A 136,816-nucleotide genomic window follows, 5' to 3' on the forward strand; every position below is an offset into this window, starting at 1 on the left:
GCCCTGTTAGTCACTCCTGATCGTGGTCCTGCAGCTCTTTCCCACGCAGGCAGAGCTCCCACTGATTTCCAGACAGGCATGTACAAGTTAGAGCTGCTGGATCCGTCCCTAACATAGTAAAATTAGACAGTTACTTGGTTGTTTTCATGAAAAGGAGAGGAAGGAGAGCATTATATAACAGGAGGGTTTTTGGGGGGAGAGCTGGTTTATTTAAAACTTCCAGTGATAGCTGCTTTCCCTGACTGGAATTGGCTCTGCAGCAGGGCAGGAAAGCTGGGATCTTGCCATTGCTGGAGAGCAATGCTCTTTTCTTTATTAGAGGACAATAAGCCACATTCAAGACATGCTAAAGAGCTGGAAGACAAGCAGGCAAAGCAGAGAAATTCAAAGTGAGGGCTGGTGCTTGGGAGCCTGATGTTTGCATTTGCCTGCAAGGGAGAGACAGACACCACTGAAGACGCAGCAGCTCTTTGCCAGTGCTCTCAGTGCTAGTGGGGATCTGGAGGCACCAGTGGGTTGGTTTAATGGACACCTGTGCAAATTGCTTGCCTGTAGTAGGTAGAAATTCTGCAGGACTGAGGCAACTTGGTGAGTGCAGTAGGCAGGGCACACCTGGGGGGAGATGGCATTTTTTAAGGCTCTGAGGGAAATTTAAGGACCTCGCAGCAAGCAAAGAGAAGGGGTGCACAGGGGCTGGAGGTTCTGCTATTGGGAGTTTTGCCCTTGGGTGATGTGAGGAGGAGAGATCTCAACGCTTGCAATCTCTGTCCTGGCTCTGGGCACCATCAGCTGTCCCCTCATGGACCACAGCCAGGTGTCACCTGCTCAAAGGACATGGCCACAGGGTTGCTGACAATACATGAGCAGCACAAAGGCTGTTGTCTTGTCTCTGGCAAGAGAAAATGCCTGAAGAGAGTGAGAGAAAAACTTATCTACTACGTCCCTAGATGTTCTCCTGGCTGGCTCCTGTCCTGATCCATGTCTTCTTGGGAGAAGCATGGCTCGGCATGGCTCTCCAAATACTTGGAGGAGGTTCCTCACCTGTGGCCTCACACCAGAGCTCCGTGTGCTGTGGGACATGGGAGCAGGTCTCAGGCATGGCCATGGAATGGTGCTGGCACACCCTGAGCTGGCTGCAGGCCTCCCAAAGGATGCCAGCGCTCTGATGACACCATGCTGGGTGTCCTCAAAAGTCCTCAGAGAGAAGTATTTTGCATTGTGCATGCATTGATCCCAAGCCCAGTTTTCCTATTGTTTTCAGTGGAATTTGTTTTGGGCCACAAGGCTCTGAATCAACATAGTGTTGAGCCTGACAAGTCAGGAGAACTAGAACACCTGATTAGGAATAGGCATTTCTTAAAAGATTATTTCCTGCCTGTGAAACTTACACGTAGACTTGAGTTTAGAAGGACAAAATGTTGTCACTTCTGTGGGACTTCAGCAAATCCTGCTGTGCTTTGCAGAGCACCTGGCTGTGGGCTCTAAAAGTAGACCCACTTCCAAGTGAAATTCAGAATATTCTCACAGGCTGTGTTCATTCCTTGAGCCAGTTTTTTCACAATATTTGGGTTCACAACATGCAAAGGCAAGGAGAAGTATCAGAGTCCTGGTGAAAAGCCTCATTTCAGAACGATCACTAAATAAAAAAACACAGCAACCTAACAAAAATGTATTTGAGCAGTGAGACATTAATTTTCAACATTGAGCCAAGGGGCATTTCTCACATGTAGTTTCAAATGAAAAAAAGAGAATTGTTGGCACAGCCTTTGCTACAGCGGTTCCAGAGGAGCAATTAAACAGGAGCCACTCGGAGCTGGCTCGGGGGAAAGCCTACGCCTTGGTCTTTCCACATACTAGGAAGTAGGAAGGACTTTGTGCCTGCCTGCTTGCCTCTGTGTGTGTGTGTGCACATTGGGGTTTTTTCATTTTTTAATCATATTTGTGCATTATTTTCCTGCATGTCCATGGCACCTTATTTCAATGAACAGTTTGAAAGGCATATGCTGTTCAGCAAAGGGGAGAGAAACTCTCCTGATCTTTTTTTCTCTTGTCTCAGTGAACATGCCATTCTTTGATGCTTTTCCTAGGGCTTCTGTGACCTATGCTTTACACCACCTGGCTGGTTTAATTCATGAATCCTCTATTAATATGACAGGCTCTGCAAAGGTGACTAAAATGTTAAGGAGACAGATGTCATCAATATCTCTCAAGGGTAAATATTAGAATTTTGCTCCCTTTTTCTGTGGCTGGTCTCTGTTCTGATCTTGGCACTGTGGCTGAGCCACAGAGACTAATTCATTTTTGTTTCTCCCTCAGATGCTCTGGATGAATGTTAATCATAATGTTAACAGTTCCCTGTGCTTTCCTCAAGTATCAAAGCCTTTCTTTTCTGCCACTCCTGCTGGAGAAACCCCATGTTACACAAATGAGCAATGTAGCTGTAAACATCCTTGCAACTCTTAAGAAGTTACAGGGTGCTTTCTGCTGCTACCAGGGCACATTTTGTCCTTCAGGCAAGAAAATATTTCTTTGCTAAGGGTATTGCTAGCTCCATGCTGAATCTGCTCAGTATCTTGCTCTCATAGAGATCTCACCTGGAAAAGTATCTCAGGATCTGATGTAGCTGTCCCAGTGGTGACTAAAGTGGAGGCTGGACTAAGCAGAAGTAGGTCTGGGGCAGATTCAGCACAGGGAAGGGAGAAAGGGTCCCAGTGACACAACCAGAGTGTTTAGACAACAAATGGTCATCGCTGGAGGGGCTAAGGAGAGGATGGTGATCTCTGCGGTGGGCTCAGCATTAATGGGAGATACCACAAGTGAAATCAAAACTCTGCCTGTGCTTAGAAAGCAGCAAAAGCAAGGAAATGAGTAAATCTCTTCATTTCCTTGCAAGTTGTTTAGTGCTTTGGATCACAGCTAAACTGCCCAGATTAAGCCCATGTAAGAAACCAGACGCCAAGCCCAGATCCAGCCATGCTCTTGGGTCCGGGACACAATTTGTATCTGAAACTGCACATCGTGGGCCTGTTCTGGCCTGAGCACGCTGCACTTCTCCTCCTAGACAAAGCCCCATATCTACACTGTCCACATCATATTTATCCTTAGGAGACCTAACCAGGAAGATTGTTTCATCTTCGGAAAAAACCTCTTTTGCAAACGGGCATTGTGCTGGTCTCATCTCTCCTTTCACACTCCTTCCCAAGGCAGTTACTTGTCTGCTGTAATTTACTCTTTAATGCAGCACTTTCCTATTCTGTGAGACAACAATCATGAAGCATTTAAATTCCAATTGAGTAGGGCTGGAGTGCAGAGGGGCTGCGGCTTGTGCAGCGCGGACAATGGGAACCTGAGACAGGGGACACCAGTTCAAGGCCCCCCAGGAAGGAAGGCTACAAGCTTCTCCCTCACATTCCCATCTCCCTAGAGATGTAAATCAAGAAAATGAAGGGAGGGGAAGAGGAGGAGGGGGGTGTTTATAGAAAGAAAAGGGAAAATGGATTGAGTTGTGCTGAATTCTAAGACAAGGATCAGCTACACAAGAGAACTATTGAATAGCTGTGAAATCTGGAATTGAGCCATCAAAAAAGCTGCTGAGCTGCATGTGAATCAGGTTGATTGTTTTTGAGAAGCACCTGATTTTTCTTTTTTTTTTGCCCCCTCTCTCTCTCCCAGGCTCCGTGCTTAGCCTTGGAATTTGAACATGACTGTTGATGGGCTAAATTGCTTTTCCTCGAGATAGAGACATTTTAGGGAGTGGAAAAGGAGGGAGGGTGGGGGAGCATCTCTCTGGATGTGAAGGCTGTGGTACTCGGATTGTGAGCTGACAGGTTCCCCACTGCTCTGGGGAATGGCATCAAGGAGTTCCCACTGCTGGCAGAGACCAAGCAGGAAGAGCAAAGAGCTGCAGCTCTGGGACAAGGAGTTCCAAGGGCTACTGGCTGCCCTGTAGTACGAGTACACTTTGCCACTCTTCACCAGGTTTGTGCTCTCAGGAATTCACATTTCCTATCTTGTCTCCCAGGACAGAGACAGCACCTATTTCCTGCTGAGGGGTCCCTGCTGGACCTTGGGGAAATGAATTGCAAAGCCCCAGTTTAATTCTACGCGTATCAGCACAGTGTCTGATTCTCTCATGTGCAGTGGTAGACTTGTAATTCCCTCTGCAGCATTCACTAGTGAGGGAAGCAAAGCACAGGGATGCTACAATGCTGTTTTCCCAAAGAGGACTGTGATTCCAGAGTGGTCTGAAAAGGTACACTGAAAGAAAGAAAAAAAAAATTAGCAAGGCTACTTTTAAAAATCTAGCAGTTTGCCTAGGGTTATGGAATGAGTTGGGATTGCAAGAGTGAAACCTTGCCTTTCCTCATTTGCTATGTCTGAGAACTGTCTCTGTTCTAATTTATTATTATTGTATTGCATTATTGTGTAATTTTATTGCATTAAAAATCATGTGACTAGCACCATGGTGCTCTGCAAACAGAGAGCAACACAGAGCCACTGCTCCAAGGAGCCTTGTTAAACTGCTTCCAGATTTGACTCGAGAGACCTACACTCTATTACCTTATGCAGAAAACATCTACATTGTTTTATTGTTGTTTATTTGCTGATCACCGAGGGTAAGCACTGTGCTGGGAGAACTTGCACAGTCTGGACAGTTCTATCAAACTTGAGCTCTTCTGCAATAGGATGTGCTCATGTGGCCTCTTCCTCCTTCCCTCTGTTGTGGTACCCTAGCTCAGCCCAACCCCACAGCCTCTCTTCCTCTCCAAAAGGAGCTGACAAGACTCAGTTTCCCCCCAGGCCTTGGAGGGGTGTTTAGACCCTGTAGACCATCTCTGCCTGTAGACCACCCTTCTCCTGCCCATGTTGGTCACACTGAGAAGCCCCAGGTACCCTGGAGCAGCCCTGGGGTCGGTCTCAATGCCACCTTCCCCCCACAAGAGCGTCTGTCTCTTCAGAGTCTGTGTAGCACCCACACACCAGACCAGCATTAGGACGAGCTTCAACAGCTGCTGGCTGCCACAGCAGCTCAAAGCAGCCAGGGTGCTGCCGTGCTGGTGCCCGCAATGACGCTGGACACACCCAAATGAGCCGGGCTTGGGTCTGGAGACAGGGAAGGCTTCGGGCAAGAGGGAGCCCAGCACACCCTGCTCATGCTGCCCCGACCCCAGGCACCAGATGGGAAAAGGCTCAGTCCACAGGGTGTTATTTCTTTCCTTTCAATGGAGAAGACCCTCTCATGGGATGAAATGTGCTCCTAGTAGGGGGGGGAGGGAAGGAAATGCCCCACCATCCCTTCTCAGCGCGCAATCTGCTTTTGTGCTCTCGATCCCTGGGCAGATCCCAGCATCCCAGCGCTGGTTACGCACAAGGTGCTGCCCTGAGAAAAAGTTCACACAATTACCAGCCATCCATCCCGCCGGCTGAGGGGACTCTGAAAGGTCCGTGGCGGCGGTGCCTCAGCTCCGGCGGGAGGTCAGGGGCAGCAGGAGGGCAGCGGGAGGGCAGGCTTTGTGCACCGGCCACCGCTGCCCGCTGCAGACCCCGGCCATTCACACGGGGCCCGACTATGGGCCCCTTGAAGTTAATGAAAAGACTCTCCGGGATGTCAGGGGGTTTGGGCTGAGCCTTCGGTGTGCAAAATTAGATCCACGTCCTCTTTAACTCAGCAGCGCTGTGAGCTCCAGGAGCACCCAGAGACGCCCAGGCTGAGCGCTCTCGGATAGGTGCAGGAAGCATCTTCCCATGGCAGTTGCTAAAGAACCTCAGGTTTTTTCCCCTTTTTTTTTAGCGGAGAAAAATAATTAACCTTCACCTCAGGTCCCAACTCGCATAACCACAGATGAGATTCTACTAATAATTTGCTTGCTTAAGTGACTCATAATAAACACTGTGAGTTTGCTTTTGCTTTGAGAGCAGCTGATCTTTGGAACAAACCACCCACAGGCGCAAAGTCATGTCACCCATTTGCTGGTTTAACCCCCTGAGTGCTCACACATCTGCAGACCCGGCTAAACTGCTGCTTGCAGGAAAGCCTGGAGCCTGGCAAATTTTGTCATCGAATGTAAAATAATATCCAGGGAGGATAAGATCTTTTATTTACCTGTTTCAGACTGGGATGCCTTTGCTGAGGTCAGTGGCCCTCACATATGGATCCAGGGATGAGGGTGGAGGGAGAGACTTCCTGCCCCATCCAAAACTGCTGACCAGCTATTTATTTGCATTTTCTGAGGTGGCATATTTTCCATGTGACAAGTTCTCCTGAGGATCCTTTTCCATTAATTATAGATGAGCATGCTCAGCCTTGATTCCCCCTCAGGGCAGCCTGAATCTTAGCAGGGCTGATAGGGGGCTTGGAAGGCACCAAGGCTCACTGTGACCTCACGCTGAGCACAGGATCCTAATGGGACACCACAGAACTCATGGGCTAATGCTAGTCTCAGGAGGATACATTGCTGCTGTAAATAAAAAGAGGCAGAGTCTGTTTTCATAGAGCTAACCTCTTTTGCCTCCAAAGCACAGGATGGGGTGCCCACCCTCACTGCCTGCACAGAGAGCCCTGGCTTTGAGGTACACAGACCATGTTTAGGAGGAGCCCAGTGGAAATATCATGACCCCTTGTGCAATGCAGAGATGACAAGTACGCACTGGCCTGGGTGTGCAGCTGCCTGTGCCAGCAGCGAAACACCCTCCCATCTGCACACTGTGACCCGGGCACACCTGGTGTCACGGCCGTGGTGCAGGAGGGACTGTGCCCTGTTCTGCAGGTGGAGATAACTGAGTCTGAACCAACAGAAGGGCTTCCCCAAGGTCATAAAGAAAGCCCTGCCAGAGCATGCCCTGTAATGTAATTTAAACATCAAAACCCAGTTCGTGGAGCAGCAATTGCTCCTATGCTGTGCACATGTTCCTTTGCCCTCTGCTTGGCGCTCGATGCAAGGAAGGTTTGCAAGAGAAGCAAATTGGCCTCAGGCTGCTGAACAGCAGTTTTTCGTGGAGCTCTCAGACTAATACATCTTTTGGAAGAGAATTTTATTTCTCTTCATCCCCAGCTTATGATTTCAGCTAAGCAAAAACCTGCTTGACCTAATTTCTCCACCTTGAGATCAAAGGTCGTGTTTACCAGGATTATTTCAGTCTTCATTGTAGGCACAGCTGGTAAACAACATGGAGATTTTACAGTATTTAACTTTCTGATAGATTTATGGAGGCTCCCTGCTTGACTTCCTTTGCTTCTTTCAAAGCTATTGCACTCACCCTTCAGATGATACCATGCACTGTGTACCTTCAGGCCCAAAACCCAAGCTGAGCAAGAGAAAAGAGCAGTGTGTCAGCAATTATTCACCCTCCCTCCCCAAAGCCTGCCTCAAACCTCCACTCTGGATCATCTGTCTCCCAAAGAGTGCTCATGTTAGGTCAGGAACAGCCCAGCCGTGCTCAGGTGCAGCGATGGGCATTGCCAGGCTGCCAGCTGCAACCAAAGCAGAGGCAAGGCCTTACCACCTTCCCTGGGCTGGAAGCTGCATAACCTCCACAAGCCAGTGTGAAAAAGCTCTTCCTCCATAGGGAAAATGTTGAGGGCTGGGGCTGGCTCACCAGCCCTCACTGCCTTTTGGCTTCAATCTGAGGGGAAAAGAAAAGAAACAAAAAAAAGAGGTCTGCTGGTCCAGCAGTTGCCTGAAGAGTTTTGCACCCTTGGGAGCCATAGCATGCTGCTGGGAGAACACAGGAATGTATCTCCATCCAACACTTGTCCTTCTTGCAGTGCAGTGGTGGTTGGAAGGGCTCAGGCTGGATTTTCCAAGTTGCAAAGCCTCCCACTCTTTGGATTTGAGAGACAATTTCTTCTGTCCCGCAGTTAAACAGCTCCAGTAGTGACAGCAGAGAGCAACTGTCCAGATCCAGAACTCCAGCCCTGCATGTGCCTGGTAACACCTGGTGGCAGAAGGAGCAGAGGATGTCCCTGTGGGCACCAGGTGTGCTCTGGAGTTGCCTAGCAGAGGACAGGGACCATCCAGCTTCCCAGATAAGGATGCTTTCCCCATCCTTCCCCAAATAAAACTCTGGCTTCTGCAGCACCTTCCTCAAAGCAGTGTTTGCATCACCAGTTACTCAGCGAGGGCAGTTTGGGAGCTTCTGCTTTTGCCAGAGCATTCATGCCAGCAAAGAGATTATTCAAATCCTTTGCTGAGGAGTCATCTGGGGGAAACCTGTGCTACGTGCAGTTATTGCCTCTGTATCGCAGAACTGATCCTCAAGCAAAGTCAGTGACTCACAAGGAAATATTATTGCACCTACCAAACAATGGCCTAAATATATAGTATTCAGTATATTTTATCTTCTTTCCATCAGCATCCACAGGGTAATGTATCTTATTCAAACACCATGAAGTCATACTTCCCTGGTACAACCATTTTCAATTATTTATTGAACAATGGAGGTTGGAATGGACTGAGTCCTGCTATGGTCAATCCTTTCTTCTTTTTCTAGTTGGGTCAGCAAAAGGTGGTTTAGGTGTATAGAGGCAACAACTTGTTAGTTACTGCTTTGGAACGGGTTTGGACCAGGCTCCCAAAAAAAGGGCATTGCTCCCTCTTCAGAGGTACTACCCTCACTAAAAGCAGTCAATGCAAGGCTTTACTTGCCCTCTTGCCCTGGGGAAAAGATGCAGGCCTGTAGTTTTTTATATGTTTTAAGTCTGAGCTGTTTTATTTCATTTATATCATGAGGTAGTCAAAGAATATGCAGAAAAGCTCTGGAAATATCAGCCTGTCTGCTTGAGTTTTCCAGGAACCTCAAAGCAAGCTCTAACCAGAGCATAAAGCAAAGCCCAAACCCACCTGAGAGTCTCTTAACTCTAGACTTCCTAAAAGTGCCACAGCAAATAAGCTGGGTAAGAAGTTACTCTGCACTACCTGAGACAATCTTGTCACCCTCCCATGCCTTCATGCATCCCCCAGCAGCTGCGGAATAGCTGCTCTGGCAGCTCAGGTGGTAGATATTTGCAAGGACCAGATCTCCAGCTTCAGAGAGAAAGCTTAAATGAGACATGAAAAAATGTTTGTCTTTTTTAAAAAAAAAAAAATCCCCTCAGAAAATTCTGGCCACTGATTAAAACAAACAGGCTTTCTTATTAGAAAATTCTGAAGCTTTCTGAACAGCATAGCAGTCAAAAAGCATTGCCATTACTACAAGATAGGAGGAAAGCCTTTTAAAGCAAAAATATTTATTAGTGTGAGTTAAATTCTTGGCTTTCAATAATCTACTGATTGCAATGGTACCACAGGAGATGGGGCCTATTTGCTTCAGGGGACTGCCCCGGCTTTTACACGGAAATGGTGTAAATGAAGTTAAGCTGTAATTTGTGGATAATTGAGTGATCAGTGACAAATGTCCCTGTGACACACAACAAGCTGTCATGGAAAAAGTATGCTGCTACAGCAACATGTCACATGTGGTCTTAAACTGATTATTCTAAATCATCCAGTGTCTCTGCTCAGTGTTTGCTTAAATAAAAAAAAAAATCCCCCAATTTGACCTTTACAAAGTTTAATTTAAAATAAAAAAATAAATAAAGGACATCCAGAGATAAGTCAGAGAAGATTTTTCTGCCAATTTTTCTAGCCAGGCTGGTGGATGGACCACTAACACGGGTAAAGTGAGATGCTCGCCCTCTTTGCTTGCAGAAATGTCATGCAAACAAACATTTTCAGGCCAAAAACCCAGAGGTGTAAAAAAATAACCTGGTGTGGAGAGCTGGTTTCACAGCTCCAATTTGCACAGATAGGCTGAGGGTAGCCTATAATCACAAACCTGAGCCTCCCCAAATATGCTCTTTCTGGAACATTGTTCCACAGAAAATTAATTGCATTCCAGCTCCAGGGAGCATTAGCACTTCTCTGAATTCAGGGCCAGCCTAAGGAGCAGCCGTGCCCTAGGCAAAGAATCCAGCCCCCTCCTGGCCTTTGCCCCTTCCTCTGCAGGACTGAAAAGGAAAAATTATAATAAATCATAGCCTTTAGAGACACCTACTAAACACTGACTGGAATATAAATGTATAAATAAAATAGGAACTGAACACACTCATTTCAGCCCTTGATTGTGGCTTTTCTTCCCTTCTCACTTTCATTGCTTCTTCCTTTTCTTTCACCTTTGTTTCACACATTCTCCTCTCCCTACCCCCTCCCCCTCGCCTCCGTCAGTTTTTCCCCTCCTTTGTTGTCTTTTACTTTCTAGCCCCTTTCCAAGACTGTCCTTTCTCACCCTTTCTGTTCATCATACCCTATTGGTAGTTAGATCTCTTTCCTTCTTCCTCAGCACTTTTTTTTGACTCTTTTCTCTTCCCCAAGAATGTCCTGAAGATAAGAAAACAGCCCTCTGCAGAACAATCTGTATCTCCCAGAGATTTCATCCTTATCATTATTTTCCTTACAAAGAGCAGTTCCCATTTAAGATACCTTATAAGTTTTCTCAGGGCTGGCATTTAGGTATAAAAGAATCCAGAATCATTGGTTTCCTTTGGAAAGTTTGGCATGTATGTGGTGCTTTCTTTAGATAATACGTTACTTAGGAGCAAACCTGTTACCCTTGCGCAAGATTTCTGTGTCTGTGGAAGGTTCAACCATGCAGGTAGTTAAAAACTGATCTGTCTTGGTAAAGGGGCTTAGATCTGGCCAATTTACACACTGTTATTCTTACAAGTTTGAGTTACTGTGAGTCATGTAGAGTGCAAGGAGTAAAAAAACTAATTCATGATCCTACCAGCTTCTCTATTCACAAGTTTTATCACATTAACCATCTAAATCTCTCTAACATGATATAACACCCCCACTGGGGATGACTTATGTCGATATAAAGTTGCTTATGCTGCTCCAGTTACTCTGTCAGGGGAAGGGAAGGAAATACGTACAGAAGGTCCCTTTATGTTGAGGTGCTTGATTCTGCCTGAGCAGCTGCAGCTATGAAAAGTCTCACACTGCTGGTCAGTGGAGCTCTGGCAGTACAGAAACTATCTGTAACAACCTGCATATAGTGAAGAAAAACTATTTTTGTGAATGAACAGTTCTGCAGCAGAGAAGCTGTGTGGTTTTTCTGGGATCCTGTGGTATCCTGTTGACATCTGAAGCATTTTATCTTTTAACATCACCTTTCCAAGGGATCTCTGTTACAACACCTTTCCAAGGGAAGCATTTTTCTTACTATGTTTCCCATGAACTCCCTCCTCCCCAGTATATCCTTTTCTCATCTGCTGACTCCAGCTTGCTCCATATGTCCTCAGGATTTGTGTTGTAGAGGCACTGCTGGAAATGAAGAGGCAATTTCTACTGCAGTTGGTGTTTGGGTTAGCCCATCTCAGCTGGGCTGCCATGCTCAGCTCCTGCATCCCTGTCTGTGTTGAGAGGGGTCTCCATGGAGGGGTATATGGAGTTCTGGGAAGTGTGACATTGGTGTTTCCCCTTGCTCTATAACCAGATACACAAAACACTGACATTGTTGATTTTTCTGCACCAACTCTCCCTCAAACTTCCCAGGATGATGACTTGGACATGGGGAAGTATGATCCTGTAGCTGTAAATTCCACAGCTGTGTGTACCATAGCTGTGACCCTCAAATGCTGGCTCAGGGGTCTGGCCAGTGTCCACCAGGGCTCCTTCCAGCCCATGGAGAGCCCACAGTGGTGAGTACTGATGCATGGCCACACTTCATCCCAACAGGCAATAAGGCAAGTGTGGGCACTCCTGGTCATGGAAGCTGAGAAACATTCCAGGAGCTGCTGTGGGAATATATCAGAGGTCTCAAAAAGAGAAATAAAGGCTTCAGACTTAAATATTGATCAAGGTTTGCCCTGGTAGTATGAGGCATGATAAGCATCTGAGCTCAATGTCATGGAGCTCAGTGCAAACTGATCCTGCCAGGAATGGGGCTGTGACTGAGCTTCAGACATATTTCTGCAGCTTCTGTTAGCTGTGGTCAGCTGCACTTGAAGAACTGATGGAGATCCATTCCCTCATTTACTAATTTTTATGGATAGTGTATCAGATGTATGTTCCTGACAGGTTGCAGGCACATGGACAAAGATCCAGCGTGATATGCTGTGCCTCTCTAACTCCCAGCATGACTGACCATACATCCCTGCTTCCTTAAACTGCTCCACAGAACCTTTTCTCTGGCTCCAAATGAACTTCTTGAGGGTGGTGGTGGTGGTGCACCTCCAAAAATTTGCCACAGATTAGTAGTGCGTTCAGACAAACCAGTGCAACACTACCTGGCCCATACACATACTGGATGTCTCAGATGTATCAGGGATAAAAAGTATGATCTTATCAACTTCACAGCATCACAAAGTTGGAAGGGATTTCTAAAGGTCATCCAATCCAACTCTCCTGGCATGAGCAGGGACATCTTCATCTCAGTTAGTTTCATCTTCCAGGGTTGCCCTGCTGTCTCTGATCCCTGTTCCATTCAAGTCAACTGGACATTTTGCTATCACTCTCAATGAGCAGAGCTGGGAGTGCTCTTCTCACCAGAGTTAAATCCAAATACAGCATTGCTATTGAAAACAGGGAGACTTATTTAAAGTATTGAAAGCATCTTAATTCCTGATCTCTGTTCCTCAGATGGAATTTAATGTTCTGAGAAAATGTGCATATTTTCTCACCAGAAGAATAAACTTAATTGATCCTTTCATTTTTAACTCTCTGCCCGGTGGCAATCGGTCACCTCTTTGCAATAATAGCTGCAAAGAAAATAATCTTTGCTGGATCAGATGAAAAGGTGGAGAAAAAGTCACAGAATTAACTGGCAGAGCAATCTGGTTGTTGCCCTAACATATGGAAATAATAAGTGCCAGCCAGATAGAGCCTGAACACTGAGCTTTCATTTTGTTATTCTAAGCACAAAAATAAATATTTTTATGACTACATGTAAAGAGTAAAAGCAAATAGAGTTAATATGTAAAAATATACATTTTGCTTCATTATGTGTAATAATACATATTGATTTCATTACAATATTTTTGTTAAGATCAGTTTGCCTGGGAATAGTGGTCTATTCCTAAAGCACAGCCTGCCTTTTTCAACCCATCTTTCTGAGGTGTCGTGCTAGTATAAAATGAAAGGGAAATATTAACTAGGCTGTATTATAAAGAGTTATACACTGGTTTGGGGGGGAGGGGGGAAAGGCATTTGGAAAAATGTGAACTAAAAACATTTTTATTTTTATAGTTGAACGTGTCTGTCTGATTTTCAGTCATGGACTGCTATGGGCATGAAAGAAGAAATAGAGAGGGAAATGGCAGCAGTGCTCCGACTGTGAAATGTTCCAAGCAGTAACACACCAGGCTGCTTTGTGGCATCTCTGCAGCCCCTGTAAGATGAGGGCAAGGGCACTGCTACAAACCTGGAGCTCAGACCCAGCAGAAACTTGGAGCCAGGACAACCACAGAAAAGTACAACATTTTGCAGCACTGCCCAGGCACAAGCAGAAGTGGAGTCACTCTTCCCCAGCATTGGCATTGTAGGGATTCTGCCAGTCCTGCCCAGCACCTCCACTCACCCAAACACTGGGTGTCCTACCCTTGCCTTGTGTATCTCTTGTGATGCCTGAGGACCACAAAGATCTGAATTTTGGCAAACAGGTGCCTTCTGGAGCCCAGCACTGGAGGATGATCTCACATGCAGCTGTGTCATTGGGAGTCCCATTTTATGTCATCTCTGCCCACCTACCCTCTGAGTTAATCCAGCTTATCACTGCCCCATCCCAGTCTGTGAGGCTGACAACTGAGCAGCTGACAGGCTCCAAATGTCCAACCACATTTCATACACGGGGGGGAAGCTGTGAAAAAAACAGTCACAATCCCTTAGCATAAGGACATGGAATTTTACAGGCATCGTGGCGGGTAACTGCTGTTTGCTTTTATTATTCATGGCCTGGTTTAGCCCAAGAGAGAAAGTGACATTTATGTGTATCTTGGGGGAATTCATACAATAAAAAGAGAGAAAACAGCAAAGCCCAAAACCAGGCAGCCTTCTCACCCTTCCTCAAGGTGCAAAGACTGCAGTACCTGCAGTGGTTTTGCTGACACTGAAGCTGAACTCAGCTCCTTCTGCATCCACTTTCTGAGAGCTTTATTTCTCACTCCAGAAAAAGAAAACCCCCCTTGACCAACTCCAAGTTTCTTTGGCCCCATGCTCGTATAACAGACCATCTGTCTGTTTGAACTTCTATGGGCAAATGGTCCCGCCAGTGTCATATCCCTCTATTGATTTTGGTCTGGGTGATGACACAGAGGTTAAAGATCAGCCTATATGTACATTATGCGGACTCTGAGGAATGCTGACATGAGGTGCTTGCAGCAGCAAGAAAGTCAAACCAGAGAGCACATTCAGAACGTTAAACAGCAAATCTTGGCTTTGCAAACATTAGTGCTGGCTGTATATGGGAAACTTAAGCTTTTATATCCAGCAAGTCTATTCTATCAAGTATCACTTAGGCTGTGGGCTGATTTACCACACTTCTGTACAAGTGATTTAGCAGATATGGATTCTTTTTAAGAAATGTGCTTATTTGTTTAAAAGCCTGTTATCATGTTGTGGATTTGGACTGAAGTGAACTTTTTTTTTAATCTAGTGAGTGGGTGAGTTTGGTGAATTTTTTAAAAATCTAATGAGTAGGTGTATGTATTGCAAAATATTTCTGAAAGTGGGCAAAAAAAATGGTTACAGCAGATTTCGGTGTTCCAAACTCTGGATAAATGAAGTGATATGTCAGCATTTGTTTTCTTAAGGGAGCAAATAAATTGTGCCTCCTAAAAGGGTAAAACAACATGTAGCTTTCCATTTGTTACAGTCATACAGCCAGTGAAAAATCTCTCCATAAGCAATGGACGTCCCTGAAAAAAAGTGTGATATTCCCAGAGAAGGTTGAAGTGCTTAAATGGAGAGCCAGAATGGGAATGGGTTGACTCTGAGAGGGGAGGAATTAGGGTTGACCCAAAGAAGAGAAACTCAGAGCTGTAGCGCTGGGCCCATGAGGTTGGGAAGAAATTAAATACTGATTTCATTGCAGCTTTAGTTGCATCTTAGATTTTTTTTCCAGAGTTCTATCAGAATGCCTTGAATCTGCCAAATTGGTTAAAAATCATGAACGGGGCAGTCTACTCCATGTGTTTTTGTCTCAACTAGAATTCCACTTGCATTGCACTGATTTTAATTCCAATTTGAGAGTAAACTAAGCACAACCAAGCATCTAAAGAATTTCCAAAATGGCTCATTCAAACATGATTTTAAGAATGGGTAAGGATGTGAATGGATAAGGATGTGATATGGTTATTTTGGGAAAAGGATACTCTCTGAAGAGCTGATGACCTCAAGGAGACTTTGTTTATCAGTTGGATGCCAGAATGTGCAACTTTGGCCTTCATTTTTTTGGTGATTGTTGGTGGAATTGGATTTTAATTCAACAGGTGAGGACAGCTGCTTACTAAATGCATTGTCAAAAAGTACTTTTTTTGAATTTACCCCTGAGAACACAGCAGAAGCTTTCTGACTACCCCTATTGCTAAGGAGAGGTCGCATAAAAGGACCAAGAAGAGGACAGTGGCAATACAGATCTCTGCTGGGTTCCACCACCCTTCCTTCTGCCTAAAAGGTACTCTTTTTTTTGTTTTAGTTTTCCTTTGTTTGGAAGTTCTGTGGCTTTTTGCTCTTTCTTGCCTTCCTTTTGCAGTTTCTTCCTGACCTCTCTGCTGTGACTAGCTCTTCTCTGGGCCACATGCAAATACTCCATATTCTCATGCCCTGGCTCGTTTCATGATGATGTTTCATGTTGTTCTCAAAGGTCTGCCCTGAAGTCAAGTCATTGTGCAAGATGCAGGTTTTGCTTAAGAGCAGGCTAAAGACAAACAACAGAAAATACCTTCTGAGAAAGACAAAGAACCTCAGCTATTTTTAATTTCATCACCTTCAAACGACATCACGTCCAAATGTCTGCTTGAAATAATGGGACTGAATCAACACAGAATTTTGGCTCTTCTTTCTTATTCCACTCTAGTTTTATATCTCCTTTCAAACAGTCTTATACCATGTCTCCCCACAAAGATACCTCTTTTGGAATCATTCAGCTCCATGGCCTCGTGCCATGCTTTGTTTGCTCTGTATTATACTACTCTTGTGCAAACTTTCTTTGGTGCAGGGATGTGCAGGGATTTTCTGGGCTTTGGCAAAGCTCTGTTTCTGCACGGCTTCCATGATTGGGAAGCTCTGTAAATAAATAGTCATGAACACCTTTGCAAATTGTGAGATGGATAATGTCCTCCTATGCATTTGATGTAAGGGCCCCAGTTCTTTGCCAGAGACTTAGGGATTGGACTTGATGAACTTAAAGGTCTTTTCCAGCCTAAATGAGTCTATGACTCTATGACAACTGAAGTTAGTGGAGATGCATCCATTAACATCACTTAAAGATTGGTGGTTTAGTTACTAAGTCTTCTCTTGGGTGGTCAGAAGGTGGCCAGCTAAAGGCAATTTCCCTTGGTGTGTGTTTTTCTAAAGTTGCCTAATAAACCATATAGTTTATTGGTTTCTATGAGTCTTGTTTGAGGAGGCTTTAAGTCCAGTACCCTTGAGTTTTGCTGGTGCACACACACGTTTTTGACAAGGAAGATGGTGTCCAGCAGACCCTATTCTCAACTGGAATGAAATCACTGAAGCCCAGTAAATGTAGGAATGCTTTTACATCAGCTGAGTCATTGTCCCACAGTTGTAGAAGAGGGATGCATCAATGGACAAGATGGGCTATATGGAAGCCAACAGCAAATCTCCTAATGGTTTCCTCAGAGCCAAGACTTCACCCAAATGGGTGTATGACCTCCTTCTAGGGCCACATGTACCCTGCAGCATTTAGCAGATTAATGAAACCCCATCCCCGGGCTGCCATAAAACACATCTGTGGTCACGCATGCAGCTCTTGGGACAGGCTTTATCTCCTCTCATTGTTTGCTCTGTGTGTTTTAACATAGAGCCTCAGGATACAGCTTGGCTGTGGTACAGCATTTTGAATAAAGCCATCCCCTAAGCCAACCACAGCTAAGACACTGTAATTCTCATAGAGACACCATGTACTTTTTATGCTCCTTAGCTCAACTGTAGTCACAAATCCCTGTTTGTACTGGCAGATCCTGTGAAAATAAGCTTTAGGAGCTACTTGAAAAAACTGTACCTCTGTGATGTTTAGCTGCGTTGCCTGGTCTTGCCTGCCTGCTAAGAGTAGCCCTACATACCTTGCCTAAAACAACCCCACAAACCGTTCAGAACTTGCAATTCACATTATGTAGCATTCTGTGGAGGCTGTAATTAAAATCAAAAAGACATCAACCTATTAAAAACCAGTTCTGCAATGATTTTCTGAGTACAACCTGCCTATATACCAGTAGCTGGTCATTCTTGCCAGTTGCACATCTCTTTTAGCACATGACATTAGAATCATAGAATGGTTTAGGTTGGAAGGGACCTTCAAGATTATCTCATTCCAGCCCCCCTGCCATGGGCAGGGACACCTTCCACTAGACCAGGTTACTCAGAGTCCCATCCAGCCTGGCCTTGAACACCTCCATGGATGAGGAGTCCACAACCTCTCTGGGCAATAACATTACTAACCACCATGTAAAAAAGAGCTCTTTAAAGCTGCTTGCTGAGACTCACAATGGGGCTAAACACAATTCAACCTGCATTAAATTTCAGTAAAATTGATTGTTTTCATGAAAGCCCCAAACCCTGAGCTAGGACGCTCCAAGCTACTTCAAAGACATGATCTCTGCCCAAAGGAGCTTTCAACCAGACAGAAGCCCTGGAGGTGGGGCATTGGGGCAGCAGGGAGACAAAGGGCAGCTGAACAGCATCAAGAGCTCCCAACAGTACAGGACAGGTCTTTATGCATGCGGTTCTTGTAGCTCACTGAATAGATTTATAGTCCTGCTTGGGTAATTTATTGTTGGCTAATTAGATATAAGATTAATTAAGTAGCTTGCTGGCCCTTAATTACAAATTTGGTACCTTAATTTATTGTAATTTCTTCTAAATAATGACTATGCTCAAATAATGCTGATTTATATTATGGTAGGATGCAAATACAATGAGCCTGACTCTGTGTTGTGCAAAAGCCTCTTTCACACTGCTCCCAGGGCATAACAAGGTCTTAAAGTGAGCACAAACATAATTCCTGCCCTCCAAGGCGCCTTTATAGTACCAGTGAGCCGTGATTCACCATGAGTCAGCAGCAAGCCACTGTAAAGGCCATGACTTGCACAGCTGCTGAGAAATTGGGATCAAAGGAGCCGGCCTTGGACTCCCATGAGCCTGCCTTTAGACAGGGGAGCCCCGAGGGCAGGCAGTTGGTGTTTGTGTAGCACAACCAATTTGAGCAAGTGGGGGTTGCTCCAGCCTTCATTATTGACCTGATTTTGCCTGCCAGCTCCCTCTCCCAGTTATTGCTCTGTTTCGTGTTGCCCTCTGCAAGCCTGGAACAGAGCAACCAGAATGTAAACCAAAGCTGGGGCAGGGGCTCAGAAAAAAGGATATGAAACGTTGGCGGGAGTAGGATGGCTCTGGACAGGGGGAGGGTTGGATGCTGAAGTGTGCAGGAGGAGTGGCAGCCTGGACCAAGGTGAAGAAAGGGCATCTGAAACACCTGACCCACAACTCCCGGGGGGCATCCTGACAGCAGTTTGGGGTAAAACGTTGGTTGCAGCTGCAGCAATCAGGGTTGAAGTAAAAGACTTTGCTTATGGGTGTGTTGATTTTCTTCCACTCTTCTCTTTCCTCTGCTTAAAACTAGATCCCTAATGAAAGGAGGAATCAGTAAAAAAATCTCTGTACTCTGTTGAAAATGCCACTTTGCATGAAAACTCTTGATTCATTCAAAAATGAGTAATATGTCTTGAGTATTGTGCAGTGCCCAATTTGAAAAGCACTTCCCCGTATGATTTTAAAAAGCTTAAAAGTGCTCCTGGTTCCACTTTATTTGCTCAGTTACATCCTGAAGAAGTGAAAAGCACCAAGTTCACTTTCCCAGATGGTACATAAATTAAGCTGCTGACCAGTCTCCCAGCAGCCCCTTCATGGATTTAACTTTCTCAGTGCAACAGCATGCGGTGATTACAGCAACTCTAACAAAAAATCTCAGTCATTACTCTACAACAGGTCCTATAAGTCTTGCAGCCTGCTCTACCATTTCTCACGAGATTTGTATTTTTTCTTCCAAAATACCTTTTACCCTTGGCCCTGGAGAGGTGAAGGAAGTGTGCAAACATCATCACCTACAGATCTGGAAATCTGGTTCAGGTATTTTTTATTTCTTTTCACCTGTTAAGCTCACCACTCAGAAGCAAAGAACTATGGGTGAGTCATCTGAATCCTTGCCCATAATCTTGGCCACAGAAGGAATGACAAAAATCATCATTTTGACTCCTTGGTCTCTGAAATACTCACCCACTGTGTTATTGACGGGTGTGTTTGGACCTAGCCTGTGCACATCCATAACTACCTAATAAGAGGGATTCAGCAGAGATTGTCTCCACTAGACACCCTGCAGAACCCTTTCCCTCTGCTTGACAATGCCTTGGAAGTGAGTTCGGGTCTGAATTTATGACACAGATTAATACCCATGTATCAGGCCCAGTGAAAGCAGTGCTGCATAAGGATATGATCTAACCCTGGAGTTCCCTGTTTGGATTAATATTTATGGAACCTGTAACCCCAGCTTAAGCTTTGGGCTCTGGGACAGGAATCATGTTTTCCAGAAGCACAGCAGAGCCACATAAATGTCAGAGGGATGAAGATAAGGCTTTAGCAATGTCCCTGGTGCTGGGATGTAAGTTTTTGTACTGGAGTAGAGCAGGGAGCACCCACTGCCAGGTTTGGTCTGGGGAAAGAGCCGTTCCCTGCAGCCCCAGCCACAAGAGCAGGAGCCACAACAAGGTGAGAGGCTGTTAATTCCAACAGGACTACCTTCAGAAAGGATCCTGCTGAGAAATCTGTCTCTAAAATTATCTTGACCCTCTGCCATATGCACACACACACTTTTTAAAGGGATAAGAAATGCATCTTCTCTTTATCCGTCCCCTTGTGAAATATAAACAATTCTTGATGGATTTTCAGCTTATGCTAGTAACTGACAGCCTGCTAGCTGCTGGCATGATTACTTACAGTCTGGCAAGCATGAGATGACTGCAATGCCTGCAATGTGCAACCCTTGAAACATGGTATTTTTCAATGTTGCTGAGGATCAGATCTTCAGATCTGCTCAATTCTTATCTAAGCAGCAAAACAGCTGGCCAGAGAGCCAGCAAGCTCTGTTTTGAGACTGATCTCTGCTGAAAACCTGAACGGGTGTATTAAAAGGGACAGATCTCCTCTGAAATGTTAGTCTAAGCTGTGAGTGCTGAGAACTTGGAAACCAAGCCCTGAATGTGCACTTGTGCGAGCTGGGATTTTCTATATGAACAGTTAAGCAGACCCTGCCTATGTCCCATTCCAGGGAGTTGGATGCCTTGATGGGATTCTTTCTGAGTGAGAGTCTAGATCACAAATAGATGGAGCACTGGCTAGGCACAGCAAATAAAATTCCTTATTTGCTCACATAAAAGCTGCATTCAAAAAGTAGGGCACCACCATTGCATACATCTGCTCTCAGCCAGCTAGCAAGCTGGAGCTCACCTCCATGCCAGACAGAACTTGGAAACTTGCTCAATATTAAAGCAAATCCTGTCTAGACCAGTAAAAAGCTTTTCTGGGTATAAAGGCACCCATTAGCACCAACCATGTGGGGAATAGCCCTACTTCGAGGAACTTTTTGCAAAGGTGATTTGAGCGTTCAGGTGCCCGCTCTGAGCATTCTGCCCACCCATCTGGCAGAGATGAGGCTGCATCAAACCTTTGCTGAGACAGCAGATATCTCTGTGGGACCACACAGCACAAATTCACCAGTGACACAGGGAAGAATGAGAGAATAGGACTTCTCTATCAAACATGTGCTGAAGGTTGGGGGTTGGCTGTCTGTGGCCATGTACATCACATCTGCCACTGGAAGATGCCAGGCGGGCAAGAGGACCACTGCCTTGAGACATGCAATGAGTTCTTACCCTTACAAAGGCGAGGTGATGTGCTCTCCTAGCAGCTGGACACTGAAGTGATGACCAGGCTTTCTGTCACCACCACCTCTGGGAATAGTTTGTTTCATTATTTAGGAAAGAAATACACACAAAATATATTCTTGGGGGGCAAAAAAACCAAAACAGGCCACATATATTTATGTCATGAAGCAGAGCAGACCTTCTGCTCCCACCTGGCCTACAAAAGGTTACAGGCTCGAAACCAGCTTAGCACCTGAGTTTATAACAAAGTGAAGCTTTCAAAGAAAATCATGAGCAGCTGCAGCAAGAGAAAATGAGAGTGGTGTCTGTGGGGGGAAAAAAATGTTTTGTTCTGTCTGCTGAGAAAAGGTGGGAAAGGGAACTTGTCCTTAGAATGTGTGTAGCTTGAATTGAAAAGAGGAACGAAATTCAAGATCAAGGACAGCAACTGGCATTTTTGCTTTGACCCAGAGGTGTCTGTTCTTAAGGTCTGTCTGTTACAGAAGAAAACCTTCTGGAGACAGAGCTGGCAAAGTCTGCAAGTACCAGAAATGTGCTGGAGAGGCTGGTCCGTGACAGGTGGTCCTTGAGCTGCTCTGAAAACATTGTTAAAGAAAAACAGCTCTCTCAGAGGACACCATAAGTGCAGCACTTCCATAATCATCCCATGCAAAGCCCCAGCTGCCCCTTGCCTGTGTCATCTCACTCATGAGCGAAATAACTTATTTTCTCTGTGTTCTGTGTTTTGGGGTGCTTATTTGCTGGCACATTGTGTCTGTTATCTATAGGAACACACGTGAGTTGCAATACTTTTTAAAATGATTTGTGAGTGACCTGAACCCTTTCTGTGTGCCCACATGATCTCCACACACCGAGAGTCCTTTGGGCACCATGGTAGAAGCACACCACAGGTGCCCTGTTGTGCCAGCCCTGAAAGAAAGGAAAAGAAACACTGGACAGTTTAGGAGCAGTTAATAAATGGGAGAATTTTCTTTCCTACACTGCTGGTTGGCACTTGATGTACAGCCCAAGGCACGGGTGCTTTGACTCCACTGTCAGAGGATCCAGCTCAGCACTGGTGCTGTGACCAAGCATCAGGGCAGGCTCTGGCCCAAGTTGGAATTTGGGTATGAGTACAAGCCACTTAAGGCTGGCTGGGAGCACATGGCTCTTTGGTAAGGACTCAGTGCCATGGTTCCATGCCAAGCCCTGATGATGCAATTCTCTCCTAGCCCTCAGTCTTTTTGTAATCATAAGCGATTTTTGTATTGGAAACTTTCAAAACAGTTGCCTAGTTCAGTCAACATTACAAAACTCCAATAACTACTGAAATCACAGGATCCTGGAGACTGAGGGAAGAACAAACCACTGTGAAATTTCCCTGTATCTCTCACATGCAACCTGTTCCAGAAAAGGAGACGTCACAAGTCTGTTTCTTCTAATTTTAAATATATTTTAACTTTTCCTGATATCTGCCCAAAAGGCCTAGGGAGAAATTGCTACGTCCCATTACAACTCTCTGGTGCTCCAGATAAAATTGGTTTTTCTTACTAAGCAGGACAAACAAAAGCAGGTTTGTGCTCATGCAGGGAGCAAGCAAATGTGAGTCCCTTCAGTATCTATCTGCAAGATACTTGCACTCTATTCCCATGTTCCCAGAGAGTCATGTCCATGGACTGTGCATGCTTTACAAAAGACAGTTGTTTTCTGTTCTTTCCTTCCCATGTTTTCTGAAATTGGGCATTGCCATTTCTTAGCAGCATGATTCATGAACAAAGTACGTGAACCTGGGTAATGGCCTTTTTTATATTCTTTTCTCTTTGAGTTGAGTGCTTTTTATCAGATATATGTGACATCCCAACATCACTTTGTCTAGCAAACTGTCAATTTGCAGCAATTGAGAACACCTTTCTACCCTGTAACTCATAACAGTTCAACCAACGTGTGCTGCAGAATTTCATCCTGTTTGCAAAAACTGCGTTTGCATCCCATAATCTCAATCTCTCCAGTTACAAATGTAATTTTCAACAAAAGAATTCCTGCAAACACCTCCACTTGCCTTCCAGGACTACTGAGCCATGGCTGAGAAGCCAATCACTGGATTGTTCCCATCTAAGAGCAGTTTAACACAGCAGTGCCTGAGTCTTCTCCACAGCTTCCAAAACACGTAAAGTTGTAAAAAAATGGTGCATGAAACATTTGGCTGTAATGTTGCCAGGGAGTATTTTTGCAGGGCCTCTGTGAGTCCATCTTTGTTTGTGGTTTCTTAAATTCAACATGACCCTAAAAACTAGAGGGCAACTTGACACCTCTGAAATATTGCAAAATGCCAGCAAGCTCTGGGTATGCCAGAGCCCAGGAACTCTGTGAGTAATGGCTGTCAAGCTCTGACCATTGTTCTCAGAGAAGTATTGTCCTTCGTTTGTGGGGGTTTTTTTAAGTGTAATGATCAAAATTGTTTTGGCATCACTTGCTGCTCAGGCTGCCAGGCCCATGCACAGAAACATTGCTGGCACAAGCCAGGAAAACAGTGTGAATTTTTTGAGCCTGGGAGAAATCTCCTTCCCATAGGAGAGAAAGAGAGAAGCTTTTATTGTCTTGGCATTCAAAATACACCTGGGCTGAGAGGTCAGGGAAGAAGGAATAAGTACCTCTGAGCTTAGCTCAACAGGGTTTGCAAAAGAGAACATCTGTGACAGGGATGTGGCATTTGGGGACATGGTTTAGTGGTGAACATGGTGGTGCTGGGTTAATGGTTGGACCCAATGATCTTAGAGGTCTTCCGCAACCTTAGTGATTCCTTTATTCTGTGAATGCATCCTCAGGACCAAACTTCCCACACGTAATTTAAGGGTCAATGCACACTGTTTCCTGAGCCCAGCTTGCCCATCTAAAACTGGAGCCAGAGATCTGCCTTTTCCCTGCTGTCTCTTGGAAAAACTAGGAGCAGCCAGATTAACATGAAGCTGCAGTGGCTGCCAAAAATGTGGAGTATTGTTATTTAAACCTTAATTCAGTTACAATCCTCATCACCTCCTCAAACACCTGTCTTCCTCTATGTGTGTCTGCACCCATAAGTGTGTCCATGCCAATAAGGCTTGAAGCCAAACAGACCCTGGTGGTTTTTGTGGCTAGATTGTCTCCTAGAAGCCATAAGCAGGCCGATGCAATTAGATGTCAGCACCCACTGCCTTAACGTGTAGGAGCTGTGCTTCACACCTTTACAGAAAATTTGCACCCAATTTGCATTCTGACCCCTTGCAGTCCTGTTATCTAAGGGTGTCTTTTTCTCATGATAAATGTGTAAGTAACTGCATGCTGAGGAGGCTGGTTGTACCGGCAGCTTGGTGGGGCTTTGGGCTATGCTTATCAGATTTTTTTGTGTCTTTTTCAACGGAAAGACATAAAAAGTGAAACATGAGCTGATGTGACTGGTTTTATATGCTGTGAAGCAGGGGCCTTGAACAGTTTAATATTTACCACCATCAATCAGTCCTTTCTCCCCAGCTGAGGATACATTTGGACTCAACTGAAACTGCTGTTTTTGCCAAATCAAAAAAAATCAAACCCAACGAACAGAAAATATTTTATCCTGTTTCCCGAGACCTGTTAGCTGGTAAATACATTTTATTCTAAAATGCATTTTCCTTTGTTAGCAGCACAAACTATTCTGCATAGAAGAGTTTGCAGAAAAGACACGAGTATTTTTGTATGTGATGGACCCTTAAGTCATGAAGAAATATCATGCACATCACTGGATTTTAACTGGAGGGTTTAAAATATTCTTAAAAAATGCAAGTCTTTTGATTGGTGCTACTTGCTTTATCAGCCCAGTGAACTCAGTTGGTTAGTAACATCCAGGTTGTAGGTTGGATCCTCATAAGGGCCATTCATTTAAGAGTTGGACTCGATGATTTTTGTGGGTCCCTTCTAACTTCCATATTCTATGAAATCTATGTATGTCTGTGTGACCAGAAACATTAAGGTTCTAAAGCCTGAAGAAAAGGAGGAAAATCATGGATGCAGGTAAGAACAGTGTCTCTGCAGGGCTGTAACCTGGCCCGGGACTGCGCGGTGCCTGCGCCCGGGCAGAGCCCCAGCTCCGGATCGGACCCGCAGAGCAGACCCGGTCCGGGGATCGTGTGACCCGGTCTGACCCGATCGGTAGCTGTGACAGACGCAAGAAGAGCAGCGGAGCAACGCCCCCTTCCCCGTTCGCCACGCCCCGATACGAGAAGTGAAGAAAGCAGTAACCAAAAAGATGCCATTCCAGCAGAAGAAGCTACGAAAACAACTGCTATGTGAGAACTCAGCCAGTACCGATCCCCAAAGACAACAACCAGCTGCATCATCAATTTTGATTTAATTATTTTGCATTTTGATTTAATTATTTTGCATTATTTTACCATTTTTCTATTGTATAAAAATGAAACCCTTCCCTTTTCATTTTAAATTGAAAAGGGTGAGATGTGGTGGCCTGTTCAACCCCTAGCCTTGGCCACTCCCTCGGTTTCTCCCTATTTCCTCCTGTACCCCAACCCCACCCAGGGACCGCCCCTGGGCCCCTGACAAAACCAGCCCGCACCCAGACCACGCTGTCTCTCTACCTCTGAACCTTGTGGGGACAGGATGTGATTAAAGCCATCTCAAACCCTCATGAGAGACCCTTCTCCACCTCCTTTGGCACCCACTGCGCTGCAACGCTGCTGGCTGCCGGAGCCAGATCATGGGGCTGTCCGAAATGGACTCCGGGATGCGACTGATAACACGGCCCCAGGAAACCCTCGCTGAGCTCTCAGGGAGCAGCAGCCTGCTAGGCAGAGTCCAGTGGTTACAACACTGCAGTTACATTTTCCAACAACATTTGTTATCTCACATAAGAGAAATGCCTCATTTTTTCCCAAAAAACCACACTGGACTTCAAACAGGAAAAAGTTGCTTTATACAATGGGGTTAGGCGGCAAAATGAAATTGAATCATTTCCAAGTGTGACCAGTTAGAAACAGAATACACCATGTGGCATACATCAGCAACATGGGGGTTTGTTGTACTGTGAAGTTTTTATTGCTGTGGGTTTTGGTTGTCTGCATGACACAAGAAATGACAGAAAGACAGAAGCTCCATAGGCTCTGACCAGCAAGAACCATTCAGACTTCGTAGCCACGCTCAGAGCCGCAGACCAAGAACAAAAATGAACGTGTGGGAAGAAGAGCATTTCTCAACACAAAAAAACAACAACAACCAAAAAAGCACAATTTGGAAAGGTTTCAGAAGTCTTACAATGGAAAGAGTGTATTCTATGTAACTGCTTAACTTTCCCATCGAGCTATTATTGCTTACTTCAGTAGTCAGTTTTATGCACAAAAAGGCCATTCCTGCTCTCCAGAGATCCTTGCCAAAATATATGCGATGAGATAAATGGGGTGGAAAAGCCTCATTTTATGGAGTGTTGAGGCAGCGGGAGAGACTGAAACCTAGATCAGAGAACTTATTTGTGTGACTAAATATCCTTCTAGAAATAGGCTTTAAAGATTTGGCTGCTCTTGCACAGAGATCTGCAGATTCTCCATCCACAAGAAGAAAGTGGAAGTCTCCTGGTATTCCCTGTCTTTGCAAAGCATCTCTGTTTTGGACATCCTTCTACATCTTGCAACAGCTTCAAGTCATCACCTCCTTGCAACCTATGAAATCTGCTGTCTAAGCAATCTGGGGAAGTATATTCTCCTAATTGTTCCTAATTAGGGGATTGATGAGGAAGGTCAAGCCACAAAGGAAATTCTGCAACTCCTTGCTCATATCTCCCACCTCATGTTGTCCACAGCCTGGTTCCTGGTCGTGTGCTCTCATATCATCTGAAGCAGCATTAATTAATTAATAAGTAGTCTTTATGTCTAAGATCAGTTAGATGGTACAGACAAAGCTTTTCCTTTGTAACTCTCCCTAGCTCGTGAGAAGAGCATCTCTTGCCCTTTTCAGAGAACATCTTTTTTAAATTAAGTTTTTTATTGAGCTGTTCAGAAAAACCAGAATTACAGAGCTTCAAAAATACAATTAGCATAATGTAACAGTAACATCACTAATGAGGGCTGGCATGCATTCACCCAATGGAGCATGACTTCACAGAGGACAATAGTAGCTTCTTTCTGCAAAACCAAAAAGACCCAACCCAGGCAGCCATCGCCTTTGTGTTGCACAAGCTGAGAACTGCCTCCACATCCTGGTCTCTGCTCCACACAGGGATGCTAGAGCTCTTGCAAATGTATTAATAGCCTGCAAACAACCTGACACACCATCAAAGGGAAGTAGTAAAGAAGAAATTTTAGACATGACAGTGAAGTAAATGACTTTAAAATGTAACCACTCCCTCTGGCTGTTTCAAAAGCTGATGAAGAACTGTGCCCAAAATCCAGCCAACAGACCACAGAATGAGTGCAGATTTCATGTGATATAGGAGGCTTACATCAGGCATAGCTCAAGTGACATGTATTCATAAGCATAGCAAATTTCTGCCAGAAGGTAGGGATTGCCAGTCAAAAAAAACTGTAAACGGTGCCACGTGCTCACTTGCAGACCTGCCTTAATGAAGTGGATTAATTTAGCCATGAAGACCACCATATTTCATGTGGACAAGCTCCAGTATTGTTGGCTGGAAATCCTCTCATTATTTGTTTTCCAACATTGTTTAGGGGTTTCTTTGAGATGGTAAGTGTTTTACAACTAGAGTACCATCATATGTATAATGCCTCAATGCATGTTCTCCAACATTTTAAGGGGTTTCCTTGTGAGAAATCCTGCTTCTGGTACAGATATTTCTGCATGGAGAACCAGAACTGTGAATTTTTACACAGAGTATTACAGCACAAGAACATAAGCCCCTATTCAGATCTTGTGTTTAGCTTGGAGTACTCGCACTCAACCAACATTTGACCGTGTGGGCTGAAGAAGGTTAGAGAGTTTCCTACCCAAGCAGTGCTGTGTAACTGTTCATGCAGGGATATTCAATAGGAGATCAGATTTATGCAAGCTCTGCACACATTTTAGTACAGATCTTGTAGTCAGCAAACTTTCCAAACTGACCTCTGCAATTCCCCCTGCTTAACTTTATCCCATTCTTCCAGAGTTTTCCTGGGACATCAAGAATATTGTTTATCCTGAGTGAATCCACTGAAAGCTTACCAGTGTGTCTTTAGCTGGAATTTGGCAACGAAATATGTGAGTTTTTTCTTAACTTCTCCTTACATACAGTACCGTGCCTGTGCTTCCGTCACAGAGCTGTTGGTCACATCAGTGCTGCCTGATGATGACAGCCTGACTGGTGCTGGCCACTAAACATTGTATTGGTCCATCAGCTTCATTGGACAAATAAACCATAGCACTAAGTGCCATGTCCAGTTGTTTCTTGAATGCTTCCACTCCACCACTTCCTTGGGCAGCCCATTCCAACGCTTAACAGCACCTTCAGTGAAGAAATTCTTCCTGATGTCCAGCCTGAATCTCCCCTGGCACAGCTTGAGGCTGTTTCCTCTTGTCCTGTCACCGCCCCCCACCTGGCTACAACCTTCTTTCAGGTAATTGTAGGAAGAGATAAGGTCTTCCCTGAGCCTCCTTTTCTTCAGAGTAAACAACCCCATTTAACACTGGAAAAGGCAAACTGTGCTCTTAGTTCCTCCCAGCCTGGGTTAATATTTTGTGAGACTGGCTTCTGCCACAAAATTTTGGTTGCCACCAATCTTTGTTTAAAATGAGTCCAACTAGATTATTGGGAGCTCAGAAACAAATTCTGTGAGGACCAGACTCAGAATTACAGTCCTCAGCCTTTGCAGGGTCACAAACTCCTGCTGGGAGAAAGTATGACAAGGAATATTACAGAAAATAGCATGAAAAATTGCCTGATACCTCCCTGGTTTTCCTTATGACTAAGGTCAGACTATTATCCAACCTGCTGGAATTGCTGAGCTGATAGCTGTTGATGCCTTTCACATGTTTTGGCTGCATAGCTTTCACTGGCTCATCTTTTGAGGTTCACTCAGTGTTGCACCCACAACAACTGATTGAGAGATTGTGCAAGCATTGTGAAAGCTGCTCTGGAGCAGGATACGTGCTCACCGTGCTAAAGTGAAAAAGTGCAGGGGTTGGAAGTTGCAAACAGAGCTGTGTATACAAAATTCATTTTCTGGCTACTCCCTTGAACTGAGAACAGCTAATCTTAACAAAACAAAAGCAGACAGGCAAGAGACATGGTCCAGAAAGGCACAGTCAACCTGACTTATCAAACAACCATGTTTACCTTTTGACACTGTTTTATTCCATTAACAATTACTGATCTAAGACAGTTTTGCTAGAGTATTGGAAATCTTTACAGCTCCAGGGGAAAAAGTGTATTCTCTTAACAGTTTTGTTAGCTCAACAATTTATTCTTTATTTATATTGGCTTTGTTGTGAGAGAAGAAAGTGAAAAAGAATGTAGAAAGTGGGCAGTTTCATAATACAAGTATATTTATCAAGTGGAGGAGGCTTAGGAAAAACTGTAATGCGAAACACTGCAAAAACACAATTAGGAACATAAGTATGAAATTATGCAGTCTAACCTGATTTCAACCTTTTCTTGCCTGGTATGAAGGTAAAGATTTTTAATGGCATTTCCAAAAAAATAAATACCTACTTTTATGGTCTAAAACTCAACCAGGAAACTGCACCAGCAATTGGCATCATTGCTAGGAGGAAGTCATAGAGTGCAGGAGACATGATGGCTCAACACTTTTATAGCTGCTGAAATGCACCTGAGATCAGCAGAGTCTCCAAAAGGGTGCTGGGATTAAATTTATCTGAGGAGGAAGAAGAAGGGGAAGGGCAAGGATGAAGATATTTTGCAGATATTTCTATAGTCCAATCACCAGTCTCTGGATTTGGTACCATCATTAGTGCCCTGAAGAAGTGGTAGGCTCAGAGCAAAGCTGATATCTCTGTCCCATTCTCATCTCAGAGCCATGATGTCTCAGTATATATAATTTTTACATCAGTCATATTTATTTCTGCTTGGTGTGCTAAAGCAGCCCAACTGGCCTCACCTTAAGAAAGAGATGGGTGACACGTATCCAGAGGCTTCTCTACAGGGGGAAGTTGCACAGGGTGACAAACCTCCCTTATGAGCACACTTCCCTTCTCTCTCAAAAAACATTCCTTTTCTTCCAGCTTGGCTCAAACCAAGATGAAAAATGTTCTGTTGCACTGGAACAAACATTTGTGGACAGCTGTTTGACACCAACAATTGCGTGGTGAGGCTGTTGCAGAGAGGAGAAGCCCAGGTGTCCCTCAGAGGGATGTCAGGCAGCCCATGACAGGGGAGGACACACAGCCTGTGTCTTCCAGATCCTCTGAGGCTCCTCCCTGGACCCTTCTGGCCTCTCTCTCATTTCTCTGCACAGATGTGGAAACGTTTGCACAGAGCATCGAGGGACCTGGATCTTCCTAGCTAACAAAGCTTGCTTGATCTCCTCTCTAATAGGAAATATAAGTCATCCTAAGCATTTGGCTTGGTTTGAACTCAGTCTGGCTTTTCCCCTCCTTTCTCAGAAAAATCCTCCTTGTCTAAATGTGTACAGAGTTGCAGATGGTCATTCACAAGCTTTGCATGCTTGGGAAAGAAATAATGGGTTGCACCTATGATGGTAAAAGGTTTTATTGCTTGAAAAGCTCCACAGTTGTGTAAATGGGAAGTGGAGGATAAGAGAAGCCCTCAGTGGTTTCCTGTCCAGAGTCCAGCTCCTTTCCAGAGAACAGATGTAGTAATGAGAAAATTATGGAAAGGTCTTGCCTGGGTCATTTCTTGGGTTTACCTGACATGGGGTAGTTCCTGGGATTCCCTCAAATGACCCTTTCCTTTTCCTGGTCCCTGTCAGGGATCACAAACTGGAACATCCCACCTGGAATGCTGGTGGTGGTGATGGGTTGTGCACAGCCCTAACACTAACCCTAACCCTTCAGACACTGCTACTTGCTGGCTGAGCCAGGACATTGCCCACACCTGTAAAATAGATGAAGTAAGGACCACGTTTTCCACACACAGCCTTAGATGAGCCATCTAGAGACATTGATCAGGCAGGAATTTGCACGCACAAACTGGACAAGTGTATGTTTGGCCATCTGATTTGACTATCCCTAGGTGTGTTTTCTACGTGCATGTGGGAAAATGCAGGTTTTCCCTGTTTCAGAGGTTGGTCTGAAAAAAAGAAAACCTACTTTTTTTAGTATCTAGCAGAAAATCTTTTAATTTAAAGAGGTGCTGAGAAAGATTGCAACAGAATATCTCCTAGCTGACCCAGTCTAGAGGGGAGAACAAATCAAGATACTGTTTTCCCCTGTTCCTTTTTCTTTTTCATGAGAGACACCTCTCAGGCAGCAGGATATAAAATATCCTATGTGGCAGACAAAGAATTCTGTTTCACCTCTAAGTTTCTTACCCAGTTGTTTTCAATGGGAGAGTTTGTTTTTCCTGTATGATTGGAATAATTACCCTGATGAGGCAAAGAACTGGGACAGATGTTCTCCATAACTAATAATAAAAAGTGTCCTTCAGCTTTTTCTTGTTGTGAAATCCACTACTGTCCCATGATATCCCACAATGGGATGCAGGTAGTGAATATTTTAGGAAGTGGAGTGTTGTTGCTGATATTCCTTCTTATTTCAGGAGAGGACAGGACAAAGTGTGCAGTGATAAATTAAACTGTATGCTCACTCTCTCCAAGGAGGAGAACAACTATTTAAAAAGCTCCTAATTGTTTCAGGTTACCTACCCTTTACAAGAGAGAATTATTATAGTTTCGATATTTCACCATGAAATGGTGCTGCCAGCTGTCAACAGCTCAGGGAACAGTTAATTATATTTTTGTACAGCTGTTCATAAAACTGTAAAAAGCTGTTCTCCTCCTCCTCCTAAAAAGAAAAAAATTAAATTCTTGTCACCAGTCCTTTGGGGAGAATAGTTAACAAGTGTCCAAAATACTTGCAACTGGAGAGCCAATTCCTTATCTTCCTTTCGTGAAGTAAAAATGCATTTCCTCTGGTGTATGGAACCGTATAAGAAACTCCCTGGTTAAAATAAAACTGGAGCGGGCTGGAAAATAATCTTGTGTCAAAGTATTCACAGGCTTGAAAACAAGAAGGATTTGGCCACGTTGCTGCTCTCTGTGAACCCGTCAGTGTCCATCATGCTCTTCCTTAACTGGGCAGTCAGTGCCATGGTCCACTCACCTTGCAGGTGCTCAGAACATCTGGGGCTGTCAGCTGGAAACAGCACTGAAATGGACATGGCAGGATCCACATCCTGCAGGCTTCTCCAGAAATTGGACCTTTGCCTGCCGTGGGCTCCAGGGCAGTGTTGGTGCTAAACGAACATGGAGAGAGACTTTTCCAGTAGCCTGATGTCTTCTGCAAGACCTACTAGAACAAAGCCCATGCTGAGGTTAGTTAAGCAGTTGGTGACAGCACATGGCTGCAAGGGAGGATGGCAAGAGCACTGGAAAATGCAGCCCAGAGACATGAGTAAGTGCTTGGCAAGATGCAGTGTGCTGCTCTATACCTCGAGAGAGGAGTCAGACACTGCTGCTAGAGACTCCTCGAGCATCCCCCTGCCCAGCACCCTTGCGTGTAATAAGAGGCACAAACACATTGGCTAAAATCTGCTCCCTTGATAGCTTGATTGAAAAGCTTAATAATAATAATAATAATAATATTAATAATTTAGCTCCTGAACATCTCTTTTGCAGATAACTCTATACTAGAGCTGAGTTAGCCAAGTAATGAGCCATGCCCTGCTCTCCACTGTATTTCAGCATTTTCAGAATATGAAGAAGCAGAGATGGTGAGAAATGGAGCAAGCAATATGAAAATGGAAAATAAGGCAGAAAATTGCAATTTAACTTCATCAGTGCAACTGTATGGAATTGAAAAGCAATTTCAGCAACCCCAAGACATGTTAACAGCCTTAGAGAGTCCAGACATAAAAGCAAGATATTTTCCAAACTTCAAATGGATCCAAAGTTTCCTAGCAGGAGGGAATTGTTTCAGCATGTAGCTTTCTAATGAGATGTTGGAAAAGCTTAGTGGTGGAGTAGATCCCACCCTAACTTACACTGAAGAAACTTCACTTTAAAGTACAAAAATAACTCTGGGTGGAGATGGCCTAACCAGAAGACAGAGTTTAGCCCAGCATCTTTAAAGTTCATGCACCTACATGGTCAGAAACTCTCCTGCCCTGAACGGGAAATGGTGGGTAAAATTCCTCAGAACTGGAGTCAATTAAGGTTAATTTAGTTCAGTCTTTCTTGCAATAAATGGATGTAAATGAGGCATCCCCGGTGGAGACAGATTTACAGCAGGCAAAACAGCTATAAAATTAAGAAAAACAGGAAAACTAAGCCAGTCTCTGATAAGAAGGTGTGAGCTAATTATGAGCTTCCAGCTAGCACATGAAAGTAACACATTTAACCCCGACAGATAGTAAATGTCTAATCTGGCAACTTATGGTGATTGACAGGTGAGCCTTGCTGTGTGAAGAAGAAAAGAGACATGATGTAGGGGTTCTTTGCATTAGTCTGTGTGTTACACAGGACAAGGTTCAGACACAGCTCAGCTATGCAAACTGATGTAATTTAATCCTGTTTCTTATCAAACTTTCCCTAGTGGCTCCTTCTATCTCATCACAAGGTTTCTCTTCCACTTATGAGCCAGTTGCTTGATCCACTTAATCTTCCTCATTTTCCAAGTTCAGGTTTTGCTGAGCCTCCTTAGGCTTGGATTGTGGAGACACAATTCAGATGGGATGGAAGAGAGGAAACTAAAAAAGAAATCATATAGCTACTGAAAATCACATGGCCTGAGGTGTTCTCTCCTCCATCTCTCTGAGAAATCCTGGGTTTGCAGCTTACATTGGCTTTCAATAGGAAGATGAATGTCATCAGTGGCATTTAGTCCAAGGACACGTTTCACACTTGAGGGGCACCAACAAAGTTAGTAGAACATAAGGGCCAGCAAAGGTCCATGTGGCCCTGCAGCCACATGGGACAGACATAAAGAGAAAGAAGTGGGAGAGAGATAAGCCTATAGTGATGTCTGCTTTCTCTCCCAGGTCCTAGTCTCTGTTTAGGATGGCTTGATATTTTCTTGCTTCTTACATGTCCATAGTTGTCACTTACTCAGACTTGGGTGCACTAGTTGTTTCCCCAAACCACAATCCCTTTTTTGTCCACAGCATTTAGATTACAAGGGAATGGCCTCTGAGCCCATCTGTTCTTGCCAAATAGTCAGGGATGGGAATGTATTATGTAGGGAGAAGAGGACAAACCTGCCCAGCTCTGATCATCTGCAAACACTTAAAAGTTATTCTGGTAGTGTCTGAATCAAATGAGACAGGTCCATTATCAGTTTTATAGTAAGAGTCCCAAGGGCAGAGAGAGCTTGACATTTTGCAAAGGAGAACAGCAACATTTCAACAGCCACTGAGGAGATGTGTTTCCTACAGAGGTCTCAGATATCCTAGAAACTGCATGAGCATGCACAGCATTGTCTGGGTTCATCTCTGGTCTTACCTCAAGGTTCAGGCATAGTGGGAACAGATTTTGTGAGCTTTGAATCACACACCGAGCAGGATCAAAGATGGGGGAGGTTGCAAGGAGCTGTGAGTAAGGATGCAAGGAGCTGTGGGCCAGGGCTAGAACGACACTGGGTGAGATGCAGAAGGCTCTGTAGATAATCCCCTGAATCATCTGGCATTGCCTTCTCCTCCAGATGGCTGTACCCACAGTATGGAGAGCTGGTTTCCCAGCTACATTGGGACATGAGGAAGGAAAGAGCCCTCCCAGAGGAATACAGGACAGTGGATGGAGGAGAGGGACCAGGTACACTGGATACCAGAAGAGATGCTGAGCCTTCAACTGCATAAGCTTGACAACTTCCCTACAAACAGCTTGAGATCCTCCAAGCAAGGAATTGGCTCAGGTGTGAGCACATGGTGTCCACAGGCAAAGGAAATGGGCACATTTGGGTTGCATTAGTTGGGATATGATCCAGTATGGGCAGTAACGCAGCACGCAGTACCTGAGTGTGTGCCAAAGGCTGCGGATGACACCCAGAGTGGAGAGATGTCTAACTCTTCCACCTGGTAGCAATAAGCTTTAGTCTGGGCAAGGGGAACATCATCATTTCTCCACGGTGAAGTTTTATTATTTTGACTTTTATTCTTTTTGTGTGCCTGTTGTTACAATAGGAAGCCAAATAAATGTCCCCGACCCAGGAGTCCCTTTGGACAGGCAAGCGCTTCTGAGGGAGTTTGCATTGCCTCCCTTGGCAGCTGGCAAACTGGAGCCACCCAGATACCAAAGAACTTCCAAAATTGTCTACAGCTCCACCTGACTGCAGGCACAGAGGATCTGCAGACCAGTGCCATACAGTCTGAGGAAACCACAGAGCAGTGTTTAAAGCTGTATCTTACCACCATTTGTCACCTCTCAGCCCTGTGTGGGACAGGACTAATTTTGTGAACAGCAGGGGTGGATGGTGATAGCCTGTGGGACTGGCTTGAGCCCAACAGAAAGTGCAAAAGCATGTTTGGCTCCACAGCTTCGCTACACACCAGTGAAGGGCCCTTCTGAGACTGTAAAAGCAGCCACCATTCCTGGTGTACATTGATGCAGGTCCCTCTTGTGCTGCCACTGGAAGTCTCAGCAGAGACTGGGGAGTTTATTAAAAAAGGTGAGTAATTATGCAGAGCAGTTCCCATACCCACCACACCGTGTCTGTACAGACTGTGACCTTTCTGGAAGTTTCTGCAGCACACCCTTCAGCAGCTTATTACAAACATAACAGGTACCCAGAGACCTGCACCAGGGAGCACTTGCTGATTGCATGGAGAGCTCCTAAACAGCTCTCTGACAATGAGCATTTAAAGAGCAGTTTCCTTTCCGTCCTTCACTTTCCTTGCCTAATTTATGGGTGTGAGGTCATTTTGATTATTAACCTGAGTCCTTTTCTTTCTATGGGCAAGTGCTTCCACCCTCATGCTGCACATTTGTGCGTCGCCTCTCTGAACATTTTATTACTTGATTTTCCTGTTTGATTTCCCAGGGTACTTCAGTTCCTGTTCTGAGATACAGCATGTTCCAAGAGTTGGTTAAAGACTCGCAGATCTCCAAATCTTCAGGGATAGATTCTTTTCCTCCTTCTCAGTAGCTGACAGATGGTTATTCTTTAAGAAATAAAATCTAAATTGTATGAGTCTGCTCCACTGCAGAAGCAAGTTCTTAATAAGCTTCTTGCTGTGATGAAAGGAAATAGAGGAAAAAGCAACATCTCCAAAGTAGGGGTATTTAGAATTAAAAATAGACTCTGTGTGTCCATTTCATAGAATTGCACAGCAAAATTTCACATCTGAAGGGGACTTAAGTGGCACAGAGGCCTGGTTTTGACTCTCTCCAAAGGGATGAGTCACATCCATAGCAAACTTTGATGAGTGGCAGCTGGCTTCTGAACCAGTGCCATTTGATGTGCCAAATCCTCCATGTGTGAATGTACATCAAGAGAAAAATGAATCTTCACCCAACCAGGCTGACACAGCCACAGTTAGACCTGGTAGGGCTGTGGAAATGGTCACCCAACAGATCTGACAGAAGCATCAAGGCTGAGCTGAGTTTATGAGACAGAAGCTGACTCAGAGCAAGCATGAAGGGCTCCCCATCTGTGTCTGACCTGCGAACTCATGCCATTCTCTGGTTCCTCTTCATTAACACCCTTATCACTCTCACATGGCTTTATAAAACTTTAAAAACTCACTATGGTCTTTGTCTTAAAAATCCCATCCTGGAAACCTCTTGGTTCCCTTCTGCGCATTATGTGGCTGCTCTGGCTCTGCTTAGTCTCAGTTCTGATCAGGTTACTATTGGTGTGGACCAATTCCTACACCAAGGTCTGGACTGATTTCTCTGGCATCATCAGGGTTAACATGGTTGTGCACAGACAGCTCAGCCCAGTCCTTTCCATCATAAAACCATGGGGTTTAGCAAATACGGTGAGTGCTGGCCCTCGATCAGCATTGCTGCAGTACCATGGACTGGACTGGCCCAGCAGCTGATTGTGCTCCTCACCAGACAGCTTTTACCTGTTCCTGAAATGCTGACCCAACCAGTTATCTAAAACATTTGCAGATTTTTCTCCTTCTCAGTCCTAAGGTAAAGTAAGAAATACCGTTGAGGGAAATGCAAGCACTCATCTTTCTGTGAAGAGGCCATCACTCAGGTTGTCACCATTAGCAAGATAATCCCGTGGGAGAGACCTTTGGTGCTCTGGCACTTGAGAACTGCTTAAAAGTGTCATTATTAGCTCTTCATTAGCTGAAGAAATCACAGAAATCCCCTGGCAGCCCATGAGATTTAATCGCCATATCAGCTGATTAAGAAAATAACTGCCTAAAACCAGTCTGATATTAATCTTCGATTATACCTTAATTATTCATAACCAGTAATTCAGACCACTTAGAAGAAACAATTGCATCTTGGATACAGAGAACAGAAGTGGGAAAAATAATCCACTAATCTCTGCTGCCGTTCTGCCCAATTTCCTGATTTTCAGGACATCTTCCAGAAGGTTCTCCAGCCTCTGCAAACCCAAACAATGAGCTTAATATCAGCCCCAGGAGGAGCAAAGGGGTCCAAAGCTGTGCCCACTGGAAAGTCCTGAAGGAGCTGTTTGTACGAGCTATTGCCCTGCTCTGAAAGTTAAAAACTACAGCAAGAAAATCTCACTCTTTGAGGCAGTAGCTTTGCTCCTCTACCCACCAGTCTCTGAGCACCTTTTAAATCACCTTTAATATGATCTATCTTCACAACTCCCCTGCAAGATAAGGGCAACACCATCATCCTTGTTTTACAGATGGAAAGCCAAGGCACAGACTGAACACTGTTGCCTAACCGCTTTTCTTTTATTAGTGAGCTTCCCTCTGGCAGTGCCTGGTTATGTCTTACTCAGCATTCAGCCCTTTGAACAGCTGCTCTGGCATGAAAGTTTATGAAGGCTGTCGAGCTGCCACAGAATGAGCAGACCAGGAGGTTTGGCTGGTTTCATCACTAGGGTTCTTGCTGTACTAATGTAGGTGAAAATCAAGACCCTGAACATGCAGGAACTGTACATTCATCTGAAACTAGAACATTCAAAACTGGAACATTCAAAGCTAAATGTTGGTTCACTATATCCATGAGCAGCCATAATTCATGTTGGAGAGAACAGGTTGTACACCTCAGGGAGGTAATTTTATTTCAGACTCCAACTTCTCTAATTAGTCATAGAAAGCATTATTTTGGTTGTGCACCCTCTGTTCCCCAGACAGGGAACTTCTTGCTGCAGTTCCATACTTTCTGAAAATGTGTACATTTTCAGAGTGCACTGAAAACCTGCTTGCCGTGTTGTGGCACATAACTTTGACATCACTGAGAAAATAACCTCTTCTGTTTACATTCCCATGATGTGGCTTTGTATTCCTGTGAAGCCAGTGCTCTCTAGCCCCACTCTCCTGATTCTTGAGCTTAGTTATTTCTTGTGCAACTCGTGTCAAACTTTGATCCAAGCAACTGTGCCAGACCTATGGTCACATACTACACCCATCTAAACAGTCCAGTTAGCTCCTGACATGCTTTATTCCAGCCATGTACACAACCCACTGGGCCAGCCTTCTGACTGAAGGGCGAAGGGTGACTGAAGAAGAACCACCTAAAATTCAACTTTGATTGGAACAAAAGCAGTATTTTCATCCCTCCTGCACAGCCACAAGCTGGCTGCTGCTTTCCAGATGGAAATGCCTTCTTTTGTGTGGATAGCTGTCCCTGCCTTGCAGCAATGGTGGTGGTGTGGGGTCCACGAGGTGGTGTGAAGGTCCGTGTTGCCTTTGCACCACACGTGCTAAAATCTGAGGAGCCACTGAGAATCACGTGGTAGATGGTCCATGCCCATGTGACAGACCATCAAATCTTTTCCTGTTGCTCATTTTTTCTTTCTTTCTTTTCTCTTCCTTCTTATCTGCTGGCACACAACACCTGCTAGGAAATGTTGGCCTGGAGCCAGCAGGAAGAGGGAGCAGCTGAAAGTTGCTTGGCTGACTTTCTCTTTGGAGAGCTCTCGGCAAGTTTTGCACGGACAATGAACAAAGTGCTGTTTCTTGCTTTCAAAAGGCAAAGAAGAGTGGGTGGGATAGCAGGGCTCTGCAGTACACATTTCCCCACAATCCCAACTTTATGGAAGGGTAAAAGAGATCAGTCTTGAGTTCTTTTAATATGGGACAGAAAGCCAAAATTCAGTCATCAAACAGCACGGCAGGTGCTAAGAGCCACCCAGACTGCCAGTGTCTTCTGTACTACAAACAAGTAAACTCTTTGATTTCAAGCTCTGGCTATTTTGCTCAGATACCCCTTGTTTACCAAGTGCTGAATGGCACTCAGCATTTACAGATGTAAAGCCCCTAACTGGGAAGGTCATTAAAATTGGCGGGAAGATTGGGTAAAATCTGAGAAAATCCACAGGGGAGCCCAGCTAATTAATTATGGTTTTGTAATGCACCTAAAAGAACAATGACCAGAGTTCTGAGCTGTTTGAAGGGGCTGTTTAAAAGCAAATTAAAGCAGAATATCTACTGTAAATGTACAATTGAGCTGCATGCTAAACAGAGAGGCAAACTTGTTTACCCTGCTTCTGAGCCCTCTTGAGCAGGGTAAGTTTGAACATTTGAACACAAATGTCACTGGGTTAGGAGAGGCTGTGAGAGACAAAGCAGGCAAGGGAGGAGCAAAAACATCCAGTGGGAAAAAAAAGTAGTGAAATACTGCAGCAAAGAATGAAAAACAAATAGAGGCAAAAAAGGGAAAACCAAAATAGTTGAGATGGAACTGAGTCCACTCATGACTCTCTACAAAATTTGTAGGTCTGTCCCTGGAAAATCATTTGTGAGGTGAAATTGTTATGTCTTTGAGGAGCGGCTGCTGGAACTCTCTGCTGGGCAGGCTGGAGCTCCCATTCAGAGGTGGATTGGTGAAACCAGAGCAAGTGTTGGTGATCTGTGCCCCACGAGCAGCCCCTGCCATGCCAGATGTGCATCTGCCACCTGGGAACCATGTGCCTGGAGTCCAGTGAGGGCTTAGCAATGACCCACCTAGGATTTGAGGGAAATGGCTAGACTGTGGTGAGCAACAAACCATCAGAGGGTTTCCAGCCACCACTATACCCAGTCCTCTTTCAGGCTGAACCATCCCAATGGAGGAAGTATCTGCCTCCCATCTGCTCCCTCCTGTCTGATGGGGCATATTTTTTCCATAAGGCAAAGATTTTGCCTTGACTCAAAAAGCTGCATTTTGGAGTGGACCACAACCCCTGGGCTCCCCATGGCTGAAAGCTTTATTCCTGCAGTGAATGTGGCTTTTTCTTTTGAGAGCACAACCAGTTATGCTTGGCAAGTCCAGTTGTTTCAGGAGGGAAAAAAATATAGCTCTTTCTGCTGACAATCTCACTGTAATTTGGCCCAGCCTGCTCAAATAATAATAATAAACTCTCCAAAAGATTACGGTACATGGTGCAAGACGGGTGTAGCTGGCTCTTGGAAAGCACTTGTGTGTAAGAATGTGTGGTACCTGCTCTTTCTAAACTGCTCAGTGGACAGGGAGCAGTGGCCCTGGAGGACTTCAAAGATGTCAGAGGCTGTGTGTGCATTCCTGTGCAGGGCTCAGATGACACCAAGTGAAGAGAGAAACCATTATGTAACTTGGAAGATTGTATTAAACAATAACTTAAATACACACAAAGAAAAAAAAGAAAAAGGTATCCCAGCCAACTGCTTCAGCATGAAAGATGAGATTTGTAGGATTAGTGAGGTCTCTTATCTGCCAAATCTTGCTGAGCATTACACCATGTGATGGAGTTGGGTTAACCCTGTGTGTTATTATGACTCAGCTTAGGGGAGAGGTAGGGCAGGGCAAGGCAAACTTTACTATCAGCATCTCTTGGAAATTGAGCTATATTTACAACACCAGGCCTGATAAATGTCTGTTGTTTTTGACTAACACCAAACATTGCAATACACAGCTTACCAGAAAGGGACTGGACTGGCAGCTAGATTGTTTAATTAAGATCAAATTACCAGAGGGCTAGATCTGGTTCTCAAGATGTAACACAGAGATTATTAGCAAGAAATGAGTTTCAATATAAAAATAGCAGCTGCCACCAGGTACAACACGTAGCAGCTGGCAGGAGAAGCACAGCATTTGCAACACTGAGCTTTGCCAGCTACTGCCTGTCACCAGCCTGGCATTTCTCTGTGCTTGCCCAGGGGGCAGCCAGGCAGGGCAAAGGACCAGAGACCAGGAATAGATGCTGTCCCCAGCTCCCACAAGGGCAAGGTGTTTTTCCCCCTGTTCTCATATCAAAGGGGCCAGCCTTGGAAATGGGTGGCCCTTGTGCCTCTGCCCCAAGCGGTCAGACCAGCCCTGTCTCCAGATGGGAATTGTCATGGCGAGATGGAAAGTCAGTTCATCCCTCCCAGTAAAGGGTCAGTTGAGCAAACTGATCCCATGCTGCACATCCCCTCTCAGGAGAGGGGCTATAGAAGCTAGGCTCTGATTTAGGGAACCCTAGGAGTCCCTCCAGGCTTGTCATGAGTGGCTTTTATGCACCAACAGCAACAGATACCAGTTACAAGCACAGGAATGAGTAAAGTCCAGTGCCTTGGAGCTTTGCATCATTTTTATATTTTTTTTTGTGAAGGTGTGTGCCCTCATTGCCAAAGCCCCATCCTCTTTTGGACATGCTGAAAGGTTAAGTGGCCTTCCTCTCAGACAGCAGGACTTCTGGCATGCCTCTCTCACTTGGCAGCCCATATCCCTCAGTTTTGTTTACTTTTGCAATGTATTTCTTTCTGTTGAATGTGAATAAATTTGACCAATGGATGGGGAAGCTATGAGGGAGGGTCAGACAGAGAGGGAGACACGACTATGGGGTTTGTTTGAGCTTCATTTTCACAAGGAACCAGACTGAGATCCACCCACTAATGAAATATGCCATGCTCCTGCTTATCTGGTGACACACTGGAGTGTCGCTCCGCTTCCTGGTGCATTAAACTTCATTTAATACAAAATCTGCCTATGACCTGGTGTCATCTCAGCGGTTCTTTCTCTGAGATCACTGCACATAAAGCATTTCAAAAGTGGAATTTAAACCTAGGGTCCCAGATCTAAGGACCCAAACTTTGCCTAGTTGTACCCTAGTTGTACAAGTAAGCATCCCTGCAGCTCCAACCAAAGCCAACAGGAGCCGCAGTATATTAGGCATGTTGGGTTATGGCAGTATTTTTTAATGAACTGTTGGTGCTTTTGAGACTTGAGTTTCTTCATCATAGCTCAGTGCTCAGGAGAGAGGGAAGAAAGAGAAGTGTGTTGGTCTAAGGCTAAAACAACTAATTTATGTACTTACACTGTGACTTAAGAAAGTTCTGCTCTAAGTGAGTTTATTAAGTGGAGTCAGGATGTCTGACAGCTAGCAGAGCCTCTGCAAATAAGACAAGGCTGTTGGTAGTAAAAAGTAGGAATCCGGTTAAAAAATAGCTCCTCCAGTTACAAGACTACTTGAAATATTGTACTCTGGAAATGTTTGTGTTTTAAGCTGTTTTAGTGTACAGTATAAGCCATTGACTTGTTGGGGTTTTTTATTGGTTTTGTTGTTAAACCTATGAGGGGAAATGTTTTTCTCCATTCACTGGACAGCAGCCATGAATCAGTAATGACCGACAATGTTTCAGAACTACGTGTGTATTTAATCTGCATTGAAAGACATGTTTATCTTCTTTCTGGGGGCTAAAGGAAGTTTTAACATTGGTGCTGGTAGTGAAGTGCAAACTGCTGTGGCAGGCAGGTGAAGATCTCCCACACGTGGATGCTCTGCATTCCAGCACGGGGTACCAGCTCAGCCCACACCACTGACAGGCAGTTTTGTTCTCCATCAGCCTTCGTGACATTGGCTCACCACCCAAATTAACCTCATCCTGTTAATTCCCTATCTCAGCCCAATCCTGTTGTATCCCTTTTTTCTTTCTGTTTTGAAGATGAAAATGCACCTCCACACCAGTGGGCCAACACCAAGCTCTCATGCAGGCAGTGAGGAGGTCTCAGCTGCTGGAGGAAATCACTAACACTTTGAGCTTGTGCTCAGTGCTTCCTGAGCAGCATCCTAGACCTGTGTTATCTGAGAATACAGGTACTTATTTCAGTGATTGCTTTATGAAGTTATTGTAGCTAAGTCTGCAATGATTATATTGGATCATCTATGGAGGCAATTTCCTCTGTCCAGGGGAAACAGAAGTAGAGGAGGAGGATCATATAAAGTGCTAAACTGACATTTGAGAGACCTTGGTTTAATTTCTTCCACAGACTTCCTTGGACAAACTGCAAAGTCTCCCACTTCTACCATTTCCAAAATGAATGCGGAAATTTCATCAAATTTGCCTTCTGGAGCAGCAAGCAAAATGTGAAAAAAGCTAAGATGGTGGTGCTACATAAGTACCTCTCAGAGAGATCCCGATGGATGTGCACAAAGAGCTTAAGTTCGTGATCTTCACCTGCTTTATACGAATGTAGGTTGGGAGGAGCTCTGCTGATGCAGAAGGAGAGTGAGAGAGAGGTGGGCTCCCACGACTCACAGTGGTAAGGCCCCTCAATGAGGTCTCCTGATTCTTGAAGCCTGCTTGAAGCAGCAGATTCTTTTCCCTGATTCCCCACTGTTCAATTACTCCAGCCACTTTTCCTGGTGATCAGGCAAGTAGAAATATTCAACTCAGCCCATGCACTGCTATTTCTTCTGCCCTAACTCTGCCATCACTACATTTGGAGTCTCTAGGGAGGGCAGCAATAGCAGTGGCATCTTCACAGCTGCTCTACAAGCTTTATCTGTACAAAATGTACTATTCAAAATGAATGACTTCAATGAAAAAATGGGGAAAAAAATAGCAAAAAATTTCAAAAAATCTTTTGGGCTTTAAAAGTTTAAGGAAATTATCACTTTTTTTGGCTACATAAGCTTCACAGTACTTCTCTGTTTGGGTGGAACAGGATAATCCCCAAAAGCCACACCTAAGTAATTCCAGTATTTCTGCTAATGTGTATACACTTTACTTCTGTAACCTGAACTAGCATGTTCCCAGCTAGCTCAGGTATTTCTGCATGGCACTTCATGGAATAAATACATCCCAGTTGCCCTTAGGCCAATGTCCTGTCTTATGACTGTCATTTACACCAACTGAAAGCATTTCCTTTTCCTTCCACCTCAGTTTTGCTCTGATCCTGCTGGAGTTGATATGCTGGATGATGGAGGGATAGAGCAAAGGATAAGGGGACTGTGTAAGAAGAGAGGTTTAAATGAAGCTTCCAAAATCCCATGGAAATATATGAAAGTAACATACAGGGGCATATATATGTACTGAAGAGGGATTAGGATGCCTGAGGGAGTGCTTGAAGTTAGCATAGTCCTGAAGGTGATCCTGAGAAATCTAGAATGGTACAATAAGGAAATGCAAGAAAATTTGAAATGTCCAAGGATGCAGCCTCTGGTCATATTATCAAAAGAAGCATTTAAAGGGAAAACAAAGTGAATTTCATGGCACCTTGCAATTTCTGACTAGTATAGTGGATTTGAATTAATTTCTTCAACTGGAAGTGCGGTATTGAGGAAATCATGGTCTTGTCCTATGTTTTTATGAAAACTAACAAGCACCAGAGGTGTGAACAGGATTATATTGAGTCACACATCTCTATCATATTTAATAAAATCCTGGACATGGTAAGATATCAAGCCATAAGTCTTTCTTTTCCCTAAAGTGGCTCAACTGACTTCACCTGCGATCTCTTGGAGGAACCTTTCTGGTCTCTCTCTGAGACCAGAAGAGGAAAAAGTGTGTCCAGTCCTTTCTGAGGGTGAAGAAATCTACATCATGCATATGTCAGTGACAGGTAAGATTGAACTAGGGCCTTCTTGTGGCCTTCAGCAGCTCTGATGCCAGAGCACATCCCTGCCCTTCCTGAGAATTATATCGATTGAAACTCCCCAGTATTGCCCAGTGGACATACTGATTCAGGTTGACCCCTCAGGGTTAGTGCATTTGGGGATTGGGAGGTTGCTCTTTCACAGATGTGTGCACACAGACTCTGACTCAGTGGACCCAGGTATGACACAGCCACTCCAACAGCTGCATTTCTCCTTTCACGATGTTCAGACTCCAGAGTGCCTCCTTGGTCTGGGTGAGCAGGGCATGGTGTAGAGTGGTTTCCAGCCCATGCCATGCCATTGGGCCGTTCAGAACAAACAAACATGGCCTCTGGGGGTCTTTGTGGACAACCTAGCACCAGTCTCAAGCTCTGGGATCTTAGTGTGGAGATGTGCTGTGATCTGTCCTAGGAGAAATGACCTTCAGATAGTATTAAGTGAATGATGGCTTGCACCATAAAAACCACCACAAATATTTTATTACAGCCTGGTAAAAAGGACAAGTTTTTGCTTGTTTAAAAAGCTGGGATTTTACCGAGCTGAAAACTGAAATACACGTCAGATGAGGACAGTGCTTCACAGTTCCCACAAGCTGTAGTTACACTGCATGTACCTGTGTAAACTGCATTACCAAGCTATTTTTTATTCCTTCGTCTTTCCATTTCCAAGCTTTCTCTTTTGTGCACTAATGGTGAGGCAAACATTTACAATGAACAATATGCTCTTCTCTTAAAAAGATTTTGGCTTCCTGTTTGGATTGATTAGTACATGGATGTCTTTGGGGCACCAAATGACAAAATAGAGGTGCTTGTCCATGCTGCCAAAAGGTCCAGTTCATCTCTAACAAAACTCCAGGGAAAAATAACCAAAACAAGCGACAGTCCAACAATGGACTTGTAACATGGCTGGGTTTGACTCAGACCTTCAGTGTTCAGTGTTAGTCTCTCAGAAAGCTAACATTGATTCAGAGTATCTATTGCAGAGCCAAAAGCTAAACCACATGGTGGGGAGGGCAAAGGGAGAGGTGGAGGCAATTTGCAAATGGAAGACTGTGTGTATTATTCAGGCTTTAACATTGCTTGCATTCATGGAGCAATGCCCTTCAGTTTGGGAAAGCATCACAAGCACAGCTCCTGTTTGGCTGGATGAATGAAAGGCATCTTACAGAATCTGTATGTGAGACCATTAGCCTGACGTCCCAGGCACTGCAAAAGCTCCACTGATAAACCACATCTCTTGAAGGAGACTGGTGTCCTTACATCACTGACACAGGCAAAACCCTCAGATTTGTGCCAATAGGACCTTGTCTACTGTCTGCTCTCCTTGCCAGCATTTTCCACTGTTGCCACCCAGGGGACACAAATACAGGGAAAAAGAATAAAACAAATGATTTTGTCTCATCATTTAACAGGTAATTTCATAAGTTTGGGTGTGGGTTCTGGAATTAGTGCACTGGCAGAAACAGAATCCCAGTCATTACATTCCAGTTCTCATCAGTAGCTCTTTGACTGTTTCGACAATGGAGGGCTGTACTGTGGACCCTCATTTTCTATGAGAGTTTATTCTAAGGCATGGAGGAGAAAGGCAACTCAGTCTTGGCTGTGGAACAGTTCAAGAGGAGAGACAAGATCAAAACCAGGTCTCTAGATTCATAGCCTTGTCAATGGACAACAGGGCCTCTCGAGGTTGTTTTATGCATCTGCAAATGGAACAAAATTAGTTAACAGTGTGTTAAAGACTCCTCTGACCATCTGTAACCTGGTTGAACCAAACTCCTGTATTATTCTGAAGAAAAAAACCTGGCAGGATTTCAACATCACGAAACCCTGAATAGTCATGGGCTGTGACCACTCAGTTAGTCGTCATCAAACTGACTGATATTGGTTCACTGGTGGAGAAGTAGCCATTTTCAGACAAAATATTTGAGCTACCAGCTTCAACTCCTCCAAACATTTAAATACAGAAACAGTTCATGATCTTGTATTTTATTGCTTTGTGGGGTTACTTGTGTGTCTAAAAGTCTCTTCCTGAAGCATTTTGGATCAGTAACTCTTTGAAACACAGACTTGCCAAATCCATCTTTGGATAAACCTCATCACTCTTAGAGCAGTTGTGTGGGTGTATTTGGAAGCAGTCCTAAGCAAATCCCAGATGAATTGCATAATTCTTGTGTAAAATAAAAATATATGGGGTGGGAAGAGTTTGTGGCATTAAAGAGAGCCGGGGGAAGAGTGAATGAGAGAAAGCACGTTAAACATAAATACGATGTGATCCTACGTCAAGCAAGAGGCTAAACAAAATGCCATGCATGAAAAAAAGAAAACTGTTTCTTTAATAGCAAAACAGGCTTGAAAGATCAGGCTTCCTCACCCTTACAAGATAATTGGTTGTTGTATGTTGGAAGGGATGTCAGGAGATCTCTAGTTCAACCTTCTGAGAAAACCACGCCCACATATGAGGTGCTTTGTTCTACTCTCCCCTTCTTGCATCTTTACAATTAATGTCCTGAAATGACACTCCTTAGGGACTTTTCTTGTCCTTCTCAAAACCAAGATGAAGCAAAATATGAAACTCTTCTTTTGGCTCACTCTGTTCAAAAACTCAGTGTCAGTCATATCCAGTTGGTGTATCATCAGTGTAATCCCAGTGAGGTGCTTGCTCTCATGGGACACCTGTTGGAGAACGTTGGTCTGAATGGTCTTCTAGGTCTTCTGCATTTGGGGTGGCTTTGGCCTCAGAGGCTCCTCCCTGAATTAGCCAGACAAGCTGAGAACAGGAGATCAAGTGACACTTGACACTTTTCTTCCTCACCCATCCTGATAACAGAAATCACAGTTTGGAATCAACATACCAGGGAAGTTCATGTCTCCCCCGTGCCTGATTGCCTCGACTGTTCCCGTGGCTTAAATACACATCAACACACTTCGAGAAACCCAAGACAGGGAGGAAAGCATGCAGGTTCCAGCTGGGCTAAGGGACATTAACAGATGTATGGTACAAATTATTTCTTAGCACCCTTGCTGTGATTGCTATTTCTGTCCAAGATTTCTAGGCCGGTATGAAGGGATAATTATTCACATAACCATGAGGATTCTGCGCTGAATACGCCAGGACTGTAGTGCCTCTGTGTCCCAAATACATGCCTGTTTGATGATCTAAGCAGCGGCTGGGTTAGTCAAACTGCAACTTTGAAAATATTCACACACACCCTCATGCTCCCAAAAATTATTTTTCAAAAGTGCTTGGATGGTATTTTTACGTCCTTAAAAAGATGTGATATTCAGGAGCAACGTGGCTTCTTCTGAAAATTGGGATAGTAGGGCAAAAAAATCTCTGGGATTACGCACCAAGCTCTGTGAAACTCCTGATGCTGCAGGAAAGCTTCTAAGGTCCATGAAGTATTTGAGTGGCATTTGACCAAAAGCCTCAAACACAGAAGAGCAATGTGTGAGACATTAACACACTTTGTAAGAGGAGGTTTTTCAGCTAGGATGGGAGTACTAGGGCTCTCAGAAAAATGAACATTTGGGAAAAACTTACATTATAAAAATGACTGGTTCTGGAAAGCCTGCCTTATATCAAAAAAGGCCAGAATTTTAGAGTTACTTGTAGCTTCTGTTGCTACTGCAGTCCTATATGATTTTTGATAAGTCCACGAAAGGTGCCTAATTCCCATTAGTTTTAGTATAAATTAGATACCTAAGAAGCACCTATTTTCACCTTTTAAGAGCTTAAATACCTTTAACAGCCTAGAACTTCAAAATTAGGCTGGACAGGCTGTGAACTGAGTTGTGGGTATCCAGCTGTTATTCTACTACCATACCAATCTTCATTCTGCAGAAGACTGAAGTCTGAAAAAAACAACACAACAACAGTAACCAACAAAAAAACCCCAACAAACCACCCATAAAAGGAAGATAATAAAGTATCATCAGCTCTTGGAAAGCATTATATTTAAAATTGCAAAATTAGGTACCTGTTAAAAAAAACTTCTTAGTGCAGAGTTCCTGCTAAGAAACAAGTAAGGTTTTTCCACCCTGGAAAACACAAACTGTTCATCAACGTATTATCAAAAAGTCAACAGGAGATAATGATATTGATGCAATTTAATGTCAGTCAGTTAATGTTCCTGCCCTAAACAGAACGATTATTTTCATGTTATGCTTGTTGTTAGATAATAACTGTGTTGACAGATGTCTAGAAATAAGGCAGTGCTCAGGTGGTTTCCAGGCAGAGCAATTCTGAGCTATCAATAGAGCATTTCTCATGGAGGTACTAAATTTAACAATTAATTCACGTTATTCTACATGGTATTGTTCCAGTAGTTTGGGGGGTTTTCCTTAGTGTTGTTGTTGCAAGTAATTAAGGTTTCTCTGATACTTTTTAGAGAACAATAACAGGAGGTTCAGAGAAATTACTCTTAATTATGTACAACACAGCATAATTCCTGTCCCACTTTGATTAGAGTCTCTAAGAGCCCCAAGCCATCCAGGCTGGCCACTTGAACATGGGCATGGCTTCTTTATACACAGTCAAACATGGTGGCAGTTCTACCACCCAAATTTTGACACTTAACACCCAGCACTGAGGGTCCACAGTGCTACTGCTTTCATTGGATGGACCCAATGGAGTCCAAATCCACCGTCACAAAAGGACCTCACAACATTTAACTTCTTCGTTCCCCACCTCAGCAGTAAAATGGAACAATAGTGAAATGGAAGTGCATGTATTTTTTCCATATATTGTACTCTTATTATTATGTGCAGTATCCCTTAAGAGGGTAGGAACCTTTTTTTCCTTGTAAAAAGGGAGGGAACTCAGTACCACTCACCTTTCAGCAGAATGCTTCTCTTCTTCATCAGTGCTCATATTTATACATTTTCATGTAATTAGACTGAGAAATTAATATCTCATGGGTCAAAACTTCCAAACCACAGCACTCAAACTGGAACAGCTCATCACTGCTTATTTCTTGTTCTAATGGTTCCCCAGTTATCCAGGGGAGGATTACGCTACCCTTTAATAAAAGCTGTGAAGTCATTCCCCCAAGTTTGACCACATTCTTTTTCTGTAAAAGGAAATGGAAGAAGCGTGAGAATTTGAATGTGAAAAGACCAACAGATTTACATTTCTAGGCTTCTACTTCAGGTTCCTCCTTTGATGTTGACTTCTCTTCTGAAAGCTGAAAGGACTGGTTTGTCTTTAGTCTCTGGTACAGTTTTGCTTAAATTAGAGGTGATTTATTTGGGGAATTTTGATGTGGCTTGTTTCCTATGACCAGCACTGAGTCCTCCAAATTCATCTTCTTTAGATATTTGACTCAAATTTAAAGGTCTTTCTGTTTAAAAGGGAGAAATTAGAGAGATGGAAGAGGAGTAAAGTTTTACATAGTGGACCTAACATCATTATTTTTCTTCCCTGATCTCCATTCCTTTACAAAATGGTGTTTGCTTCTCATTCTTCTGTCAAGACTGTTCCTCATTCCTGTCACACATTCCTTAATTTCACGTAAATACCAGGAAAAATACTCACTCAGGCAAGTATTGAAACCATTGGAAAAGTTACCTCAGTAAGGTTGAGAGTAGTTGGTCCTCCACTAGTGACTCAAAGGAAAGGAAAAAAGTCACCAAGAAATAAAAACACCCTGTGTTCTTACTTATTAAAGAGGGGACAGGAGGTTCAGGAAGGTTTAGGTAGGGCTTGGGGGTATTATTTTTAGAAGAAAACCATAAGTTTGGTATTGCTGTCAGCATGAGCACATGAAGTTTCAATTTGTGGTTTCTCTTTATGCAGTACATTTTGAAATTGGAATTTAAAACAAAATATACATCTCTCTGTCTGACTGTGTATACAACAATTTGTCATTTCTTGGCGGGAATTTGAAACTATTTTTGGTGTTCAGAAATAATCTTCTGTCCCTTTCCTTCACCTCCCTTCCCCCATCCCACTAACAAATTACTCTTTAATCAACCTCTAAAGATTTTTAAAACTTTTCTAACTCTTGAAGTAAGGAAAATAGTGACAGGAGATTAATAATTATTGAGGAATGGGGCTATATTTTCATTTCCTGGCCCCTTCGGAGTTAAACGCTGAGTTAGAGCTATTTGTCAAAAAGTTGAACAGAACAGTTACCTGTAGATTCATTTTAATGAACTCCATTCAAGAACAATGCTCTCTGAAAATACATATATCATTATGAGAATAGCAAATCCTCCTAAAGCCAGAGCACTTGTGCTTTATACCAGCGCTTGAGTAAGAATAAAATCCCTCCCAAGGAAGAGGTCTGGCAGTGCAGTTGGTGTGTCGCCCTTCAAAGCCACAGGTTTTGTTAGCCAGGACATCAACGTGGAGCCCTTTGACCATCCATAAAATGCACCATGTGCTGAGCCCCAGGCATGGGAGGGCCATCAGGTGTCTGACCTGGCTTACCTAATGGTGGCACTGTGACCCCTAGCAATGGCACAGAGACCCCTAACCAAAGTGTTGTGACCCCTTCAAGCATTTCAAGCTGACCACCATTATTCCCAAATGAACTTCTCACCTCAGCTTACAGCAGCTGTTGTTTCCAAGCTCCAAACAGGATAAAGGTGGACACAACCTACCAGGCCACCCTCCCCTCTCCACCTCTCTCCATAATCACCAAAGGGCCTGAACTAAATCATCTTTCTGTTCCACCTTTGGAGTTGGCTCTTCTCTGATCCTGATGCCTTCTGCTGAGCCCAGGTGTCTGAGAAGACACAAAAGGCAGTACTGGGTCAGGGCAATGATCTTCCTTACACACTATGCTACTAATGGTTAAGAATGGCTGCCTAGGGAAGCATACAAAGACAAAATAAAAATATCATTGTGTCCTCCTGCAAAATTCCTCGAGCTCTACAGCTTAGTGGATCATGGATTTCCTAAGCCACCGGCTGCTGCTCTTGCAGTTAGTACTTGGTTGGTTTTCCCTCTATGATCTATTTGGTCTGGTCACTTTTTGATGCTTTGTAGACTTTTATCCTCCCCAACATCCTGTGGTAAAGAGATCCACAGTTTAGTTCAGTGTTGTATGAGGAAACGCCTCTTCTTCTTGGTTTCAAACCAGCCACCATTTAGTTTCATGGTTGACTTTCATGAATCTTGTACTAGAAAATAAGCAAACTGTCATTTCCTAATTGCTTTCTCTACATCTCTCTCAATTTCATATATTAGAGGTGATTATTCCGCCTTTGTATGGGTGCCATACACTGAGAGCTTCTTTATGCATTTTCTAGGTCTGCATTGGGCAATACAAGGTTCTTAGATAGCTGCAATTAACATTTTTATTAGACTTCGCTCTGTAGCTAGAAATACCAAACTAGATTTTGGGTAAGACCACTCCTTTGATGCTTTTTTGGTTTAGATCTGGAGAGAGTTTTTGTGCTTGATTGTATGTTTTGTTTTTGTTTTTATTATACTACCTGGTCTAATAAGAGATGTCCATTTACAGGTCTCGTTTGTCTACATCCACTTGCAACTACAGTAGAAGTTTTACCACATAGAGCTGAAGAGTCTTGACTGGTGCACACAACTGGAGATGTGTTCATGCCATAGATTTACAAAGCGGCATAAGAACTTTTTCTTTTTTGTTCTCCTCTCCAAGTAACTCTTAAATTCAAACAGAGGAGATTTTTTTGTCTACTACAGAACATCAAGTTGCTTTTTATAGAACTGTCTGCCATCCTTCCAAGGTCTCTTTCCTAAAGGGTAATGGCTAAAAGCATATCTGAAAAGCCTGTCCTTATGCATATTAATTGAGAGGGCTTTTTTCCTTAGGTGTCTCACCTCTGATTTATCAATGCTAAATTCCATCTGGCATTTTTTCATCAGTATTGTGAAGCTGATTTATTGCTTCATAGTGAACTTTCATTTTTACCCTGAGCAGTCCTCTCTAGGCTGGTGAGCAAGTTCTGTGTTTGCACAAGACATGGGGCTCATTTATATATACAAACATGTATATATTGCACAGCTCAAACACAAACAGACGTTACTTGGAAAGACCCCAGCAAGCATTCAGGAACTGACCATTATTTCCTACTTATTGCTTCCTCTCTTTTACCCAGATATGCACATTAAGGTCTTACCTATCTCACAGCAGGTTCTCTAACAGGGTTTGCTGAAGGGCTTTGTTGATTATGTTTAAGAAATCCAGTTAGACTTTGTCAACCGATTCTCCCTTGTCTATGTGCTCACTGAATCCTTTAAAGACCACAGTGGGTTTCTCTGTCTGTCACGGGAGCTGTTTGGATTATTCCCACATAAATTAATAAATGTTATCTTCTCATGTGTCATGATCTTATTCCTTGTTATAAGCTCTACCAACTTGCTATCAACCCAAATTTATGTGTTTCTACTTGAAGAATTTTATTAAAAGGCAGGTTTAATGAGAGGTCACACTCTACAGCCAGAAGATCCATTATTTCCAACTTGCTTTTCTTTAGAACCCATTTAATGAACAATATGGGATGCTGACAATCTGTTTCGTCTGATATTTCTTCTTTGTCCTTGGAGTTGAGGCAGACAAAGTCTACATTAAGGCCTCATGATGAATAAATATGGAAAATAAAAACTCATTTCTCTTTTATGTTGTTGCCTTTTCTCGCTGCTACTTTCACAACTTCACTGTCGACTGATCTGCAAAATCTTTGCAAGGCATTCATAATATAGTTAGGTAATTTAATATTGTTCCGTTTTTATGCCTTTTTTTAAGGTGATTCCAAACATATTTTTAGATTTGTCTTTTTGAATCTGCATATTTCATAGAATCATGGAATCACAGAATAGTTTGGTTTGGAAGGGGCCTTAAAGATCACCTAGTTCCACCCTCCTGCCTTGAGCAGGGACATCTTCCACTACAGCAGGTTGCTTAAAGCCCCATCCAACCTGGCCTTGAACACTTCCAGGGATGGGGCATCCACAACTTCTCTGGGCAATTTCTTCTAGTCCCTCATGACCCTCTATATTTAATCTGCTGAAAATTGTTCACCTCTTTTTTCTCAGCTGAACACATCTTTGCCTTTTTCAGGAATACTTCTTCTTTCTTCTAACAGCCTCTCTTACTCTGTTGCTTAGCTCTCCCATAGTTTGTTTCTTTGGTCTCTATATACTGTATTTTGATAGATAGTATGCATTTGATCTGAGCTGTCAGTAAGAAAGAATCCTCACAATTCTTTCATCTTCAAATAGTCTTTTTTGCTAGCTGGTGCTTCATGCCTCTAAGGAACTGGAACAAGCATGTCCCTCACCAGTTGTCTCCCAGCCAATGCAGCTTTTCTAATTCTTTTCTTAACTTGTCAATCTATCTTTACATTTTTGTTGCTTTTACTTGAGTTCCTTCAGTTACTCATCTACCTGCAAGGACTTGAATTGCTGATGAATCTTATGTTGACATTTATCTCTGCTTCTGACAAGTCCTCTAAAATCCAGGTAAGGTCTCAGCAGGTTTGAATAGAAATCTATGCAGAGATGTCAATCTCAGAACAGGATTCCTCAGGCCCACACACTGCTGTCTGTGCCTCCAGAGAGTACCACAAGACCACATCACCATATAAATAAATAAACAGAATATCTGAATACATTCTTTTTCTAAATGCCATGTAGAGAGATGTTCAGACAAGGGCAATATGGCCCAAGGTTGGAGCAGTGGAGCAAGAGTCAGCAGTATTTGGGGCTGAAAAAAATTATTTCATTTTTTTCTGTTTTTTCTGGGTCCCATCACCTGTATCTCTCCACTCAATAAATGTTCAGCAGTATCTTCAACAGGAAGGATTAATAGCCTGATGGGCACTTGATACACAGATTATCTAGGTTTAATACTTTGATCTGAATTAGGCATATTGAAGGGCTGGCTCTCTGTCATTTCAAGTGAGGTCTTTGCTTTTGTGTAATTGGCAGTGCTGCAATGTGATCAGGAGGCAGGGACTGGTCTTGCCATTCAGTCAGTACACCTGGAGAAAAGTGTACCTGGACCTTACACTGAAAATTTAAAATCTCACAAACCTGCATTTTCAAATGAAGAAAAAAAAGTTCCTTTCAAAAGCACCCTGGCCAGAAATCTGGATGTCAAATGACTTGGGAACGGACACATTTCTCGGGAGCTGTGAAGACATGACATAAGGTGTTGGGGAAGATGAAACAGGAAAGCCTTATAAATATGATTGCCTGACAAAAGATTTTGGGAATATGAAAACTACAGGCAACATCGAAATGAAAGCCACTTTTGAAATACCAGGTCTTAGTTACTGAACAACTGGAAAACAATGGTATGGCCAACTGAAGGTAATCCCCTCTTGATGGAACAATACCCTCTGCTTGCAAGCAGGTCCAAGGGTCAGAGCAGACCCTACTAGCTCAGCAGAAGGGGTCCAAAGAGTAGTTTTTAGAAGTTAAGATGTAACACTCTATGGTAATATAAGAACTCTTATAGGCTGTATGTAAATGCTATAGGATTTGTATCTTGTATTAGATTGGTTAGTGACAATTAGAATATTCAGTACAGAAGATGATTTATTGTATTGTAACCAGGACTTCAGACATTCCTTACTACTTCTTCCACTTCTACTCTTGCTCTTGCTCTTACACTCTCTCTCTCTCACCCGCTTACTCTCTTGCTTTCTTGGGCCTGCTCAGAGCTGAGTCTGGCAGCTCTGAGCAGTGCCCCTATACCCAAGCCTTTTACAATAAACCCCATGTGTCCCAAGACCTGCCTATAGAGATCTCTCCGTCACCGTTTACGTCCGGCCGTCCCATAAACCTACAATAAGGTTTTTCATCCCAGTTTATTCTCAGTGTCAGTGAACCTTGTAGCTTTAAAATGGGACAATTCAAAGACTACTACTGGCATCTCATGGGATAATAAATCCCAGCCATGTGATGAAATTCACCCTGCAATGTTCACAAACATAGGTCAACAGGAGGCTAATGGATTCATAGAGTTTGGCAAGTGAGATGGAAACTCTGAAGATTACTGATGGGCTAACATCCTAATATCAAGAAATTACTCTTTTGAGTATCCATGGAAAGTATACAGCAAAATCCTGGAAAATAAACTTTAATGTGAAGCAGCCATCTGTCCAAAATCTGGATTTATATTTCAGCTGAGTTTTATTAAGTGCTTTAGGAGCACAAGCTCTGATGTGAAAATTTAGGTTCTTCAGCAAGGTGTTGGCTCTGTTGAGTGACGATATTCAGATCTATTGGGTCGGAAGAGGCAATAGGAGCCATGAGACATAAAATAATGGCCACTAGGAGACAATAAGTTTCAGAAAAGATTGGAAATACATATGTGAACATTTGCTTTTCACATTCTTGGCTAAAATTTCATGTTTATTCCATATTAGCACAGATGTTAATCAACCTACACATTTCTAAAACAAATTTTGTTTCACACAACTGGTAGAAATGGACTGTACATTTTATTATTTAATAAAACCTTTCTAAAGCTATCATCTGTACCAGAAACAGAGTATCGTTTATGTTTAGAATAAGGTGAGTCCAGAAGTCCTTTCTCAAAAAAAGGGGATGAGGGAAGTTAATTTACAGATCTCCAATTTCCAATACTAGTTCTGAGATTTTAGAAAAACTTACAGAGTATTTGGGAGTGCCAAAAATGAATTCTTAATTTTTAAATATTTTGTGAATGCCATTGCCTCACAATTTGAATCATGTAACATGTATGGATTACCTCCATGCTAGGGAAATAGAATTCCATGTCTGTTCATGAATTAAAATATTTCTCCTCCATGATACCTCTTCAGTGTCAGAGCCAATTTTGAAAATCATTCTGCACTAGTTTGAAAACAAACCAGTGGGAGGCACTAAGTCAGAATAACAATTTAATGGAAATTAAAGAAAAGGGGAAAAAAAAAAAAAGGTAAAAGAAAACACTGTCAAACTGACAGAGTCAAGGTACAACCTGACACCCTGTTAGGCAGGGTGGTGGTAGCAGTCTGGTAGAATGGTGGCTGCAGTCCTCCGAAGCAGTGATCCTGTAGTAAAACAGTCTGCTCTTCCTCAGGAAGTCCAATGGTGGCTGTGTAACTCCTGTCCTCTGGAAATCCAGTGGGAAGCCCGTGTCTCTGGTGTTCAGCCTCAGATTATATCCACGATGGGATGCTTGGTTCCTCCCTCTGGGCGGAGCATCTCACAATGGGGTAACGAGTCATGAGGCCAAGTGTTGATTAGGCTCATTAACAGGAGATAGTCCGGAGGGAGTTATCTCTGAGTCATGTGGCAGGACAATGATGGGCAATTAACAGAAAGATAGTCTGGGGGGAGGAGGCAAGGAAACACTGCCCCACCTGGTTTCAACGGCTCCTGAGGATGGTAATAGAATACACTGCAACCCAGGACACATTCCTTTATAACAAGATTCCTTGGCAGAAAGAGTGGTGTCACCTGATATTTCTACCAGAGAAAGGATCCAATTAGCAGTGGTCTGCAGGAAAAAAGTTAAAAACCAACACTGATCATGCATTAGAAATGTGCACACATATTTGCAAACATCACTGGGAACAAAATCAGCACTTCTGCATGTTAGGGACCAGACTGGAGGTGGAAGGGCTCTCATCTGCAAAGGAGAGCTGAAGGTATGGCACCTGCCCTCACACTGCCAGACATTTCATTCCCTTTCTAATACTTCTCTGTTTTGTGCATCTCAGATTGGTTCTTAAAATCCATGTCTTAATAACAATGCATCCACCTGCTTTTCCTATGGATATGAAAAAATTGGTTAGCATATATTTTATACTTTGATCCAAAAGATACTTTGACCTAAGATCTACCAGTTTCAACTTCTAAACACCTGAGCTGGCAAGATGAGTTAATTCAGAAGTGATATGGCAGCAACAGTTTATAGGCTGAGGGAGTGGGGGAGAATCTTCATATCCAGTACAACTCAGATATTGCTCCGTGCTGTGCCAGTCCTGATTTTACAACATTGCTTCCGTCATAAACACGTCTGTAAATCCTTGTTGGATCACTTTGCTTTAGTGCTCATTTAAAATGCATACAGCTCTGTAGCATTTGAGAAAACACAGTGACAAAGCAAAAACCATAAAATTAAGCATAACTGAAGTGTTTCTTAAAACAAAACTGATGCCAATCTGGCACACTTGTGTTTTATTCAGTTCTAGTGCTGGAATAGTTCCCTTCAGCAGAAAACAAAAATACAACAAAAAACTACAACAACAACAACAACAAACCCAAATAAAGAAGCAAACAAAAAAACCAACCCAACCAACCAACCAAAAAAAAAGTCTGAACCTCAGGAAGGAAAAGAATTCAGTCCAGACTAAGGGTATTTCTGACAGTACCAGAAGAAAAACTCTACATGAAGGAAGCAAGAACTTTAAGAAACAAGAACTTTAATGTTATTTCCATGGAGTTTCAGGGCTGTCACTTGCTATGATGAAACATTATTATGCCAACTTTTTCAGTCTTCTGTGCCTGAAGTCAAGCCTTGCCATAGGAGCCCGTGCTCCCAACACCTCCAAGAACCAGAACTGCTTTTGTGTAGGAACCAAAATCCAGACTTCTAGGTGTCAGCATACCTGTGTGTAAATGAAAGCACGTTTGTAACGCTGTTGGTTTCCTTGTTAGGAGGAAACTTATTGTTAATACCAGAGGGTCAAACTGTATGAAGTGAATTTGTGCAGGAATTCACCAAAACCACATCAGCTCTCTGACAGGAAGGACCTAAAGAAAGGAATTAGTAGGATCGGATGTGGTGCTTTCTGACAGACGGCCAAAACTACAGGGTCAAAATAAGAAGCCAGTGAAAAAATAGATTTATGCTTAAAATGAAATGTGCACAATTCCCCTTTTTATTGCCGTGCTCTGGTTTAAAGAACCATCGCAGGAAAGTTGATACATCCAAAAGCCCTAGGCTCAAAAAGCCACCCATTTCACCACAACTTAGTCCTCATTCAAGAGGGCTGCAGAGAAAGCATTTCTAGTGGTATTTTCCCCACTTTCTTCCCCAAAGGGACAGGGATCTGCATAAATTTTCACAGGGATGTACATCCTAGGCTGCTTTGGAGCACCATGCAGCTGCGCCATCACAGGCAATCACCACAGCCAAGGCCCACTGCACATTTCCCTCTTCTTTACCCGATCCACCACCTTGCCTAGGGTTTTTAAGGACAGGGTGATATTCTTCAGCCTGGAAGGGGGATGTTCCTATTGCCTAAGGTGGACTGTCAGAAGTGCACAGGATCCCTTTTCCTGTGAGTACAAGGCTTTGCTCATGCAAATCACATAACCACAGTGATAAGTACCTGCGTCCTGAGGCAGGGGAGCAAATGTCTTGCAAGAAACAAGAAAGAACCCACACTTCAAACTTCAGCCTGAAAGTGCTGACCTGTGCTGAAAACAACCTCAGCAGATTGCATGGGGAGGTTCATTGTTCTGTCACAGCCTCTCATGGCCTTAACTATGCACTGGCAAATATTCAGGCGGTGAGTAAGCTCCTCATTCCAATCTGTCCCTTATTGCCTGGTTGGGAACAGTGCCTTGGAGTGAAGCCCCTTGTTCCGTGTGCCTCATGTTTAACCTGATCCTGTCTTTCCAGGTCAGGCATCTCCAGAAGTGAATATCCTACAAATGGAAAATATTTTTCCTTTAAGATATTATCCTCCAGGTGAAGGATGATTCAGAAGAGTTTCCAGCTCTGTGCTTAAGAACTGCTTTATCAGGTCCAACAATTTTCTACACTTGTTTTCATCAGCATATTTTAGACATGCTTAGTGAGCTGTCAGCACCAAAACATCATTCCTTGTTCAGTTCTGCCCACCATGATTGCTTGAAGGCACCAGGTAGGGGGACCACTGTTCACGTCTCTTCAGGGGCCAACTCATTGGACCAGAAGTTGATCCACATGAGGACAGGGAGCTGAACAAGGCATCTGTAAGTGCACCTGTGTTATCCGAAGGGACAGCCTGTTTCTATCTACCCACAATGGAATTTTCATCACTTTCCTTTTCATACCAGCTGTGGGAAGCAGCAAAGTGGTTTGTTTACTCCACATGGGTCAGCTTTACCAGGTAAGAAGTTGTTACTAGGACTTGTAAACTCTGTGGTGGCACTGGGAGTAATTAACACCATCTTCCCTTATGCTGCCTGCCCACACCTGGGATGTACTCTGCACGTCCCTGGGGCAACCTGCAAAGCCTCTGCTCTGCTCTTTCACCCAAAAGGTCACTGTTCCTTGCCCGTGAACCAGAGCAGGAGGGAAATAAAAGGGCACAAATTGCTGCTGAAATGGGGCACACAGACTTGTGGGTACAGTGCTCCTGAGGTAACTGCTGAGGTGCTGTGGCTTTGGCAAGATGTCAAAGTGCACAGCTGGCTAATATAGACCTCTCTTTTCTCCAGAGCCACCTCAGAACCAGCTATTGATTCTTCAGGCAGTAATATTCATCTGGCATCTCATTCATTCCAAGTTAATTGCTTAAATGGGTGGAAAAGGAAATTCGTGAAACGAAATGTGCTGCTGCATCAGGCATAAAGGAAACTTCGTCCCTATTAAGCTGAAAATGCTTCCCAAAGACAACACATAGGCTTTACTGTGCTGAGGCACTTAAGTTCAATTCTTCAGTGGGGGCCACTGTTTAAAGAGAGCATTTCTAACTCAGTCACAGCAAGCTTCTGTGCTTCAACTTCCCAGTCACTCAGTTTACTCTTCAGGATGGTTTCCACTACAGCTTAAAAATATGACCTTGGAAAGAATCACTAAATAAGTAAATACTTGAGTCTACCAGGGGTTTCTTCCTAGATCCTAACCCTGGCACAGGTTGAAGCCTTGTATCCTTGTCCTATCTGCTACAGAGACTTCTGTTGGTATTGAGTGGCATATTGTTTAGAGAAATAACACATTTTCATTAAGGAAGGAGAAAACATTCCAAATAAGCTGCTGGTCAAACACACATTTTTATGCATGTCAGCAGCTTGAGAAGAATAAGGAGAAGGGAGCAGTTTCATTTTAAGTGATTCACTGAAGAAAATTTCCAGTTTACATTACCATGAATTTCTCCTGCAGAGTGCTTCTCATTTTCAGGATGCAATTTTGTGCTTCCTTCCCACAGCAGATTTTTTTCACAATCTATGTAGCAGTGCTCATTTTAGAATTGGCTGTTTCACCTCTCTAAATAAAGATATTTAGTACCTGCATTAATTCCTTGCACTGGCCATTACTAACATTAAAAAATGCCTTTATGCAGGGATATTGCCACTGCAGCTATTAATTGAATTATTGAAAGTAGTTGGTATCTTTTAAAGCAGCTCTTTTAATGTTTCTATAAATTATTTGTTTTTATTTATGACCTCCACTGTACTGGCTCACAGTTAGGTAGGTATGTCTGGAGAAGTTTCTTTTCCCTGAATTAAAGCCTGATGAAGGTCGGAGGGGTGTTCAAGGGATTGGCCCAGATGCCATCTCGGGGTCTGCTGCCATTAGCTTTCCTATGCCTGTGAGCAATTTTCTCCAGGAAAAAAACCAAAAAAACAACAAACCAGTCAAAGGAGACTTTAATACTCTGTGTAGTGTTTTTTCTTCCTCAGCTCTGGTACTGCCATGTGACGAGCTGTTCTCTCCTTACACCTCAGCTACCAATAGTGTCAAGGAGCCAATGCAACCAGTGATTGCCAAAAAGAGACCTATTCCTATGCTCTCATGGTCCTCGAGGCTCTCCAGCTCAGTGGCAGTAGGGTAAGCCAGGCATTGCCAACTCCTGTGGGTTCCCAATCCAGAGACCCTGTTCCCAGGTCTTGGTTCAGGGACCTGCACCACTGCAACACTGGTATGGTCTAAGAGTGCATGACTTTGCTGGAGAACATCTCCTCCAACTGCAAGGGCCTGTTCAGTTTAAGTTTTCTCCAAAGGAAACTAAAAAAGACTATTTTTTTCATTTTTTTTTCCCCTGAAGAAAATGCCATATTGTTGTGTTTGCAGTTTTGCTTAAGGGGTGAGGTGCAAACTACTGTGCAGTCAAATTCTGTGGGATACGGTTGAGCAGTCAGTTCAAGAGTTAAAATTACAGGCAGTCAGAGAAAGATCAGTGAGAAAAAAAGGAGGAACAGCAAAGAACTAAAGGGAACTGTCAGAGATTGAAGTGGAGCAAGGCAAATCTGGAAGAATGGTGCTGAGAAATCAGGAGTTTTTTGAAAGTGGCAGAACAAGTTTTGTGCAGTTTGGTGCAAGTCTGTAGCTGTGAATTCACTGGCCTTCCTTCAGGCATCAGCAAAACAGGCAATAACTCTTTAAACTCAGTATTCTCTCACAGTCTGCCTAAAGGAACATTTTAGCTGCTTTGCTGGTACTGAAACACTTCACTTTACTGCTCTGGAAGGAGATAGTTGCTATGAGGTAGGTAATGACAGGAGACCGCAATATTTGGTGCGCAAGCAATGAGAATACCATTGCCTTGCTGGATTACTGACTTCACCAACACTGAGGAAACAACAATTTAACCTGGATCTCTGCACTTTAAGCCCCTCCTTTTTCTATCAGGCATGTGCAGAAACAGCAAATCATTCCCTCCCTCTCCATGTCAGCAGCTTTCTTATTTCTGGAAAGCCTCTCCCATCCACTTCAGTGGATTTTCAGTACTGCTTCCAAGATTTGGCCCCTCAGGACTGCTGCTTTACTTTCTGCACAGCAAAACAAAGTTAAAAGTTTCTGTAAGAGTCTCTTGTAATGAAAATAAGAAGGGTGACAAAAAATTGATCATTAATACTCACTCCCACTCACATACCATACCTGTTCATCCTTTTGGCTCTTGTTTTACACTTGTTACTACAGTGTGTAGTTTAGAAGTAACTTCACCCTTGTTCTTTTTATGGACACTGTTTTTAAACATAGGAGATTTCAGCAAAACAGCCGCACACACCACACACATACACCACACCCCAAACACTAAGCAGGTACTTCTGTAGGACAACAAATTTCATCTAGGGGAAGTGGAAATGATTTACAAGAGAGAGGCACTTGTAAGAAAAAGGCCCTAAGAAGAAAGGCTTTAAAGCTGCACCTTTGAACATAAAAACCACTTTGTCTCTCAATCGAAACTGATGCCCAGAGGACGTGTCATACATTCTGTACAGCATCAGCATTTCTACTGATGTAGAAATTCAAGGCAGCCACTCTCTGTCTAGTCCTGCTGTCTGTCATTCCTGCTCTAGGGTAGACTGGCTGAGTGAAAAACGAGCCTTGCCTGACACAGTTCAATGCCACAATGGCATCAGGCTCTGCCCAGAACTGTAAGATTTAATGCAGTATTTCACAATATCAGATGATTTTTAAGTGAAGCTTGTAAAAGAGAAAGGCTGATGAATATTTACTCAGAAGTTTGTTCATGATTTGGCTGAGGATACACTTCCAGAAACCTGTCACTGGTGCTCTGCATTCTTGTTCATCAATGCACAGAGTGTTGTGGATGGTTATCGAGTAACCTCCGTTTCAGAGGAAGGGTGTGCAAGTTCAACAAAACATTGGTGTCCAAAGGAGCCTGCGGTGAAGGAGACCTCTAAAGAGCTATTAATCGAGCTAAAAAGAAAACCTTGTGAGAACACTTTAGCTTTCATAATTTTTCTGCCCTGGGGACATGTGTAAAGAGGGAGCTGAAAGATAAAGAAACATACTCATATTTGCCTGTTTGTTTGCCTTGGTATCAGTTATCTGGTACTTGATAAATGCAGAAATTGTATTCACTCGACTGCTAGGATGATGAAATTTTACTTTCTTCATCTGCTGTGGTTCTGGCAAGACATAAAGAATAACAAAAACCAAGTTATTAGGAAACTCAATGGCTGAACCCTGGAATTTCAGAGCTGTGCTCAGGTTTAACTGACCTCTCTCAATGAGAAAAGCACTCGCTGCCTTCATATTTCAGGCTGAGGGCAGGTACCAAATTCCTGAATAAATGTGCAAACCTTCCCAAAGTCTTGAGTTTGCTCTACTGAGGCTTTCATCTGCCTTCCAGAGAGATTAGAAATGGTACTAGATCAAACAGTTTCTGGAATCCAGGACAAAGTGGGAGCCTCACAAATCACTCCAGTCCAGGTTTAGTTCCAGAAATAAAGGAAGAGTACTGCAGAGCACTCAGTTATTCTGCTATTTTTTCCTCTAGGAGAAAAGTAGTCATTCATATATCTGGACAAACTTGCCTTGCTTCATTTCCAACCTAAATGAACACTTTGCTCTCAGTTCAGCTTCAGTACACAACAGTGAAAATGAGAAAAGAGTCCAACAACACGTTAATAGATTCCAGAAATTCTGTACAATGTCAATAAAGAAGTCATTGAGCTATTTCAAAAACTGTGAAGTATTTGCAAGATATCATGAAGGGAAATAAATTGTTCCTCTTATGGCTCATAAAAGAAGCCCTATGAAATGTAGAAAGGATTCCAATTATTATCTTATCAGAAAGAAAAGAATAATTAATTTTTATTTAAGCTGAATTGTAGCAATTTATTAGAAAGATTGTTTCACTTCTAACCAAATAACTTGATTTGTAATATGTCATTTCCACTGAGTACAAAATTTCAGGCAAACAGAAAATCCTCTTTTGCTAACTGGTCTCATGGTCTTTTGTATAAATATTCCACAAATACTCATGGTTCTGCAAGCCCTAAGTGAAATCCATTTTCTCAGAAAAGGTAATGAACAAGTCTAAGAAAATTAGTGAAACTCTAATAGGTCTAATAAGAAGCATCTAATTAATAGTAAGTCAAAAGTCACTTTTGGATTAGATCTATGCAAAAACTTTTTCCTGCATGCTAAAGGAGGAGTTGAGGTGTCCAAAGTCACCTCTAGCACAGGCAGCAGACAACTGGCAGGAATCTGAATTTTAGACAAATGTTCCTCCAGGGACACCTGGACAGCACATAAGATCTACTTTCCTCTGGTGGAGTTGAGTCTCTGGTGGTTTTGCTCTTCAGCTGTAGAATGGAGGTATCTACTGTATTTTCCTTCCTCACCAGAATATTGTGAGACTGACTCAGAATAAAACTTTCAACAGTGGGCTCTGAGGAGTGGGAGGGTTGTCTGACATGTTACTTTGCATTGCAGCATCGGGAATGGTATCCACTTGATTGTCTGATAACTACAGGGATTGATTTCTATGTAGATGCTAAGAAAAGAATTTGAGAATGTCAGATTTCTGCTTCCCATTACCTTGTATCTTTTCTCACAGGCTGCGTTTTTGGGTTAACAGAATGCGATTCGTTATCACTAACCATGGATATCACTATTTATTCAGCTTGTCAAGATAGATTTTTTTTTATTGCCTAGAAGGGAGTGCCTGCTATTTCCATTTTCCTGAGAAAAATGGGAGTTAAGACATATGTCTGGAAGCAGCCTATAGTGATGACAAATGAGATCACAGACCTCAGACCACACCAGAGATTTCAAAGAGAATTTAAACACCTTAAACATTATGGTAGGCTTGGCCCCACCATCCTACCAAGGTCATTTTAGGCAGGTTCAGGTAACTGAATTTAGTTCTCCAGAATCTGAGTGCTGCTGCCGTGGTGGCACCTTCCTTTATCGCTTTGTTTTATCTTTGCCAAGCAAGACTGAATGCCTAGCACCTGATGAGGGCTGGCAATTAATGTTTAAGAGGACATTAACTACAGAGCCCAAAATGCAGAATCTCTTGTTGTGTTGGTTCATCCATACACTTAATTTGGTTTTCATTGCCACCCACCTCAGCTTAAGACCCTGTGCTATGTAAGTGATAGAAAGACACAAACATCTTTCCAAGTGTGATTTCTAGGGAATAAACTCCTGAATTAACAACTTGGTCTTAAAGAAGAATCTGGTAAAGGAAAACACGGTTATTCTGAAAAACACCACTGTTTATTATGTCCCTGGAGATCATTATCATTCCAGAATGGCTGCAGACCTCACAACCACTGGAGAACATAGGAAACCTTGTGTTTTATCATGAAATGTTTTCTTTTTAAAAATTAATTTTAAAATAATAATAAAAAAGGCCTCCACTGAATTCCTATACATTCAAAGGCAAAATGTAAACACTCCCCTAGAGAACAGTCTACTGGACAACTGCAGAAGAGGAGAAAATTAAATTCAGGTGAATATATAATAAAAAACAACTCCTTTCATGTAGCTGCATTGTTGTAATTCATGTGGGCATCTCTAACCTCTTGCTGAATTCTTAATGATGACAAAACTAATTTGTGGCAGAGGCGTTAATGTTGAAATATCACACTTCAGCACAGCATTTTTTCATTCTCTAAACTTTCATTCTCTTCCTCACTTTCCTGAAAGACTTTTCCACGTCACTTTTCTGAAAGACTTTTCCACCTCTGCTCTCTCAGCTTACAACTAGACATATTGTGGGGGTTTCTAAGATTTTTTTCCCAGCTCGTATTTTTTGGTGGTGGGGGGGGTTGGGGGTTTTTTTGGCTGGTTTTTTTTGGGGGGGGTGGGCTGGTTTTGGTTTGTTTTGGTTTTTTTTGAAGGGAATAAACCTGTCATTAGAGAACTATTAAAGGTCTCCTTTTGTCTCTGGGACTGTTTCTGCATTGAAATCTCTTGGACTAGGACTGACTACACCATGCTGCTCAAAGCCTTTTTCCTTTGTGTAGGCAGTGACTCTAATCAGTGCCATTTCTGATTTAGGGAATTCATCCTCTGACTTTGTTAGAAATTGATAAGCTCATTTGTTAAATAGCCTCAAAAATAAGGTTTGTGTTGCCCTGAAAAAAATATCTTCCTGGTCTTGGTATAAGTCTAAAACCAATCAATTTTTTATCCTTCTTTATCTAAGTACCTCAGAATCCAGTGTAGCTATTCTCTCGTGTGCGGAGAGGTTGTAAATGTATTTTTGATTCCACTTGTAGGTAAACAACCAGCACAGAGCAAAGAGGGGATTTGCCCAGGGCCATACAGACATTTTGTGGAGAGCAGGGACTTGAACCAGCTTTCCCACATTCCTTCTCTGGTTCAGTAAGAGACCAAGGCGATTTCAGTCAGTAGACATCACAGGGTTCTTCGCCCGACCTGGTCTCACATTTCCCAGCGCAGCAGTACAATATTTTCTGCAAGATCACTTCACTTTCCTAGTGTTCTCATTTACCTGCTTGCCTATGTGCATGCTGACTATTTCCCTCAGAAAATGTTGGCTGGGCAGGAAAAATAATGATTTTACCATTAATCAAAAATCTCCAGATTTAAAAGTAGCATTGTCAGACTGGCACTTCTGATGGTAGAGTCATAGGCAAATGGCCTTTCTGCAAATCTGATATGTTTCTTCCTCACCAAGTTGCTGGTACATATATAAATCCTTTTTTTTTAAATCTAGAGTTTCCTCTTTAGAAATCTCTAAGAGCTGCTCTGTCCTTTTCAAGGCTATGGAATGATGAGTTACTTTTCACCATCTCTGAAATATCTCCACTGGGAAAATCCAGAAGTTCCTTTCATCTTGTAATACTTTGGTGTAAGCAATATTCTAAATTGCAGAGACTATGCTTGCTTTAAAATGCTACCAATTTCTACAGTGAAGCCCAGTGTTTCTCAAACTTAATAGGAAGATTAGAGGAAAAAAAATTAGATGATTCATTAATTCTGTATCTTCACAGCACTGGTAAATTCTAAAACACTGCTCAGGAGAGAAGAAAAATGCTTTGAGGGATTCTAGGGACCTTCCTCATGTCTGTATATGCAAAACACATCACAGTAAAAGTAATTTGATTTATCTTCACATCACTGCTAGTGATAATTTCAATCTGAGATTAACACCTGTATGTCAGCAGAGATTGTGGGCATATATTTGAGGGAGAGGACAATAACACTGTACAGCTCTTTATTAATTATCTGATAAAAGAGTGCAGGTGAAAAAAATACATGTTACACTGTCCTGACATTCAATGCCCTTTAGTGTATGAGCAGTTTTGCTAAGTCTTCTTGGTTCAGTATTTTTAGAACTGTTTAGTATGTTTAGAACTGTTCTTGGTATTTTCCTACTTAAATCTCATATGTATCATAGTTCACAAGATCCCTCTTGCTCAGCCCCCCATAATGGCAGAATCTTTAAGGGCACTGAATCAGAACTGGCATCTATATCCCTTATAAGAAATAATACTCAGGGGAAAGATTTCTGAGGTGATCACGCAGGAATAGCAGAAATTAGATTGACTGCTGCTGGAAAACCGCAGCATTCCCTCAATAAAATATAATGACAGGTAGTGTTCATCCTATGAGCGAGACGTTTTATACCAGCACATCTGTCTTTCTGGGAAATAGTGAATTATCAGTCAGTTCAACACTCATGCAATCACCAGATGTATCCCCCAAACAGGCACTGTGTGGCCAGTGCCAGTGTGAGGTCTGCAGTTCCTCTGCCCCGCCGAGCCTCATCCAGAAGCTGGTGGATGCTGTCACCTCATTGATGCATCAAACATGTGGAGCCTCGCTTGTGTCTCCAACCACAGGCGACTTCGTGTCTCTGTGCCTCTGAGAAATGATGTGCCAGAGTGCCGGGCTCCTTTGGAAACAGAGCTGTGACTTCCCAGGGTGAAGCATCCAGAGAGAGTTAAGGAAGGTTTCTGGGCAGCAGCCAAGCTAATTCCTGCTCTCATTTCCACCAAAATAAACCCGAAACTGTGTGACAGAAGCAGAGAAGCACATCAGCACCTCAAACCCAGTATAGCTGAGATCCCTCTGCATCCGCACACAGCAGCACCTTCCTTGTGGACATGGGCATGCACTGCCTGGGACACATTTGGCCCAGGGCTTGTGGAGTTTGTCCTCAATCCCCCTCTAGACGAGCTCTCCTTGCAATTCCAAAAACGTAGTTCAGTAGCACAGCACAGCTTGGCTGATGACGAGAGGACACAGAGCAACTTTGGAAACACAAACTGGCACGGGGAGAGAGTCTTTTTGGCTTCGAAAGGACAGTGCACACGTTCAGAGCCAGAATGTGTAAAGACTTTTGTTCACAAACAGAAATGCCTTGTGCTGACAGGCTCCGAACAAGGCTGGCACTCTTGTGAACGCAATATGAAAGTTGCCTTGTACTGGGATTAGCCGAGTGAACAGTTAGCAGCAAATAATTGACTCCAAAAATTTAGAAGGATAGTACTCCAATATTAAAAAAAATAAACAAAAGCAACTGTGAAAGCGCTGCTGTTTTGACTTCGTTCTCTCTCTAAAATCAGCAAATGCTTCAGGAGAATACACTTCAGCCCAAGGGTGGCTCATGGTCTGTCTGTTACAAATATTCACTCTTCAAGGTGTGGCACTCAGTCTGTATAGGGCGACCCACATCCGTGACTGTTGTCTGTTTGCATCTCTGGAGCAATGATCTGCTCCTTGCAGATCCTTGCAGCAGAAGGACTCTTTTCCTCCACCTCACCCAAGGCTATCCAGAGTTAGTAAGGTCAGGTCTCTGTGCCAAGTCACAAAGGGATTCTCAGCTAAATTTTTCTTGCTCTGTCACAGGTGCATCATAATGTCAGAGACACAAGCTTTTCTGACAAAATTGTTAACTTCATGATAGAGGGTTCTTCACTAATGAGCAAGAAAATGGAGTGTCCACATGGACACTCTCTCCTGGTCTCAGCTGTCCCATGTGGGGCAAGATTGACTTCCCTTGGACAAGGTGCTGTTCCCCTAAACTAGATGTGGAGCATAAATAGGCCAAACAACTCTCTTACATGCCTTCAAGGCTGCTGTGGAGGAAAGAGGCTGAAGTCAGATTGTGCTGAAATATCTGTTTCTGATCAAAGTCCCATATTTTACATGCCACCTTTTTTTAAAATTTCTCCTCAAATTAATTTCAGATCAGTTTCAAAAAAAGAATTGCTCAAATGTCACTTTTCTCTGTGAACATTCATGTGTTCCAGCTTCTCCAAAGCAAGTATTCTCCAAAGAGGTCACAAGCACAGACATAATAAAATCCCAAGATTATTTCCAGCACTTTCCCCTCACTTCAGGCAGATGTGACGCTTGGTTCTGCACTACTGCTGTTAATTTCACTGCACTGGTTTAGTTCCTATACCCTATTGTGTTAATTACCTGGAATGGAGCTAATTATTACTGGATAAGTTAATTTATGTAACTTGACTAACACTGAGAACAGAAGAAGAGTGAGCCAAACCTAAAAATCACTGGATTCAAATTATGAGATTTAAATTTAAAAAAAGATCATTAGATCTTTTTCTTTGTCACACTTTTCCTCAGTTTCAAGCTTTCTGCATTGATGAGAAACTTTTTGCTGTCTCAAAGATCAGTGCCTTGTCCCCTTGCAGGGCTCATGCTGGGAAAGCACCAGCATCTGCAAAAGCCCCAGTGCAATGTGGGGACCTGGGAGGGCTGTCCTGGGCAAGAAAGAAGCAAAGCAGTGCTCAGAGGGGGACCTCAGGGCCAAGGAAAGCAGAATGTGCATGTAATCCAAGTCCATTTGAGAGCAGTTTGGGACTAACAAACACCTTTGAGTGGTGCCCCTTCCATGGCTCAAGCCCTCTGTGCGCTGCCATCAGCTGTCTGGGACTGAGGATTTAGGGGTTTGTTGTTGTATTTCTATCATACCTGTCACTAGACTGTGGGTCCTAGAATCACAGAATCACAGGATCATAGAAGGGTTTGTGTTTGAAGGGATCTTTGAAGATCATCTTGTTCCAACCCCTCTGCCATGGGTGGGGACACCTTCCACTAGAGCAGGTTGCTCAGAGCCCCATCCAACATGGCCTTGGACACTTCCAGCAATGGGGCATCCACAGCTTCTCTGGGCAGTCTGTTCCAGTGCCTCAGCACCTTCACAGTAAAGAATTTCTTCCTAATATCTAACCTGAATTTCTCACTTTTAATTTGTATCCATTGCTCCTTGTCCTATCTCTACAGTTCCTGATGAAGAGTCCCTCTCTGGCTTCCCTCTGGGCCCTGTTCAGATACTGGAAGGTTCCTATGAGGTCTCCACACAACCTTCTCTTCTCCAGGCCGAACAGCTTCCACTTTCTCAGCCTGTCTGCACACCTCATGCCCTGTCCCACCAGGCTGTGACCACTGAGGAACCCCACGGTGGATGAGTGGAAGCAGTTCTGTGGGAATTTCAATACCAATGGCAAGCCTGTGATATCCAGGCCTGAGCCGAGGTGAGGAAGCTTCAGGTCTTTTAAAAGACACTTTTACCTGCTCTCCTCTCTGCCACAAAATGTGAAGTAGCATCTGTCCCCCCACTTAGAGGACATGCCTCCAAATGGGCCTTTTTTTCCCTTTTCACACTTATAACCCTTTTTTCTTCATTTCTTTACTCAGTCACTATCTCAACTGCATGAGGGACTCTGTGCAAAACCATCTGAGAGTGAATGGGAAGGACCCTTCCACTGAATATGTGGTTAGGGCTCACAGGCACAAGCATTTTCCAGCAGCACTGAAAGGATTAATTGAAATCTTGAGCCAGAGCAGTAATTATTTTACCAAACAGTGAAACGCTATTCAGCCCTCACTTCTCAACTGCTACTGATGCAATCAAGGCCAAACGGAGCCAAGATATAAAATTACTGCTGCAGTCCAGCATTTTAAAAGCAATTAAAAGTGAGAGGTACCCATGATTACTGTGTAAGAAAGAGGGTTTTCATTAAACAAATGGGTGTAATGCTTGCTCTAAAACCCTACAGCTTCCGAGCAAAACAAAACATACAGGACTGGACTCACTTCTGACTTTCCAGAATGAATCTATTCACTTGAGTAGAGTTACTCCTGATTTATTCGGTGAGATCAGAATCACACCTGCACAATGAAAGACGTTAGAGGTGCTTTTTCTTTGCTTCACATTACTTTCCTGTAAGTGTATTTTTGTCTCTTCCTATTTGCAGTTCAAATATAGGGAAAACAATAAAAGTCCCAAAGAACAAACTCAAGGAAGTGAAAATATTCCAGTCTTCATGTTTATTCTTGCCATAGGAATAAATAGGGCTTGGTTCAGTGCACAATTCTGTCACAGCATGTTGTGCTTGCTTCTCCTTAGGCTGGTGAAGCTTCACTGACTGCTGTGAAATCACCTCTACAGTGAGCAAAGAGAAACTGGCTGCTGCTCAGAGGGGACAGCAGTTATCTCCTTCCAGTTTTACAAACTGGAACTGCTGAGTGATCTGCTCTCTCAGACCTGCACTCAGTGATCCTTACCCTTATGCTAACAGTGAAGAGCCCTGCACTTTTACCACTATGAATCTTCCTCCTCAAATCAGTGAGGCAAAGCACATTTCCCCCATCTGCATTGCATGCTCTGATTTGCCAACCATCTCCATACATTTTTGTTCCTCAATACACTTGGAACTTCCAAAAAAACTTCAACCACCTTTGCTGAAATTTTCTGTGTTTCATTTCTGACCAAAGGTGAGCTTGGATTTTTTGAAAAGCCAGAGGAAAATTCCATTGGCTGCTTGTGAACTGAAATGAAGTGCCAAAACAAAGAAACACTTCCCCCCATTTGAGACAGCTTCTAGCCACATCTCATTAGGGTGTGAAACACCAACCATCCAACATAAGGGAGCTGCACAAAAACCTCATTAAGGTCTCACCCCACCATTCAACAGGCAATAGAGCTACACCTGGATTTGCACAAGCAATGGCAGCTTGGAAACCATATGATCTGGAAGATTTTCCAGTGTATCCAACCCAAACCCTGCAGAAACCTGCAGCATCCTTCCATTCATCTGACAACAACTCAGCTGGACCTGAACATCAACAGTAACATGGTAAAATGTAGGCCTTCTGCCTGGGTATTGTCTGTTTTGTTGCTAGTTGGATACCTATCACCCCTAAAGGCTCCCTGCATACCCCTCTGCCTTATATCCACCTTTCGCCACCAAAGTAAACATTTTTCCTAACAATTGTCCTGGTTTTAGCCTGAATTGCCAAAAATTACTCTCTGACTCTGAACAGAAGACATGGCCAGTAATTTTCTACTTTCATGGCCAACACAGAACTAGCTAGTCTCTTTCCAGAAGAACCAAACCCTGGGATAAAAAGGTCTTTGTAGACTTTTGTAGGAGGAGGAGTGGGGACGATTCCATCATTGAAGGGATCTTGGAAGTTTTGTCTTTTTTTGTTCTGAATAAAAATGAAATTGCAGAGATCTCCTTGATCTAATAATGGAAATCTCTCCTGAATGCAATTGCCTGCATACCTTTGCTTTGGAAAGTGCAAAGCAGGCCAACATTTCCTGCCATTTAATTTTCATTTTTCTTTCTTTCAGTCCCTTTTTTGTTTCTTTCTGCCCATTGTGATCTTATCCCTAAGCTGTTGAGGTTTTTTCATGCTTCCTCTCTGTGCTAGTACCATCTGACTCACTGGGTACAGAGTAGAGTTGTTCAGCCCTCAGAAGGAGCTCTCTGGGGTAGGACTGGAACATGTTAGGGAAGTTTATTATGGCCTCTGTCTTGGCTGACAAACTGGGATTGAAGTAGATGCCTCCAGAGCTAAAAGCCCAGGTTGTTGCAGGCTGGGATTCAGAGCCAGGCTGTGGAGCTGGGAGCCGTAACAGCTCCGATCCTCTGCGGATTAGCACAGAGGGGGACTTGTGAATGGTCCATGCGATATCTGTTCAGGAGGTAAACAGAGGATTTCAGTCTCCTGGGCTGTCAAACCAACTCCTTTGACAAGCTCTAAATTCACGTAAAGCCATGTAATTTGAACATGCTGTGGGGTCCAAGTCTGCTTCACCCTTGATACTGCGTAAATGGGCCCATTAAGATTTAGCCAAGTTTTGTGTGGTTTGTTCGTAAACAGTCACCGTGACGCCTACTTCGGGGAGATAAGCCCTCCTCTGCCGGAGCACAATAGGGGCTGCTCACAGGATGAGAATTCAAGGCTTTAAAATCATCAGAGGGGAAAAAAAGAGCAAAAAAAGAACTGTGCTCAAAAAATCTCATTAAACTTCAGCAACTTGCCATCCCAGATAAAGACTGTGTATTCTGAGCTATGACTTCATGAGCACTTGAATCATAAACACAGCCTTGTAGGGCTTTTCTAGATCAGACAAAAAATTTTACCACAGGAGAGAACTTTGCACACAATTCCTCATCTAGGAGTGAAACGCTTTCTTCTTTCTAAGATTAAGAAATTTAAACATCATGTAGATACCTCTAAGTGCCAGGACGTTTCAGGAGAAGAAAATTGCATGCAGAAAAACATCATATTGCACTTACATTTGATTTGAGGTTTTGGGGGGTTTTTTTGTGAAGTCATTGCAGTATCAATGCAGCCTCAGCTCTTAGATTGTTCTCACAGTTCTTCTCTGAGCCAGCATCAAATACAACTTTGCAATCATATGAACCAGATGCAGTCTTCCATAACACTATGAGTCTCAAACAGGATGATTTGGCAAATCTGTTCCAAACTTCAACAAGAAGCACAAGCTGAACACCGCTGCCTAAATATTTCCAGAAAAAAAGAAATCTGCCTTTTTGATTGGAACCATATCAACTTGTTCAAACGCAGCATCTATGATTACCTTAACAATAGCAGAATTTTTAAGATTCTCCAGTGGCATCTCTGGGTAGGAACCCAAATTATTGCCACAGGTAGGAAAAATCAGGTAAGGAGAAAGAAACAGGAAGCTAAGTAGCCCACAGATGCTGATTGAAGCCACAGGGAATATGTGGTTGCAAAGGACCAGTATTCATCTGATTTGTTGTTTTAAAACATCTTAAAAGAGAGCATGGTTAAAAAAAATAACTTGTGGAGAAATTGGAGAGATAAGAATTCACTGTTTGTCATGCTTGTTGTCCCCAGTGGGACAGAGTAGGACATCATGAGAACACGCACACCACTGGACAGGGTTAGAGCACTCCTGAGGGTACTGGAGGCAGACAAACCACAGGGCACCAAGCCTCCTAGGAGGTTCACAAACCATGCTCTTCTACACCTACAGCCCTTGGTTAGAGCCAAGTCTTGGCAATCTGGGCATGGCTATCTGAGAGCACAGGCAGCCAAAGCAAGGTCTTCTTAGCAGACTTGACTCCTTGTCCAAAGAGAGCTGGCCAGATTGTGTTATGGCTACCAGCTATCACTGGCAATATTTGCTTTATCAGTTTTGTGCCTTAGTCTTCTCTATGACATGTAAGTTTGCAGTGGTGGGTTAACCCTCTTTTCTCTCATATTATCCTTTGAAGGGCTGTGCTTGCAGAAGGCCCAGTGCAGAGTAGTTTGGATGTTGATATATCCCCACCCTGAAGGCCAATTGAAAGGCTTCCACTGACTGCTGCAGGGCAAATCCCCCACTGTCTTTTTAAGAAGAAAGCCTATAAAAACAACTGGGAAGCAGCCCTGAGCCCCTGGAGCTGGAGTCAGTCTCACTTCTCAGGACTCCTAAAGCCACACCCCACTTTTCTGGTCCACACTTCACTCCCTGAACCTCTGCAGCTTTCCAAGTCCCTCATCACTCTTTTCCTGCAGGTTTTCTGAGTGCACACAAACCTCCTGGATCACTCCCCAGTGTTTTGGCTCGGTAGTATCTCTTTGCATTGTGAGCTAGATGAGATGAATGCCTTCATAACAGCTGGAAAGGAGGAAACATCACCCTGGAAAGCCAGCAGCCATCTCAGCACCCAAGCTGCTGGTTGTCAAGGTGTGTCTTGGCTCCACTCAGGCACATTTGCTGGCCTTCCTCAGCCCCTTGGTGTTGCTTTAATGTTTTTCTATATACCTGATGCTCTGTCCCTTGCCTAAGATTCCCCCTCTTCACTGTCTCAGATTTTCAGCCCTCCATGTGGAAAGGACTAGTCCTCTTACACGGTGAGACTTCAGGGAAAGTGAATGAACAGAAGAGAGCACTTAGAGCCCAGACGTTGAAAGGCTTCTTACACAAAACACAAAAGAGCTTTTCTTCTCATCAGTGTTTTCAAGAGACAAAAGAAAACACATTTTCTGAAGTGTTCCTTGGAGATACTTTGTTTTGAAGTGGTTAAAGAATTTCGAATGTGAGATAAGGGGGAGACACTGGCATGGAGTGAGGATAACAGCTTGTTCCTCCAAGGGCTAGGATTAAATTGCAGGGAATGCTGGCAGTCAGCCCAAGCTCAGCTTCCCCGGCCCCAACACTTGCTTGAAAAGGTAGAACTTGAAACATGTGCTTTGCACTCTCTTCTTATCATCACCCTCCCTGCTTCAGCCATTGTTCATGTGCTCTGGCGCTCACAAAGCCTGCATCTAGGTTTTGCTCAAGACAGCGTCGATAAGCCAGATGATGAATGTGGAAAACTCCTCCCTGAGAGGGTTTGATTGGGGCTGCATTTGAAGTTGCTGGCAAAGGACTCTTCTGTTGTTTTTTGTTGGTCTATGCCCAGCATCAGAACAGTCCCATTCTGCAGAAGGCTGCACAATGTGGAGCAGAGATGCTCCACTTACAGGTGACTCATTATCAGGTTGACAGGGCTTATTGCTGGATTATATCAGCTCTTGTTTTGACATGATGAAACTCAAGATCTCTTCCATGTGCAGTTCCCACTCTCTCTCCTTACCTGCTTCTGCTTTTTTTTTCAGCAGCAGAGACTTGCTTGCAGACATTTCAAGCTTAACATTATTCAAGTCAGAAACTGTGCAAATCACTCGTGAAGTTCTCCCTGCTCAGTTTGCAGGCACTGCTGACAGATACGAGATGTTTCACCTATCTAACCCTCAACACACATGTTCTCACAGCAGATGGGAGAGTGGGGATTTTCATGTACTCAAAGGCAGCGTGGAGTGGCAGATTGGTCAGGTCCATGAATCAGAAAATACTGCGAGGCCCTTTTTGTGTGCTATCAGAGAGTGTCAAGACCTGTGTTTGCCTACATCCATTTATCATGGCTTAGTATGTTCAAAAATGTTGTTGCTCTTCATTAACTCTTTCATCTGTAAAAAGCCAGAATCTTCATGCTGTCTTTGCAGCATGAATTAACCCTGGGTCTCCAGGGTTAATTGATTAATGAAGTGGAGCTGCTGGTATCTGTGGAAGAGGGGGCATCTTGATTTAATGTAGATACCACAATGATGGTCACTGGAGGCCTGATGTAAACACACAGGAGGCTGGTATGCAAAAAGAAAGATAGAACTCTAAGAGTCCTATGTGCTAAATAGCAATACTCTTTTAAAATAAGGGAGGAGGTGGGAGCTGATGGAAATGAGGGCAGGAAGTACACAGTGACTTTTCTGAGATCATACAAGGCAGCAGTGGGACATCTAAGAGCCAGGATCCAGCCATGTGTCCTAGCCACAAATAAATCAATTTGCAATTTTAGATAGATATGTCTTGTTAAGTATGTGAGCTGTGTGTCTATCCCTGGCTTACTCATTGTGTCCTGGTGAGAAATGAAGAACAGTCCCATCCCTAGCTGGGCAGAAGGCAGGAACAACCCCTGAGCCATAAAGCTCCCTGCTGGCTCCTAAACCCAGCCCCTGTGAGCAGGTAAGCTTTGTGCTGCTCCCTATATCAGTCTCCAAGAGCAATTTTGGCATGTCCTAGCATGGTTGCATTGCAGGTGATTCTATGTTCATTGCTCCTGTGCCCAATCATAACAGGTCCCAGATCTAACACAGCTAAGCACAAACATTATTACTGCAAGGGTTAGGACTCCCCTGGGGATCAAAGACAGTCAGAAAGCCCACTTCCCAGTTAGAGAACGAAAACATACTGGCACTGTACTGGGGGAAAAAATGTCCCGTCAAAATCAGAAGTGTCAGTTTGAACCTTGATCTTCTTGTGACTTGGAAGGACACTGCTGTGTGGTTTGTGTTGGGTCAGTTTCATTTGTTTTAGGATTTTTGGAGACAAAATACAGATTTTAGCCTATGTATCCTAAGTACAGTTGTATCATAGAGTTTGGCCTGTGTTGTCTCTGACATATTGTATACATGCAGCTTTATTTAAGTAACAGCTGGGATATATGAATATATGTCATCTATCAAAGATTGGAGAGCGAAACGCATGAGCTGGTGCATTTTTGTATAACTTGCTGTCATCACATTCATGTAAAAAGAATAAAGCCTCAAAGAAAAAACTTGTTGCTCCATCTGACCATGGAAATCTTCTTCCTTTAACCTTATGGCCTGCATGGTTGAGTAACTGTATGGAAAAGTTTAAGTGGATAGTACAGAGATCAAAAGAGCTCCATCCAGTATAAATTATTGGAGTCTCTTGCGCTTCAAAAAAAAACCAGAGTCAGGTTCTGTTTGTGTTCCTGTGGATTGTTGTTGTTTTAACCTGTTAGTATTTGTTTCTTTAACTTCTTATTTTGATGCTGACTGTGCCCATCAGCCAAAGCCTAAAAATAAATCATAAAAACAGGGACTGTAAGCTCTGTGGAGCTAGGACGCTTCGTGCTTCTCTCTTGGAGTGGCAGGGAACTGTTCAAGAACATAAATAAATGTTAGTGATTTGGGGCCCTTTCATGGATTGTCAAACCTTAAGGGGCCAAAGACCCTAGGGAAAATGTTGTGTCTCTATTAGGACTTCGTAGAAGGTATCAGATTTGCACTTCCCCGGGTAACACAGGTGATATGGGTGTGATACGGGTGTGATATAGGGGATGGGAGAGCCTGTGGAGGTCAGAGCACACCTTTGTGGGGTGGATGAAATTCCACCTAAATCGAGACAGTGTCTGAAATGCATTGTTTTGCTAAAATCACTTCTCAATGAAAGCTCCAGATCCACATACTGGCTACAGCTCATTTTAGCCCCTCTCAGACAGCAAAGGCAACTGGACTTTGAAACACTGAACCTAGGCTTGGATAGCCTTTGTTCTTCATGCCACATTAATAGAGTCAGTGAGGCATAAAGGAAAGACATGAAAATTGTATTTATCTTCTGCATATCTGACCTACAGATCTACAGACTGTCTTCCCCCATCCTCAGAATACAGAAGCTGACATTTTAAAGAAGACCCAAAGCTGATCTAATCCAGTATCTTGACTGACAGTAGCCAGTGGCAAATACTTGAGATAACTGCATTAAATCATGACTGCAGGAAAATTTTAAATAATCTCTCTCAGAATACTCGTTCTGCATTGAAATAGTTAAGGAATTACTTCATCTCTTAAGCAGGGGTACTACACCTCCAAATGTATGTGCCATGCTGTTAGGACGTGTAACTTATACCCAGGTATCTTCATTATTGCTAGGAATATACCTTTTCGAAAATGGCTCAGCCTCTCCCTGCAGCAGTGAGTGCTTATGCCTTCACCTACCAGGAGATGGTGTTTCCTTTCATTTAGATGCCAGTTTTCCTGAAAGCCATGGTGCTTTTGCATTGTGAGTTTGGAGAAACACCTTAGGATGCCTCCCAGAAACTTATTTCTATCACATTTTCTGGTATTTATCTCCTTTCTCATTTGATACAACCACTGCTTACCTGGGCCCCTCCAGCCTGAGGAGCTGTGTCCTTGGGACCATTCCTCCCAGCAGCAAAGGCTCATACACATCTCAGCCAACTTCAGGCATCTCAGGAAGCCAACCTGAGGAGATATCTCCAGAGGACAACTGAGATGTCATGGTCATGACCCTGAAAGTGCTGCTCTTCCTCTGGAGGGAAAGCTGAGATTCCCAGTGCCAAATGTATTGAGTCAGGGGCAATCAGGGCATCTCCATCACGAGTTTGCTTACAACCACTCCTACCTACTATCCACCTGCCTCTTCTGGTCCTCACCTTGACTTAGTGAAAGCACCATGCCTAACAACACTTTGAGAGTAGGAATCTTTCAGAAGGTGGCAGGACTTACAAACATGCAGTAAACCAGTTACAGATTGCATTCAGATTTGGCTTTAAAGTGCTCAACAAGTAATAGCAGCTGAGGTTTGTGTTCACAGCCTTCTCGTGTCCTGAATTTCAGCAAGTGCCAGATCATATCTTTCCCTTTCCAAGCTGCAGGGTGGAAGGAGAGCTGTCCTGCTGTTCCCCATTAACACCACCACTGTTCTGCTCCTCACACTCAGACTTTCTCACAGAAATCCAACTCCTTACATGAGCTGTAGGTGGGTTTCTAAGATCTAAATTTCCCTGGAAGTCTTTTTATTACTCATAAACAACATTTCCCATGGGCTTATCTGTAACTCAGTCTCTGAAAAGACTTGACATGGATGCCACATATCTCCACAGGCTTACTCCTGCCCTGAGCTTGATTCTATTAATCTGCTACAAATAACATCATTTCACTTGTATGCATGGCTGTTCAGCCAAAACCTTAATCTGAACTCTGTGTGCTGGTTCTGAAGAGCTTCCCACTCCATTTCAGCACATTGATTTAAATGTCTTTTGTGGAAAACACTGTTAAACCCATATGGACCGATTTTGCCATCACCAGCACTGTTCCAGTTATCCTACTGTGAAATGCTGCCAGACCAGGAAACCTGTGTTTTACTGTCCCTCTGTCTACAGCAACTGACAGCACTGCACAGGCAATAGTCCCATGGTTCATGTTTAACTTAATCTGTGGCTGTCAAAATTACTGGATACTATCAAAAGACAGGAAGAAAAGAATGGAAAAACTTACTTCCACAGGGCTGTGGTCAACTGAGTGCTGAAACTGGCATAGCTGACATTAGGAAGAGTCAGTGAGGCAGCATATAAGTAGGAACTAAGAAAAATGAGGCTGAGCTGTGAGGATAACCCAGGTCTGCTAAGTGTCCTGCAGTCCAGGCTGGGAGATAAAGTTCCTCACAGCCTTAGGAGAGAATCAGATGAGCTGCTCTCCTCTCCCAGTGCAAATGATGCCATGGGCAGGGGGGTGATCTGTATATCTGGCTTTGCCACTTTTTGCAGCTAATGTGAGACTTTTGGTAGATGAACGCATTTTGGGAAAGAACCACTCTGGTTTCTAGATGAGGTGTTGCAGGCCTTAACTTTGCTGGAGAAAGCGAGGTCCATAGGGTGAAATACTTCGAGACAAGTGCCATACAAGTCCATGTGTGTATGGCTATTTATCATCCTCTGCACCCACACAGACCTCAGTGTGCTGTGTGCAGCTCTGTACCTGTACCCACCCCCAAAAGGTGCTTCCTCACAGCTTTTCATGTTCCAGTGAAATGTCTGGGCAAATAGTGAGCGATTATTTCCTTCAATTGTTGTTGCCATCCTCCACCACCCTCAAAATTATTCATTCTAAAGGAAATTTAAAAAAGCTTTTGTTTGAGAATTCCCTCCCTCTAATTGAGTGCATTGTACAGAGATCAAAGCACTGCTTTCAGTGGGTCTTGGTAGGCAGGAGTTTTTCTGAACAGACTCCAAGCTTTTGGGATAGAATGGGTCAAAATGACCTTTGCTTTTTCCCCTCTCACATTCATAATTAGTGACTGTTAATTTACATTAGCTGGCATGGCCTAATCTAGGTCGATTATTCTTACAGCCTTGTTGTTTTCACACAGAGGGGAAGAGTAAACAGTGCTCCTACATTGCACATATTTGAATCTTTGAGAGTGGATCTAGAAAGGAGAATATCCCACTCAAAGTCTTTTTATGGATACATCTCACCTCTATCAGGTTTCCACTTATGGAACCAAAGTAGAGGGAAGCAGAGGAAAGACTGAACCCACAGCAAGCTACTATCAAAGAGACCCATATCCCACATGTGGGTGAGTTTCCTAATCCAGGACTCTCATAGGTTGGCAAAGCAGATAACAGCTCATTTTATAGCCCTGAACATGACAGAAATATTCATCACAATGAGGAACGGGGACTGTTAAAGACCTAAAAAAACCAAATAAATAAACAAAAGAATTTTATACATCATCCCTGGGGAAAACCTCCTCCCACACACAAGTGTCAGATGCTAGTCTTGGCTTGACTGCTGCCTGAAATGCTAAAGCACTAAAAAGGGGAAGGAGATGGGCACTTCAGCATGGTTTCAAAGCTGTAGCTCACGGGCTTTGGAAGGAGACATTCATCACCTGCAGGAAGTCCTGCATTTAGAAGGGCCAATGGGTTATCAGAGGAAAGCAGTGGTGGAATGGCTCCAGAGAGAAATATTTAGTGGAAAAAGGCAAAATAGAAGAGCAGAGAAAGATAATGTGAGGATTTACTCATAAACAGGCACATTTCACTGCTGCCAAATCAGCAATCTTCCTAATGAGGGTTTAGAGAGCCTCTTGCCAAATAACTAATATTACAGTGTGTAAAAAAGCTCAGGTTTTCTAAATGCATGACTCTCCAGTCAAAACCAGCTGAATGCTTTCTCATTTAATACTCAGTAAAATGTTTTATTTAAATGTCTCATAATGCTTCCAGTGTTTCTAGTGTACTGAAATGCAGTATGTATATTTTACAGCACTTTGCAGGTTTATTCAAGCTACCAAATATATCATATTGTCCGATGCAGCTATATTTCGGACCATTTTGAGGAGAGACATAAGTCCAAAACAGTATTCATGTTGCAGTAGCTTCCCAGTCTCAGACAATTTTTTTCCCTAATTTTCAAAGTCTGCAACAATCCATCTGGAATTTTACATCCATGATCTTTTGGAAGAAAGGGTTTTTCTTTCTGGAAAGTTTGAAGTAGAAGTGGACAAAGCATCTTTGAGACCTGGAGGTTCAACAAATGAGGTGTTTTCATTCTTGGAATAGTTGCCCAGTTTGTGCTTATTTTGGCTCATCTGATTGTACATGGCTGGAGCTACAGACAACCAGGGAGGATCAATGCTTTTCACCAGCTTTTAGTATGTTGTTTAGGGACAAGGACTGGAGGCCTGGCCCAACAGATGGAATTTTAAAAATGGGCCAACACGCTTGAGTTTAAAGCTGAAAATCTTAACATGAAGGATCAAGTCCAAGAGGCACATTACATTTGCCTAAATGAATGGGGCTCTTCATATATGGTACTGTGGGGTGATTTGAGAAGGAGGAGGACTGTCAAATTCACATTAAATGCAACACAATTTTTCCAGTGGTTTCCTTAACCCTTTCTCCATGGCAGAACTGCCTCCAGTGGCTGCAGGGGATGTCCTGCTGGGCTGCAGCTCCTCCCTTGGTGCCAGCTCCCTTTCCCAGCAATGCAGTTGAAGTCCTGACTCCACTGCTGATCCTACAACCCACAACCTACCTTCGTTTTCCTTGACTTTATACCTAATTTCTTCACTTTATGACTCACTAGGGTCAAATCACTTTGGATGTTTGCCACAATTGGAAGTCCATTTCCTCCCAGCTATCCTTTGACTCTTCCAGCATTACATATTTGCAAAGATGTGACTAGGCTGAAGAAGTCCCTGAAGCACAAATTGTTGAATCTTGTTTACACTTACCCTTTTCCTATGCCCTTTCTTAGGCACCAGCTACTGGCCAAGGCTTAGAAATAGGATAGTGGGCTACCAGGGTATTTGTAAAATCATTCCTATGATTTTATATGGAAAATGTTCTATGTTCTTGAGTTTTAAATGCATTATTTATGCTATGTTATAATAAATGTAAATCTGTGTGAGTGATGAGGCTGTATTACTTTCAGGAAAAAGGATGTTTCTTCTTTTAGGTGGAGCACTGATACGTGTGTGTTTATAAACTGTCCTTTCTGTCTTATCCACAAAGGAAGTGAATTTAGGGCTGTCAACTCAGCAGAAGGTGTGACTGCAGCCATGGTAGCTCAGTCCAGGAAGAATGTTCACAGCAGCACTGGCAAATGGTGGTGCTGGGTTTGCCAATGGCACTGTCAGTGAAGTTCACGGTCGCAGGACAGTTGTCACCAAAGTTCTTGCTGTGGGGTCTTTGCTGCTACTGTCATTTACTCCAACCACTTACCCTCTGATTGCACATTCTGCTGGAAATTTAAAACTGGTTTTAAAGACTGTTGCCTTTCCAAGCATGATGCCCAGCGTGAGTCCATGAGGATATCCAAATGGCCAAATCTATTCTACACTTCTACACACAACTTGATTTCTCTAGTGTAACCTTAATTCAACCCACAGAGAGATGAAAGCTCTGCTGGAACCACATGGCTTCACTTCCAAAGAACTGCATCAGTCAGCCCTGAATTTTGAAAAGTCCTACACCTTTTGCAATGCCAAGGTGTATTGGAGGAGTCAGCGAGGCTGACCCAACCCCTCACACTTCCTTGCCCCACTTTGCCATTACAGGACTTGACAAAAGGTGTCTGTGTCACATCACCCAAAATATTAAAGACCAGCATGGAATGACACATCAAACACCCCTCCAGCCAATAGATTACCAACATGTAATCATGTGAGACATAATGACAGCAAAAGAAAACAAACATATTGTGTTTTCTAGTGATAAATACACTTATGCAGCTACAGTAATAATGTTTGTCTGATCTCGACCACTCTGCTTCAGTAAATGTCATGCAAAGCACCTCCTAGAAAGAGTTCAGGACACTGAAGAGTTTGGAAATTGCCTAGGATAAATAACACAGAAAACAGCTTTCCCTCTAAATTAAAAGCCAAGCTGATGGAGGAGTACAAGAGGAATTTCCAAATGTGACAATCGATGATTACAAGCTTGCCTGTGTTCAGTTGTACACATATAATTGCCAGTGAAATAGCATACTGCTTGTGAGGAAAAAATCTTTCCAGGTCCTGGATGTGAGGGTAGATGAGAGAGGAGCAGCAGCATCAAGGCTTGTGCCACTTGATCTGCAGCCTTCTAGGCAATGTCATTATTCTTTTCAAGTTACTGCATAAGCTGCCTGGATAAAGAAGTTGTTTCTCTGCAGTGTGAGGGTGCTCTGTCTCTGGAAAGTCTCAGTCACTTGGAAAGAGAAGTGGCAAATGCTGGCAGTGCTAGCATAGTCATTTTTCCATCACCATGCTGAAAGTTGTTTTCTGCCTCCAATCCCTTCAACACAAATAGTTTGATTTGGGAAAAAAATGTGAGTGTGCAAAGAAAACAATTGAACAGAATGGGAAGAAAACGTGTATAGTGATATTTTTCTTGGGTGCTGTCATAACTTGTGTATTTTTAGGGTTAACAGGTTGCCCACTTCGTATTAGAAAAATCATAGATAAACACTGTTTACAAAATCCTGAGATCATCTTAAAAAGTCATGAGATGCTTGAGACATGAGCAACAAACTTTTACTGCTTCCAATTCTAAACATTAAAGCATCATGGCCCATATTCTCCGCCTCCTCTTTGCAACTGTTGCTTTGTATTTTTTGTTTTTATTAAAAGGTGAATTCTTGTGTAGTTTCCCGTAGGAAAAGAGTCATAAAAATTCACAGAGGCTAGTGATTTTGGTTCAGTCAGATGCTTACCCAGATATACGCAGACAGATATGTCATGGTCTTACTGGAGGTCTCACGATGTTCTGTGGTTTTGCTGAAGGTCCATCAGCTGGCATAAAGAGATGAGTAGGAAAATTCAGCTTTCAGTTAGGAAAGAAAGGGACAGCTAGGCTTTTACATTACAGGGAAATGTAAAATCGTATGTGTGAGGCTGAGGCTCAGATGTTGATTTAGATATTAAAGGCTTGATTTTACAGTGAGATGTCAACATTTCTGAGCGAGTCCCTTGGATCTAAAGGCCTGGCTCAGGTGTTAGGCCATGGGATTGGAATTCTAGTGGTACTCCAAAATGCTGAGCTGATCTGGGGAAAAACTGAAGTTAGTTGCAGAGGAAGGACACTAGTTTTACATGTGCCTCTGTTACAGGAGCTCTTTATATGCAGACCAGTCTGTGCATGTTTTAAAAAACCTGTATATTAACAGCAGCAAGTTCTGGGAGCATTGAGAATGCTCTAATGATGTAATTCAATGATGGTCCCAGTTTTCAAACCTGGGATGCAACAGCTGCAATCAAGGACTATGCAGCCTGGATTCTTGTCAAGCCACAGTGAAATATGAATGATAAAGCTGCCATGTAAACAGCAGCACATTATAACATCACATTTTACACCTTTGAGCTTTGCTGTTTGGAAGGTTATGGTAGGAAACCAAGTTCTGGTGCTTTCACAGAATTCAGAGACACATGATTGCACAACGACTGGCAGGATGCAAAGTGATACCAAGTGCTGTGGTTCAGGATATGCTTCCCAATATCCATGAGCGACCTGGGGACAGTCAGAGCAATGCCTTTGCTTGGCACCTCTGCAGAGAAGAAACAGGCACCACCTCACCTACAAACAAAAGCTGGGAAATTATGTCTTCTGTGGCAGTCACAGAGAGAGATCCATCAGTCTCTATGCAGCATGTATGTCGTAGAATCATAGAATGGTTTGTGTTGGAAGGGACCTTAAAGATCATCTTTTTCCAACACCCCTGCCATGGGCAGGGACATTTCCACTAGACCAGTTTGCTCAAAGCCCCAGCTTGGCCCTGAATACTGCCAGGGATGGGGCACCCACAATTTCTCTAGGCAACCTCTTCCAGAATCTCACCACCCTCATAGGAAAGAATTTCATCCTAACATCTAATCTAAATCAAGTCTCTTTCAGCTGTTGTCCCTTGTTATGTGGGTATGCAGTCCAACACCAAAAGAAAAGCCCAGTATCAGGCTCCTGATGCAACAAATTCAGCTCATGTTCTCTGAAAGCTGAGGGTCACAGTGGATGAGTCTGGCTATGGAGGGTCAGACCTTGCTCAGCTCAGCCTTCAAGGACCTCAAGGAAACTATCAGTTAACTTAGGTGTCAGGTGAATGATGGGCAGCTCCTCCACAGGGCAGAGACATGAGGCCATGGCGCTTGATAAAGCTACAAACAGTACATCAACATTAATTTCAGCTGCAGAGGTGCTGGGTCTTGTACTGTGTTTGAGCTGGTACATGAGCACATTCCTCCCAGTGGCTGCAGAGCCTCTCCAAACACAGGCTGTATCTTCCTGCACAGCCAGCAGCAAGGCCAGCTCCTGCTGCTGAGGAGGAATGCAGTCTACAGCCCTGGGATGGAGCAGCCTGAATCCATTTTCCCAGAGCTTGCTTCGGGGATGTTTTTGTTTATCCAGCTCAACCATTTGCATTTGCTGCTTTGCTATTTCACCTCATAAGTGCTTGCTAAGCAATTCTTCCCGACTGCAAGCAGTGGCAGGGTGCAGCTTTCCACGAGACATTGCTGGGACTCTTCTCCAGCTCCATGGAGTGAGTCACTTCAGCACTCTCTCCTCCCTCTTCTCTTGCTCGCTGTGTACAGAGACATTGTGGGACAAAGTTCTCCTATAAACTGCCAGGCTAGTGCTGACACTTCTTGCACACAACTGACAGGACTGAGTTTATTAAAATAAATCTCAACAATGAAGAACTCAGGATACTGTTAAACTCAAAAAGATCCATTTCCTCAGCTGGGGAGGTCTTTTGGAAATCACTATCCGTGGGGATTTCACCCTGGTTTCCTCCTGTTGAGACAAATCGCTTTTATTATGATCAAAACATGCCTTCCTGAAAGAAGTTTGATTGAATTAAGAATTTGGAAATAGATTTGAAAATGTCTTCCCCTCCATATTTTTATGCTTCCCCTCCATATTTTGTGCTCTGGGTTAATTGGCCTTGCTGTTTTAATTATTTTAACTGCTTTTCCATGCTTTATCTCTGTGAATTTGACTGCCCTGAAATTCCAGGCCGAGCTTCTTCTTCCTGGTTGTTATAGTGCTGCTCTCTGGCTGAATTTGAAAAGCTCTTGTAGTGCCCGGTATCTCTGGAATGTACGTGGACACTGCATCCAGTCAATTCCTCAATCCTCCTTTTGTTGTCCTATTTATCTGTGGGACAGGAGGGAAATCAGGCATATGGTGGCAGCCCCGGGGAAGTCACAGGTAGCTGGGGCTGTGTCCACCTCTGAAGGGATTACCTCACACCTCCCAAGTATCCACTTGTGGCTTTTTATATGCAGTCCAGGAGAACCATTCTGCTGAGGGCTCCTTTCTTCACTGAGAACTCACCCCTGCCCCAGGAAAAATGTAGGAGATAATATGGGGAAATTAAGTGACATGATGGCACAGCCACTCAGCAATGGGAGTGAGGACATTGAGCCCAGCCCAGTAACAAGAGCACTCTACCAGGAACCCAGGTTTCTTTGTTTTCATTATTTCATTCCCCTTTATGCAGCCATCCAATCACCTTCCTTTGCACTGGCATCTTTAGCCTCAAGGTCTGCAGGTTCTGGTCCTTTCTCTCTGACTCCTGGACTGCAGTTTCCTGGGAGAAGGATCACAGTCTCACTGTGTCTATGCGGCACCAGAGGCATCCCCTGTGCAATGAGGCAAAACTGTGTCCCAAGTGTGAAAGGTGCTACTTGTTGGTGCACATGAGCCTTGAGTCCCCCTCCAGTCCACTGCTCTTCACAGAGTCCACTTCCTGACTTGTCCAGCAATTCTCTGTTGAAGGGCCCATGCCTCAGTGTTCCCAACCCCTGAAAGCATTTCAGTGAGGTTATCAGTGCTGTTATGAAGGCACACACTCTCCTCATGGAGTGGGACCAGAGGTCTGGTGCAGAGGTGCTCTAACTGGTGGTACTCAGATATGAACTGATTGGTCCCTTAGATTTTATAAGGATAGGAACAGCCCTTGTCTTTTTTTTTTTTTTTAAAGGCATTTTTAGTAGCAAATGCAGAGAGCTTTCATTTTGCAGCCTATCAGCAACTGAATTTCACACCCTTTCTCTCTGAAACGGACCTAGGATTTCTTCCCTCAATTTTTCCTGCCTCAAAATCCAGGTTGGTTTGTTGAAATAAGAAGTAAACATAATGACTTTAATGGGATGAGCTTGCAGGGCTGTTGGCTGACTGAGGCCACCCAGCTAGAGTTCAGTGTGAGACAGTCTGCACCTTATAAGGCCAAGAGATGAAGGCATTTAAAACAAAAAAATAAAGGATCTGAACATGTTATTTAAATCATGGTGACAGCAATTTTTTTAATTCTTTTTTTCTCCTTCTGGTTCATGACAAAATCTGATATATGCAAGTGAATATAATGTCTAACATTTGTTAAATCCAGACTGAAGGCCAGCCAGATAGCTCTGAAAACAAACTGTGAATATTTTAAATGGAGTGAGATATACATGACGGAGTAAATAAAGGGCACATACCACATAAGAAAAATTGGACAAAGTTCAAATGCTATCCATCTTGGAGAAAGGCTTTTGAGCAGAGCAGTGCAGCTTGGGAACACTTGCATGTGCATTAGGGTCCATTACCGGGGTCTGGCTTTTGGGGGCAAGGGGAGCCAAATCATTAAAAAGAAGAAGGAAAAAAAAATTGCCAGCCCAGGTATTGCATGCTCTTAGGTAACTCTGAAGAGTTAGAAAAAGAGAATAGGGGTTGCATTAGGCAATAGGTGGAAGTGGTCCAACATGTCAAGAGTTCAGTGCTACTTCTAGGACTTAAGTGCTAATAAAATAAGCTTCTAAACTGCTGAAGGCACATGTCCAGCCCCAAATGCTTTCCAGTTCCTTAGCAGTTATTATTTTTTCTGCCTGATATAGCATTTTTAACTCTACTTCTCCAAGCCCAGAGATACTCCCAAATTTGGCTCGTTTTGTCTTTCTTTGGATGCTTTTTCAGTTGACACCACTTCTCCAAGGGGAAATTGAAACCCTTGAAGGGAAATTCCTGCTATGCATAATGCCACTTTTCCAATGTTTAAAAATTTGTTTCACTCTACTTGTGGATTTGGTGGGAATCACAATTTTGAAAAAAGATGACATACACAATACATACAGATTTTAAAAATTTATATTATTTAGCAATGTATCAGTGTTTTGCTCTGTGCAGGCAATAGGTTCAACCCTATGACTGGAGAGAAGTTGCTCAAAAAAAAAATTTGAGAAAAAAAATTATTTTTAGGAATGTTAGGGCTGGACTTTGGAGCTGACAAGTGGTAACTTGTGGTTAATGGTACATGATAATAAATAAGTGGTAGCTCAACATCCAGGTACCACCAATGGAAATTTTTAAGCTCTCAACAGAGTTGGAACAGGCTGTCTGGGGAGGTTTGCAAGGCAGTTTATTCTGGTGAGAACTGGAGATGTACTTGCGGGGCAGCAAAACAAAACTCTACCCATGATCTCCTGCTCCTGAGCCATCCTCGCAGCCCCTTCCCCAAAACCCAGTGCATCAGTCTTCCCCCTCAGCCAAAATCTGACAGCTCTTGGCAGCCCAGCTCGGCGTGGCTGTTGGTTTTAATCACATTGCTTAATTTCTGTTTTCACTCCATGCTCATGTGTCTGTTGCCCATGAACTCTGCATTTTAATAGCAGCATGTCAAAAGAGCTGCTCAGACACACTGTGGTGTATGAGCAGGGAATGCTCGTTTGTCATCTCCCACAATATCGGGCATCTCAGGCCTGTTTGGATATCTCCACGGGACCTGTTTGCCAGGGTGGAAGGCGACAATATTTTTCCAAAGACTCTTCTCTCAATCAAATGACAGGGGTCTTTGTGCTACCTCATGGGAGTCCCTCTCACCCCACACTGCCCCTGGAATAAAAAAGCAGAGAAGCACACTGTTTAAATATGCATATAAAGCTCTGCTGCACAGTAGAGTAACTGCTGTCAGCTTTCTATTTAGTGTGAGGAAAAAACAGTAGAGATTTTTAATTGATAATTCAGAAAGACACTCCATTGAATGGTGTTAATAATTACATCTGCCTATTCTGAGCTCTTCATCTACGCAGGGGTAATAGAGCCTTGTCCCTCAGGGACCGGAGCCCAGCTGAGAAGGCGGGACACCAAGCAAAGGAGTTGTAATTTGTATTTTGTCAACAAAAGCTGCTTAATCCTCCAGAAAGGCATCCTTCAGAGAGGCAAGCCTTTGTCCTAGGGTTTTCAGAGTGGAGGGGGAGGATGGAGAGGGAGGGAGAGAGGGAGAAAAGGGAATTACTGGCCACATGTAATTTATGGTTGAAAAGGTTCATTTATAGCTATCCCACTGTTGTATGCTTAGCCTGAGACCCTACTAGCTTCTCATTCTCTCATCAAGTTTGCCTTTTGTGGCTATACGAATGGTAATGATTTGAGGAGAGGTTGGTCATGGTTGTTAAGAGTCATCTAGCATGATCAGAACTGAAGTCTCAAATTGATATTCATGTCTAAATATATGTCGGCAGCATGAAATTTGGGGGTCCCTGCAATAATCATCTAAGAGCAGGCAGCTATGGTGCAGTGCTATGCATGTATGTATTTATTAGCCTCCTCTCCATTAGTTTTCTAAGTTTCAGATGACACAAAGGGTTTTTAGCATCTGGCAGAAATTATTAACTGTATATGAGGAATAAATAGATAATAAAAAGATCAGAATTGGAGATGAAGCCCTCTGAGCTCTGGTGATCTGAACATAGTATCTAGTTTTGCTTCCAGGTCAGATCCAAGCCAGAAGACAGATGTTTTAGTTGTGCAGTTTGGATACAGTGAGAAGCCCAGAAACACGAAGCAAGAAGCCCTGTAAGTGCAGCAGCTGCTTGACATCTATGCCACATGAGGCTGGCATCTCATGGGAACAGACCCCAGAGCAGCATCACCCTGTTCTCCCATCTGACTTCCAGCCTGGACAGTCTGTGCAGGTTCCCAGCCCATGAGACAGAGTGTTGAACGCCTTCATGGCAGATACTTCAGCAGGCTGGCCACAGGTAACATCAGAGCTGATGTACTCACCCTGAACCTTTGCAAGGTGTGATTCTCCATGCTTGGAGTCAGCCTCGTGCCCAGAACAGTGAGAATCCTCCACCCCAGGAGTCTTAGTCTGAAAGGTGCAAAATAGTCAAGTAGTTACCAGGAGTGATCTGCAAAAAAAACTGGGCTGAAGCCAACAAAATTTCTGCCATCCTCAGGCTCAAGTCCTTTGGTGTAGCACCACTTCGAAAAAGCTCTTTAGGTGCACTTTGATACATGTGGATCATCACCTATCCACCAATGGGTGTCTGGCCAGGCACCTTTTCTCCAGTGGGCTCCTCCCGGCTTCAAGGCAGAGAAATAGCTATGGGATGAAGGCTGAGAGAGGAAGAAGAAGGATGTCCTGGGGTACAGGGCAAAAAAGATGTTAGCAGCAAGGGAGGGCCATATCAGCATGGGGCAGTTGCAAAGCACAGCCTGGACAACAAAGTGTTTACTGCCCTCCCTTCTCCAGGGGTTCAGAACAGGACGTATAGAGCTGAGGCTTAATGATTGTTCAGGCAACTCGTTGTTGGAAATGCAGTGCCAAACTGCACATCTGAACACACCCAGATCTGAGGACACATGAAATCCAAATTTGCACCTTGATTTGCATTTTGTCATGGAGTCCTGGGTCTGTGACTAACCCAAAAGCCTCATTTCAATGTATATCAGTTCACTCTGTGAAAATCAGTTATTTGAAAATGGGCTGGCACAGGTATCAGCCAGGCTCCAGAACTGAATCTGAGCTTGACATTTTTGATCCATCCTTATATATTTTCCTTCCTTCCAGCTTCCTCCTTTCTTCCTTTTTCTTCTCTCCCATCCTGCCCACCTTCTCTCAATCTTTCTAAATGAAATTGCACACCCTGTCCCATTTCTAGATGATGGCCTTGTCATAGAAACTCCAATTTCAAGTTCAAGTGTAGTTTGAGGATTTCCATTCTCTAAAAGAATTTAATTTTAAAGGATGAGTGGAAGCAGCAAGGGCATTTCTGGGACAGAAAGAAAAGGCACTTTACAAACCCGATCAATAACTGTTCCTGCAGCAGACTAATCATTAATTTATTCATATGGCATGTTATCAGTGCATCCCCCAACAGGAAACTCACAAACCAGAAGTTATTCTCCTCTGTACAGTACATATCATGGATGACTTCTTCACTCAAAGGCATTGTTCAGGAGATCGATGGGGCTAAGCAACTGTCACGCCATGATTATTGCACGACCTTCAGTGAACCCCTCACCCTCAAAACCTCACTGAGGTTTACCTGGCTTGCAGACCTGGAACACCAGTGCTTCTTTACATCCTGACAGCTACCCGGTCTGCAAGCATGTTAGAGTACTTTTTCATCTCACTTTTTAGTAAATCAGAAGCTGAAGGCTATTGTCACATATATTCTGTCTAGCTTTCTCTCAAGTTTCACTGCAGATTTGGTCTTCATAAATGCAAACAGGGACAAATAATAACATGCACATATGGACAGGGCAAAAATGGTTCCTGGAGACAATCCACTGAATGCAATTACTAATGTAAAATCATTACCCAGGTAATGAATTTGTCCCTTCTGCATTACCCCCACTAATATGTGCAGTAAATGCCTCTGAGTAAATGTCTCTCAGCAAATGTCTCCTAGCGATGGGTTGTCATTTACTTGTAACTGTGTTTTAACACAGCAGTTTCCTTGCCCATGCATCTCTAAACACCTTTGATCTTGCATTTGGACCATTAGGAACAGGTTATTATCTGGTTACTAATGCTGGGGCGGTGTGATTTCTCCATGGCATTACCTGAGTTAACAACTGAATCATAGGAAAAAGGGCTCTGTGCATCACAGAACCAGGTCAGACACCTCGGCCACTTTTGGGTGGCTGAAGTACGAGTGGCAATTGCTTGTGGGACAGTGCTGGCTCCTGGCACAGCATTGACTGATATTGATGTGTGCCTGTGTTGATACGCAGCAGCCACATGATCAAGGGTTGCTTGCCTATTTAGAAGCATCACGCTCGCTTTACTTCCCTTTAGTAACTATTTGCATTACCTCTCTTGGCCTTTATTATTACTGAAGGGGGACCAGTAATTGCAAGAAAGATTTGGACAGGTACCTGAGAAACCAGAAAAATGGGATAGGAACAATGTCTTGAGGGAAATGTATTGTTATTACAGAGTCAGTGACTTGGTCAGCTCAGAGGAGCTGCTGAGAATGGGATCAAGATCTCCTCTCAGTTACTTCCCTCTGTATCCCCATGTCTCCATGGAATACGAGAGGTTTTTCTGGTCTGTAAATAAAACCAGAACAGAGACTTTTTTTTTTTTTTTCCCCCTCTCATCATTCACACGATGAACATTAGATCACTTAAAAGCCCATTAACTAAAATCTTTTTGCTGAGGCAGGAACCAAATCAGCTTGACCAAAACACGCTGCTCTGTGCCTGTGTTTGTGAGAGGATGACTCCAAATAACACTTGGGGTTTACTCACGAAACAAAAACAGTGTGTTTTTGCTGAGCCAAAATCTGTTTAAGGATTTCATATGCAGCAGACCAGCTTCAGCCAAAGAGACCATGCCAGACTGCTGAATTCACTCAAACTTTTCCGTTTGTCTAAATCAAAAGGAAAAAAAAAGGCACTTTCAGCAAGGGAATTAAATAGTTGCACTAATTTACCCCTTCCCCATGTTCCTTGGGCAGTGTGTCAAAGGGAAGTCCTTGTCCATATTTTCAATGGGGAAGGTGGAAGAAAGAAAGAGATAAATTAAATTTATCCTTTCATAAGTTACCAAATGCTGTCAGCTCATTGCTAGCAACTGAGGTGGTCTCTTTCCAGATTTACAGGATCTTGTCCTGTATAATTTTTCTGGGCTTTGCTATATTTCAGGCAAGAAAACGCATAATGTCATCAAGAAAAAAGTTTTCAGGTTATTTAGCTTGTCAGTTCTCCTATCTGCTTCCTATATAAACCAGAAAAAAACATTTCACTGCTACCGCACATTTCATTATCTGTTCTTATCTTGCTGGATGAATTTTTCTCACTGTTTATTTCCATTCAATGAGAAATTATTTATGCCAGAAGCAATATTTTCCCAGCAAACTGCCAGCATTGTTACAATTTTCCATCTTTTTTGTCCTTCCACCCTCACTTTTTAAAAAGTATTTGCATTGACAGATGAAGGTGGGATAGCAGGGTTCTCCCAGGGCTCTGGATTCAGTCCTGGCTCTCAGGACATGCCATCCCTGCCAGAAATTGCCCAAGTACCATCCAAGCTCAGCCCAGCCCTCTCTCCCTCACTGCTGCTGAAAGTCTGTTTCAGAGCAACACTGCTCAGGTGGCTAAAAAGCATCTTCTAATTTCCTGGCTATGTTTATTAGTGACCTGTTTATAGCCATTTGTTCTTGTGCCAACTCTGCCTTTTGCTTCAATAGCTCTTTTCCCTCCTCTGTATTTACATCCCTGCTGTATTTATAGACAGCAGTCATGTTCCCTTCATTTTGCTGGGCTTAACAAGCCAATCTCTTTTAGTCCTGTCTCATAAAACAGGCTTTCCAGGCCCTGATTATCCTCCATCCTAGTTGCTTTTCTCTGCACCTGTTCATGTTTGAATTCATCTTTCCTGATAAAGTCAAACCAGTTTAAAATCACTGAAATATCCCACTGTCTGAAGGACCAGATTTGATTATTTTTCCAGCCAGAAGCACTGTAATAAAGCTCAGCATTATTTTATGAGGGCTATGAACCATAGCTATGTATTTTCTTAGGCTCAGGTATTATCTAATTATTACTTGAGGACTACACTACTTAATAAAGCTCCTTTTCTGACTACTCAAGAGACACGTGGCTGTGATTGGCATGAAGCAGATGCTTGCTTTGCCTGCGACATCGCTCCATTCACTGCTGGGGGAGAATCTATTTATTTAACTTTACCAGTTAACCTTTATTTTTTAAGGTTTGCAATATCATCCATCAAATTGGGAGGATTGCTTTTCACAGGTGCAAATGAGTCATCACATGTTTGCCAGCTTGGAAAACATTTAGAAAATTAGGGGCTAGAACTTTAGGGGGAAAAAAAAAAGGAAAGGGACAATAAACTACAGTCAGTCTCACAGCCCTTGCTGGGTTGTGGCTGTCCTGCAAGAAGCAGAGATGGGTTTTCTTCCATCACAGGTTTTGTGCTGGTCTCTGAGATCCTTGTCAGCAAACGTCAGTGGGTCTAAAGCTGAGCCCATCCCGTAATGAAACAGTTATCCCAGCCTTAAAGGCAGGATTAACTACCCGAAGTGGAGGGGAGAGCCCCTCTGCACTTTTTAACACCTCATGAAGAGATCTGGCTGCCAACAAAAGGAAAATCCTAATGTGTAAAAAATGCATAATAATAAGGACTTTGGCTGAGTGGAATTCCATCACGGATCAGATGAAATTGCCTTGTGCAACTTGCTGAGGGCTCCATGCTATGCTAAATGACCTTTGTACCATGTAAAATGGGCACTGCAGCAGGATGCGGGGAGGACCAGGGGCTGGGCTGCTCTTTTATTTTCCCCCCTATGGAGTTCAAGCTTGTCAAGAATACAACAAAAACGAGAGGGAGAAAGAGGGGGAAGAAACGTCCCATTGAATTTTTCATGAATGATTTTTGTCAGAGGAGAAGGAACATCTGTGTTTACGAAGGGTCCGAGGAGGGGGCTCAGCAAAAGCAGGATGCCACTGCCTGGTCCTGGGTGCCCAAGGACATGTACAACGCCCTATTCCAGTGGTAAAATCCAACCTGTGCTGCAATATTTTAAGGCTATAGCTGAAAAGGATCCTGCCTTTGCCCTCAGTGTTGCATGCCTGAGACTGCCTGCTTTGCCCTTGTGAAGCAGGAGTGATTCCCAGAGGATTTGGGTCTGAGGTTCAATGGGCCCAGATGCTCAGCACCCTAAAAATCAATCCCTTAATGACTCAAAATGATGAAAAACCCATGACTGCCCCATTTGTTGATGTGTCTGAGAAGGGCTGTTGGGTCCATGTCCCTGTCCACATGGGACTGATCATCACCTGAGGCCATCCATGGGTGCCTCCAGAAACCATGAGGAGTTTTTCTTTCTTCTTTTTTTGCTGGAGTTTCCTCACCTCTCTCAGAGGCACCTGGGGCTGACAAGAGCTGAAAAGATGAAGCAGGGAAGGACAGAGGGACTGATCCCCACAGAGGTGTTTAACACTGTCTTGGATCACACACTCAGAGCTACATTTGGCACCACATTTGAGACCAGGAGTCAGCCTCTCTCAGCTCAGACTGGCAGGAGCTGTGGGGCTCTTTCCTTTTGTTTGAAGTAGGGGACTGTGAGCCTTTCTGTAGAGTCAAGGGGGGATTTTACTTCACAATTTCTCTCCTATGTCATGATCAAAGATGTTCTTGATCAATCCTCCACCAACAGCACAGCTCTGAGTCTCTGACTGGAAGTCTGCCATTTATTACTGCAGGGCAATGTTTTTTATGCCATGGAGGTGGACATGTGGAAGAGCTGTTCAGTGTGACTTTGGGACTGGACACATGTGGCAAAGTTGCTTGTGGTGAAGGAAGACTGAGCTCAGTGTCATCATGTCTGCTGTCAGTTCTGCCTCCATTCTGCTCACTCCACTAAGGACAGGAACTGATGTGCTGGAAGCTGTACAAACACAATGCAAACTCTCGCACCTGCTACTAGCTTAGGATGCTCCCTTAATAAAAGAAAAAATAAATAGACACCCAAAACTGATGAAAGGGATCCAAAGTATCTCAACAACTGTGTTGTACGTCTGCAGAAGCAGGATATGAACATCTGTTGTAATGCACTCTGTGGCTTTGTGTTCAATCTGGCTATGCATCAAGTGTCAAACTTCCCAAGAGCTCACCATTCAAACCACAGCCAGATTTCAATCAAGCGTTTTTCACCAGAGCTCATCAGGTCAGCAGCCACCCTGAAAGTTTGCCCAGGAGGCTGATGAAGGGTTCTGAAAGAAGCAAGCTGATTGCAGGTGCAGAGCACCCGAAAATCAACCCTTGAGTTGTTGTCAAGACTTGTATTTCTGATACCTTCTGCTCCCAAATAATCCTGCACTGCCCCACAAGTTCACACCCATGTACCCCGAAGGGGAAACAAGCCTGAACAGGCAGAGATGAGTATCTGCTCCATGGCATTGGATACCTAAAGTGCTCCAGTCTCCTGAGGGTTATCCATGCTGCCTTGCAGCTCCTCAAAGATTCCCCAAGAAAAGATACAAAACTCCCAGAGCACACAGTATTCCTGAAGGTCAGATGGCACAAGGAGAACACAGCCAGAGAGGAGCTGGAGTCCTGGGTTCTTTTTCTACCCACTCCAGTACCATTTTACATGACTCAAAACTGTTTATTCACTCTACCTCCAAATCTCTTTTTACTTATCTATGGAATTCATACCCACCTGCCAGAAATTTTTCATGAATTAATTTGGTCTGGGAATGTTGGAAGAGCTGTTACTGAAATACAAAGGGGATTTTTTTAATATTATTATTTTTATTAAATCTTGTTCCTCCCCCAGTCCTCCCTCCACCCACTGCCCATGGCCGGAAGGTAACTTTGCACCTTCTGAGAGCATTACAGAGCAAGTTCTTCCACAAATCTCCCTGGAACTTTCCTCCCCATGGGCTGGTATCATCAGTCAGAGACCTGATCCATCTGGAGATAACAGGAGTAATTTATCCTTTGTGGCAGCTCATCTTCTTGCCCAGACATCCTCAGTGCTGAAGCAGGGTGAAATCTTTCCCTTGGAGGACAAGAAGGAGAAATTGCCCTTGATAGCTCTTTTTCTGGCAGTAGCAGCAACATTTGGCTCTGGTGACATCCGATGCCCCTTCCCTGGCTGAGACAGCCACAGAACACACACAGAAAGCACACTTGTTGCAATTCCAGCTTTTCCTCCCATGCTACCTCCCCTTGGATGGGTTTTGCTCTTTAGGCAGAGTTGGATCTCTGGGCAAGGGCTCAGGGGGATGGAGGTTCCCTCTGCCCCGTCAGCGCTGCTCGTATGTCATGTGAGAGCACCAGGGCCGCTGAGCAAGGTTCCTCCAACCCCAGTCGTGGACAGCAGCTCTCACACCTCTGAGGAAGGACCTTTCCCCAGAGACATTACTGGACAGAGTCCTGTTACGTGGCTTTTGGTCAGCACACTGTAAGCACTGCTCTGTGCCCCACAGTGCAGTTAGGAGTGCTCTGCCAGCCCCACGACTCCACAGTCGTGGCACATTTACCTACACAGGGTGTGCTGAGCAAATCTCCACGGTGCCTTCCCCCAGCACCAACCAGTCCCCTCACAGCAACCTCTTTCTTCTTCAGTTCAAAGTGCTCTGGCACTTCATCTGGAAAATTCTTTAAATCTACATTACCTCTGCCTTATTTAATCTTTTCGGGAGCGCTGACATCCAGTGCATGAAAAAAGAGATTTTAAGCTGAAAAGAAAGCAGCCCCTGATCACTTCTTGGAGCAAAGTTACAAACGGAATTGGAAACTGGAAGGTGAAAAGAATATGTTACCTTTTAAGTGTCACGTTTTTCTCTGCAAAAATGCCTTTTAACTGAGCAGTCACAGAAGGCATAGGAATAGCATCAAGCCATGGCCTTAGATCTTGCTCTGTGTTTTGCTCCTAAACAGGTGCCCTTGGTGCTGGCTTTGTTTTTGCAGAAATGGGGGCCACCAGGCACTTACTTGGAATTTGGAAATCTCTTAGACTTGGGAAGCACTGAGAGTCCTCATTGCTTACACTTCATAGCACAAACCAAATCCATCCTCAGCATCAGCAGCACAGAGACAGACCAGGGCACTGCAAATATCAGAAAGAAAAGCAAACAGGAATTTGTAGGCAGCACCAATGTAGCTGAACACCATAAATCCCTATCTGTCACACCTGGAAGCTGCAAACCACAATGCCACTTGGAGCTTACCTGGGCTCAAGCTGAGGCATTGCAGACTGTGTGTCTGAGGGGAAGGATGTGCAGCAACACACTTATTGCACAAACATTTCCTCCATGCTGCAGGACACAGTGCAGACAGCACTTCCATGATCCTGGGTGAATCCCTATCGACAGGACTATTTTAGGACACAGTCAGGTAAGGACACAGCCCAGAGCACATCACCTCTCCAGGAGGCACAGCTGCCTCCAGCTAATTACAGGTCAAAACATATCCAAGGTCACCATAACCCCAAAGTGCCTTCCTGCATGAAAACACCTATTTACCTAGGATGGAAATAACATCAGCTGGCCCATGCCACATCCCAGCAGGACTGTTCTTACACTTCTCCTGGTGGATGTAGGATTTGCAGGTGCCCATGACAGAGAGGAGATGGGCGAAGGTGCTGGGACAGGATGGGGAGTTGCACGGTTCACTGTGCAGGTCAAAAGCAGATGGAGGGAGAAGAAAGGCTGAAGCAGCCCTCCAGGGCTGTTTTTTCCTGGGCATCTCACAAATACCATCATCTTCAACATCCTTGCTGCAACTGCACCCGCATCTTCACCAGCAATGTCTGACTAGGTTCACATCCTTGGGGCCCAGTCCCTCCTACACGGTGGCTGTCTCTTGGACCGCTTGCACCAGCCACCCCTGTCCCCTTGGTTCTGAGTTTAGCTCTAAAATACTTTTGTGTCTGACCCCTTTTCCTTTTTTACCTCTAGGACACTCACCTGAGCTGGGACCCATCAATTTTGACAGAACTTCAGCAGGAATTTTTCCCAATTAAGAAGAAGAAAGCCACAGTTTCCCTATAGAAGAGATAATCTCTGCTGTTTGTGAGCAAACAGGCTGTAGGACACAAATAAGAGCGGTGTAACAGAATAAAATACAACTTACACATCAGACAGGCTGACAAATGTTGATTAAAATGTCTCCTTTCACAATCAAATGGCAAATATAAAGGCATATTTTCTTATCTGTTAAGGAGCTGTCATAGCAGCCTAGGCCAGAAACGCTTTGATATTGTACAATATCCAGTGATGTGAGTGCCCTTTGCAGAAACAGGCACGAGTCTTTTACTGCAGGAGATCTTGTCTCAGTCTTCTCCTCTGACAGTTTGATTTAAGACAGCTCAATTCAGTTGTTTATGCAAAGGCATCCAGTCTTCAGGGTCCAGTCTTCAGGGTCCTTCTGGCCCCCAGAGGACACAAATGGCCTCAACCCTTCTGTTTGATGTGTTGGCCCTCTTCAGGAGTTTGACAAACTCCCAGTCTTGTCCAGAGCAGCAGATAACCATTTCAAGGTGGTCAGATGGAGCTCTTAGTCCTCTGTGCATCAAGCTGCAGTTTGCAAAGCTTGAAATGACTTTTCCTCCTTGTCTTTTAAAACAGCCTGGGAGATCTGGGGATGGGATCTACAGCAGGGCCCTTTCTTAAGCAGGCATCATCACATCCTTCTGTCATACACATACCAAAAGCAACCTAGAGGAGACCTCTTTCCCAGAGCACTGATTAGAGGTTTATTGGTCTCCCTTGGGATGCTGGAGAACTCCCTGTGTGTGTACCTCCTCTGCATGCTCTGAGTCCACCAAGTATCAAAACAAAATACAAACTATAAGGAACAATTTGGTTTTTATTTATACAACAAAGCAGTAGGCATGCAAGGCAGAGGCAAAGGAAGCTCCATCTCTGGCTGCTGAAGAACTCCCCCTGAGCATCAGGTACAGCCTCAGCTCAGCAAGGCTTCATTTACATCCAGCAGCTCTAGGGAAAGCTCTGGTTAGTGGAAGGAAAGAGGGGGAAGCAGGGTTTGCACCAGAGTGCTGTGGCTCACGCCCTACAAGCTTGAGCATTACAGGTGGTGGATGCACGGACAAAAGCCTGGGAGAATATCCTGCTCCTGAACAGATGCAGAGAGCCAGGAGCTGGAAATGTCTGTCTGCTCCCAAAGCAGTGGGGAGCTGCAGCTGCAGGCAGTGCCGCGAGGGAGGGCTGGTGCCAGCAACTCCATCAGAGCAGCTCCAGGACAAGCTCCGGTGCAGACAGCTCTGACTCACCAGCTCTCCCAGATTTGTCCTGGAGCAGGAGAAAAGGGTGAGCCCACACCACCCCACAACGATGATTGTGTTCCTCCACAGCAGCAGCTGTGCAGGGATGTGAGCCAGAGGAGATGGAAATACTGCTCACTTCTTGCCCTGCTTTCCATCCCATCCCTTGAACAGACAGGACAAACAGAAGAAGTCCTGCTTAATTCTCGACGTACAGACCAGGACACTGAAGGATGTGCTGGGAGGCAGCAGACAAAGACCAAGAGACTGATGGCACAGGAAAAAGAGGCAAAGCAGGGAACTGAACACAGATCCTTTGGGGCAATTGGCCCACCTGGCAGGGTCTCCTCTCTAAGGGAAAGCACTCCAGTTAAACACCTATTTCTCCAGTGTTTATCCACGCCTGAGTTTGCCAGTGCTTCTCATCATTGCCAGGGCCCCCCTCTCCCAAAGCACCCCAAATGTGCAATTCATACCTGGAGCTGCCTGAGGGAGGACGGGCTTGGCTCTGATGCTGAGCAGACAGGTGAGCGCTGATGGTACTGCAGCTCCTCCAGGGGAATGATTACCTGATTTATCTCCAGCCAAATCCTCCCTGATGTAAATTGTAGAAGCTCACTTGGCAGGAAGCCCCATCCCCTTATATAAGCTGAAATATTGCCCTTTGAGATTTATCCATTACTGCCAGACTGCTGAGCCGTCTGTCTTCAGCAAGGGCCTCAGAAGAGGAGAGGATGGTTGTGTTCATACCAGTTTTGTCTGTGCAAGGTAAGTGTTATTGCGCATTTTCCCCTGCAGCAGAGAGCCCAATGTCACCTGGACAGAGATTCCTCCTCTCTGTTGTGCTGAGACACTGGCTCAAATAGTAAGAATTCAATTTGTTGCTGTAAATATCTTTCACATTTAAATGCTTGATCTTGAGTGACCTCTCCAGTCATTTGTGCCCCAGTTTGCTGGAGGGATCTGCTCCCCATCCCCACACTCCCACAGCAATTGGACCGGTTGTGTTTGGAGAGCAACGTGTTTAAACACTCTGAGGGCTGACAGGCCCAGGGAAGGAAGGCAGCTATTCCCTCTGCAAAGCTCTGATAAGGCCAAGGGTCTGGCTGATAGACCTGGAGGTGCTGATGGGGTCTGCTGCGTTTTGAAGTGCTCATTACACAACTGCAGATTGCAGAGGAGAGCAAACCTGGTGCCCAAAGTGTAAACCCAGAGATAGGGACAGGTAGCCAGAATTACACTGGCTGAGACATGGCTTCCCTCATTTAATGTCACTTAAGATGCCACTTGAACATAAAACCACTTCCTTGCACTGAGGTTTAATAGCTGCCCTGTGGCTATTATCATTCCTGAATCCACTGTTGAGCACTGACATCAGAGGAGCTGGTGCAGAGAGGTTTTTGGGCAGAGCTGGGTCAGGTCTTCCCAATTTGGTGACAATTCACAGCCCTGAGTAGGAGCATCCACTGAGAGCTATTGTCCTGGCAAGGGCACCTCTTCCCTTTCTATCTTCCATGTCCCAATCTCATTCAGAAAGATATATTTCAGCTCATCCTACCCAGCCCACTGCTTTGAGCTCAGGTCCTCTCTGCCATTCCCACAGCACTGAGCCAAACCACTGCTTCTCCAAGGGGAAGCCAGCTTGGATGCAATTTTCCCTGGTTGTAAGGGCAGCCGGGAAATGAATTGCTGGCTCTCACTGCACAAATTGCTGTGCCCCTTCGTGGTGCATGCTCTATTTGACTCTTATGACAGACCCCTTTGCCACCTGGCTGCAGGGAAGAGCCTCATTTGAACCCCCAAAAAAGCAAAACTGGGGTTTGAAGTGTGAGATCCTGGACTAGGTAAACTCCAACTTACAGTAAGACAGCCCCCCCATCCCCTTCAGCATGCTGTCATGTTTCTCAAGGGCTGGGGACCATTGTAAGAGAACAATGCAGCATTTCTATAAAAGAGGAGAGCACAGTTAATAAGTTCACTAACTGAGAAAAACAGCCTTTTAATATCTCTCTTTGTGACTCATAGTGTGAGAGCCAGCTGTTACTACTGGAGAGAAATTCCTTGCTGATTAGTCTTTTAAAGGGCTTCCCAGATAATTAAATAATGATTTCTCTCCCCATTCATTCTAAGTGACAGGAGAGACTGGCAAACCCACTAAGCATGGAAGGGCAGCATGTTTTCCCAAGACTTATAGGAGCTTAGCTATTCTGCAGCTAATCCGGTGCTTAAACCCAGCCGCAGATCCCCGCACCAAGGGACAGCCTGTCCCACCTTCGTGGTGCTCCAGGGCTGACCTGGGTTTGGCTGAAATCCTGAAAATAGGCTTTAGGCCAGGGCTGTGTTTTCAAATATGAAATTATAACAGGAAGGATAGTCTCACCTGGGCAGACAAATTAGCTTTTCTTCGCCTCAGCTTCCTGAGAAAGCGGCTTTGCCTGGGGCTTGCACGAGCTCAGCAGTGGTGAAGGTGAATTAATCCTTCTCTGTCCTCCCTGGACTGTGCTCAGAGCCACCACTAGACAGAATGAGTGACCAATACAGAGGCCATTTGGGGGGATTTCTGGGATAATCTGGCCTTCAGCACATCCACTGTGCTTCCAAGTCACAGCATGAATCACAGTGATTTGCTCAGGCAGGAATTTCAGGCATGAAATCGTGTGGCCTCTCTGGGTACAGCTCCATTGGTCTGATGGAGTTATTCTGGATTTCCACCAAAGCATAAAAGGTGAAGGACAACCCATGTGTTCTCCAGGTGAAACCAGGGGTAATCAGGTATATCCAGTTAATGCAGGATTGGGAAGCAGACATGTCTACACTTGAATAACTGAATTCTCACTTATTTTCACGTTTGGCTTTTAGAGAGGGTCCTTACCTCATACCTTACTAAATCAGTGGGAAATTTCAGGGTTCAATAACCTCTGGGAAAAATTACAGTCAAAAACTAGGGTCACCACCAACAGAAAAAAAGACGTAGCACATATTTCACCAAAGAACAAGACTGGTTAGTAGCTTCAGTTGTGCTGAAACATTTTTTCCAGTGAGCAGATGCTTTTATTTAATTGAAAACCAATGCAAAATATCATCTGAGACAGAAAAACATTGACCAACCTTATAAATATGTGAAAATGAGCTTGCAAGTTTTGCCCATTCCTAATTGAGAATCTGTTCTCGTGGTTAATTGAGAATCTGTTTACGGGCAAGACAGGGGTGGGATAGATAGGAGGGAGAAAATATTTAAGAAGCAAGTGTTCTATCAGTAACATACTGTAATGAGAATTTAGCAAAAAAAATTATTAATTTCATTTTTTTAACTGAGATCCATCTGGCCATCTTGGCAAGGAGAAAAAATGCAGCATTAGCGAAAGAGATTTTTGAAGAAGTTGTTCCAACCTAAGTGCAACCCACAAGGGATGTTTAGGCACTTGGAAATATTACAGATTTGTAATGTCCCTACAACACCAGTTGTTAACCATTGGATTGTCAGGTAAACTGAGGCAGAAAGAGGTTAAGTAATAGTACTGTGTGACAAACCATGTCAGAGGTTGAAGTGCTTCCTCCTGTCTTTGCTCCAAGCCTCAAGGAAACATCACCCAACCACAGTGAAACCCCGAGATGGAGTGAACTCTCTGACGACAGGCGATTTTGGATGAACTGCTTCCCGACTCACAGTCATGAAGGCAATGGGCACTGCAAAACTTTCTGTGGAAGCCCAGCTGGGGGAGGATTCTCCTATGGAAAACTTGCATTTAAATGGCATTGAGCACTTAGCCTGACAAAAAGCAGGAAACTCAAAGCAAAGGGTGACACTGTCTTTAACTTACATTTTTATGCCTTTTATTCCTTTCTTCCCCACAGCACAAATCAAGGACAGGGGGTTAAATTGATTCCATCGTGAACTCCCTGTGTTCAGTGATCTTCCACCAGAAATGTTTGGTGGCCCGTATCATCAGACTAAGCAACTTTTCCTGCGAGTAGGAAATTTAGGCATGATTTTCTGATTCACTTCTCAAAGTGCAGAAGACCTCCATAGCCACCCTTGTTCAAGGGGAACGAGTGCTCCCAGCAGCCTGGGTCCCAATCCCTTGACCCTGGAGGGAAGGTTAGTGAGACAGAGGTGCTGGGAGACAGGAAGAAATGAGGATGCTTTGTAAACTGATAATGTTCCCTTTGATCTGAAAAGAGTGAAGGAAGACAGAACCTCTTTTAGATAAGCCATGGAAAGAGAGCAGTCCAGCCATGAGGGCTGAGCTTCAGCAGAGGCTGGAAGAAAGATGGACCTCTTGCTAAAAAATAAATGCTTTAAAACCCCAAAGCTGAGCTTCCTGAGCAAGTGATAACTTCTTTATTAGCATCTTTAATTCAACAAATTATGGTTTTCACATCTGTTGAAGCCATTAAAAAAATTCTAAAAACCCTCAGCAAAACTAGCCTGAATTCACAGGGAGTCCTAAGCATTGAGAAGTCCAAACTTATGGTCAAAATGCTACCACTCCCCATTCCTTTTTATTAGCTGAGTTCTTAGGAAAAAAACTACCTTTAAAGCATTACTACATAATTTGCCACTTGAAAGGTCCCCGTTGATCTGTCTCGTTATTCTGCTCCTCTGCAAAGGCAGACACTGACCACCTTCCCTGATGGATCAGGAGGAAACCAAATCCTGCTGGCAGGCTTGCTGGACAGCAGAACCAGCAGTGGGTGCAATGACCAACATCTGGGAATTAAGGCTGGCTCTCTGCTGTTTGCAGATGTCCCCGTGCCCTTAGAGTCCTCTGGGGACAGACTTACAAAACAGGTTGAGTTGAGCCATTGTTTTACTCCTAAAATGAGACAGCTGGTTTTCCCCCGTGGCTTTAAACAGATACAAGAGCCTCTTCTTCAGGGAGTTGTGCCAGGGCAGGTGTTGAGGTGTGGAAATGGAGCAAAAGAAGAGGTCATAAAGGTAATCATGTCCAGGATCTTAGGGACAAATTCAGGGACTTTCAGAGACAGAGGGTGGGGTTGCAATACCTCTTCATTCCCCACACTCATGAGGAAAATCTGAGGTCTTCACCCAGGCTGTTATCAGACAACACACTGAATAACACATCAGAAAATCTCTGCTATGCTTTGAAATGTGCACTGTGATGAAGACTCCACCACTGTGGCAGGTACAGGGGACATTCATTACCTTGAGCACTCAGTGACACTGGGTGATGCAGCAAGGTCTCCTAGTTGTGCTGCTCCTGTGCATTGAAAAGTGGATTTTTCCAGCAGAAATCAGCTCACTGGAGAAGGACGGATTTGGCAATAGCAGTATTGCTGCCACAAGTGCAACACAAAGGGACGGTGTGGCACAGTTTTCCCAGCACAGGCACTGAAAGAGGTCTTCATATCAGCAGGAGAGACCCTCAAAAGAACTTGCATTGCTTTTTTCAAGAGAGGCTCCAGGTGAATAATTATCCTAGGTTGAATCTTGGCCTTCCCAATCTCAACAGTCACTTTTGAACTGCACCAGGAAGGGAGCTGTGGTTCCACAGTGAAGATGTTCATGTTTTCAGAGGGAGCTGCACATCCAGATAACTCTCCTGTTTACCCACCAAACACTGCCCTGGCATTGTGGCTGGCACTAGAAGACTGATTTTTAATGCCTTCAACTGCTGGTAGCAAGTCCCTGGCAATCTCAGCTGGTAACTTATTGATAAAGCAATGAAACCCTGGATGCAAGGAGCAGCATCTGCTTCAGCCTGGGGATCTGGGGAGGGTTGAGGTTCGATCTTGTCTTTTTTTAACTACTAGGAAAACATGATAATCAAATCTCTCTGCCACTCTTAATTAGCAAGGGGGAAAAGCAGTACAAGGAATAATTAGCAGGGGCAACTTTCCTTTAATATGAGGCCACAGCCAGCCACCCCAGGCGATCGAAACACATCGGATTGTGCAGGGGCATTCAAAGTCAGCTACAAAAGCAGAGGAACTCCCCTACATCCTAACGTTACTGCCCTCCTTATATTGCACTATAAAACCGGCGTGTCAAAAAGGCTAGAGATTTTACACTTAGTGTCAGTGATGACTATAAACATAGTCATTAGACTAATTATGTTGGTGTTTTTACCACCTTTATTCTACTAATTGGTCTAAAAGCCAAACAGGGACATCATTACTTTACACAAACAAGCAATTATTGGGCCATAAACACACCCTGGTTTGTGTTCCCTGGGTGAGGAGGGAGCTCCTAATGCTCTCTCTGTGGTGTCTGCCACAATAACAGGCATTACTGATGCACTTGACTTTAGCTCTGCTTACAAAGAGCCCTCAAAGCTGCTGATACACAGGAGAAACTGAATGTTTGTTACCTCCCTACAAACAGATTAAGGAAAATGGCATAACTCCAGGTTCAGCCCATGCATCGCTCTTTGTGCCAGCATAGCTCGACTTCATTTTTCGTTGGGCTTTGTTGTGTATTTGCTCTTCTAGGAAGGGACGGCTCAATGGATGTAGCCAGAATAATTTGTTTATGAGACACCCACGAGAAATGTTTTATTTCCAAGAAATCTGGTCTCCTTGCAGGCTAGTGGGTGAAACATTACCCATGGCTTTCCAAGACTTGTCATTGCCTAGAGCTCTGCAAAATGCATCTGCTTTGCCTGAAAGGGCAGCATCTTCCCAGGTTACACTCCCTGGCAGTCCTTCACCAGTTATTGCTCTCCCACTTTGGCTGTTTCACTAAATGCTTCCAAGGAACAGTGACTGCTCTTCATTCCTCCTTGCATTCCTGGGAAGGCCATATCTGCTGGCTGCAGCGTTTTGCTTGAAGGCTCTGTGCACTTCATGCATGTAAGCACAGGCTGCGTTTGAAATTGCACTTATTGCAGAGCAAACATTTGCACGTGGTTAGAAGAGCTGGATTACGTGTCACCTGGCAGCCAGGGCTCAGAGACCTGGGCTCTTCATCACCCACAGCAAAGATTTCAATACCATAATCCCTCACAGAAACCCTAACACACCTACTTCCAGTGACTGTGTGTGCAAGGGGTGCTTAGAAAATGTATGGGGGAAAAAAAAAAAAAAAACAAAAGAGAAATCCACCTCAATATTAGCACACTAGCAATATAAAAATGATCTAATATGATTATCATGGTCTAAAACTTTATTTTTTTTTACCATACAGATAGCTGGTCTTCAAATGAGATTATAAACTGAAGTTATCTTTGTGTAGAACAAAAGTTGACCATTCTTTGTCTTTAAGAGGCCACAGTGATTTTCTGTAAGCACTGAGATATCAAGAAAAGATTAGGGCATTTGGAAGAGGGAGGTTTATCGCAGGCAAAGCAGGGAATGACCTTGCATCATCCAAAATTCCTTCCTCAGTGTCCCCCGGGTGTGATAGTCCTCAACACTGTTTCAAATGTGTTTCAACAAATTGAAAGGCAGCGTTGTCATGATCCATTAAATAATACATGTGTTTCCTACAAGGGAGATCTACTTTTAAATGTTTTTTGAAACAGGCTGTGTGGTTAGTCCGAGCTCTGCCGCCGGAAACCTCTGCGTTTTGCCTAAATAAAGTGCTCGGGACTGAGGATTTTTTAGGCTGCTGAAGGGCTTCGAAATCCTTGTGTCCTTACCATGTCACTGTTTTTTTAAGCCCTTCCCCTGAAGACTTCATCAAGTATTCTCACTTCAAAACTGATGACACAATATGGTCCGTTAGAATTAAATTACATATGAAGAAAAAGTCAAATGCTCAGTGTTTCACAAATGTTTTCTGCAGCACGTCTCTGGCTGCTGTATTTACTTGAGCACGTCAGATTTTTGACTCTACAGTTTCTTAAACAAGCCAAGTTTTTGTTTTATTTTATGTTCCATAAATCCATTTAAATTGGGCTACAATGGTTAATTTTAAGCTCTCTCTCAAATGTTTCTAAGGGACTTCTGTAATATCCAACAGAGCTGGCTCCTCTCCTTTGGAAATAAGAAACTGCAGCTTCAGTGAGAAACACTATCTGAACAATGTCTTCTTTAAACAGCCCCCAGAAGCACTGCATTTCCAACTCTAAGGGGAATTTGCATGTGTTTCAGCATCAAAGGTTTATATGACCCTATCACCTAGGGACTGTCATGTTATCTAAGTGCCCGCATATCAGGAGCACGATAACATTGTGTGGTTCACAGCTGTTGCAGAAATGACATATTTTCTGAATTAACCTAGGCTCGGATTTATATAAACTATGCCTGATAACATCTGTCCAGGACTCTCCTTTGAAAATGAGCAGAAATCCTGCCCGAGCGCGCTCCCTTCTGCAGCCGGGAGCAGACAAAAAGCCAAATCAAACCCCCTCTCCCTGGAAAAGCCGCGCTTGGATTCGTGACGCTCACCCCAAGAAACGGTGGAAAAAGTGTTTAGCGGAGAAGGTAGAACAATGAAGATGTCAAGTGGCTTCTCGGGAGCGAGCCCTCTGTGTCTTGTCATGCTTGGACATGAACGGGGAAAAAAATGTCTTTATTACCAAGCGCGGTAACCCCGCAGCGCGCCGCCGGCTTGATCCTATAACTTTCCCATTAGAAGAGGGCGCCCGCAATCCTAATGAGGCACAATAAGTAGATTATGGGAGTCCTTTTGTTTTGCTAAACAGCCGCTTTTTCTGGCGGGGGTCTCACAAAGGTGTGCGGGGCCCCGGTGCGGGGCCGCGGCCGGGACGGGCCGTGTCGGGTCGGGCCGCGCAGAAGAATCGGCGGAGCCGCGGGAGCGAAACCGCGGAGCCGCGGGGGGCGAGCCGGGATGGGGCTCACCAGTACCGAGGCTCTGCCCATTGTATCTGGGCTATAAAGCTGTCAGAGCAGCCCGATTGAATGTTCCCTCACTTCTACCCTGGCGCTTCCTCCCCTCTCAGCAGAGAGCTAAGCCCCGGGATCTTTTGTTTTCATGAGAAACCACTGGCATCTCACATTTATAAGGACTTTTAAAGCTCTGCTATGAAAAATAGCTCTGTCTTAAAAATACAGGGGACTTTCTTGTTGTTGTTGGGTTTCTTTTAATTGCGTGCAAACCAGCCAGTGAATCCGTGCAGTCCCCTGAGAAGTTATTTTTACAGAGAGATCAGTGGTTATTTAGGATGCAGAGGAGAGCACAGCTTTTCACCAGGCTTCAATCTTTCCACCTTGCATATTCATTTCGATGACTAGAGCAGGAGACTGCTCCAGGGGAAAAATAGCAGGGGTGGATTCCTGTCTCTGTGAAGGGACTGGATCTGTTGGAAAGATAAGAGGGAATAGCAAGTGGGCCCACAGCTCCTGTAATGGGTTACTTAGCTATGCTCCTGTAACCATTCCCGTGCTGGATGGATGTGGAATAGATATTAGAAGTGTGGAAAAGGTGATAGGAATGATCAAACCAGCTTGTAGGCTGAGGTGCAGAGGGCAAAATTGCATTCTCATTTTTCTGTTGGTTTTAATTAGGCCACCCAGCCTTTGAGAATTGAGGTTGAGGAATTGCAGGTCAGATGAGGACCCTGTAGCGTGGCTGCTGATGTGAAAGGAGAAAGACTGCACAGACAAGCACGAAGTTTCATCACAGCCTGCTCAGATGTTGGTTGGTTGCTTGTCATCACTCTGGTTGAACTGCAGATATATGGAGGAGAGCCTCTCCTACTCTGCTTTGGTCTCTCCATGTGACTCTGACAACAGACAGAGAAAAAGTATAAATCTTGTGAAAACAAGTAAAAGTAGTTGGGGTTTGAGATTCCTGGGAAGCTCTGTTTTGTGTTATAAAAATACTCTTGGTGCACCTTCAAGGGGGCAAATTCGCCCTGGTGTCCTGACCTACCTGCCCATAGGGACATGGGCCGTGCGCGTCTCCAAATCCTCATTTCGCCAGCAAAGCACATGAGTGCCTGCACACAAAGCCTGGGCAAAGATCTTCTCAAGCTAGAAGCAAACTTTCATGCATTCAACTCTTCTGATGAATCTGGAAATATTTGCTGAGGAGTTTCCCTGCCAGTCCTTGGTCTGGAACTGCATCTTAAATATTTCAGTGGATACTCCTGTGGAATTTCATTGAAAATCTGATGTTTGTAATCCTCCAGAAGCATTGCAAGTGTTTCTACTGAACTGAGACAGCAAGAGGGAGAGAAGGGCATTCCATTTGTCACTGCAGGCTCCTTCTCGAGTACGATTAATCCTCACTATTTTAATGCTGGCATTAACCCATCATGAATTGAGATCCCACTACGTGGACCAATATGCTAGGGCAGATGGATGTCAGAAAGCCATTTCTTTCCCCAGAAGGGCTCACTCAAGGCACCAACAGCCAAACATGAAGCCATGCAACCAGCTGTGTCACTCCAAGAGTAGATATTTTTGTATCTCATAATCCAGGAAAGAAAACTCAGTTAATTGGTTGTATCAGTCAGCACTTGAATCAGTTGCTGGGATCATCTCAGCTGAAATAAAGTACAGCATAAATGTGATTAAACTGATTAAAGTTGTACCAAAAATACCACTGATTAAAGCTGCACCAAAACTAACACAGGGAAGGATTTTTGATGTCAGATATTTTGAACTTCCCCTGTATTAGAAAAACAAAACTAAACAAACAAACATAAAAAACCCCAAAGCAATAATTTCAAACCTGATCCAAGCAGCTGGTAATGTTTTTACCAACACTGACACACGCTACAGGTGTGTTATTGGGACCTAGCAGTCTTGGTTTGTACCCAAGCAGTAACAATTGACTGAAGAAGCTCTTCTAGAGGCATTGTATCCTTAGACTGTATCAGTGTATTTTGAAGGATTTTCCCAAATAATTTTCTCTTTGATCTCCCAAATGCCCCTTAGGTTTTACTTTTCTTCTTCCCCATCACTGCCTACTCCTTGCTCTGCACTGTCAAAGGGCTCTGAGAACTGCCTCCTTCCAGTGCTTGGATGAGGACTCTTCTCACAACCATGGCAAAGCCTCTGCATCCTTGAAAACACATTGCAGAGCATCACAGTACATGCTCTGCTGTATTTTTAAAACAACTCTTTCCATGGCATCCAAAAAAAACCAGCACAGCCTGACTTCTGAGGAAACTGGGAAGAACTCTGCAACCCTGGGCTGCAGGATAGGTTGGAGTAGGGTGCCCAAAACCGCCAACAATACCAAAGGCAGCTACATTACCCCACTCTAAGGTCTGCCCATCCTTCACAACCCCCTCCTGAGAGTCCACCCTGGACCCCCAGGGGACAGCAACAGTTGGTGGGAAGCAGCTGGGGATGCTGCAGCACCCAAATCTTCCAACACACAAAACAGAGCCTCAGGCTACCCAGTCCTGGGTTTCTCCATGGCGCATCTAGGGATGTGCTTAGATAAAAGATATTGTTGAGAACAAGTCTTGCTTTACAACCGTTTTTATTCTTGTCAGTTGGGTGGGCCATTGGAAAAGGGACTGTTAGAAAACAAATCTGAATCTGTATTGTTGGCCAAGGCAGAAAATGTTTGTCCAAAATAAAGCACAAAACTTGTTAGTAAGTAAAGCACACTATTGGATTCAATGGCAACAGGAGTGGGCAAAACCTGCTCCAGGCACTCTGAATACAGCCCTTATGAACTAGACCCTTTCAGAAATGTTATTTTATTTCTTCACACCCCCCTCCTTCCCCCCCCCCCCCCCCCCCCCCCGTTTTTTTTAAGGGTTTGGTTTTATTTTTAGCAGCAATCCTGGGATTTTTCCTTTTTCTGGTATTTTCCTGTAAATAATAATTGGTTCTTTTGTGGCAGCATTTCCACATTTGCAGTGGTGTGTAGGGCTTTCTTGGAGGTGGCAAGAAAAAAGGGAGTGATTCGTTTCAATAGGTTATTGTTGAGTGAATGCAAATATCTGCAGCCACTGGAGCAAATAGGAGCAGGGGATTAGGTGCAGGAAGCTGGCTGAGTGGCATAGGCCATCTGTCCCGGGCCTGAGAAAAGAGGAATCTCGTTTGCAGTGTATGTTAATTAGTTAGCTGATTGGCTCAGCTGTCACCTTTGCAGAGTGAAAGCGCATGGGCACAATTAAATTCATGTCCATCTATGTTTATCAAAGCACATGTTTTTAGACAGCTTTGGTTTTTAGGTGTAATTTTGTCTTCTCAGGGACCAAGAGGATTCTTTGCTATTGTGCCCACAAATGGAGGGGACAAAAAAAGGAAGAAAGAAAAAAGAAAGAAGAAGAAAGAAAATACCTTAATTAAAACATGATCAGGATTGTTTGCTGAAGCGTCTCTGGCTGCATTCTTTAATGCACTTGAAATTGCCCATTTGCATCAATAGGCGTTAGCTGAATTTATTTCCATTCAAATGTATTCCCTTGATGTTTCTACAGAAGGTGGTAGGTTTGGAAATACATGTATGGCAAGTTTGGGCTCCTACGGTGCCCCATTCAAACACAATGTCAATATCCTACACTTAAAAGGGACCCGTTAGTTAAACGCTGCCTGGTTTGGGGTGGGTTTTGTTTTTGTTGTCATTACATTGACATCTCCAAGGCAGCATCCCCAGTAACTTTCCTTGGGAAGAAGTTGTCTGCTTGCAAGCCCCACGGAGTTATTTCCCATGGTGTCATTTCAATTATTTTTGATTTATTTGTTTACTGTCTTCCAGTCCTTGTCAATGCACAATGGGCCATGCCTCCCCCTCCACGGGCACACAGGACCCAGCCTGCGGGGTTTCGGAGCACTGTGGAGTGCCGGAGGAGCCACGGAACATCTGCCCGACCACTCGTGCTCTTCAGGGGCTTGTGCAGAGCGGGCAGGCGAGGGCACAGGGCAGGGCACGGGCGAGGCATCCTCCCTGGCCGGGGACACTGGCATTGACCTTCACACAGAGGCATGAAAAAGCTGCAGAGGATCTCAGTTCCAGGATGGAGGAGCAGTCAGGGAGATGTTCTCCTGAGGCTGCTTTGCAGCAATGGAAGATTTCTTCCTCGCTGGTCTCAGAGGAGGAATCTGTCACTCATCCCACTTGCTTAGACAAGTCCTGGGGAGCCTCAAAATGCTCCCACCCAGTGCCATTAGACAGTGTTCACAGCCCCAGTTCTCTAGAGAAAAACCCAACCCCTCTCCTTCCTATTCTCTGGCAGGGCCTGGCCATGGTTTCTCAGGCTACAGAATCAGGCAAGGGCCATTTCCTTATGCCCCGGGGAGATGCTGTGCCCCTTGTTTGCCTGTGTCTGCCTGCAAGGACTCCCCACAAACCAACACTGGATTCACAAGGCAGGGAGGGAAAATAAAATGCCAAGAACTCCCTTTATTGCCAAACCCAAGAGCAAATGCATTCAAAGCTCCAATGGCCAGAAACAGAGGGAGAAATGTTTATATCCAAAAATGGCAGCTCCTACTTGTGAGCTATGTAAGAGGAATACACACCTCTATGCCAAGGACTTACATACTGCTCAGGAGTGAGGAGGAGCAGGGGCACGAGGGTATCAGCGTGGTGATTGGGCTGTTTCCCAGCTGATGGGCCAATTTATAACCCAGCATGTTTGAATGTTTACCTCTGCAGAGATAAGACACCTCCTGTGTGCACACAATATGATAGAACATGTAGCAAAATCCATACATAATACCTTCTTTTTCTGTTAGGTAATGTTCACACCCTTTACCTGCTGAGTGTGTGCTTCCTTCCTTCCTTCCTTCCTTCCTTCCTTCCTTCCTTCCTTCCTTCCTTCCTTCCTTCCTTCTCCTCCTTTCTCCTCTTTTTTTTGCCATGGGGCACAGTCCGCAAGCCATCTGGCACCTTCTTGGAAAGGTGAAAGCTGGGTTGGGTACAACCACTCACAGGGATGCTAAATCTGTGAGAAGACAGACAACCAGGGGAAACAAGCAATGTCACCAACATGGCCTTTACTGGGTGTCAGGCTGTTTGGGAAGATTGTTCAGCCCTTAGAGTGAATTGATCCCGCAGCACATTTAGCCATACTGCTCTTCTATGTGATTCATGGGTCCTGGCCAACTCTAATTCCTCATACCTTTCATTGGCACCACCTCCTTACAGGTTGTGTGTAAATGTGAGTCTTCTTCCTTTTTAAGACAAAGCACTATATCAGCTATATTTATAGAGGATCAGCAGATGGCCAGCAAGCTGGGAAAAAAATTGTATTTGTCAGCCTTATAAATCTGAAAGGGGAGTTTCAGCAAAATCCCACAGCACTTGACGCAATTAATTTTTGGAATGGGATTTTGTCTCTGAAAAATTATCCCCTGCCTTCAGTGCGCAGAGGGTACAAGGAGTTATGTGTGCCATAGCAGCAGCATCCAAATGCTCCTGGGATGTCCTTAGAGTCTAAGGGAGGAACAGTGCTGCTGTACCAACGAAACAGAGGGAAGAAAAACTGGGCTGCTCATGTGCTGAGGATCCCACAGCAGAGGGGAACTGAATTTGGGTTCAGGGTGAGACAAGAGACATGGGATGAGCACAGCCCTTCCCATTCACCAGGTACTCGAGGTACATCTGTGCTGACTCTAAGGTATTTCACTCACAGACTGTTCTGCACATTAGTGAACATGCCATATCTTTGCAGGGATTTTGGGGAAGCCTTGAAGGAGCCCCAGAGTGAGAATAAAGAGAAAAGCTGGAGAGGCTCATGGAAGCAGAGACAACCTGTGTCTTTCCCATCCGCGAGGGAAAGGCAGAAGTCCTGCAGGAGTGAGCAGATGTGCTCCCAGCATGATCCCAGAAATGGCACTACTAATGCAAGACAAGTTGCCCCTTTTTTCTTTAACTGCTTTGTTAAATGTATCCAGAGAGAGATGCCATGGCACTGGCAGTGTTTCCTCTCACATCGTACTTAACCTATAACCAGTTTACTCCCTCTCACTACTGGAGACACAGGGTGTTACTCAACTGGGCTTAAAAATGCATGTAATGTATTAGTGAAAGTTGCCAAAAATCCTAATTGAGATGGTTAAAACTGCATTAGCATCAGCTGATCAGAGCAATCCCTGGGAGTTCCCCTCAGTAACACAGCAGGTGTGAAAACATAACTTGTTCCTCTACAGGAGGGTTTAGGATGCATTAGCTGAAATGCTCTTAAAATACACTTTTCCTTCTAATTAAAACCAGTTTTCTGCATCATGTTACTTTGGAGTCACAGCTTTTAGAGGCACAAGATTGCTTTATGGAGGTCTTTAACATATCTCAGAGCAGGAGATGATGAATCTGCTCAGGCATCGGAGGTGTGGGAGCACCGCTGTGCCAGGAGATGCACTGAGCACCTGCTGGTCCTTCCTCACAACAACTCCCTTTCCACTGAGGAGGAAGAGCAAGTGTATGTACAAAACAAAAAGCCAGTCCTCCATGGTCATTACTCTTGATTACGCTACTACTTGACTCAGGACTACCACAAAATTATCCTGATTTGCCACTGTCTTAAGCAGACGTTTAAACCAGCACAAATTGAGTGCTAAGTGGGTGTAAATCAATACCAACTCCTGAGCAGAGATTTCTGGCAAGGCAGAGGTTTACATTCCATTTCTATAGCAGCAAAGGATACCATATGCAACAGCAGAAAATCAGCTCCTCCCTCCCTAATTTTACCTGCAAGACCTCTAAGGTGGTGAGCAGCCCCCACTTGTCAGACCACTCCCGGCAGTGAATCTCATACACACCCACAATTTCCCTTGGAAACACTTCCTACTTCACTTTTTCAGTCCTTGGTCCTCAAAAATTCCAACAGCAAGTGATAGCTCAGCATCTTTGAGGCTGTTTGTCTTCCACAGAGATTGACAATGCTCCATGTTTCATTTAAGAGCCGTCTCACAACAGACAGAGTTTTCCTCTGAAAAAATAAATAGATCTCCAAACCCCATCCCTTGGAGAAAAACCCTCCCCCAAACCCAGCAAGAATCAAAGCTGAAGTATCCAGGAACGTTTATTCCTTAAAAAGGACAAGTAAAGTTATTTTGGAAGACAACTGCCAGAAGTACTGTAAGAACACTGGTATCCAAAGCTGTCATAATATTTGACCCTCAGAAAATAGGGCTGTCCATCCCTTGGGTAAACTGGGATAATATTAAATGGGGAGAGGAGAGAAAACACTTGTTTTCTTTTGGAAGAGAGATGCAGAGCTGCAGCAGCGCTCCTCAGCCAAGCATGCAGGCAATGGGGAGATCAAAAGTTGAGCTCCAAGGCAGGAGCCTTTCATCTGCAGCTCTGCCAGTGCTTAGAGAGGAAAGTCCTAGAGTTTCACTGGGAGTGATGAAAACATTTCTTAGGACCTTGCTTGAAAGCATGGCTGTCTGCAGAATGGCTTTATATTTAGGTTTGATGTTGATTTTCTTTCTTTCTTCCCAGTTTCTAGGACTTAAATATACATGTTGGGCCAAATGCAGAAGTGGAGAAACTTCATGCAAAGGAGGTGGAGGTGGGATGTAGGATCTGCTCCATTGACTGTGGGTTTCAATCCCAGCCCCTTCAAGCTGATGTGTAGGTAGGGTGGTTATTTCCCCCAGGAAGTCTTGGCTTTAATCTGCTCCCTCCATTGCAGGTCTCCTGCTGTCTCCAGGAAAGCAGACGGGGAGGGAGGTGACCAGACTGTGGCTGCCACAGAAAGCATCAGATATGCAACTATTCAGTGAATTCTTGCAAATGATGGTTCTGTTCTCAGAAATCAGGATTACTCAGCATACGCTTCACAAACAAGAGGGGATAAATCCACAGGATAATTTATTCACAATGAATAATTCAACCAGCAGAAGTGACTACTCCAAAGATCGGGTCAAAAGTTGAGTACTTGAATAAATGAATTGCCCTTTCACAAATATAAAAAGCAGAAATCTCAATATTTATCATTTTCAGACACACAAATATTCCAGAACAACATTTTCTAATGAAGTGGGGAGGGGTGTTAATAATAAATTCTATTGATAACAGGAGTTAGAAAAGCAAATAATAACTGACTGGAATATGTTTATATATGAAAAGTGACTTTTCAAACAAACTATCAACAGTGGGCTGCATTATAAGACTATTAGGAAATAGAAACTCTGCAAATAACTTGCCTACCCTGGCAACTGCTGAACTTACTGCCAGTAAATAAGCATTACCCTGGAGCACAAACCAAGCTGTCACAAGCTCAGAGACATATGGCAAAGGCACAAGCAGTGAGGCTCGAGATCCACAGCTGGGACCAGATGTGCAGCCGACCATGGTGAAAAATGGGAACCATTGGAGTCCTCTCCCACTGTCACACCTCTAGAGGAGTCTCATCCCCTCCCTGGCTGGGTGTGAGATGGGTTTTGCAGTCACTGCTGCCCAAGCACTCTCCAGCCTGGGAAGTGTCCCTGCATGGCAGGGCAGCCAGAGACACCCCACCTTCAACCCAACTAGCACGGCCAGCACAGCCTTTGCAGCACAGCCAGCCACTTTGAGGCTGATTCTGCTTGGGACAAACCATGAGAAGTGTTCAGTTTGTACCTCATCTTTTGTCTCTGTGGTGAGATGTCCATGGAGGCTCACTGCACTTTCTTGGAAAGATGCTGTCCACAGCTCCTGCAGAGCTGGAGTCTGTCCAGACAGAGAGACAGACAGAGAGAGTCTGTCCCCATTGTCCCACCTGCTGTGCCTTTGGGTAAACCTGCCCTTTTCCAGTAACCATAGCAACAGATCAATCTAGAGATAGGAGCTGATATGAGCTCATCAACTCCTTTCACCCAAATTACTGCTGGTCATACTTGCTCATGGCTGACCTAATCCATGGCAGGAATTCCTCAGCCCTGGGGTGTCCTCTGCCACCTTGCTGGCAGCAGTAACTGAACTTCAGCCAAACTAAGGGGAATTTGACTCTGTATGGTTTGGACTGATGAAAATTCAGGTGCAAGTCCTGTGGGTTGGCTTACTCCAGTCTTGAGGCCATGCCTTGAGCTCACATTTGGAATCATCATGGCACCAGCTAGAGGATTAAATTCAATTTGGTTTTATATTGTGCATAGCTGTAGTGAGCAGAGATCCATCTCTGGCACATGGGGGAGCAGGAAAATTGCTTGAGACATGAACAATTCCCCAAAAAGTGGGGGAGGAGTTTGGTGAGAGGCAGAGGCACAGCTAACAGGGGTTGGAGCTGGGGCACTGCTTTCCTTCTGCAATGGAGGTGCAGACTAAAAGCATCCAAAATATTGCCTTCCTATGAGGTCCTTTGCCTGCCTCGAAGAGCAGACATCTCCAGCTACCCCTGAAAACCAGCTTGGTGTTACTGAACTACAAAGAGCTGTGAAACACAGCCCAGATGGTTTGACAATGCAGCCAGTGTTTATGGCCTGGAGCAGGACAGAGACAAGGAGCCTGGGAGGGCTGGTGTGCTGAGCTTCACTTTGCTCTGCCATGAAGCCCATCTTTCTGGGAAGACCCATGGGCCACACACATCTTGGTGGCCAAAGCAGAACTCTCACCCACTGCTTCTGAGTCCCCATCCTCTCGCTGCAACCAGAGCACAGCCTCTCACCCAACTGCAGACCCAGATTGCAAGAAAGGTGTCTTGACTAGATTTTTCAAAAAATTATTCTATTTCTGGAGAAAAAAGGAAAAGGCCATTTTCAGTTTGGCTACAGGAATAACAAACACAGCGGTACAAGAGCTGAGAGCCTTGATTTGTGGTTGCTTTTCTACAGTTTCATCTCAACAAGGATTCTGGGCCCAGGAGAGGCAAATAGTGCTCCTACCCGATAAAAGGGGTACAGGGGGCAAGAATGCAGCCCAGTAATTATAAAAATGGTCTGGAGTCAGAAGGACTCTAGTGCAAGCAATTAAAAGGAAAATTAACCATAAGAAAAGTTTTCTTTCGGTTTTATAGCTAAACCCACAAATAGAAGAAATACTGTACAGCTGAACTCCAACAAACAAGCATGCCTGATTTTAATGAGCAAAATGAAGGGCTTGTTTTATGGGATATGTAATATAATAGTCCCATGGTAAGGGAGCCTATTTCTCCACTGCTCTGCACTGCATGCAGTTATTCCAAGTGGTGCGAAGTGGATGTAAAATGTTACTCAAACCCAAATGTCTTCCTTTTGTCCTCCTTTAGTCCTCTCCTACACCCTCTGAATGCACATGTGCACCACTGTGCTGCATGTGGATCAGCAGATTAAAGGGAAAGGACTAGTGCTGTGGTTAGGAAAGGAGGGGAAGGGAAGGCAGCAGGTTCTGGACTCACCCCCTTGCCACGAAGTTCCTGTATGATCCTGGTTGAGACCCCTAATTTTGGCAGAAGTTGTGATGGCAGAGCTCTGGCAGAGGTCCAAATGACTGGTCAAGGGGAGATGCAGGGGACTGAAGATCGTGAAGCACCAATGCCATGGCTGAGCCATGAATCTTCCCACTTGATGTTCCTTAAGTGCTTCTGTGGAACTCTAACTCTGCTCTCAGGGACAAAATACCATTCCTCATGTGCCTACAGCCATCAGGGCACCCAAGTACCCCTACAACAGAGGTGCACCAGAGTTTGCAGCTGAATTTTGCTGTTATTGTGGCAAAAAGTACTGTGGTCTCTGAATATAGAGACAATAAGCAAAAGGCTGGCAGCAGCAAGGATGCAGCCCCAAAAATTCCCTGGGGAAGTTGCAGACAGCTGGGCTCTCCCTCCATGCCAGCAAGGACCATGGATGTCCATGTGTGTGAGGGGCACCATCACACATAACACAAGCTCATTCCTCCCCACCACACTCCTCCTTGCATTCACTGAGTTCTCTCACAGCAGAGTTAAAAAACCCTAACTATGCTTATACCCCCCACCACTGCCACCACCCTTTGTCTCACAAACTAATCTGTGCTTACTTGCCCAAACACCCTAAAATAAAAAGGCAACTTAGTGTTTGTAAATGCAAAAGAAAATATATGACTTGTTTGCCAGGGTCTTAAGGGAAATAGTCTTAAGGCTATATAGCAAAAATTATTTCCAGTTGACTCCTTCCACACCACCAGTTTCAAAGAACCAATTTTTTGGCTACTTTGTTGCTTTATTCAAAGAAAAAAAAAGCTTCTTTTTTTTTACATTATTCTCACACTCATATGTCATGCCATTCCTCTTGTGGGCAAGAACAGAGCAGGGGCAATACCAGCACAGAGAAGAAAGAAACATCTGAACAGCAGCTGGATGGGAGTGAAAGCAGTAATCTTCAAAGATGGCTTTTGTCTCTCGTAGCCCATATGATATGGGACAGTGACCTCACCGAGGGTCATGCTCCTGCTCCTTCTCTTCCTCCTGCTTTTTTCTGTCAGTTTTGGGTGTCGCTGGTAGAGGCTGCCCTGTTTAGACACACAAAACCCAGGGTTGCATGTCTCAGGGCACAACACATGGTGAAGCTCGCTGTGAAGCTCAGAGCATCCTGGACTGCACTTTCCAAGGTGGTGACATCCCAGGGCCTTTTACCCAAAGAGGCATTTGGCTGCCCAGAGGGGCCAAGCAGCCAGGATCAGCTCCAGGCAGACAGCACTGCAGACCTTGGGTGCCACGAGGTTTGTGGAAATGACTTAAACACAATGACCACAGGCAGTTTGGATGGCAATCTGGTCTAGTGGAAGGTGGCAGGGGGTGGGAACAAGATGATGTTTAAGGTCCCTTACAACCCAAGCCATGCTACGATTCTGTGATCACAAGCCAGCTGGAGCTGCTGCTCCTCAGCAATTTCTCAGGGATACCAGCAATCTCTGGAGTAACCAGTCTCGCCAACTGCATCACCTCCACCTCTGGGGAGTGCCTTACTTTGAGCTAGTAAAAAAGTCACCACTTCCACCAGGTTTGCTGGAGGCTGGACTACTGAAGAGGGGGCTGAGGAGGCAACACCAATTTGGCACTCACATCCCCCAGAGTGAGAAAAAAACTCTCTGTAGTGGTTGCAGCAGAGGTTTTAAAGGCAGAGCTATCTACTGCACTTGTCCTGGGCCAATGCAAAGTCCATTTCAGAGGTACCCAGCGGCTCTTCCCTCCCCATCCATACCACAGCAGCATCCAGAGCTGATTCTGACAGGTACTGCAGGGCATTTCTTATTTGTTTTAATCTGGGTTGGGTTTTTTTCTTTTCAGTAACAGCAAGTAAACCAGAAATTAAAGATTTTGGAAGATTAATCTGCTTGCAAATTCAGGGTGATCTGAGCTAATAGTTTCAGCCAGAGGGGGGAAATAAAAAAAAAAGGAAACAAAGAGAAAGGAGTGGGAGGAGAATTCTGAAAAAATTTCAAAACACATTGTTTCAAAATCTTCTAAACAAAACGGGTTGGGGTTTTTCTGAAATACAAAAATGTTTCGTTTCGACATTTTCCCATTTGGGTCTCTAAACAGCCTTTTTGTTTTACAAACTAATATAAATCAAAAGAAAACAAAGTTGAATGAAAAGGTTAATAAATGCAATAAAACATTTGGGGTTTGGACAGAAGAAAATATTTGGTCTTGACCCTACAGGAATCTTTTCCTTTTTTTTTCCTCAGTTTGCCAAGAAAATGCAAATAATTTGTTTTGGTTTGACCTGAAGCACTTTATTTATCATTCTTGGAACATGAAACGCCATTGTTTACCTAGATCAACTGATCAGCTCCCTGGCACCCTTTTCTTGGGGGAATTAAGGAGATCAAGGGGATTAAGAGAGACCATATTGAGCTGCTGCCAGGAGGGTTGATGTGGGGTCTGGGCTTTTTGATCCCAGGAGGGGTAGTTAGGTGCTGTGGTACCCACAGTGCCCTCAGGACAAGAAGCAAATGTGGGGAGAAGTGAGATTTTTTATTAGACCAAAATAAAGATTAATAAAAGATACTATCTACACTCACAAGACTTACCTTGCCTGGAAGATGAGGCACAGTCACTGCTAAAGCACAGCTCTGACCCAAAGGACACCATAACATCCTGACAGAGTAGATTTTAGGGGCTTTGGAAAGAAAATCAGGAGGGACAAGTTTCACAACTTGCGCTCTGAGAAGAAAGGCAGCAAATCCTGTCCCTATCCACACACTTGAGAGACGTCAGACACAGGAACGATGTGGAGGCTCCCAAAACAGGGCCGGCCCCAGGCTGAGCTCCTCACTGTGCCGTGCCAGGGGCTCCTGCATAACATGTGATTGATTTTGGTTGCGTAATGCTGAGCTGTAAGACCTCATCAGCTGCTACTCATTACACAGGCACAGCCCTTCTTGAATAGAAACCATAGCAGAAAATAGATCTGGGGATGTAAAACCTGACATCTTGAATTCATAAACGGAGCAACAGCATTCTTGTTTAGAGTCTGAGGGTGGCCTGTTCTGAACTCGCCTTTTTTTATACCAGATGAGTCTAACCTCAGAGCCAGGATGACTCCAGCTCATATCATTAGCCTAAGGCAAAGAAAAGACTATGACTCAAGTCTCAGTGCTAGAGTCTCTACAAAGTGCTCAAGCAGGGGACACCGAGTCTGATCCTGCCATCTCACAGACCCATCGACTCTCTTGACAATCTCCTCAGTCCCAGCAACAGCAGGGACAAAGGGTGCCACTCAGGTTGCAGTCAGACTGTCTTCTCACACATGATATCCTAATCAGGGAAGTGTCCCAGAAACCCCCAGCCACTAGAAAGAGGCAGAAAATAAGCCAAGAAATGACTCTCCTCCCTACCCCACTACCAAATCAGTTTCACTTCCGAAAGCGGGAAGACCCAGAGCTGTGTCAAAGAGAGGGACAAGATCAACTATTCTCATTAAGAAGTGGAGGGGCTGGGGGAAGGACTCATTGACCTCTCAAGGTCTTCTACAACATTATTTTTTTCACAGTTTCACATACTTGTTTCATTAAGACACAGGTTCGGGGAGATTGGATCTTTATGCCAGATCGGTATGAGCCCAGGGAGGACATCTAACCTCTTCCTGCTGTTCCAAACCCAGGATAATATGTATTGACAGATCCCCAGTGCTGACTTTGGCTGGAATAGAGTTAATCTTCTTCATAGAAGCTGGTATGGGGCTGTGTTTTGCATTTGTGCTGGAAGCAGTGTTGATAACCCAGGGATGTTTTGCTATTGCTGAGCAGGACTTAGACAGAGCCAAGGCCTTTTCTGCTCCTCACCCCACCCCACCCCACCCACGAGGAGGCTGGGGGTGCACAAGGAGTTGGGAGGGGACACAGCTGGGGCAGCTGACCCCAGAAGACCCAAGGATATTCCATACCATATATATGGCACCATGCTCAGTACATGGGGCAGGGGGAAGAAGGAGGAAGGGGGGGGATGTTCGGAGTGGTGGCGTTTGTCTTCCCGAGTCACGGTGACGTGGGATGGAGCCCGGCTGTCCTGGGGATGGCTGAACACCCTCCTTGGGAAGTGGTGAATTAATTCCTTGTTCTGCTTTGCTTGTGTGTGGGGCTTTTGCTTTACCCATTAAACTGCCTTTATCTCAACCCTTGAATCGTCTCCCTTTTACCCTTCTGACTCTCTCTCCCACCTCACGGAGAGGTGAGTGAGCAGCTCTGCAGGGCTGAGTTGCTGGCTGGGGTTAAACCATGACATCCATTCACATTAGTGAGGTACCTAGTGGTGCTGGAGACATGAATAATCCATCTGGCCAGCAGGTATGAACACCAGCAGGAGTAACCTTAGAAAGTATTAATGTGTCTCAAATACACCCTATCACTGGCCCTAACCTGTCCATATCCTATCTTCTTCAGTGCATCCACTAATAACTGTGAGATCCTCTCCTGCAGCTCCTTTTGCAGCTCCTCAAGCTCTCTCCACACCATGGATCACCCTTTTGCAGATTATTTTCAAGATGTTTGGCAGTGCAAGCCCCTTTCTCACCTACCTAGTGTAGGAAAGAAATCAAATACAAGATAAAAATACACCCTGTGCAGCAGCCTGGCTTAAGCATGCTGTCACCAGGCCCTGTCTATTTATTCTTCGTCAGCTCTTTCTGCTTACTCCATCTTTCCTCACATATTTCAAATCTGCGTCTAATTCAAGTATTACGTCCATTTATTTTCTTAATACACTTATTCCCCTGAACCGTGTTTTTATGGTGGGTAGCAGTCATTGCAAGCACAGTGCTGAAATAAGGCACTTATTGGCTGCAGCTCCAGGGATTTTAACCGGATATCTGCCTTTGTTTAAATTAAGTAAATCAGGATGTTTCCCAAACACCATAAGGACAGAAGTTTAGACTTCTACTGAATCAGCTTTTTGACCTAAAGCCAGCAATGTTTCAGTCAAGGACATTCCTTGAATGAATCTGAGGAGCCTGAAAATCCCCTTCCACCAGGTCCCAGGAGCTCTGTGACTCCCCCTGTGGGGGACACCAGTCCCGATCCCTTTGGAGGGGATGCCTACCGTATAAAGTGACTGCCTGTAGCCACTCAAAATTGCATGAGATACATCCCACTCTTCAAATGCATTTTTGGATAAAAGTCTGTAGTTTATATACTTAGAGACATACTGACCCATGCTCCCCAATGAAAACAAACCTGCAGCCAGTGATGGGGTACAGCTTTAGACACTTCTACAGACAGAGCTTCAACAGAGCCATGGGCTGATACCTTCAGTTTTATCAGGTGAGGAGTTTCCAAAGTGCTCAAAACTAGACATGATGGTGACATCAAAGTAAACCAGAGATTTCAGCACTGTTTCTTACACTGATTAACTTTCTAGAAGCCCAGAAGTACACAACTTCCACAAGCAACAAATGGCAGATGGACATATCTTCCAAGCAGATCCACAGCCTCTGAGGACTGGAGAGTCCCAAAAGCCAGGCCTTCAAGGCATCTGTGCATCCTCAGACTTGCATTTTTATTTCCTTCTGAAGAAGCAAACCATGGTGGCCCAGATGTAGCACAGAGGGATCCAAATGAACAGGAAAGTATCAGTATTTCACCAAAGAAAACTGACTGCTGCAAATATTGATTGCTGGGTGAAGAGGGAGGGTGAGTAATTCCTATCAGAAATTGGTTCAATTATTGGAAATGCTGACAAAAGCAAAATGCACAATAAACTGTGGTTGTTCCCAGCCAAAGGCTCAAACAGTTTTGCTGTCCTTCAGCCACAGGCCCCAGCAAAACAACACAGAAACTGCTGATGAAATTAATCATTAATTCTCTTAATTAAACAACTGAGAAAAAGCTTTGTAATCAAATATCTACCTTCCTTTTGTCAAGAACAGCTAACACTTTTGCAACACAGGGTTTGGAGAACAATCTCTCAAGGTCAGTTTTAGATTGAATTGACTCCCATTTGAGGCTTTGAGGTGCTTGGCTCAGTTGTTTCCATGTGAGCTTCACTCACAAACCATTACTGGGGCTTTACTCTTCCAGCCTCTTCCCCTAAAGTCAGCTGATCTATTTAAGGAAAGAGTCACTTCTCTCTAGGAATGATGCTAGCAAAATATGACCAGCAGTCCTGACTGTGGCATGTCTACAGAGGTCACTGGCTTTGAAGGACTTGTTAAACACGCTTTATTTGTCTCAGCTAATGCCATTGTGGTGATTCACCCCGTTTCTCTATGTCAGCAAAACGAAGGAGCATTACTAAAGTTTTATATCAAGGTGCAGAGTGCATCATTAAAAGCCTTCACACAGGCAACTGATGTCACACAAGGTTATTTTTCTTCACTTCTACTCCTTGGCATTGCCCAGGACTTCGTCAGGAGAAAAAGCACACATAGATGCAACACAGGCCTCATGTGGCTCAGCAGCAGTGCCCTACATTGCTCAGATTTTACTAGCAGCACTGTTTTTAGATGAGAGCCATACTCACATATAAACACACCTCAAAATGTTGTCCAGATCAGCAAAAAAAGGAAGTTAAATAATTAGCTATTTAAAAATGAAAACTTAATGAGAAGTCAGGTAATGCCTAACTCAATGCGATATTAGAAAGCAAAGGAAGTTAAGTGAGGCAATTTACATATCTTGGCAGCAATGTGCAGCGCAGTAGGAATGTCTGGAAGGAAATCACATCCACAGTCAGCACAGCAGTGTTAACCAAGATTTGAGCCTCAAAAATCTACAGCTTAAATTGCCATCACTCAGGCTCCAGTTCATAAGTTATTCCCATGTTAACAAATGGGTAGAAAACCAGAAAAAAACCCTCTGAAGGTCCGGAGAGCCAGCCAAAGGACTTTGGATGCAAACTCCTTGGGAATAATGAAGTATCTGACTAAAGCTTATTTCAGACAGAGCAGAAGTTGATCAAAGGCTCTGCTAGAGAAGAGATAACCTGTGGACATACCTTAAAGCAGCTTTAAACATTTAATCAGCAGCAGTCTAAGCCAACAGCACAGTGGAGTGACTACCCACACACTTACCTCTTCTTTGGCTGGGTTTTGCCACTACTTTGAACCTGGCTTCTGCTAAAGTTATATGGTTTGGATTAATCTGTTTAATGCTTCAGCCACAACAGTGATGGCAGAACGGACTCTCAGAGTTCATCAGATCTGAGACTCCAACACTACCCAGTAAGGGAGAGGCACACAGCAGAGATGTGCTGAAAATGAAAGCAGAATGTCTGCAGAGGCTGTCTTGCCACCAGGCAGCTGGAAGGAAACACAGATGGGGATGGCTGCAACACACTCCTCAAAGAAGGAGATGTGCAACGGGCAGCTCAAGTCAGACAGGATGACCAAGAAATTGCCTTATGTACCCAATGGTGAGAGAAGCATCCAAATTCAGTTTCTTCACTCTTGTAAGTGGGTAGCAGAAGCTGAAGACAAAATGAAGTAATTCATTTTAAAGCTTGTTTCCACTACTGTCCTTCAGTGCCCTCAGTGCTAAAACTAAGTGACTGAAGCTCAGCTGGGTAAACACAAACCAACCCAAAATCCACTCTGCTTCTTGAAAACATCACTACTAGCTGCTTATTTGCAACTAGTTTGAGAGTTTAAAACCAGCTGGACCCCCAAGGATATGTCTGCATGGACACAATCCTGCTCTCATGTGCTAGAGCAACCTCCCTGGTCTTGCTCACCATATCTCTCGAGGTGGACCTGGCTGCCCAGGAACAGAGCTGGGAGCAAAGGTCTTCCCCAGCACTGCTCTGCATCATGGCCCTTGAGCAAATGCTCTTCCAAGGGTAAATGCTGCTGCTGCTGCCATATCTTTCTTTCACCTCTTTAATCTTATCAGTCTGCCTAAACCTGGTCTAACAGGCCATCCAAGGGACAGCGACTGCCTCAGGGGTGGACATGCAACCAGAGAGAGCCTGCCAAATATGCAGATGGTTGTTATCTGCAACAGCATTGCTGTGCAACAGGCTGAGCCGGACTCTCCGGCCATCTCCTAAGGAAGACTAGAGCATGTCCCAAGAGCATAGTGTTCCCATCCTTCAGCTTTTTGAATTCAGCCTCAGCAGAGGCTGCCTTTGATCAGATCATCACCAAACCCTCCCCAGATTAAATTCCACCAAGGGGATCCTCAGCTGTGGTAAATCAGCACAGCTCCCCCAGGGTGGATGGAGGGATGGCGTAACCCCTGTGCCTGAGGATCCATCCAGCCCTCTTTCATCCAGATTGAGCATCAGTGATAAAAGCAGCTAGTTTCAAATGCCTTTGTCTGCCTTTTGGAAGAATGCAGATTGTGAAACGGGAATTTGCAATGCTAACAAAATCCTGAGGAAGGGCCTCAGAGAAAAATAACTGCAAACAAACATGACCAAACCCTCTCCTGTTTAGAAGATTCACAGCATCCCAAGGAGGTCAGAGCAGGGAGTCAGAGACCAACAGTGTCTGAGCCCTCGTTTCCACTTCATGAGGTAGATCTGTGGGCAAAGGACAGCTGATGTTGCAGAGGGACTTGCTGGCTGCTTTGCAAGACCCTGAAGAATCACACACCCGTGATGGAGCAGTGCACCATAGAGGTTTGATGCCTGCCCTGTTTTCTCCTCACATCTGCATTTACTCTGGACACAATACTCACCTTTCTGCTAAGCTCTGGTATTCCCTTGGCACAACCGCACTGCCAAGGTATAGCATTGCATTGGTCAGTGGAAACACTCCCTGTGAAGAACATGCAAGCAGAGACCCTCACTCCATCCACCCACCCACTCAGCTTCTTGCCTTTTTCTGGCAGCTTCACTCATTTCTGAGAAGCTCACCCTCAGCTCCACTCCTCTGTCTGCAAAGCCTTTCATCTGGAATTAAAAATAGAGCTGCAGGCAATTTCTAGACTCACTGTATGGAGAGGCGAGACGTGAAAACTAACTTTGCACCAATTCTGGCCCGAATTCCCTGGAGCCCACTTCTTGCATTTTCTGCTCCACTGAAAAGGCCATACTCACAGCTTTGAGGAAGAGAAGGGTTACCTTCCATCACCTTTGCACCTTTCCTCAGGCCTTCCCTGTACGGTTATAACATCCTTGGGAAATAAAAATTATAATACAGGTGGGAAACAGAGAAAAGAGCAAGTACTAAAGCAAGTACCCCAAAAGTCATACCAGGTGGCTTGAGCAAGACATGATCTCTCCTGCCACTTCTGGATCTGCAGAACTCAGCGTGGATCTCCCACAGCTTTTACCCCAGATCCACTCTCAGAACAGTTCTCAAGACACCCCTGAGATCCTCACTGCCATGGAACAGGCAATGCCCTCCAGCATTTTTTCCTGCACAAATAACTTCTAACTTGAATTTGCCAGTGGTGACCTGCAGTGTTAGAGCACAGCCAGTTCCCAAAATACAGAAGCTTTATATAAATAAAGATTAGTTTGCAGGTGTGAAAATGGCACAATATTTTAATTCCTTTTCACGTGGGGTCATTGCAAACACACACATGAAGCTGAGGCATTTTCAATGAAGGCAGAGAAAAAGACTGAGTGCAACAGAATAAAAGAAGCCAGAATAAGGACAAGTGGTTATTGCACGCAACAACCAAAGGAAAAACAACATTTTTCAGTCTTTCCCCCTCCAGTACCTCTGACAAGGAAAAAGCTGAAGTCCAAATCTTTCTCTTTTTTTTCCCCAAACAAGCATCACAGTCTCTTGGCATAATGAATTTCACCCTGAAAACTTTGCTGACACCAGTTAAATTCACAGATCCTTAGAAGCTTTCCAGCATCATCCACCAAAAAAAACCCCAAACACTTGTGACATTAAGAGTGCTGCAAGAGACTGATTTGGAGAATTTTCTTTGTTCACTCTCAGCCCTGAGCATACAGTTGGCATTTCAACATCCACCAGCAGCTAGAGACCAGCCAGAGGTGGAAGTGCCCCAGCTCTGCTCAACAGACACTGGCCACCACCGAGGCTCCCTGGGTGCAAACAAGGAGGCAGTCCTTTCTCAGAGAACACAAAAAAGCCTTCAACCACCTGCACAACACACAGCATGACACCAGCGTGACATTACTAAAGGACACTGCCTCCTCAGTTCAGTGCGGGTTGGAGAGCAAAGCCAGAGAGCTGGAAGAAGAGAAAGGGAAAAGCAAGGAATTCAGATGGCAAATTAGTATTTGTTGCCTTTTAGACTAACGTTGGACTGAAACTGTGGCCCTAAGATGCTGCTTACAACTAGACAAGCCACTGTCAACGTGGCCATGCTGTTTGCTCAGTGAACTCAGGATTTACAGCAGGTGCCCACACAGGTTCTCAGAGCAGGATGGGCTCAGGGCAGCACCAAGGCAGTTTGCCGCCAGCACGTGGCAGAGCAGGTACACCCAGCTGCAGGGACAGCCCTCTCCAGATGGCAATGATGCTTTTGAATTCCAAGAATCGTAAAGGTTGGAAAAGACCGCTAAGATCATGAATTCCATTTGTTAACCCAGCACCACCTTGTTCACCAGTAAACCATGTCCCCAGGTGCCACATCCACACGCCTTTTGAACAATTCCAGGGTGGTAGCTCCACCACTTCCTTGGGCAGCCTGTTTCAATGCTTGACAACCCTTTCAGTGAAGAAGTTTTTCCTCATATCCAATCTAAACCTCCACCAGCACAACCTGAGGCTGTTTCCTTTCATCCTATCACTTGTTATCTGGAAGAAGAAACTGATCCCCAGCTCTCTGCACCCTCCTGTCAGGGGGTTGTAAAGAGCACAATGGTCTCCCCTGAGCCTCCTTTTCACCAGGCTAAACAACCCCAGCTTCCTCAGCTGCTCCTCATAAAATTTGTGCTCCAGACCCTCCCACAGTTCCACTGTCCTTCTCTGGACACACTTCAGCCCTTCAATGTCCTTCTTGCTGTGAGGGGCCCAGGACTGGACACAGGACTCAAGGTGTGGCCTCACCAACGCCCAGCACATGTGGACATTCGCTGCCCTAGTCCTGCTGGACACACTATTGTTGATACAAGCCAGGATGCCATTGGCCTTCCTGGCCACCTGGGACCATCCTCAGGTGAAACACCTTTTCCCTCAGGTGAAACACATTTTCCCTCAGGTATATCCTGTGTTTCCACTTGCAGGTAGGTTTTTCTTTGGCTTTCAGCTGGGAGGTTAATTCTGATTAGCCCCAATACCTTTTTTTAAATTGTGTTTATCACCAGTTTGACATGTTACACTAATATTTATTTTTCAAATCATTCCATGAAACACTTTACTGATACAATTGAAATGGATATTAACTTAATGGATATTAACTTAATGTTTGATCTTCTCGGGACTAATATTCACCTGGTTTCTTAAAACTGTCCAAGCCTGCTTACGAAAGGAATATTTTTCAAAGCTGAAGTGAGGTAGAAGCAAATACAGTATATTTCACACATTGTAAGAGAGTGAGAGAACTCAAAGTTAGCATATGAGTCCATTTCCTGCCACCAAACTCCCGAATGCTCTTTTAATTTCACTGCACACATTATTCCTCCTACAAAACGATCCATAAGCAGCTGTTTATCAGACTTCAGACCTTCCAGTAATGCTTACAATTTCCTGAAAAGTCAACATTTATTTTTCAAGTGGCTGAGTCAGGCCTCAAGTAATTTATTGGCTGAAATGAAAACATGAAGTGAGGCATTTTGAAAGCTAATGTATAACTCTGGATGATATCCATAGTGCCACAATGTGTTTTAGATACCAGCAGTGATGACCATGATTGTCATCTTTTGTTGTGCTTATGTTTCATTACTGTGTTATGTCATACACTCCTGCGCAGTTGAAATCAGTGCTTTAATTTTAGAATCATCTCACAGCATACTGCAAAAAACATATGAAATACAAGCAGCATACTTCAGTCATCTAACATGTCTCTCCGTCAACCTTATCGTTCTTATCTTTAAAGAAAACTATAATTGGATAATCTTTACTTAATGTAAACTTCTAAAAGCTGAAAGCCATTTCAAGATTACACAGATTAACTGTGGTTACCTGTGAGAACATGCTTCAGCATTTTGATGAATTCAGGGTGGATAAAATCAAGCGTCTCCAGTATTTACAAAACTATTTTGGCAAAGAAGTGACTGAAAATTTTTCACACAGCCTTCAAGAAAAAATGATAACTTTTCTCTAGTGTCCTTGTCTTTCTTATTACCCCGTGAGCCAGTCAGATGGCTGGAAGCAAATAGTGGTTTTAATTTTCTTTGCAGACAGAGTGCTCTCTGGCTCCCAGGTTAACTTTAGCACTGTCAGCTGCAGAAAGGAATATATTTTCAAAGTTGAGATAATTTGATTTTGGTATCCTTTTTACATGTGCAGATATCCCTTGTTATGAGCTGCACAGCTGTCTGCAGAAAAATCAGCCTGACAGTGATTATCCCCCTTCCACTCTGTAGTAAGATACAAACTATTACAAATATTTTTATACTTCTATGATTCAAGGCATCAACAGCCGCAGAGAAAATATGCCCTTTTCAACCAAGTTCCTACTTGTGTTCTCAATTGAAAGAGTAGTTAATATATTCCTGGCAATATACAACCCTTTTGTCTTACCATGGCAAATGATTAATACTATGCCTAAAATTTGGAGAAGGACACAAATTTGCTGTCACAATCAAGTGGCTTGCATGAGCCAGAGTGGATACTGCAGCCACCTCCTAGCTGTTGTTTCCGAAGTGCCCAGCTTTGTGCGCTTTTCCTCACAGAAAATGAGGATTTGTCTCCAGCACTAGGCTACAGAGATTCCTAGGATCTGCACTGTTTGCTGCTGCCTCCCATGAGCCCACCATGGGGGCCCACAATTTCTGGGTAAACTACATTAAGCCTTTTGGAAATAATTGCTATTATTCTGATTCATTTAAAATCTTTTCTCCCCTCACTGCAACAAGCTCAGAAACTGGTGATTAAGTGGGGTAACTGGATTTTGCCCATTAATATTAGTTCCCAGTTACAGCTGTTGTTACACTCCACATAGGGACATCACTAAATAATTGAAAATCTCTAAATAATATTTGCCTTCAGCCTTGCAGAAAATGTCTGTCCCACCTAACTAGAAAGCCCCCAGATTCCAGACACTATATAGAGACTGAAGCAGACAGTTCACATAAATATATGGCAAAACCCATCCTATTTAGTTACAGAAGAATAAGTAGATAGCAGTTTTCAATCAGTTTCACTGCAGTATGTGGGTCTTCAGGGTGCACTGACTTCTGAATGGTCTACAAAACTTCACAAGAAAAATAAGCCTATTGCCAGTAGGCTTCAATTTAACTGTATGAGGGGCTGAAGCTCTGCTGGTAAGAGATGTGAATGTCTGCAAATGAAACAGATTGAAAACCACTGGCTACTCTGGCTGGTTTTTGGGTGTTTTTTTTTTTTTACGGAGGACTGGTGCTATGCTGTAGAAATGCTTTCAGAAGGATCTATTTACCTTTCACTAGTACTGAAAACATATTTGAGTGGAGTTTGAAATAAAATTGTGGTCTTTTGGATTTAATGATGATGCACAAATGGGAAATGGTGCTGTATGAAATGAAGGCCACATATCCTGACCTTCAGCAAGGCTCTAGTTTGGAGAAGTGAAACCTTAAGGGACCATGGGACTCCTGCCTTGGACCACATCTGGCACTTCCAGCCAGTGCCCATGGACTCAGTGGAGTCCTGTTTCTCTTTACACCACAGGGAAGCCTTTAAGCCCCTCCATCATCAGAAAACAACAGTAAAGGCTGCTAAAAATGGGTGAAAAATAACCCCCCTTCATCAGCTGAGCATCTAGGATCCCTCCACTATCAGCAGAGAGAGACAAGCACCATTAGAAGAAATGTAAGTTCAAAAAGTCAGGGTTTAGAGGCATGTTGTTCTTATCGACCACAGCTCAGATCAATCAGGCTCCTCATTCAGGTGTTTGCTAACTTTACTTGAATTTATGTGAGTTTTTCAGCCTACATGGGCAACAGAGTGTTGCAGAGAGAGGAGATGCTCAGAGAGGGAGGGAAGTTTTTAGAGTCATACAGTTAATGGCAAATCTGGGGGTAAACTTTGGGTCTTCTCCATACATAAAAACCTTTGACCCATCGGTGAATCTTTTACAAGGTGCTCAGGATCAGCAGTACCTGGCATCCAGAGTTTCCAAATGCTTATTAATGATTCATCTGATCCATTGACCTAAAGCAAAATTAGCTGTGAAAAGCCTGGCAAATCCATGCAGGCCTTGCAGGGCTGGTGCATTTGTCCCCCAGCAATTTTCTGGTCATGTTTTAAATGACTCAGGGCTTCCTTTCAGAACAGATAGAGCCAATGTGTTAAAAGTATATGCAAAATAATTGGGGCAAAGGGCAATAGAGGATGGAGCCATCACCATGTTCTGGAAAAATGTATCATGAGCTATTTTTTCATATGAAAGGAAAATAAAGAATTTCTATCACAGGAAGAGCTTCCAGCATTGAGTTCACTTCTCTTCTAAGAAGCCTACAGGATATTTGTCCAGTTTAGGAAGAAAGTGCTCTCATTTATTAAAAACATTCATTTGCCCATCTCCCCCAGTGCCACCAGGACCACCACCTGCCCCTGCCCATGGCAGCATCCCAGCTCCTCTGGAAAGGCTGTTTGAACATTGCAAACTGCACTACAACCCAAGCAATCAATTCCCTCCCTATGAAAGAGGCTGCTAGAGCATCTCAGTGTTCCTGGAATGTTTGGAAATACTTGTCAAAACACGACTCTGGTTTCACTGTTAGTTCTATTAACATTCAAACATTTCCCTTGTTGATTAAAGGCATTGGCTCCATGAAATGTCCTAAAGTCAATGCCTACCTGCCTCCTATCCAATTTCTTATGTAACTGCTGCTTTCCACACCACAAATGTTTTTCCCTTAATGGTGAATGAAATGATTTATGCCACAATTACTACACAGAGGCCTTTCGAGGCTGACAGAGGCCAAACCTCCCTGACCACAGGTTGCATTCTTCATCATGTTTGATCTGGACATCCAGCATGCTGCACGAGGGGAATCACATTTCTGCAAAAGCACAAGATCCCTGAGGTAGTTATCACTTTATTGTGACAGAGTTGGACATGGTCCCACAAGCCAAGCTGCAGACCAGGAGTTGGTATTTGGGAAGGCATTTCACCTTCCCGGGCTTTGGAATGACTGAGTGTACCACAGGGATAATAACACTTAACTATCCCCTACAGACTTATCTCTGTTTGTAAAGCCCCTCAATTGCTTTTCTACTGCAGAGCTGCTGGACATGCACACCAAATCTGGAATACATCTGTCTGTTGCTTCTCATTTCAAAGGCCAGTAAAAGCCGTAGAGTCACCCAATTCTTTAATACATCCTGTATATTTACTATGCTGATACATGTCTGATCCACCCACCCTATCTCTGCAGCAGAATATACCCAGAGCAGAGCTTACACTGTGCTCTTTGGAAAAATAAAACTACCACGGGAATTGCAAGAAGATTGACATACATATCAGGCTCTAGATGTGGCGGGGCTGGTGTCAGACACAGCACTGTGTCAGCACTGGCTTGAGGGAGCATACAGCCTATATTAAAGCAGAATTAAGCATGACTGAACTGTCCCCATATTCGAGCTTCCTCCCAAATAAGACAATGTTCCACTGAGAAAGAGCTTGCTTAAAGTCATAGCAATAATGACTAATATTGACTAAAATTCTGCTGTCCCTAACAGATGAAAGACCTGAACTTGTATTTATTTTAGGATGTGGCTGCTTGTTCTGAAAATTCCCATGACACTCGCTACTAATTCCTTTCCCTGCCTTGGAGTGGGGCAGAGCAGGGGAAAAGCCCTTGGAGAGAGTAAGGATGTGGCCACTGGGCAATATAGTGGGGTCAGGACCGGGGGAAGAGCCCAGTGTGTGAGAGCTCCAAAGGGTCACAGA

At 44.0% G+C, this 136,816-nt stretch overlaps 1 long non-coding RNA gene across 22 annotated transcripts; it reads right to left on the reverse strand.

Annotated features, from left to right (window-relative positions):
• Positions 1 to 45,489: 45,489 nt before the first annotated feature.
• Positions 45,490 to 102,282, reverse strand: LOC125326506. Of its 22 annotated transcripts, XR_007203867.1 has the most exons (8): positions 99,644 to 102,282; positions 99,236 to 99,522; positions 99,089 to 99,151; positions 98,289 to 98,469; positions 98,128 to 98,182; positions 85,392 to 91,802; positions 49,161 to 50,252; positions 47,494 to 49,035 (listed from the first exon to the last, which is right to left on the reverse strand). It is a non-coding gene; the product is annotated as an uncharacterized LOC125326506 (long non-coding RNA). The 22 variants fall into 22 exon arrangements; XR_007203856.1 differs by adding an exon at positions 45,490 to 46,883 and having other exon boundaries at positions 48,924 to 49,035; positions 98,289 to 99,522; XR_007203854.1 differs by adding an exon at positions 45,490 to 46,883 and having other exon boundaries at positions 47,555 to 49,035; positions 98,289 to 99,522.
• Between the last annotated feature and the right edge of the window lie 34,534 nt (positions 102,283 to 136,816).

The sequence above is a fragment of the Corvus hawaiiensis genome, chromosome 5, assembly GCF_020740725.1.
Source record: "Corvus hawaiiensis isolate bCorHaw1 chromosome 5, bCorHaw1.pri.cur, whole genome shotgun sequence".
Taxonomy (NCBI): domain Eukaryota; kingdom Metazoa; phylum Chordata; class Aves; order Passeriformes; family Corvidae; genus Corvus; species Corvus hawaiiensis.